This window comes from Pelodiscus sinensis, chromosome 5, assembly GCF_052426305.1.
Source record: "Pelodiscus sinensis isolate ZL-2025 chromosome 5, ASM5242630v1, whole genome shotgun sequence".
NCBI lineage: Eukaryota > Metazoa > Chordata > Testudines > Trionychidae > Pelodiscus > Pelodiscus sinensis.
Window position 1 is genome coordinate 62,108,019 of NC_143056.1, and position 144,179 is coordinate 62,252,197.

Consider the following 144,179-nt stretch of genomic DNA (forward strand, 5'->3'; position numbering starts at 1 on the left):
TGCTGGTTTCACAGAGAGCAGAATGTGGCCCTGCAAGTTATGTTGCCGATGTATGAAAATAAATAGAATTCAGCTGACTCTTTCTTAGCACAACAGAGGCAACACCTTTAGCAGGAGTAAAAGTAGCAAAAATTCACTTTACTCAGTGGAATAAGCAGCTATATTTCTGAATACACAGCAGCTGATTTGCTCCTGCCTTTCATTTCACATAGTAACTTAGGGTGTGTCTAGACTACAGGGTTTTTTCGAAAAAAGTGGCCTTTTTTCAAAAAAAACTTCCCCTGCATCTAGACTGCTGCCGTGTTCTTTTGAAAGTAAATCGAAAGAATTTGGCAGTTTTTTCGACTGCAGACAACCTCGTGTTAAGAGGAAGAATGCCTTTTTTCGAAAATGCTCTTTCAAAAAAAGGTGCTATGTAGTGCAAACTGTGCTTTTTCAAAAAGGAGCATCCAGACTGCCTGGGTGCTCTCTTTCGAAAAAGCGGCTTGCTTTTTTGAAAGTACTGGTTGTAGTCTAGATGCTCTTTTGTGAAAGAGGCTTTTTTGAAAGTATCTTTCAAAAAAGTCTATTTCAAAAAAGGCTTGCAGTCTAGAGTAGCCTTAGAGTGGGTTCTGTGAAGCTACATTTGGGTGCTGAGTCCCAGTTTTGGCTCCACTGTGCTGCACAGAATTCCTGCTGGCCCCTGTAGGTGCCTAACTCATGTGATGCCTAAGTTATTCAGTGTAAAAGTTCCCTAGGCACCTGCGTTCCTGCCTCTGGCATGTACACTGTTACCTTCCTCTAGGCATATGGATACCTGTCGCCTACCCATGCACCAGAGGGATCTATGACCTCGGGGAAGACAGGTGTTCGACCACCTAAATCATGTGCAGAGACTGATCTGGTAGATCCTACTGGATCAAGTCCCAATCAGAAATGAGGAGGAGAGGATGACCTTATAACTTTTTGCCCAATGGTCCGTGCATTTGCTTGGGATGTGGGAGAGCTAGATTCAATTCTCCCCACTCCTCAGAGACAGAGAAAGGTTTGGAACAGGAGAGAGTCTGACCTACCTAACTCTGGGATATTCTGAGATGGTAGTGGGTCTCCTTCAATCTCTCAAGTTGAAACTGATAAATAATGAAAGAGTGATTGGAGCCAGGGGAGTGGTTCCAGGGTCTCACACCTACAGACAGACGGCCCTAAACACTGGATTACAGTCATTCCCATTCCCTTGAATAAGCACTGGCATAGGTGCCAGAAATAGGGTTATGAGAGGTGCTGCAGCACCCCCTGGCTGGAAGTTGTTTCCATTTATACAGGGTTTCCAGTTTGATCCAACAGTTCTCAGCACCCCCACTATAAAAATTGTTCCAGCAGCCCTGAGCATTGGTCCTGAAAGAGAAAGGGAATCTATAACCCAGTGGTTTGGACACTCACTCTGAGGTGAGAGAACTGTGGCCCTGTCCTGCAGATCCCAATCCTTCTTTTGTTTATTATCCAGAGTGCATTAGTTCCCACAGGAGAGACTGAAGAGCGATCCATAGCTCTGTGATTGCAGTGCTCTCCTGACAAGTGGGAGACCCCTGTTCAGATCCCTTTTTTCTTTCTGGTGATGGTGGGGAGAGGGGAACTGAACTAGGATCTCTTACATCCCAAGCAAGAGCGCTAACTATTCTGCTAAAATCAGATGATGGGCACTTCCATTTTGTGTGGAGTGAGGTAGGCCTCTAACCAATTCCAGCAGAAAAATGCTTAGGTATCTAAGTTACCTGATTCCAGACAGCAGGTTCCCATTCAGGGAATCTTTGAGCAGAGATAGGTGCCTCCCTGCAGCCTGGCATTAGGTGCCTATCTCTGAGCAACAGGTGGAACTTAGAAAATATCCCTCTGGTCAGTATCTCCCATTCACTGGTTTAGGGAGCTCCCCGACTAGCATACTGGCTTTTGTGGTTTGCATTCTAAGATGCCTATTTCTCCTCATTCATTGTGTAGGAAGCATAGGTACTGAGCTTAAGCTTTGTGGATCATTGTGTTGTTCCAGTGATTTTTCTAGGCACCTAAAATGTAAGTGCCATAACATTCATGGTTGCACCAGTTAATTCAATTGGAGGATTCTAGTTTCATATCTGTTCAGAATGGATGTATGACGCTTATCACTGAAGTGAGTAGAGAATTCTGGTTGTGTTTTTACATCCGCTTTTCACACAGGTAAATGACTCCACAAGGTGAGAGGCAAAGACAAATCAGACCCCCAGGAAGATCTTTCTTGCTAAGAAAATATAATGTTTACTGTTACTTTTGAGTGGAATTACATTGTAAGGACTGAGCATTGTTAGCTCTAAGGTCTGAAGAATGAATAATGATGGTATGATCTGACAATACATCAATTCCATGCATGCCTAGTGTTCTAAAGTTCTTTCAAATAAGGGATCCATGAACAACCCTGCAAACTTTCAAAACAATTCACTTTTGGGCTGAGACTAAGCATAGACAATTTCAGCACAAAAGGAATTTGTCTGAGGTAGTTATTAGCAACTATTGAAAAAGGGTTGGGAATAGAATGGTAGCTATAAATCAGTCTTAGTTACAGGAGAACCTCATAATCCATCCTCCACTAAACTGCACACTTTATTATAATCTGCACAAAATAATGGCAGTCTCTCTCCATCTCTCTGCAAAGATTTAATGGAGTGATGTCTTGTGTGAGTAAAATTTCATTATTTTCACAATATATACTACAGATACTACTATGAGGTATTAACATAAATCAAACTAAACTTCAGTTGACCAAGTAAAAGAACAAAGTTTATTTTGAGACACTATAGCCTACTTTTTCTGCCTTTTAAAATTCTGTTTTGTTCATTTAGTCACTAATTCACAAAATACAGTTGTTTGCAGTGCAGTCTCCCTGCAAATTAGTGAGGTTCTACACTATAGCATGTTACTGATGTACCTGCACACCATAACAGCAAAGACGTTTCCTTGGCAGAAACTGTAGGGATCCTGGACAATATGTCAGATTTTGGATTACTTTGATCTCAGTAACACTGGTGTAAATTTAGAGAAACTCTAGCAAAATCACAGCAGTTAGGTCAGATTTACACTGAGGTAACTGAGAGCAGAGTTAAGGACTAATAATATATGATATGTCATTCTGGATCTGGCTATGATCTGTCAGATCAGTGTCTTGCCTCAGCATTGGCCATTATCTGATATTTCTGAGAAGGCAAAAATGTTTCCCAAATGTTTCCCTAAATTCATGCTTTGGTGTACATGAAGTGAAGAAGGGCACGCCTGTGTGTCTTATTAGAGAATCCTGGAATTCCTTTACATTCAGGATACCAAAGGGTTTGTAAACATAGGCTTGGTCTGTGGTAGGAATTTCTGTTGGTATAGCAACACCTATCAAGGGTGTGGAAAATCCACATCCCTGAGCATCCTAATCCCTGGTATAGCCAGGGCTATGTCAATGGGAGGGTTTCTCCCATCAACGTAGCTACTGCCTTTCAGAAAATCAGATTACCACGCAGATGGGAGAAGTGTTCCTATCCATGTAGGTAGCATCTTCACTAAGTGCTACAACTATTGCTCTAGTCTAGACAAGACTGTAGACAGGGGTGGGGATGGGGACAGCTGCCCCAGGGCCCGGCAATTTAAAAGGGCCCAGGATTCCTGGCACTGCTGCTGCTATCCTGGCTGCAGCAGTGACCAGAACTCTGGGCCCTTTAAATCACTGTCGAAGCCCCGCATGGCATGGTCTGGGCAGTGCTGAGGGCTGGCTGTGGGAATCTAATCCCTAACCCAGCCCTTCTACTCAAGGCGCCTTCCATTCCGGGGGCCTGGAGCCTAAGCCTCCCTCCCTGCTGCATTGCTGGATGTCCGGGCAAATCTGTCGACAGCCCTGGCTGTAGAAGTTACGGGTAGAAGCTAAAATGTCCATGAGGGAACCTTGACTGAGCCACTTTCTTCCCTATATTTGTGGACAGTTGACTTGCAATTGCAATTATATGGAGTTTGGTCATTTAAACATATCCCTGCGTACAAGGGGTAGGGAGGGAGGAATTTATGAGAGAGGCTCTGGGTAAATTGGACTTGGTATGAAAACCTGACTGAGCACTTCTTTTGCATTTTTAGTTTTAGGAAATGTAGGGGAGCTTCTGGGGAGGGGGAGGGGGTTAAGAGTGTTTATAGCAAGTGTATAATGGCCCCTGGAAGGTGACACTCCTCCAAACAGACGTGGGGAATGCATAGAGTTGCCAGATGGTCTCCCAAAAAATACCGAACACGCGGGCTAAAAATTTGTCGAGCAAAAAAAAATAACACTGCCACGAACACAGTGGCTGTGTCTAGACTGGCAAGTTTTTCCGGAAAATCAGCAGCTTTTCCGGAAAAACTTGCCAGCTGTCTATACTGGCCGCTTGAATTTCCGGAAAAGCACTGACGATCTCATGTAAGATTGTCAGTGCTTTTCCGGAAATACTATGCTGCTCCCGTTCGGGCAAAAGTCTTTTTCCGAAAGACTTTTGCACAAAAGGGCCAGTGTAAACAGCACAGTACTGTTTTCAGCAAAAAAGCCCCGATCACGAAAATGGTGATCAGGGCTTTTTTGCGGAAAACCGTGTCTAGATTGGCCACGGACACTTTTCCGCAAAATGTGCTTTTGCAGAAAAGCATCCTGCCAATCTAGACGAGCTTTTCCAAAAATGCTTTTAACGGAAAAGTTTTCCGTTAAAAGCATTTTTGGAAAATCATGCCAGTGTAGACGTAGCTGCTATGTTTAATACTTTATTATAAACAGTCTTATTATAAACAGTCTTCATCCTACACCAGTGGTCCCCAACCTTTTGGGGCTGCTGGGGGCGGTGCCGCGCATGTGCCCAAGGGCAGGGCCGTCCATACACCGTGTACCCAGGGCTGGTGCCACCCATGCTCTGCACTCCCAGGGCCGGCGCCGCTCCTGTGCCGCACGCCCAGGGGTGGGGCTGCCCATACTCCATGCGCCCGGAGCCGGTGCCACTCCTGTACCGCGCGCCCAGGAGCAGGGTCGCCCATATGCCGTGCTCCCAGGACCGGAAAAGCCCATGCGCTGCATGCCCGGGGCCAGCGCCACTCCTGTGCCGTGTGCCCAGGGGAGGGGCTGCCCATACGCTACACGCCCAGGGCCCAGCACCGCCCATGCGCCACGTGCCCGGGGGCGGAGCCGGCCCTGATCATTCAGCGGGCGCACAGAAATGGCCTGGTGGGCGCCATGGTGCCTGCGGGCACTGCACTGGGGACCACTGTCCTACACCATCTCTATGTAAAGAGGCTTAGAAGTAATTGTGCAAATGTGCATGCTATTTTAATTGTTTTCTATTCCTCTAAAGCTATAGAAGAATTTAGAAGAACTCCTTTTTATCCTGCAGCTGAAATGATTGTAAAGAACTCCCAGGACTGATCTCACCCTGCCTCCCAACCACTCCTCCCGCCCCCACTAGGCTTCCGGGCTTCTGATGAGCCCAGAACAGCAATTGTGGTCCTGCCTCCCAGCAGGGACTCTCGGGTGGAAGGCGGGGCCACAGTCGCCTCTGGGAGCCTTTGATTGCGCAGAAGCCTGGAGGGGGCAGAGGGAGTGGCTGGGAGTCCCAGCCACTCTCCCCGCCCCCGCCACACTTCTGCGCAATCACAGGCTCCTAGCGCCGATTGTGGCCCCGCCTTCCAGCTGCTCCTCCCGCCCATGCCAGGTTTCCGTCTGGTGCGCAGCCAGAAAAATCAGAAAATACCGGACATTGCATGTGTCTGGTATTTTCTGATTTTTATTTTTACCAGATAGAGAGCGCAAATACTGGACTGTCCCGTAAAATATCGGACACCTGGCAACCCTAGGAATGCAGAACTCCTTGCTGATTTTGCAGATACAGACTAACATAGCTACCCCTCTGAGATCTTCCTCCATGTAATATAATTCCAAGTAAGTAAGTAGAGTTTCATCAGAAATTAATTTGGCTTAGAGTATTTACTCTGTCTTCCTCCATGAAAAAGAAATTTAACTGTCTCTTTAAGCAGTAGACCATGCCATGTGAGCACCTTTTATGCTGAGGCTGCTCTGCATCAGGTGGGGTAGCGTTGACTCAGCTGTTTTGGCTAGTTGTCTGTAAACTGGGTTGGAGTCTGGTCATTTAAACATATCTCTGTGTGGAGGGAGGAATTTATGAGGGGGAGGTTCTGGGTAAATTGGACTTGGTATGAAAACCTGACTGAGCAACTGTTTTGCATTTTTAGTTTTAGGAAGTGCAGGGGAGTGTCTATAGGGGAAAAAAGGGGCTTAAAGCAAGTGTATAATTGTTACAGTCCCTCACCAGGTATGGAGAGGTCTAATTTGAAAGCACCTCAGTTCAGGCTGGGAAAGCTAGTAATTTCTTTGTATGTGCTGGGGAGGAGGTAGTGGGGTTGGTTGTTGTTTTCAGTAAATGAAACTGAAAGCCTTCTGTCAAATTAATCTGTGCACAGTATATTTAAACATCTAGCAGTGTATGAAATTGTTCTTCTAAGGTACTGATAGTTACTTACATCTCAGTCTATAATGAATAGGACTCTATAGCCCTCCACACAGGTGGGAATATGCCACTGTTTTTCTATAGTTTCCAAACAGAGGTCTATTGAGAATGTAGCTTTTATATTTTATGGTATGGTTCCTAACTTGACTGACTGCTGCCTCCTTTCAGTTACACTCCTCCTGCCCTAACCTGTAGAAAACATGGAGTTTCTAGTTTGGATTTTATGATATTTGCGGAAGGATCTAGTTCTCTCCCATATGCAGTGTTATTTGACCTCCCCCTCCACACACACACACACAATCTTATAAAGGAATGAGTGATATGCTGCCAGATTCTTTGGGCTTAGCATGGACAGGTTGATTTTTAAAAACTGCAAGTCTGTGCAAAAATCCAGGTTAAATGAAGACATGGGATTTTGTGAATATTTAAGTAACACATCGGTAGATGGCAATGGAATTATCTCTGTGACTTTTCTGAGGGAGATCATTGAAGCTATAAAATAAAGAACAATCCCTTTAATACAGCAAATTGATGCATTGACATGTACGTCTGGCAATAGTATAATTTCAAATACTGTTATCAGAAGGGATCACCTTAAGTTTTTTGTTATCCCAGAAATTAGTGGGATGTGAGGGAGAAATCTTGTTGGGATACAGCCTACTCTCCAAAAGCACTGTGGTAAGACACTTTGAGGAGAAAGAGGTGATCAGGAACAGTCAACGAGGATTTGCTGAGGTCAAGTCATGCCTGACCAACCTAGTTGCCTTCTGTGATGAGATAACTGGCTCTGTGGATATTGGAAAAGTGGTGGATGTGATATACATTGACTTAAGTGAAGCTTTTGATAAGGTCCTCCACTGTATTCTTACCAGTAAGTTAAGGAAGTATGGTTTGGCTGAATGGACTGTAAGGTGGATAGAAAGCTGGCGAGATCGTCAGGTTCAATGGGTAGTGATCAATGGCTCTGTATAGTTGGCAGCTGGTATCAAGCTGCGTGTTGGTCCTGGGGCCGACTTTGTTCAGCATCTTCATTAATGATCTGAATGGTGGGATCTGTTGCTTTCTCAGCAAGTTTGCAGATGACACTAAGCTGGGGGAGAGGTAGATATGCTGGAGAGTAGAGAGAGAGTCCAGAATGACCTAGACAGATTGGAGGATTGGACCAAAAGAAATCTGAGGTTCCCCTAGGACAAGTGCAGAGTCTTGCACTTAGGACAGAAGAATCCAATGAATTGCTATAGGCTGGGAGCCGACTGGTTAAGCTGCAGTTCTGCAGAAAAAAACCTGGGAATTAGAGTGGAAGAGAAGCAAGATATGAGTCACCAGTGTGCCCTTGTTGCCAAGAAGGTTAATGGCATATTGGGCTGCATTAGTAGGAACACTGCCAGCAGATTGAGGGAAGTGATTATTCCTGTCCATTTGGCATTGGTGAGTCCACATGTGGAGTATTGCATCCAGTTTTGGGGACCCCACTACAGAAAGGATGAGGACAAACTGGAGAGTCCAGCAGAGGGCAATGAAAATTGTTAGGGGGCTGGAGTGTGTAACTTATGAGGAAAAGCAGAGGGAACTAAGCTTTATTTAGTCTACAGAAGAGAAGAGTGAGGAGGGATTTGATAGTAGCCTTCAGCTACCTAAAAGGGGGTTTCAAAGAAGATAGAGAGAGGCTGTTCTCAGTAGTGGCAGAGGACAGAACAAGAAACAGTGCTCTTAGGTTGTAATGGGGAGGTTCAGGTTGATATTTGGAAAAACTATTTCACTAGGAGAGTGGTGAAGCACTGGAATACACTAGAGGTGGTGGAATCTCCATCCTTAGAAGTTTTTATGGCCAGGCTTGACAAAGCCCTGGCTGGAATGATTTAGTTGGGATTTGTCCTTATTTAAGTAGGGTGTCGGGCCTCCTGATGTCTCTTCAAACCCTCATTTTCTATTATTAATAAATAGCACAGGAAGAGGGACAATGTTATAATCTTCTTTAGAGTCATAGGGTCTGCATATGTAAGCCCACGGTTTTGGCCAAGTAAGTCTAGTTGTCTGTAAGATGGTAACTTTGTAATGCCTTCTTGGGAATGTTCTAAGGCATCAGTAGGTACAAACCCAGTGTTCAAATTTGCACCAAAATCACGAGAAGTGCCTGATTCAGAAGGTCAGGCCCCCAAACTGCCTGGTGCTTCAGGCAGAAGATTCTGATGCCTGCACATATCATAGGTGGCACCTTAATTTACTGGGGAGCACAATGTTGTCTGGACTCTAACAGAAAATAAGACCATCTTACAGGGAGGGGATGTAGAAGGGAAAGAAGAGACTTGGAGGGATGGGAGAAGAGTGGCTAGGGGGTGGGGAAAATAGCCATGGTTGGGAGACATACCAGGGACCAGATGGATGGGCTCTTGGAAGTGGGGAGGGGGGAAAGTAGGGACCTAGAGAGGGTGGGGGCCAGTGGTGATAGAGAAGCAGAGGCTGGGAGAGAAGCGATCTGGTCTGGGGGAGGAGAAGAAGGGTTGGTGAGGGAGTGGGTGGGAAGGGCAAAGGAGAGACCTAAAGGGAATGGAGGGTGGGGCAGAATGGTGGTGGTGATGACAAGGAAGCAGAGCCCCAGTGGATGGGAGACTGAATAAATGGGCCTAGAAGCTAGGGCCTAGAATGGAGACCGGGAGAAAAAAGCAGGGCAGGGAAGAAACAGGGTCCTGGAGAGATGTTAGAAGAGATGGGTTAAGGAAATAGTGAACTGGGGGGGAGTGGGGGCACACCTGGAGCCCTACCATTAGCATAATGGGGAAAGGAGAAAAATGGTATGAGGGAGGGAGGGAGGGATGGCCGATACACCAAGCCCCTGGAATGAGGGAGGGGTGTGTGATTGCTGGAATCCCAGGAATAGACTGGAATGGGAGGTACAGAGGGAGCCTGTGTCTTCTTCACTGAAGTAGTGTTTGTAGCTTTAAGAAACTCTCTGGTGTTTGCATCTTTTAAGATCTGGAACATACCGTGATGTTTAAAAACCTTGTCTATTTAGGTTGGAGATTGAGCCTGGGGATGTAAAGAATGGAACATCTAAGGACTCTATGGCTGCATTTAGTTGATCCATTTGTTATATTCTCATTGTCTGTTTCTTTTTATCCAATTAATGTCAATAACTAAATGTTTGTTTGGGCTAATTGGGAATAAAGAAACATAACTCTCTTCTCTCTCTCTCTCTCTTTCTCTCTCACTCTCTCTCTCTCCCTCTTTTCCAAAGTCATTCTCTTCCTTTGTCATACTATTTTCTTTCTTCATCAGTGTGTCTTTTTCCCAACTGTCTCTCTTTCCTTTTGCTGCCCCATTCCAGTCTCCCTCCCTCCTCAGTGGTATCTGTCCTTTTTGTACTGGCGTAAATAACTGCATAAGAGGCATGGCTGTGGAGAATCCAGTTTTCAGCCTCTGTCACTTCCTGGATCATGCTATAGCTCCCTGAGATCTGTCCTGCTACTGGAAGGTTACACAAAATTACAACCAGGCTTTCGCTGTCTATGGAGGTGACTGTGACAGCAGGTCAGTAAATACTGCCACTGCCTATACCAGCACATTTCAAATGGTGAGTCAACAAACACAGGGATATTTATTCCCCTCTGCTGCTATTCAGACAACAAGCAGAATGTTTTAGATGTTGTCCGCTTTACAGGAGACAGGTCAGAAAGTTGGAATAGGAATGTTCTGTGACAGGCATTGACAGCTCATTCTTCATGGATAATGGGAAAACATCCACTTTTGTGGGGTTCCCGTGATGGTGGCAAGGGAGTAGTAGATACGCAGCTACCTTGTATTGTAAACAGTGATTGTTATTTTTTCACCATTTCAGAGAGTAATTGATGACTGTAGAAGGGACAAGAAATGAGGATATGTCAAAAGCGTTAATGTCCCAAAAGAGAAAGTGGCTTTATAAAGAGTTTCAGAGAAAGAACTCTGGTAATGTAAAGGCTAAGTCTGCTTTCTAGGGCAATTCTAGTTTTTGTACTTCTCCATCAGATATCGGTGTGTATGTGTATATATAACCATATAGGCCTGGTCTCCTACTGTTCTGACAGCTTGCATCGCTGAAAGAAGTTAAGTTACCTGCCTGCGCCTTGAATGAAGAGCTGACACTTAATTGTATACAGGGAATAGCATAAACATTGACAAGATTCTCTTATGGACAAATAGATTGAAGAATGTGCTCTCTAAATGCTGAATAGTGCATGTATTGCTGTTTGTTAGATACTTGTTTCATTAAATGTACTTATTTGTTATGGAAATAGTTTGGTTTACTAGTATAACTGGAAACACTTCTGATTAACAATTACTGATCAGTTATTAAGGGATAGAGATAATTTAGCTATAGTAATTCCAGATTTGCCTAGATGTAGATTAATAAAGCAACTCTTAGGAACTCTGACTCTTTAATTCATGTCCCTTGGCCTCCTTCGTTCCTAAACTTACTATGTCACTGTGTGGGAGGTGAGATTAATTTACTGATGCACCTTTGTTTCACAGAAACTATTGCCCAAGAGGGTGTCGTCAAAGTGATTGCAGCATGAAATTGTTAGTGAGAGAGGGATCTTGGCATGCTTTGTGTAGTCCAAATCCAGATAGCCCATTCCTCATTGAAAGGCAACCACGCCTGGGGTAAAATGCATGGCAGCTACTGTGTACATGTAGTATGTGAGTGTGCATATGTGTGCGTCTTTTGCTACTGTGTATCCACAAGCATGTGTGTGTAATGTGTTGATGGGAAGAAGGGTGTTAGGTACTGATGAATAACTTCTCCAGTTCTTCTTAAATTTCTCTCTAATTTAATTTTCTTAAACTTCTCTATAATTATCCACCTTAAAATCTGACCAAGGCACCCATGTTCACACCCATTCTTTGTGTCTGATCTTGCCTAACCAAAAGCAGTCAGGAACTTGGTTCTCTGTCTCCTTTTGAACGATGATCTGTCCATTAGCACAGTGACCCCTAACATCATGTTGGGGTATTGGTTCAATACTGACTCAAAGGGAAGAGTGCCATCTACTGAATCATAAGCACCATTTCCTGCAAGCACCTGTTTCCTTGGAAGTTTCTGTCATGGCTACAGGGTTAGCTGAGTCTCTGTTTCCTGCCTGGTCTCCCAGGGTATGGCTACACTGCAGTGCTATTTCGGGATACCAGAGGTATCCTGAAATAGCTCCCCCACGTCTTCACAAGCCACCTGTTGTTTCAAAATATTTTTCAAAATAATGGGCGCGCTACTTCAGCATTCCGGTAACCCTAATTCCACAGTGCTTAATGGATGACTCGAAATAACACTTTATTTCGAAATAAGTACGCAATTTGCGTAGTGCAAATTGTGTATCTTATTTCAAGTTTAGAATGCAGTGTAGTCCTAGCCCCAGAGAGCACCCTCACAGTCAACATGCCTCCTGCCTTTATCTCTCCTGAGATGGCATTCTACAATTTACATGTTTTGATTTGGACCCAGGGCCACAGCACTCTGTATTGACCATGTTTACCCTGTAGATCTGACTAGTATCTGGCACCAGTAGGGTCTTCCCTTTACTCCTGTGGCCAGTGGTGAATATAGCGGCCAAACAGCCTTTCTAAAGCCAAAGCATTGATTGTTTTTAGAGTAGGAACAAAGCTTCAGAGAGAAGGGATTTTAAAGCAGTCTTTGTGCATATCTTTTTTTACCTAAAGGTTTGTCCTCACCTGGTGGCAAGCTAAGCAGGGCTAATGTATTCAGAGCTCCTATTGGCTGCCTGTAGGGTTGCCAGGTGTCTGATTTTGAACCAGACAGTCTAGTATTTGAGCTTTCTGTTTGGGGAAACAAATTGAGAAAATATAAATGTCCGGTATTTTCTAAATAAGATGTAATATAGATTGTCATGTAATGTCAACTGTGTCCAGTATTTTTGTTGAAACCATCTGGCAACCCTAGCTGCCTGTGTCTCATCCTGATTACTGCAAAAAGCTCCCTCCTCTCTTGAGAGAGTCTTTCTAGCTTGGTGTGGTCCTTTTGATCTGTGGTATGCACACACCTTTTCCTGGAATTGGTAATGTCTCTTAACCCTCGAGTATTTGTTGAGAAATGGTCTGATTTGCCCCATTCTCTTTTCTACCTGCTTTTTTCCCCCCTTACAGCCCCCGATCAAAATAAACCAATATATTCACACAGTGTACATCCCAGTAATGAGGTCAACAGACAGTATTCATAGTAAGAAATTATTTCAGATCATCTCCAAATCCAACAGTTTTCAATCCAAGTATTGACCAGATGTGACTTTCCCTAGCTGCTGAAATCACAGTGGTATAGCTTGCAAAGCTGTTACAGTGATTCTGGAGAGTAAAGTGAGATCACTGTTAGATTCTTTGCTCTGCCTTTGACCAGTACCTTAGTTAATATGCTGTTTATGGAAAGAGAGCCTGTTTTAAAAATGTATAGGACAGCTTGGTAGTCCAGTGGTAAAATATACTGCTGACTCTGAGGCTACATCTACACTGACCCCATAAAACGGAATAGTCATGCAAAGCAGGTAAGTCAGAATAGGGAAATCCGCGGGGGATTTAAATATCCCCCGCGGATTTAAATAAACATGTCCGCCGCTTTTTTTCCGGCTTGGCGAAAAGCCGGAAAAAAGCGTCTAGACTGGTGCGATCCTCCGGAAAGTAGGAATAAGAGATCCTCTGGAAAAGGGCTTTATTCCGGAGGATCGCGCCAGTCTAGACGCTTTTTTCCGGCTTTTCGCCAAGCCGGAAAAAAGCGGCGGACATGTTTATTTAAATCCGCGAGGGATATTTAAATCCCCCGCGGATTTCCCTATTCTGACTTACCTGCTTTGCATGACTATTCCGTTTTATGGGGCCAGTGTAGACATAGCCTGAAAGATTGACTCCCTCACTCTTCAGGTTGGGAGCATTGCATAGGCAGCACTAAGTCCCCAGGGACAGGTAAAACCCTTTACCTTTGGGTGACTCCCTTTAGCCGACAGCATTGATGGGTTTTTTGAAGGTAACTGAATGCCCTGAGGGTATGTTGCTTTGATACAGGACTCTTGAGGGAAGTAGTGAAATAAAGATATAATGGAAATGGTTTTTAATAGTACCTCTTCCCCGCTCTCTGCACCAATCTTTCTTTAAATGCAGAAGTGCAATAAAGTTGCTAAGCATAAAGGAAGCAAGTCTGAAAACGGTAGTGACTCTGAAAAGTCTGATCCGATTGAGGAGCTATTGCATGCTCTCACATTGGAAATCAACTCTCCAGTAAGCTTACAGATCTACATAAGTATTCCTTTACAATGATTGCGGTCTGCTGAGTAAATAGTATGCATATACTTTAAGTACTCATAGGCTGCACTATCATCTCCCATATGCTTCTGTGAATTGTTTTCTATTTTAATGCTACCTTTAAAGGAGTAGAAAACTCAACTAGTTTCATTACAGCCGGCTGTCAATCTGTTTCACAACTTCAGCTACGTGAGTAACACAGCTGAAGTTGACGTACTTAGATCTACTTAACACAGCATCTTCCCTGTGGTAAGTCAATAGCTGACGTTCTTCTGTTGACTCTCCTTACTATTCTAATTTTAATGGAGTACTGGAGTAGACGGGAGAGTGCTCAGTGATTGATCCAGCGAGTAGGGAAGACATGCCCTTAGTATTAACACTGTGCTTTTCTACAGATCCTGTCTTCTGAGAATCTCAAAACACGAGGATCTTACAAAGATGGCTAGGTTATTAGATGAAGGCCAATTGCTACTGCTCATCCCCTGTGGCTCTCAACAACTGAAAAAGATTTATCAAAGATAATAGCAAATTTTTCAGACAGCCTCACCTCTAGCTTTTGTACCATGGTTACAGGCAGTGTACATTTATTTGCTTGGAGAGGCCACGTTTCAAATTAAACTTCAGTCAGGCCTCATATCCCCAGTTATCAGACCTCAGTCCAAAAGCATGTTGGTTAGTTTTCATGGTAGTTTGTTAGTATGCTAGGTCCAAGTGGCTGAGTCACTGTTCAGAAGAGTAGCCTCTAGTATTGGCTGACCACTTGCTCCGGAGATGGCTAACCTTGAAAATTATATTGGAACCCTACTCTAATCCATTGTATGTGGTACTGTGTGAAATCATTGCTTTCAACTGTATGGTAGACTCATACAATTATTTTACCATCATGTAGAGAATTTATCAGTAGCTTACAAATCCTGGTTGCTGAGAGAAATTGTGCTCTTTCATGGAAGTGGCAGGTAGGTGAATAAACAGAAGGTTCCAAAGCTGTGTCTTAAAAGAATTTTATATCTACACAAACTGCCTTAGGAATGAGTTCAGAAAACAGATCACCAATTGTTTGAAATGTTCTCTTTACCTCTCAGCCCATTTAACTCAAGCACAGCAAGGATTTCAAAACACTGTATGAATGATCAGCCATTATGGGTTACACAGTACTCAGGTCTAATGAGAAGAGAGTATTTCAGCCTTTTAAATTTACTTGGGTTTTGCTAAATTCCAACCAGATCTGTAAATGTTATTTTAACCTAGTTTTTTAAGGCTTAGTTGACTGTGTGTTCATTGGTGTATGCTGTCTGTTTAGACATACACTCACACTGTGATTGGATTATCCCATGTGGCATGTGCTTGCTTCCCAAAGTCCTCCTGAACTGCAGACTACTGTAGTGGGAGTTAAATGAATGGCAAACATGTTAAAGCTGATGGATAAGTTTCAAGATGTGGGAGTTAGTGGAAATCAGGGAGCATATATTTCCTTCCCTAATTTCAGTGAAAGTCACAGATTTTATTTTTGAGAAAATGGACCTTGCTTGTCATAACTTCCAGTTGGTAAATCACAGGTTATGTGGCTCTGACTACAGCTCCTCAGTAGGGAGCTCCCCATCACCGTTGTCTCCTTGTTGGGAAATCCTACCCTCTGTGTTTAGAGTGGCCACGAATGGGAAAAGACATGTAGAAACTTGACTATCTGTGTTAAGGCCCTGGTACTGGCTCCAGAGGGGCATAATTTTTGGGGGGGGCATAATTTCCTTCTTGTAGCCCACCCAGGCTGGATACTGCAACTAAGTACCACTGCTTTGAACAAGCATTCTGCTCGCAATGGATGGCCAGTCCCAGGGCTGGCTCCATGAGCTGGTCCTAGAAAGCCCTTTGTCCCTGGTGCCCCACCGTAGGGTGAGTGCTGAGTTTGGTAATAACAAAGAAAGTTTTAAAAATATATATTTTTCTCCTTTAAAAACCAAAAGGGATTTGTGAGGTAGGATCATCCTATTGTGGAATAGCTGTAGGTAATTACAAAAGCAAGCCCTTAGTGACAGCAATACTTCCACTAAAACGTGTATAAAACAGACTCTTAACTGATGTGTTTACTGTCTCCATGGCTGGAAGAGGAGAGAAACTGCCCCTTATGTCACAATTCACATATGGGGGTGACACCCTTCCCTTTACTATTGATATGATCCTTCAGAGGGAGGATGTATGGAATATTGGGGTGGGAGGTTCTGTGGCAGTTGGTCCCTCCTAGATAATATTTAAAACTGTCTTCCCCCTGAAAGAATAGGAAATTTGCTGATACTGAATTACAATACTATTTACAAAAGGAGTTTGTGCCAATAAACCAATAAGGGAGAATTTTTCATTGTGCTTTCATTTCTGAGAGGTCACAATCACCTGCCATCTAATTCTCAAAGAGGGAGTTTATGCCTTTATATGTGCTATAATGACAGTGTTATATACTGCTAGTATATTGGTAACTGAGGAACCAGAAAATGGGTTCCTAGAGATGGCTATAGGACAGCAGAGAATGGTTTTCTATAACACTTCCTGTCTTCATATTTCTCCACAGCATCCAGGAGTCCATTCCTATCCTCAGATGTTCATGCTTGCACAACTGAGTTTACAAATATCTGTATAGGCAGCAGCATAATCTTCATTTGTTCTGCCACGCTATGTACCAGGAGAAAAGTAATCTGATCTATACCTTCAGTGGAGAGGGGAAACAATGTAAATGGGGAAAGCTGTGAAGAATCGTGATTATATTGAAGACACTGCAATGTAAATACTGGTTAAGGTGTTACATTGCTATTTATCTGTACAGGAGTTGCTAGTAGCTCCATTTATGGGTAAATTCCAGTTTCTATGCTACTGCTGCTTTTCCAATTGTTTTATACATTTCCTGAACTAACTTTTCTTTTCTCTTTATGGCTCAATTTTTTCAAAGATTGGTCTCGGCTGAAAAATGAATTTTGAGAGTTTCTAACACAATTGTTCCATCTTTTTCAGTTAAAGGAAAGTGTATTTTTCCTCTGTTCAGTTGATTAACGTACATATTTGAATATTTAGTTATATTTGGGGAGGATGTATTAGTTAGGATGCTGGTGTGTAGGAGAGGCCATCAATTAAGGACATCATGATTAAAGAATTCATTAGTTACAGACACCTCACTTTAAGGTGTTGGGTAAAAGTGCACTGTGAATTTTGTCAGCAGTTGGGATAGAGAATCAATCACAAAAATTAGCATTGATGTGATGTTAAAGTCACAAAATCAAAAAGTTAAGGTTTTACTACAATGTTAATTTAGGCAGATTATTCAGATATTGTATTTTCTACTGTAATTTCCCTTCTGAATTGCAAACCTTATCATATTACTGTGTAACCTATAATCATATATTTTACAGGATATGACAGTGTTAGGAGTCTTAATGTTGGTTATTTTCTTTATATGTGAATGCTTGATTTCTGTGCACTAATAATTATTGCATTTAATATTATGCCTGTTTATGAATTGCAGTAATCATTGGAGGGAGGTTAGTTTAATAGAATAAATAGATAAATATGTGGTCAACAGGTATTGATTTAACCCAAAGGTTTCCATTTTTTCATAGTATAGGACATACTTAATACAAAGACTGTTGTGTGTACTGCTTGTCCTCCCATGAATATTGGCACAGATTGTCTTTCCTCTCATTTACAATCACACAACATCCAAGTGACTTCAGTTGTTTAAAGAGAAAGGTGTTTCGTGTATCTTTACTTTTTAATTCTCTTTAGCAGGTGGGAAAGAAGCCAGCATGCAACCGGATCACATGCCACCTTTTGGGAACCCGATTTAAGGTGTAAGTGTTGCTGTGATTTCCTCTATTTCAGGTCTGTCTCATTTACTAGCAATTGCTGTATTAGTTCTGTTAGATCCAGGTGAGAGAGGTAGGATTAGTTTAAGACATAGACTATATTCTAGATCATCAACTGCCTTTGCAGTTCTCTTTGCAGAGTGCAGCAGAGGACTCATCTGGATGGGGAGGAAGTACTAGAGCTTGACTGACAAGTTGAGTCAGTGACCTGAATATGGCAGTTGTGCAGGGGGAGTAGGCACAAGTGAAGGTTCCATGGAATGTCAGTGACCTGGTTATACATGCCCTGGGATGGGGAGGGAATGAGGGTGAGTGCAGCAGAGAGCAAGGGAAGTTCTGGACGGTGGGAGACTGGCTCTGGAAGCTCAGTGATGTGTAGAGTCACAAGGGCGGGGGGGGGGGGAGAGTGGGTGGCAGGCTGGCGATGGTCTTCAGTGGGTCGGGCATGAGAGTCTCGTTAATGGATTCTGTGGGTTGGGGAGAGGTAGGTGTCTGGGGGGAGACTGTTTGGGATGGGAAGAGAGGGCAGCAGAATGTGAATGGGGTGGGACAGGATGTAGGGCGCGTGTAGGCTGGTTGGGATGGAAACGGGGGCGAGGCGGGGGCTTCTTGAGGGGCCGGGAAGAGGCTCTAGGGGGATACAGGCAGGGATGGGGGTGCAGTGGGGTGTGGGATGAGGAAGGGATCCTACGACGCTGGCAGGTGGGCTGGGTCAGGGGCTCGCCCAGCGCTGCTCCGCAGGGGATGCTGAGGCTCGCGTGTGGCTGGCCCCTCCCCCACGCTGGGGCGGTGGTGGCCATGCCGTGGCTGCTGGGAGCCTCCTGCGCTGGGACCCGGTTGTGGTGGGGGGGGCGCTTGGCCCGGCTGGGGCGGGTGGCCGGAGCGGGGATTGGCTGGCTGGGGCCCGTGTGATTGGCGCTGTAGAGAAGCGGCCTGGTGGGCAGGGCGCTGATTGGCTGCGGACGAGGAAGCAGGAAGGAGGACGGAGGGGCTTGCTGCTTTCGGGGAGTTAGAGCCGAGCGGCAGCGGCGGAGGAGCCTCTTGTCCCAGCCGTAGCGGCCGCCTGCTCCCGGCCTGTGTGCGCGGGGCGGCCGCGGCGGGCGGGCGGAGCCTGATCGCAGCGCCCCGAGGGGGCGCCCCCATCCCCATCCCGCAGCCAGGAGGCTCCGGAGGAGGGGGAGGCGGCGGCGGAGGCGCTGACGCAGCAGCGTGGAGCCCGGGACTCGGGCGCCCCGGGGGGGGTCCAGCTGCTGGATTCCATCCCGGCCGGGGCCTCCGGCTGCCCTGGGCCCCGACGGGCCGGGCCGGCCACGGAGCAGCGCGGGAGAGCGCCGCGGTGAGTCCCACGCGATGGTGCTCGGGGCTCCGCCCGCCCCGGGATCCCGCACGGCGGAGGCTGTGGCGCACGGCTGGCTCTGTCTCCCCGGGTAACTTCCATTGCGGAGCGGGGTGATGGGAACAGGTGCTGCCGCGGGGAGGGGATGCAGCTCCCGCCGCCCCCGCCGAGGCGGTTCCTGCGGGACGCCCCTGCCCAGGGCGCCGCGTCAGGTCGGGAAGACGAGGAACTTTCCGCCCGGATCCGGCTGAGGGAAGGCGGGGGCTGGTTTACTTCGGCGGGTATCCGACCCCCCCCCTCTCCCGGGGGAGTCCCCTGCCCGAGGTGAGCAGGCAGGCGGGCGGCCCATACTCGGCGGCGTGAGGTGACAGATACTGTGGGGCTGGGGCGGCGGAATCTCTTCTCCCTCGCCCTGCGATCCCCGCTTGGGCCCCACTCCCCTTCGCGCGTGTGCCTGGGGTCGGGGATCTGGCTGCGTCGGCCTCTCAGAGCTCAGCCACTGTTACGATCTGCCTCGCAGTGCTCTCCAGAGCTAGCGAAGCGGGGGCGGGTGGGTCTGTAGCCCTTAGGCTGGTAGATGGGGGGCGATGTGACCGCAAGGCGCATCCTGCTCCAGGCTGGCGCTTGGGCGAGCTGAAGGACACAGTGGGGTGTTCCCATTTTACCCCGCCCATCACCCTGCTGTCTGAGCCGCTTCCCCCTCCCCAGAAAGCAGAGGAAATGGCCTTTGTGGCAGGTGGGTTGAGCTGTGGTTATGACTCCTTGGTATCGTCGGAGCCATATCATATCGGTGACCGGGCTGTTTTGCTCTGGGATTAGCTTTATGTTTAAAGTTATGTAATAAAACAATTAACTTGGAAACTCCAAATGATGTGGAGAATGGCATGTGATGGGCTCAAGGGGAGCACACAAATGGTGTTTGTGCTCCTCCGCCAGCTATTTTTTCCCCTTTCTTCTGCCTCTTCAGTCGTAGGAATATTTTACAACGTGCTACTTTTGAAAGGGCTGCAAATCTATATAGAGGCTTTTTTTTGATAAACCAGACTGAGACAGATGTCCTTATTAAAATGGTTCTAAAGGACAAAGACAAACAGAATGCTTGGTTCGGAGATGTTGGGCAACTTGACAGGCAATTTGAAACTGGGGGGGGGGGGGGGGACTGAGAAGTGACTAAGCATTATAGCCTTAAAGGAAAAAATTGTTTGAAAATAAATCTTGATGGGTTTTCTGTGGAAAGAGTAAGTCACAAATGAATCAATATCAAGTTAAAGTGTCATATATTAGAAGGGAGGGACAAGTTTTAAGTTTGTATATCTTTTGGTGCATGTGTTTGAAGCAACATCATGTTAAGAAAAACAGAGAAGGAATTTGTTAGGGGAGTGGACTTCCCATAGAGAAAGTGTCATTTGACTCCCCTTCACAGAAAGTTATGGTGATCTTAACAAGGGAAATGCCAGCTTTGGATTTGTGAGTGGATTGGGTTGAAACACTTAGATGGAGAGCAGACAATATGTGCTCACTATATACTTATTCAAGTATAATGGCTTTTGGTGTTTCATGATTAGTTTATTTTCAGGTATCTTTAATATCAGATCCAGGGCACTACATCAGTTTGAGTGGAATGGAAGTTTGAAAGGTGTCTATATAATAGTAGGAATTTAGCTTGTGTGGCTTATTATGAGCAGATTTGCTGTTATGGGTGTGCCACAAATTAGAATAACTACACTAGGAATAAATGTTCATCAAATAGATAAGTTCTAACTTTCTTATGGTATAGACTATTTGTTAATACAGTGACTGTATCATTATTTGCCAGTTATTATTAATTCAAAACAAAGGAAAGTGATAGTTTACACATAGTAATATTAGTTAATATGCAATAAATAATCTGATTTTAATAAATATTGTGTTTGGAGTGTATTTGGATTAATTCCACAGTTTCCTTTGCTCTTTGCTTTAACCATTCCTCCTCTTCCCCTGCACATGCTGCCCACTTGCATGGTTCCCATCCTGCTGGATATTCTCTCTCCTGTTGGTGGCTCTCATTGCTGAGAGAAGCTTGTTTCTTTTGTGTAGCAGTGGCTTCTAATAGAGGCAGCTTCACTGGCTCCTTCTTTCCAGCTGCTTCTGTAAGATACAGGAGCCAGCACCATGTGACTGGCCAGATCTCTATAGACTAACAAGTGCTCTCTGGACTATGGTTCAAGAACCAGTGATCTGGATAAATGGAGATGCTAAAATCCCAGGTTATTCTTGTTACAACTCTTTTAATGGTGCATTATGGCAACCCAATCTGTTTTTAAAAGAGCAGCTGGTATTTTTTGAGACAACTTTGAAAATGTTAATTCTAGAATTTATTTTGTCTATAATGACATGTCTTTCTAAAGAGAGTACCCTGCAAACAGGATTTTTTTTAAGAGTTCAGCTACTGCTGATACTTACTCCACATCTGAAGTCGTCATTATTAGGAGTACATGAACTTTAAAGAAGACATTTCTGGGCAGTTGATACTATCGTTAATTGACCTATCCATCAATCGGTCACAATTAGAATATGATAATTTCAGGTTACTATTACTAAGCAGAGCTCAGTGTGTTCTGTGATTTATTTTTTGGGGGGAGAGGAGGGGAGGGAGAGAAGGATGCAAAATTAGCTTCAGAATCTGAGCTTTTATTTTAAAAAATGTAAGTTTCTAGCCCTTATGGTTGTGAAAGAAACCTCCCAAATGTGATGCAGTGAGCATTATTCATTTCCTTTGCAATCTAATAACTAAAATGCCCGCATTAACTATTTCACTACTGATCATTTTAGCAGTAATATCCAAATAATGAGCCTATCCCACAATCTGAAATCATTCCCCACACTTAAGCACCATATACCCGAACTGTCCCCTGCGGAGCTTCCAGAAACTTCAGATTTCTTGACATCTTCTATGATGTGGTCTTGCAACTTCAATATAAAATTGTTGGTAAACTAATTTTATTTTTAATTTAGCCAGATTCAAAACCTGGAATGTTTGTATTAATTTTTATATTTAATTTGGTAAATCCCTCCATTTTTAAATGTAGTTGAAGCCACCTCTGTTTCTAGGCTCTTGTATTATGAATACTGCAGAATTTAAGTTAACCTCACTACAACCTTGCTTAGAGATACACAATTTAGCTTAAAGATCCAGAACTATTGTTCAGGGAAGAATAATTTACTGGGAATCTTTATGTGTAGGATCTTATCTGGATTATGCAGTTTGCTATCACCTAAAACAGTTATGCTGAACAATACAGTGCCACTGCCTTAGTAAAAAATGTTTTTGTGCCGTGATGGATTTTGTCATTGAAAAATCTACAATTATAACCAGTGGCTAAAATAGTGTCTCACTTGCTTTAGTGTTCAGCTTGGTTTAATCTCTAGGTGAAGTTTTACACATTTAAATATGGGGCTCAAATCTTGGGGAAAACGATGACTTAGTCATCTTCACATTTTTGGCATTAATGTTGATAATGCACTTTTGATATAGCAGTATTGTGGCCTGATAATGGATTCCTAGCTGGAATTTGGTTACTTTCAAAGCCTCTGAAGTTGTGCATCACTGTATTTACAGTGGCTTACAATAATTTGTTTTTTAAAAGAAAAATGTAATTTTTGTCACATTCAGGTTTCTGCTCTATCTTTATACCACCTTTATTCATTTTCATCATTGGTTGAAACTAGTGGGTTAATTTATTGTTATGTCTTAGCAATAATTGTCATTGTGTAGTGAGTGTGTATTGTGAGCAGATTATTCTTGTGCTTATACAGTACATGGATATTTTACTTAGGTGATGATGAATAACTGTTTGGGAAATCTGTACCCTTTTTCAAAATTTGACCTGATATACTTTAGTATTGAATCCACGCTCTTAACTGCAGACCTATCCAAAACAAACAATTGAAAAACATAATTAGAAATCCTAGGCAAACATAGGCATGCAGTCACATTCTGTCATTAAACTCATGCACAAGAAAACTAGTATATTTCTAATGCTCCAACTTAGTGTGTAAAATCTTTAACATACGTGGACATCTTTGAGAGTTTTTACACACACAAGGTCCACACTGATTTTTGTTCCATCCATTATTTGCCAAGCCACCATAATGCACGTGTTGTGCGTGTGGAGGAACACACACACCATGGAGAGATAATCTATTTCCCAATTAATCAATTGAAGTAATTAAAAGTTCCCAGTGTCTTCTCTGTGAATAATCAAATGAAAACAGAAGTTCAGAAAAAACAGTAAACATGGAAAGTAAACATGGAAACAACTTTTCTGTAGTATAATGCACTACAACAAACATTGAAACAAGAAAAAAACAACAAATGCTTAAAATATACATTATACGTTTTATACTGCTGAGTATGCCATGGTCAGGGATAATATTGTATAATGACTATTAGGGAAATGTTGGCAAAAATCTTCTGGGATTCCTTCTACGTTCCATGGGATTTCTTGAAGGGCTTTTTCCTCTTTGCCATATTCTTAAACGTCATTCAGCATCAAGGCAATTTATTGCTTTCAGCAAGTAAAATGGCTATGATTCACCACTACAAGTTCAGTATGTATCTTCAGATATTTCCCCAAATTGCTAAGTATGTGAAACATATTAAAACCATAGTTTTAGGTGGCATCTGTTGTAGAATGCTGTGTAGGCAGTTCTTTATGAAGAATGTAAATAGCAAAACATGATTTAGTCTGTAAATACTTTAGAGGCAGAGAATATCTAAGAATATGCATGGTGCCTAACACAATGAAGTGCTGTTTTTAGCGGAAGGCTAAAACATGCTATTTATGTGTATATATGCACAAACAGTAGAATACAATATATACCTAGGCTATACATGCGAATATAAAAGTTAACTCTTACTGGTGTTAACTAAAGTTTATGTTGTTGATCTTCACTATTGAATACATACTGTTGAATAAAATAAAATTTGAACTGGGGACACTTGTACACAATTTTCCTTATAAATATTATTCATACCAACTTTATTAATATTTAAATAAAGATAATTTTTATTGTTTTGTACGAAATATGCAAAGTTCCTTTTTCAGTCTTCCTGCACAATACTGTAGTGGTTGGGTCGCAAACACTTCAACAGAATGTCTAGTTAAAATTTTTTTAAAAAACCCCTTTTCCATTGGCATAGTAACAAAATACATACTTTAAGAAAAAAGGATTTTAAATGAAACCAAAAGTTGGGTCTTTATGGTTTGACCATGTCCATATAGATAGTTTCAAAATGAGTTCAGTTTTATGCCTGTCTTCTGTTCCTTTTGCCAATTATTGTGATTTTTTTTTTATTTTTTTTATTTTTTTATTTTTTTTTACAATCCCATTTTCCTATTGCTACAGGGGCAAACCTCCCCCCCTCCCATAGGGGAAACAATGTAAAGGGAAAAGAGTGAAATTGAGTAGACCAAGTGCCTTCAACTGCCCAAAGTAAACAATCTACTAAACAAACTTGCACTTAATCTTAGTTGTAGCCACACTGTAAATTTTCAAAATTCATGTAGAAGTATAATTTAAACTGATGTCCATTTAAAGGATTTGTAATGAGACTTCCCTGAACAAGGATAGGAGTTCTGATTTTTTCAACTTTACTGAAGGGCTCTAGAAATAAGGGGGGAAATGGGTAAAACTAATTCTTTCACTTGTGTATCCAACTAATAATTTATTTACACTTAATATTCTGCTACAATTTTTTAGCTAAAATTCTTGAGCTTTAAAAGAGCATGTGCAGATCTCTCCAGATTTTGCACAGGCCCTCTGCTAAGAGCACTAAGCCAAGTTATACCAGCTTGCTGTATAATTGCCTTCGTAGCTGATGGAAGGGTGAATGTGTTCAGGCAGCAAGTAGTTATGGAATGTCAGGATACACAATGTGCCATAGGTCCAACTGCACTAAGCAAGTGCACTTGTCTGTAGCTAGTATGTCATTAGCAGTGAAGTGCATCTAATAAACACTCATTAAGATGAAAAAGTAGAAACGTATATTTTTATACTCTGGTGTTTCAGGATGCAGACTTCTCATTGCAGCAATGCTTCCAGAAACTTAACATTTTAAAGGTTGTGATTGGCAGGGCTAGAAACTTCACTTTCTTAAAGCACTTTTCCCAGCTATGAGTTAACCGATTAACATTGGGGGAAAATAACTGTGGTGGTTTTACCTCTGGATTTCATTAAGCTGGTCAGTTTCATTCTTGCTGTGAACTTGTTCTATTCATTTTCATTTTCTGGTATTTCTACGGTAATGCAAGGTTGTTTGGTTCCAAAACACTTCAGGGAATTTTTTTAACCATGTATGTTCCGGTGGAATTTACTGATAGGTTCACTGTTAATTAAATGTTCAGTTACAATCCTAGGCAGGCATACAATTAAGTTCAGGTAAACATTGTGAATGGCAGATTTTTGGCATGGTTTTTAGTATCCACTGATACTGTGCTTATGTCTGGTACAGCATTGTTATGCTGAGAGAGTTGGTGTACTGTTCTACATGACTGGTATTGAGAAGGATTGATATATAAATTGGATATCTTGGGACTTGTATATGTTGTGGTCTTTTTATACACCTGTAGGAAAGGCTAAAATATAGTAAAGCTGTTTTTCTTTATAGGTGTATATGCAAGTATTTGGTCTAGCATTTTTTGTGTAGGATAGACGCAAATGTTTATAGAAATTGCTCTCTATACAAGTAAGCCTCTGGATGGTTAAAGTAGAATGATTTTTTTAATTGGAATAAATGGGATTTATTAAGCATTTTATTTCTTTCATGTGGTGTGTTATGGCTTTAGTTCAGGCCTGTCCGGTCTTATTTTAACTTGGGCTGTGACTTTTGTTGCTTGTTTAGCTACAGCTTAATTGTGTGGTTTTCCTTTGTGAGACATACCATGACAATGTTTCTTTGCACCTATTGTTAGTGTGTTTATTCAAAATATTGCTTAAAATGTTCAGGGATGGATGTGTGTCCCTGGAACAAAATACTCTGGATCTTTATCAGGTAATATCTCAAAGGTTTTTTGTAAGCTCTTGTGTATGTGTTACTTATGTTGTAATTTATCTAATATTTTCTTTGAAATTAAAATGATAGACTTTTAAGTTATGTAAAACTGTTTATTTTCCCAAATGTATCTTAGTCTGAATGTTATTTAAATGAAACCTTAGCGCTGCAGAGACCGGTAGATCCTCCGTGTGCTGGCTCTATCAATATCCCATGCATAGTTTTCTATTATTTCAGGCTGTAACCCTGAGTGCCTCACTGAAAAGTGTTTTAGTTGTCCGCTAGTACAGGACAGTTTTATGTAGTGTCTCTTGTACAGATGTCAAGAGCATGTAGAATACTTGTAAACAAAACAATTTAACTGTGAAGAAGATGAAATGAAATAGGCAAGGGAGAAAAGTTAGTCTCAGTTCAACTAAGTAAGAGAGATTATGCAGAAAGAACTCAGCAGCAGTGCTTGTACCAGCAGCTGCAAAATTATGTGACAGGACTAAGTGGGTGAGAAGGGAACAGAATGAAAGATAAGTTTTGTGAGGATAAATCAGGCCTATGGAGGGCCTTAAAAACAAAGGGAAACTTGAAGTAGCTCCTGAAATGAATGAGGAATCAGCAGAGCTCTCTGAGATTAGGCACCTACAATAAAGGGTGACCATATCACAGCCAAAGTCTGACATAGTGGGATTTGGGAAGACAGTAAAAAAAGGAAGAGAGGGCGTTTAAATATTTGAGGTGAGAGGAACTGTATATCTCACAGGGGTAAATAAAGCTGAGGCATTGGTGTGTGCAGGCCATGTTGAAAAAGTATCAGTGAGCAGATATATACTGTACATGTGTACGGAGAAGGCTTCATCCTTGAGTACAAACTAAATTTTTGGACAAGGGAAGCAAATGACCAGCTAGGGAGAGGATGGTTTTTTTTGATGGTTTGTCTTTTGCCCAGGTGAACTCCAAAGCACTTTAAGAAAAGGCTGGTAGTAGGAAGGTAATTCTTATAATGGATAAAGGTATATTTTTTATGAGGTGGTAGGCAGAAACAGATTCTTCATCAAGTTGAGGAAGTTATTGGAGGAAAAGTAGTAGATGACCATAGTAATGTAGGGAGCAACAAAAGAATGATAAAATCAAATGCAAAAGATGTGAGATTTCTTCAGGGAATTGCTATTCCAGGGAGAAAGGAGGTGAGAAAATAGTTCCGAAGTACGGCAACCAATGTCAAACCTGGGCAATCTTGCATCGATAGATGGAAGCAGATTGTTCACTTCTGGTTGGGTGGGGAGGGCAAGCTGGGGTGGTGGAGATTATTCTGAAGAGGGAACAAGGGTTAACAATCACAAATAACTTTAGAGCATAAATAGCCATGGCACTGTGGCCCATGCTACCATGGCTACACTACTGTTCTTAGCTCAGATGAATGCTAGTGTGAGAATGCTTATGTAGTAGCCATTACATGCATGGTGCTGTGGAGATCTTTTCCAAGGTTGAGACTGAGCACTTGGTACAGCATTTGTACTAATGGTATTTGTAAATAACTGCTATTATGTTCTAAAGTTATTTCTAATGACTGTTGAACTAGCCTCACAGCATGAAATGTAATGTACCAACGCTGATCCACAATCCACAAGTGAAATTCTGTCCCCCCTCTACACCCATTAGAAGACCTTATAAGTGGCTTTCTTTAGAAAAATGCCCTCAGGACTACAGTCTAATTTCTGCTCATTTCCAGAGATGCTGGTAATCCTTGTTTCTCTTCAGAGTGATTTTCCCCTTCCCACCAGCTTGCTCTCCCATCCCAGCCTTTCTCCTCAGCCACAAGTGAGTAACCTGCTTCTTCCTTTCACTCTAAGATTGCCCAGGTTTGAACAGTATCCTAATTCGTACGTTTTCTCTCACTTCCTTTGAGCTCTGCAGTAACCAACCAGTCCTTGGGTATGTCCTTGAGGTGGCAGTAGTGACAGCAGCTGTCCATGCCACTGGATCTAAAAATAGTAGCATAGTGTGCTTGTTCAGATAAGAGCTAGTGTGAGTATGTGAATGAGAGCTGAGAATCACACCTCTAGCTCACTGGATAGATGTAGATTTAATTTACCTTAGCTCTTCTGCCTGAAGCTACTAACCAGGGTTAAGAGCTGTCCTATCCTTGCCTAAAACCAAAATCTGAGAATTTTAGTGGGAATTTGTAAGGTGCTTGTGGTCTTGCTATCTGTATGAAAGTATAAAAAGTTAACAGGCATTTTGGGGTTTAGGATGCTACACTCAAATAACCACTTGTGTAAAAGATCACTTGTCCTACTTCCTGGAGGGAGAAAGGGGTGTGGCATGGTTGGTTGCTTTTCTTTTTTTTTCTTTTTTTTAAACAGATAAAGTGAACTTATCCCAAGTCTTACTGTTTTCTGAATCTCATGCACTGGCTAGCTCAAAACTCCATCTGTCCACCACTAAGTGTATGTGAATCCAATTTAACCTGCATATGTTTCCAAGGTAACCATCAGAGGCAATTGCAGAAATGGACCATAGAGTTGAAGGAAAGTGAACACACAGAAGCATTTCTACTTTCTCAATACTTGTGCGTTATTAAAATCTAGTTACTAGCTGTAACCTCTAATAAAACCGTCTAGTAGGTGATAGTGACTTGGGCTTTTTTTGATGGGCCTGCATTCTGCTGAGATGAAATCTATTCAATTAAAAGTAAGAGTTAAAAATACCTTCAAGTACTGTCCCTGTGTCTGAGGCCCCTTACTTATTTTTATGGTTTTCATCATATTTTTGTATGTTAAGACTTTTGCTCTATGGAAGATCCACACAAACATAGGGAAACACTGAAACTTATTAAATGCACAAAATAACCAATGTAATTTTTTTTCTCTTTTTGGTACTTGTAAAATCTCAAATAAAAAATGTTTAGGTTGGCAGCATCCTGTTAAACCACTGGGGGGGGGGGGGAATAATAACTTGCTGCTACTGCACATTATAGTGTGTGTATATGCATTGTTTTGGAAAGTTAGCGAGTATGTGGTACAGGCTTCAGGTATCCCCATATAATGTGCTTCAAGGGCAATATTTTCTACATAGACTGGTACTGGCTGAAAGACCAAACTCAATTCATTGATAGAGAAGCTAATGAAGCTGCCAGTGAGGACAATGGGCTGCTCCCTGGTAAAAAGCCAGCCGCCTTGCATTCCCAGTTGCTATGAAAAAGACAGATGCTGGGTTTCCTGCCAGAGCACTGTCTCCCTCCTTGGGGGCTTTAGCTTTAATAGAAGCCTCTGACTTAATAGGTGTCTTTATATTTGAAACATCCTCCTTCCTTTTCGTGATCCTCCCCTTCTCCCTGCCCCAAAATCTGCTAGAAAGATGAAGAGGAACTCTGTTTAGTCTCCCCATCCATAGCCTCTTGTACAAAGGGGTTGTGTGGGTTAGAGCTGGTCTTCCTTATTCTCCCACATCCCTGAGATTTAATGGTATTTTGAGTACAACCAAAACAATTGCTTTCCTCTGCTACTTGTATCTTTTCACAGCAGCAGTGTGAAATTGACATGATTCTTGGCACTTTCTGTGCTGCCTTTAGGTTCCTAAATAGAACTAGAGCTACTAGTCAGCATAGGGAAATTCCACAACTACTAAAATTTGAATCCACTATCTATACTCTGTCTTCATGTAGTCTACATGGTTTCCTTAGCAAAGCATGGCACTGCTTTCTCTGGTCTACCAACTGTTGGCATCTCAGCTCCTAGAAACTTTCAGCTGGTTTTTCTGTGTTCAGACTGGGAGTTGCTAGTGTCTCCTGCTGTCACTCTGCTTTTGCTCCACCTGTCAGTCTCTTGGCTTTAGGCATCCTTTGTTGATCTACTCTTCAGTAGCAGTGTTAGAAATGGTTTATTTTAGTAATTGTGTAACCACAACAATTCTTAGCTCTTACAGAGTTACTAAAATACTCCCTCCACCCCTGGGGTGGGGGGGCAGAGCCCGCAGCCAGTGTGTTCCCAGTTCCCGACCCCCTGCCACTCTGTGCTGCTGCCTCTGTATTTCAGGCAGCAGCCCCTGTCCACGGGTCGGGCTTGAGCAGCCCCTGATCACAGGCTGGTACTGAGCCAGCCTGCCAGTCTGAGTTTTAAATGCAGAGCATGGGGTGTGTGTGTTGCGGTTAACCAATTAACCGATAAATGTTTGTTTAATGGTTAGCCGACTATCTGCTAACGTCCCTACTCTCCAGTCAGTTTTAACAAATTTGTCAAAGAACGAGACACAAACTATAAACTACAATCTGGGCTGCTTTTGCGTTAGTGGCTTTGAGCTGTATTTATTTTTGCCTTCAAGGTTTGTCTTGGTGGTTTTGCATTGAGGCTCTTAATGCTTTGAGGAAATTTTCTTGCTACATGGTGTACTGCAGATTTTCTATCTCAACGTGTTCTGCATCTCCAGTGCATTTTAGTCATGACTCCCTTTATTGCTCAGTCAATGCTCTCTGCACTCACACACTGCATTTGCCTTTTTTTCAGTATATGTAGTTTAGTTTTTTTCTTTTGGGTTCTTTTTCATTGTGTCTTCCTCTTGATGCCTGAGAGGGAGGGAGCCCATGAATTCTTGACATGTTGACGTGGCCAATTGCTGTATTTTGCCCTCAGCACTCTGATTTTGTGTACACTTGGTATATCTGCTTGATGATGTTGCCCAGATCTATCTGGCTTCAGGGGGCACACCTGAAAATTCTCTTACGGGCACCATGAAAATGTTTCCATAAATGTTGCTTGTATGGTTCTAACATTTCTGTGAAGAAGCCTGAGTCATCTCCATTTGTTGGGCATTTGACTTTGATGTTAGCACCACTCTCACATGAGCATAAATCCAGTTAATCACAAAGATCACCATATATGCTTCACTTGATGTTTCACTGTGAGTTGTGTTGATGCCAAAGTTGAAGCTTTTCTTTGAGGCATCATTTCTGCAGAAGTTCTGAAGGGATGAGGAGCCAAATAATGCCAGCATTGGGGCACCCACGCTGGTGCTCCAGCTTCCCCATTGCCCCATTGCAGGGCTATAGCACATAAAACGTACTAGGCTGGGCCCCCGTAAGCTCTGGTTTGCGAGGAGAATGTGGGGAGTGTGTTTTTTCCTTCTCAGTCTGGGGGCCCAGAGAGGGGTCTTCCCTTCCCCCTCCCCCCACTTGTGTGTGGTTCCCAGCTGACTTTTCTGTGGGTCAGTAGCCCCAACCGCCCCCCCTCCCCCCGTATGTATTTGTGGAACCTTGGGGGGATTTCTTTCTTTTTTTTTTTTTAATGTTGAAGTGTGGTGACTGCCTGCCTACAGTTTTTCAATTTCATGTCTCAATGTGCTTTGGAAGTAACAGCGTTTCAGCATGATGCTGCCATCCCAATCCCGATGCAGGTTGGAGCTTTTATAGCTTAAAGAGCTCTCTACACCAAGAAGGATGCCTGTGCCTTTCAGGTCAGAAACTAGCATAAGTGGAGCTGACCTTGATATCATTAATCAACATGACTTTCACCAATAGTTGTTCTGTAGCTGGTCACAATGTCTACAGCAAAAATAATTCTTACTACACTTGCACCATACCATTCTGACTTGTATAGCAATAAGTAGATAACTGTGGATGTTAGGGATGTATCAGAGGCAGCAGCATGGTGGGGCAGGTGGGAACCTGCTGACAGCAGGATGGGGGGAAGCAAGCAGGCAGTTCTGCAGGAACTGGTACATGCAGGGAGCTGGTTTAAAAGCCCCCACTAGTTAATCGTAACTGGTAAGTGTCATCCACTAAGGGTAATGTTTACTGATTAATCATTCCCATCCCTAGTTTTTATGGAAGCCTGCTATGACAGCAGGGTTTATTATTCCCTGTCCTGGAATCCTTAAGGTCTAAGATCATTAAAGTTATTGGGCTGTGATCTCCCTGCGAGTAACATAGCAGTGTTGTTAGAATCTGTTGCTGACAATCAGATAATGTGGAAGACCCTTTTTTCATAAGTCCAGACGAAATAGTTATATAGGTCTTTCAGCAGCGTGAATTTATATCACACCTTTGTATATGTTCCCGTGTGTATCACATGTGGAAATGTCTTTGTGATTTAAATTTGTCACATGACTACAGTTGATCATGCACTTGTAGTTGCTTCACTAATCCATTTCCCTTGGGATTTATTCTAGCACTCCAAACCTCTCAGCTGCTTCAAATAGACACCATCTTGTTAATTATCAACCTGCAAGGGAGAAACAGTTCCCTGTGGTCCTTACAGAGGTAGAATTTGCTCCAAATATCCTGTGCTTGTGCCTCAGATCAGCAATATTCAGTCCTGCATCAGTGCTTGCTTTCTAGATATAAACAATGCAATTTAAAGTCAGATGTTTCATGCACTTGTTAGAGGCTCTAGAAACAGGAACTTTATACTATTAGAAAGTTGAGATCCTGTACTTCCCACCGGGGCCTTTCACTTGAAGGACCAGAGTTATTGGACTTTAAAATGTGAAACTTATGTACAGATATGTTACTATAGCTGACTTCTAGAGGTTTTATGGTTCCTCCAGAGTGCTCTACAGTTGTATTCATGGTAATGAAAGAACTTGGTTTTGCTGGCAGAGGGAAAACATAATCCGGTAAAATTTTCAGTGTTCCTACAATGATTCTTCTGTATTGTGTGGCATATACATACCATAAGATAGGGTGGTAAAGGTTTTACCCACACCTGTTTGGGATAACCTGCAAGATTAATTTGTGGCACGGTCGGTTGTAAGAAATATTGCTAGTCTGAAATCATGAAAATAACACTTATACAATACTACACCACAATCTCTTGCAAATCAAAATTTTAAAATAGTTAAGGTTGCTAAATGCGGTTCAAGAGATGACATAGCAGTGAGCACATCCTAAAAATACAAAAGACCTCTAAACTAAGCTTAGATACATTTTAGCACCATCTTTAACTCCCCAATCGTGTGTGCACTTACACCAGTGAGCAGAAATCCTCAGTGAGCAACCCCTCTCAATTAACATTCCCCCTTTAAAAGAACTCACAATAATTAGCCTAAAGGAACAAAAACATTGATCTCATTGCTTTCACTTAGAACTATACATGAATATTAATACCTTATTTTATTTGTTCAGCGTATTTTTTAAGAAGTCTGGCCTTTTTTCGAACTGTAAAGGACCAATAAAATCAAGAAATACTTTGATTGGATTCAGATGATCTGAATTCATTTATTGAAAATGACTTACAACATCCTAATTTTGAAACTTCATTAAAAAAATCAACTCTAATTTTTTAAAAATTTAGATTAAAATTTGAACATTAGGCTTTTTAAAAAAGTAGAAACATATTGAGGCCTATACTTCTAACTTATTAAAACCATTACAATAAAAATAATTCAAGCAGTATGTTGGCTGAATTTTTTTTAAATCCAACCACTGAACTGCTGGAACTATTTAGCACCATGATCAGGAGCCTGAACTGCTAAACTAGCTTTTGATAGTAGTGACCTTTTCTGCAGATGCAGAAAGAATATTCTTTTTAATTTGTTGAACCACTTGATTCTAGTGACTAGTTCAAAGTTGAGAAAGCAGAAAGCTTGTGTTCTTCTTCCAATCTCTGGATAAAAACTAAACGAGAGTGCTAAAGGACCACTCAAGGATGATAACATCACTGCAGAAACTAAATTAATTCTTTGCATTGGCCTTCATGGCTGAGGACATGAGGGAGATTCCCAAACCACTTCTTAGATGACAAACCTGAGTATCTGTCCTAAATTTGAGGTACCATTAGAGGAGGTTGTGGATCAGATTGATATGCTAAACAGTAATAAGTCACCAGAACCAGATGGTATTCACTCAAGAGTTCTGAAAGAACTCAAATGTGAAATTGCAAAATTACTAAATGTGGTTTGTAACCTATTCTTTGTATCGTCCTCCAATTGCTTGATACAGAAGATAGCTAATGTGGTGCCAATTTTTAAAAGGGGCTCTAAAGGTGATCTTGGCAATTGCAGGTCAGTAAGTTTAATTTCAGTACTGGGCAGACTGGTTAAAACTATAGTAAAGACTATTCTTTACATTGCCACCGTCAGAAAACAGAGCTTTTATCAACATGCCTGACCATAATTTATTGGAAGAGCCATTGTGCTTTTGGTGAAGGAAAAGCATGTCTGACCAGTCTGCTCAAATTCTCTGACTGGGTCAAGGGAGATACAGTGGATGTAGTATACTTAGATTGGGGAGAAGGAGGAGGGGGGAGAAAAGAGCATCCTTGGGCTGGATCTGTCCCACCAAGTCTCCTCCTACTGCCAGGGCATGTGGTTCCTCAATAGCTGGTGGTTCTCTAGGCACCAGAAACAAGGGGGCAAAGATTTCATGCACACCCCCAGATCCTAGGCCAAACAGGGTCTGGGCAAGGGAGCAGAGTAGTGTCCTGGCCCTACCCCGTCCAGGGTTGCCTGGGGCCACTTAAATTTGTGAAATGGCCCCCCCCTTCTAAAATTATTGCCCAACCTCTTACTTAGATTTTCAGAAAGCTCTTGAGAAGTTCCCTCACCAAAGGCTCTTAAGTAAAGTAAGCTGTCATGGGATAACAGGAAAGATCGTCTCATGAATTGGTAACTGGTTAAAAGACAGGAAATAAAGGGAAAGAATAAATGGTCAAATTTCAACATTTCGGAGAGATAATTAGTGGTGTGTCCCAGGAGTCCATAATGGGGCAGCCCTATTCAGATCATTTATGAATATGTTAGGGAGAGGGGTAAATAGTTAGGTGGCAAGATTTGCAGATGATACAAAACTGCTCGAGATAGTTACGTCCAGAGCAGACTGTAAAGAGCTTCAAAAGGATCTCTTAAAACTGGGTGACTTGCCAACAAAATGGCAGATGAATTTTAATGTTGATAAATGCAAAGTAATGCATATTGGAAACTATAATTCCAATTTTATGTATAAAATGATGGGAACTAAATTAGCTGTTATCACTCAGGAGAGAATTCTTGGAGTCATTGTGGATAGTTCTCTGAAAACTATCTGCTCCATATGTGGTGGCAGTCAAAAACAAACAAAACAAAAAAAGCAAACAATGTTTGGAATAATTAAGAAAAGGATAGGTAAGAGAATATCTTATTGCTTTAAGTCCGCAGTATACTCACATCTTCAATGCTGTGTGCAGATGTCGCCTCATCTCAAAAAGATATCCTATATTTGGGAAAAGTTTCAGAAAATGGCAACAAAAATGATTAGGGTATGGATCTGCTGCCTTGTGAGGAGAGATTAATAAGATTGGGACTCTTCAACTTGTAAAAGATGATGGGGGTCCACACAATTCAAATTGGCATGGAGAAAGTGAATATAGAAGAGTTATTTGCTCCTTCCCAAAACACAAAAACTATTAACTTTGTTTGGTGACCTATAGGAAGCAGGTTTAAAACAAAAGGAAGTAGTACTTCATACAATGCAGTCAACTTGTGGAACTTCTTGCCAGAGGGTGTTGTAAAGACAAGAACTTTAACAGGGTTTTTAAAAAAAACTAGATAAATTCATAGCGGATAGGCTCATCTTTTTCTTTTAGCCAGGATGGGCAGGAGTGGTGTTGCTGGGAATGTTCATTCCCTCTGGGGCATCTCGCATTGGCCACTGTCAGAAGACCAAATAGTGATTTAGATGGACCTTTGGTCTAACCCAGTATGGCTATTCTTATGAGGGGATGAAATCTGAGTCTAAATCAGACTTGAAAAACATAATGAATTTAGCTGGTTTTTATCTAGTCACAAAGTACAGATAGTGTGGCCTCTGTTGTTTTTATTATTAATAATAAATGTTATATTTCAATATAATTGCATTGGGCTGAATTATTCTGTTAGAATAACTCGTTTAAGTTAGCACTTCAAAATTGCTTATTAAGTCATGCAATTTTGATTCAGGTCCGTTTCTGTTGAAATGATGGTTAGCACACATGAGTTTAAAAAAAGTCAGTTACTAAATAGAAAATTGTGAACGATGCATTTCTTAACAATAAACAATTGTAAAAATAAGAATCTGAATAAATGTAAATTAAACTATATACTTGCTTAAATGTGTGTGTGTATGTGTGCTTTTCCTGGTTAGTATAAAGTACCACATTTAGTTAAAGGTTTATATTTAGTTTCAAATCAGCTTGTTTTTAATGGTTGCTAACTGATGAGAATAATCTTTTCTGTAGAAAATTAACTGGAGTACAAATGCACAATTAGATAAAATTGATTTAAATCAAAGTTTCTTGCTTGCTGATTAAAATCTGTGATTTAAATCACTTTGATTTAAAGCAATCCACCCTACAGGCACTCATCACTATTATAAATAAGTACATCCAAATTGTGGTCTCTCTTTTAATTATTAAATTCCATCCAACAATTATATGGACATAGATGAAATGTAATCCCTAACCACATCACCAAACATGGTTTCATTAAATCATGTGCTTTGCAGTGTACCAGCTTTATACTATAGAACAAATAAATATATGTGTAGTCAAATACTTTTTTTAGCTATACAGTTAGATATGTAAGAATCAGATCCCCATCTCCCAGAGAAGCTAGATTTATACATGGAACTAGATATATAAGCTACAAATACAGAAGCGGGCTAAAGGTTGTTGATGTTGAGACTTGATTTTTGTTGTTGTCTTTCATAAATGGTTAATGTTTTAACAGTTACATAGTATGCCTCCTCTCGAATTGTCTTTTTTGTGTCAAAGCCTTTTTTGGTTTGGGATTTAACTTCTATCTTTTGTAAATCTAATATGATACGATGTCAGCCATTTCATCTGAAAAAATGGACTTTCTGCCTTGCTCCTTGGGTATGGGGCAAGCTGTGGAGCCATTGTCCTAAAGGAGGCTTGGCTTTCTGGCCTGCCTACCTCTCTAACTCCAAATGTTTGGCAGCGCTGGTGCCCTGGCTCCAACCACCAGCCAGCCTCCCTTTGGCTATCTGCTCTTTTCTTATGCTGAGATCTCCAGGAGGGGAAATCCTACTCCACTGCCATGTTCCAAATAGGGTTACCAGATAGGTTCAGAAAAAATACCGGACACACTTTAAGGTGGGGATGGGGGAAGGAGGGAGGGGCAACGTGGCTGGCCCGAGGAGATAGGGGAGGAGTCAGGGTCAGCGCGGCTGGCCCGGGGAGATGGGGGAGGGGTCGAGGCAGCGCAGCTGGCCAGGGGAGATCAGGAGGAGGAGAACCGGCCGGCAGGAAGCAGGGATGGCCGGGAGGGGATCTGGGGGAGAGGGGGACGGAACTGACCCAGGCACGTGCAGATCCTGAGGCGTTGCACAGTCTGAAGAAATGTGAGTGAATCCGGCTGCAGCTCCCTCATGCGCTCAGGAGCAGGGACAGGGCTTCTCCTCCTCCCCAAGGCGTCAGATACAGCCAGGGCTCCCAGCACCAATCGCGCCCCACCTCCCAGCCATTCCCCCTGTCCCTGCCAGGCTTCTGTCTGGCACCCAGCCAGAAATCCAGGAAATACCATACCTTGCATATGTCCGGTATTTTCTGGATTTTTTTTTTTACCAGACAGAGGGCCCAAAAACCGGACTGTCCAGTACAATACCAGACACCTGGCAACCTTAGGTGGAGGACACTTGGAGCCTCGCCTTTTCCTTATATAAGATGTCCCCACTATAAATCACCTCAGTATACATCTGTTCTGCACTAAAGTTGTTGACTCTTGTAGAAACTGATGCATTATAAGTCTTCTCATTCTCTGCTCTTAAGTCAAGTGCAAAAAGCCCCCCAATTTGCACAAATGGAAGTCATCGCGGGGAAAAAAATTGCCCATTTTAAGTTGTTTCGCTATAGTCTGAGTTTTTTGGAACGTATCTTGGACTTATAGTAAGGATGGCCTGTAGACCCATGCTCATGCCCTGTTCCTCCAACCCCACCAAGTTTACTCCTTAACTTACAGTATTTTTGGAGCTGTTAAGTGCTTAGCACTTAAACATTTATGTGCTAATTACTTAGTAATGAAAAAATTAATTACTAGGCAATTAACTGTAATCACTCAGAACTGGTGGAGATCCTTTAATCTGATGAAGACTTAACTTTTGTTTCATAGCTAAATTTCTAGTGACCTATGCATGCTTGGCTAAATTTTAGAGTTTATAATATGTTCTGTTGTCACATGGTTTTGATTTTTATGGTCACTTCCATTGTGCTTTCTAGCTAACCAGATAATGAATCTTTACCCACCCTCTGCTTTTGGTGGGTGTCTGTTTAATAAACTTTCCATTTCTTTTCATAATTTCAGCTATCCTAAATTGGCACCAGTACTGTTTGATCCAATATAGTAATTAGAAAGTGGATTGCTTTTAAGAAGAATAAAATGAGAAGTAGTGAGAGAGTTCAGTAGGTGTTTAGTGTGCTAATTTTTGACCAATTAGTGTGTGAAAACAGCTAGAGTTGTGAAAGTCTGTGGAACATCACATTTACATTACACACACTTTAAACAAATTTCATGTGCGTCAAAAAGCAGTTAAAACAAGGCTTGCAGTGGAATTAGCAAAAAGTTTTGCCTATAGTGACAAAAGAACTGCTCCAATCTGTTTATATACATATAAATCCATACACATGTAGATAATATATAGAAATTGGCACATCCTTTGATACTTTAGTCTTAAAATATGGGTTTGAGCTCTTTTTATTCATCTGTGTGTCTAGCTTGAATGGGGCATGTTTGCTTCTTGCAGGCATGTGGCATTTGGCTGGAAGGTTGTAAGAACTGAGGTAGCTGGTGACAAGAACTGTGAGTTAACAGTATGTGTACAAGAATACTGTAAGTACTTAATAGGTCCCCAAACCCTAACCTAGAGAAGTTCTGCCTAGTTTCATGTGAGACCCAGCATGAGAAGCCTGTGAGATAATGCCTTGAAAAATAAACTGTTTTTTGCATTTCTCTTGATGTGGATTGACAACCAATTGTAGGTTTTTGTTTCAAGCCACTTTCAGTGGTTATTCAAAAGAGAGATGAAAAGGGGTACTTGCTTAATTTTGGTTTTAAAAAGTATGGTATTTCAGGTGATTTGGGTGCTGGAGAGAAAAGAATAGGAAAAAAGTGATGATAAAAGACTGTCATCTTGAGTAATAGCTGTTGCTTTGCTCATGAAAGGGAACAGTTACCTGACCTTGTCAGTAATGTATTTTGAAATCCCACAGATAGCGTCATTCTGTTGACTCATAGACCAGTTGCTGTTTCTAATACAGCTGGGGGGGGGGGGGGGGGGGGGTTGGCTGTATTTGGAAAATATGAATTAGGAAAGTGAGGGTGGGAATTCTGCTTTCCATCCAAAGGGTGATAATGCTTGAGTGCAGCTGGGTGAAATATTTTGCGTGAATAGTTCATTTGTCAAAATAACTCACTTTCAGGGTTAACAGAGTATTTGCAAATTTGAAACAAATTGACCAGCAACAACCAAAAACCTTTTTGACTAAATTCTCATGGGAACTTAAGTGATATTCGCAAAAATACTGGAGGAAGAGATAGTGCTGCTGCCCTCTTTCCTTGTACCTGTAGCTAGCTTACTTTGGCTAGGATGTGGGAGATCCAGGTTCATGTCCTTCTCTTGCCTCCATCTCAGTGGGCCACAAGATTGTCACAACCAAGATGGTTTCCTAGGATAGGGTAGTTTTGCTAACTGTACTTGTGTACCTAGAATTTGTGGGGGTTCACCAACCGAAGAGTAGCAGCGCTTTGGATACAGAGGGAGCACATGGCTTTCACAATGTCATGTGCAATCAGCATGTCCTTCACTTCATGTGCCCTGGTTTTAAGTACATATCACTTTTGTAATATTGGTAGGAAAAAAACTACACAGATGAAAACCTGAAAAATCTGGCAACGCTTTTGTGTGGGCCACAGTAAATAAAATGCTTTGTGGGCAACACACGGAACTCCCAGTGGGCTGCAGGTTCCCCAGTACTGGGCTATTCTGGAGTGGGTCCCTCTCAATTTCTCCTTCAGAAATTGTTTCACTTAGTATAAATCAATATTAATTGCAGCAGCAACTGGAATCCAAGTATTCCCTAACAGGTGAGTGCCCTAACTAATAGGCTACAGAGTCACCCAATCCAAGACAACTTTTTCCTCCAGTATTTTTATATTATGAGGAAGTGAACAAATTGGGACAATCAAAATTGACATTTTTAATATCTATTTCAGTCAGAAAACTGAAAAATTGATTGCACAGCTCTGTTATTGATGCTTTTAATTTAGGATATTTTACTAATCTTAAATAGTAGGCAAATATTAAGGGAAGGAAGTAAATGGTTTTGCTAACAAAAATAAATAAATAAAAAGGATAAGCTGTGCGCCTTTATCTGAAAACTAGACCCAAATTGTCATCCTTTAAAAATGTTAGCGAGATGAGCAATGCTACCATTTCTTTCAGATCATTAAACTTTGAAATCTGGTTCTCACTATTCTGTTTACCTGTAAGTTTTCTTCATCTTGTATAATGAGAATTAATGATGTTTCACTGTTTAGTGCTGCAGTCCTCAGGATTCAGACAGAGTTTAGAATGTTTACAAATTTATTTTTTCCAAATGTTGTGGAATTCATGTGATATTATTTTTTAATAAAAGCTTGGACTTTTTTCCGCAATATTTATTTGAGTAGCGTCTCTGTTTCACTTCAGGGACACCTACGTCTCTCAAGGCCTTGATCAGCAATTCCTAACTAATGGTGCCTATGCAGTCTGATGTGCCCTGTGTCTCCTTGAGGCAAATATTGAGGCTATGTAGGGGAATGTTTTCAGTTCCTTTTCTACTTTCTTGGCCAAGTTGGAATACTAATGTGCCTACAGTGTATTAGGCCTTCTCTCTTTACCTTTTTTCCTATCTGAGGTAGTTAGCTTAGAGTTGACGTTAGTTTTTAGGAAAGAGAGCTGGGTTATTTTTTTCCTGTCCTCCCTGGCTGGTATGCCATGTTCACCAGGCTTCAAACTCTTTCTGGGAGGCTAAACTGGTGAGCAACGGGCACTCTTAAGTGGGATTGCCCCAGGCAACAGAGACACATCTCCCAGAAGTGCTCTTTTTGTTTAGCTCCATGGTGTCCAACCAGTTTGCTGGCTACTGCTATAGCAAACTAGCCACACTCGACTGGCCAAATAGCCACACGTGGCTAGCGGATTTGGACACCGGGGGTTTAGCTCTTAAATCTAGGACTAGGAAGAACAGAAAGATGAAGCTCGGATTGTTGGTAGTGAAACGTTCTCTGCAACCACCTCCTGAGCCAGATCAGGAAACCCACCCATCCCATGTACATCTGTCCCAGGACGCATCCAACACTCCATCAAACTCATGACCGGCTTCTCCTAAGAAAAAGCAAGCCATTGGAGCACAGTGAGGAGACTCCCCAAAAGAGGAGAGCTGATTCTGTGTTTAAGGAACTAGCTCCAAAAAAGACAAGGTGCCCATTGAGATCTTCCCCCTCAAAGGATATTGTTGAGGTCAAAGATTCTTCCTCCAGGCCTGGCAGTACTTTGTGTAGCTCCAGAGATCCAGGGGGATGTAGTGCAGTGCTGATAGGACTGCGCAATTCACCACAAAGGGAGTAAGCACAGCGTATCATGGAACTCAGCCCCATCAGCAGCACTGAAAGATCTCACTTAGCTGTTAATGCCATCATGCATGCCTTAATTCAGCCGGCAGTACCAATGGAAGTAGATCAGCCTGTACAAGCTACATATTAGTTACTGAGCAAGCATTAGCCCTTAACATCCGTAAAACTGGCAGTACACTCATAGTCATTGGTACTATTGGCTCCAGCCATAGTGATACTGAAGTCAGTGTTACTACCTGTGTCCTTTCTGGTCCTACTGGAGTACCAGTACTCAGGATCTCTTGGTATTGGATGAACCAGAGTCCCCTTTGCAGGCAGGTATTGAGCATCTCTCTGTATTGAGACCTCTGTTTGAGTGAGTGGTTACTCAGTGGCATTCTCCTCTGTCCTCCTTTGCTACTTCCCTTGGGGGGGGGTGCAGGAAGAGGAGGAAGATTCCCACTTGGCCTTCTATTTCTGTTAGGTGTTCTCTTGCATACCCCTTTGGGAATCAGCCCTTTTGCAGGGAGGGCCTTGCAGCTCATTGAAAACAAGGGAACCAATCCTGTGTGTCATCCGTGTAATAGTGATATTAGGATCAAAGTGTTGCCCATCCACTGTTCACAAAATCACTGGTACTGCCCATTAGGGAAATCAGGGTTTTACATCCTTCCTTTTCTTTTTCATGGCAGGAGGAGATTGAGAAGCTGGAGGCTAGGGTAGTTGAGGACGTCTCCCCCGTAATTCCCATTTTATCATAGTCTTCCAATGAGCCAGTTATGCCTCCCCCTCCTTCCATTTCTGATGACTTCAGGTAGTTCCAGGACCTCATTAGAAAGGTAGCTGACACTCTGTAGGTTCTTCGCGAGCCTGTTAAAGATCAGCACAGTATAAGCTGTTAAATATTTAGCAGTTGGCAGCAAGCCCCAGAGTCGTGCTACTTTATTAATAAAGGCTCTCCTGGATCCAGCTAAGAGGGTGTGGCAGACACCAACCACTATTCCGCCAGTGTGCAAATGTGCAGACAAGAAGTACAACATGCCAACATGAGGATTCAATTCTGTTCCCATCGCCTATCTGAAATCCTTCATGGCAGATGCTGTGAATGAATTTGAGAGGCAGCATTTTTCAAGACAGCCCCTGATGACGAGGACCAAAAGTGACTGAATCGTTTTTGGAGGAAAGTTTTACTCATTCACAACCCTGGAGTTCTAGATTGCAAACTTTATCGGAAGGTCATGGCCAACCCTATACCTTCACTAATTATAATGAGATTTCAGTCTTTATTGAACAATTGCCACATGACTGCAGGAAATAATTCCAGTCTGTTGGTGCAGAGGGTTAGCTAGTGGCCAGAACAGCTTTACAAGCACAAGTGCCAACTTTACAAGGTGTCAGAGGGTGTTTGATGCCCACCTCTGCCCTAGGCCCTACCCCTCCTTTCCTCCACCCTGCCTCTTCCCAATTCATTTCACCCACCCAGTCGCAGAGCAGCTTCAGAGTTGGCACCTATGTCTGCAGGCATCCCTGCACCTAGTATCGGTGTTTGTCACCATTATGGTAGTTATGCACAAGATGTCATAGCTCCAGCTTTCAGGGTGTCTGAGAGAGGCTCAAAACATTGTTTGTCAGGCACACTTCTTTGAGACTGCGAATGGCTCTTTGCACATGCTGAAGGACTCCTCGGGCGTGTACATATCTACATGCAAGAAAAGAGTCAGTAGGTCACAGTCTGCCTAGAAATCATGCCTTGCTTGTTTCTCAGAGACCTGCAGCGCCCACAGAAAGTTGCAGAGGAAGAGGATTACTCAAGAGCCTTCCAAGACCACCCATGCATCATCTATTCAGCAATTTTGATGGGTTGATGGAGGGTTTGAATCCTCACTCCTATGACTTTAGTTAGTTGCATCCTTTAGTTTAGCTCCCCTCCCTCCCTGCCAGGAATCTCCTTGTCAAAACCCACCAGGTTTGGGAGTGGGCATGAATACAAAGATTAAGGCAAGAGTATACAACACGCAGGCCCCATTTGTCAGTTCTGCCGATATTAATAAAATGCAATATTTACCCAATTTCCATCCATATGACAGCACTTCTTATGAGCAATGACAGTTCAGGAGTTTAATTACTAAAACGCATATTAACAGAAAACCATTATATTGACTACTTTTTTTGTTTTGGCTCCTACTCGCGGGCTGCACGTTGAGCCCCCATAAATCCAAACTGCACCGTGGGCCGCAAATAAACAGGCCACGGGCTGCGTGTGGCCCAACGGCCGTGTGCTGAGTAGCCCTGCCTTAACCTGTAACATGCCTACTTCCATATAACTATATACACCGATTATGCAGAAAATAGCTATAGTTCAGCACAGACAAAGGTCGTTTCCAGTACTGAAGATTTCTCTTCAGTCTGTCTTTAGCCCTGGGGTTGTCTTGCCTTCCCATACCTTAACAATGGCTTCTTGAAGATCACTCTTTGGAGATAGTGTTCTCGTCCACTCAGAAGGCCATTGCTGTGTTCTGGGAATAGGGCTTACTGCTGAATGCGAAGAAATCCATTTTAGTACCACTGCAAAGGTTACGGTTAGTATAGGAGTGTAAGTGGACTCAGTGGCAGCCAGAGTGTACCTCCTTGAGACATATTGGTTACTGAGAAGACCGGTAGGGATGATTCAGGAAAGCCCTAGGGCAGCCATGGCCAATCCGTGACTCGTGAGCCTCATGTGGCTCTTGCCCCCCAAAAGTGTGGCTCGCGAAACTGCTCCTGTGCCGTGTCTCCCCCCCCCCAATGGCCCATGCCACCCGCTGGCTCTCCCCCGGTCCCCGGCTTCGCTGTAGTTAAAGTGCAGAGCTGTGGGGTTTTAAAAATGACACCCAAGATGGCGGCCATCTTAAAGGGGCAGCCTCCTTTTTTTAGCATTTTTTCCGCCGCTGTTTTGGCTCTCTTTGTTAAATGGGTTGGCCACCCCTGCCCTAGGACATCAATAAGAAACTGTGTTCAACTCCTTGGCCATATGACAACAGGCAGCAGTTATGCAGGGCTGCGCTGCCTCTGGTTTCCGCACATGGATTGTGTGTGCCAGGAGTGGGGCTGAGGGGTTCAGGTTGCAGGAGGGGCTTAGGACGTGGACAGAGGATTGAGTTGTCGGGGTTGAGGGGAGTGAGGGTTTTGGGATGGGGTTTGAAGTGCAAGAGGCTCTCTGGGGCTGCAATAGGGAGAGAGGACTCCACCCAGCAATGATTTAGTTCCTAATATTCTTTGAAAGCGCCTTATTGTTCTTAGCCTGGTCAGCCATGTTTTTTCCCTGATGTCTTTAGCTTTCTATTCCTTATGACTTGATTGCTTTGTACATTGATTGCTGCATGAAACCTCCAGCATATGTCTCCCAAATTGAACTCCTCAATAACAGCACCATTTCTGCCAACACATTAAGCACCTGTCTGTAAGGAATATCTCATTCTGTTCTCTGGTTTGATTCGGTGGCTTGAAACACTCTCAGTAGACCACATCCTGGGCTTTGTTAGCTTCCACATTGATCCATATGTAATCAAGATCTGAATTATCAATAACTGTAAAATAGGTAATGGTGTCTAATGTACAGTACACAAACACAACCTTCCCCCCCCCCCATCTATTCTGATGAACAGACGATAATCCTTCCTCTGAACTGTCCCACCAGGTTTCAGTATTGCCATTTGTATATCATTTTTCTCAACAAGAATTTCTTCTTAGGAGTCTGGTTAACAACTAGCATTTGCATATAAGCAGTTGAAAAATGTCATCTCTTCATGTGATTTATCACATCAGTTCAACTTGTTCATGACATTTTCAGTTTGTTTTATACTGCATTTACCTCCTTAGCACCTCCTATTTTGTTGGTCTTTTAGTGGTCGTCTTGTAGGAGACTACCTGGAACAGCTGAGAGGATGAGCTCCATACCTATAAGGTGCTGGCCAATGTGTTTTTACTGCTCCCTATCCCAATGGAATGTGGGCCAAGGTTCTACAAAACCTGTGGCTGTAGCTTTCCTACAAGCTGTACAGCCAACATTTCACCTCCTGTATTTTCTGCCTTCTCTTGCTTATTGTATTGGTAGAGTCTCCAGTGAGATCCTGGACTCTCCTTTTCTTCTGCTCCCTTCTGAGATGCCTGAGGTCTTCTCTAATTGGAGCAGTTCCTTGTGAGCCTGTGTCATTGGCTCCAACGTGTATCATCAGTGCAGATGTGCCAGGTGACTTTATAATCTGGTCTAATTCTGCTGTTCTCTCTCATTAGCCTCACTCCAGGGAGCCAGCACATGTACAGCTTAATATTTTTTTAATAATTTAAGTGATTTTTAGGCCTTAACATACATTGCTATAATTTCAAATTTCATTTTAAGTAGGTTCATTTTAAAAGATAAGACTAATTTAAATAAAAATCAATTTTAAATAGAATCTGATGCTGTAGTATATGTTTTTGTGCACCCTGAGACTTGGCATCATTATGGCTAGTTCTCTGAAGCTGTCCGCTCACCAGCGTGCAACAGCAGTGTTTTTTTTTGGGGGGGGGGGAGCTAATAAGAGTAGGAACCATTATGAAAAGGATGGTTTGTTTTATGATCTATCATGATTTGAGGGTTGTGGCTTAATTATGCCACAATTATTTTAACATCACTCATCTGGGAATCCTCTGTCATTAATGCCTGTTGCAGGTCGTCATTTGTTCCTCGCTTGTTTCCATCTATATGAGGGCTGCCATCAGCTCCTCACCCCTCAAAATCTGGTTCCAACCGGCTTGAACCTCACCACGGTTCCTTGGTCAGAGGGTAAAAGGGCTGGAGAATGGATATCCAGCTCTGATTTGTGAAGAAATCACACTCCCCCTGTGAAACTAATACCTTCAGTTGGGTGCCTACTGCCAACTGGCACTGGACATGAGCGTGGCTGTCTCCCCTGTACTAGTGACATCTCAGTTCCTTCCCTACCACCGATGAAAAATGTAGCTGCTTCCCACTCAGAGAGGGAGCTCCTCTCTTCCCTGAATAGTACAGGTGGCCTAATGCAATATTTTCTGAAGGATAATCATAGGTGCTGGCTCCGTGGATGCTCCAGGGCTGGAGGTGGTCCTTCCCCAAAAAATTAGCGGGTGCTTAGCACCCTTTGGCTGGCGGGCAGCCAGCCCTCCCCTATGCCTCCTGTGATAAGGTGTTCCACGGTGTTCAGGAGGAGCAGGGATAGGGAGCACTTGGGGGAGCGGGTGGAACTGGATGGGAAGAGGCGGGATTGGGGTGGAACATTTTGGGAAGGAATGGAGTGGGGGTTGAACACCCCAGGGGAAAGAAGGAAGTCAGTGCCTGTGAGGGTAATTACTAATCCTCCCCATTTGTGTACATCTGCTGCCTCCTATTTCACATCTCTTATTGCCTTGTCAATCAGTGGAGGCTCAGCAACTCCCTGCTATATCCTCTGCTGCAGCACTTGGCACCAATTCACGGCTGACCCTATTAAGAAGTCCTGCATTTGTCCTAAACCTCTTAGCCCTAGAGACTGAGTCAACGCTCTTATAAAAGTCACAAATCATTTTCATCTAGGTGAACAATATTTATGATTAGCGGCTGTTATAGAGTATAAGATGAGAATCTGCTAGTCTCAGAGCATAGTTGTCCTTTCATCCCTCTTCAGTTGCCTTGCCGGCGGGACCAACCTGCAAACCTTCGGGGGAACTGACAGCCCATCTGTGAGTCCAATGCACAAATACTTGTGTCAACAGACCGAGAGCCTCATGCTTATTAATTACCTGTTTATATGGCTACACTCTTACATTCCTACTAACAACACATTTGGCTATTTTCCTGCTAATGAGGCATCAACTTTCTTTTAATTTTACTAAAGTAAAGTGGGGGTTCTAGAGTTTACCATATAGTGAATTCTAGCATAACAGGTGGTGAGGACAAGCTGGGATCTAGTGATTAAATACTTTTTTTTGAAATTAGTAGTATATCTAAATAGCCTTTTGTCTTCTGTCCTCTTAAGCACAGGGTAGTGCTGTTCTGACCTTAGATAAATTGATTTTCAGGTCTCTTAAACGTAGATCTTGACTGTCACACTTGGATGATCAGGGTTTCTATGAAGGATCGACAAGTATAAGTCTTACATGTGAACTCTTTGGTTCATCATCATGGATCCATGAGTTAGCAGGGACTGCACTGGGATAAAGAACCTGACAATGTCTTTTTTTTCTCCTGAGACACATTTCATATGAAGGGTCTGAAGCTTGTGTTGTCATAAATGTATGTGGCTTTGATACTAAGTCATGAAATAATAATCAACTGTTATTGTTCTAATTTTGAGTAAGACTCTGGAGGTTGTGTATTGATGCAGTCCGGTACGGAGAATATTAGGCAAACAAATATTGGGTCAGGCAGTCTGTAAACTATGTAGCACAAATTTGGAGCCAAAGGAAACTTGATTTTAGAAAATCCACATAATGTTAAGATCTGTCCCTTAACAAAGATAGACTCGGTACATTCTAGTACTACTTTTTCCTGTATTTGTATTTACTAATACATCTTGCTAGATTACTTGATTTTTGGGGAGTGTTAGCTTCTGGGTGTACTTTCCACAAGGCGGGATGATAATTTGGATTGCTAAAATCGTTCAGTTTTCTCTTCATGCTGAGAATAGTAACCATCAAAATTGGCAATGTTATCAGTGTAATGACCTAGTCATGCATTGCACTTGTATCTTGATATAGCTCTTTCTATGATACTAACCTTGTTATATCCACAGTAACAGAATTCTAGGTGAAAACCTTGCAGTCTCTCTTGCTGTGCCTTTTTTGTGAGAAATTATAGGAAATTCAGAAAAAATGCATAAAAAATTATTGGTATGATGGATTGACCTAGATGGAAAGTTAAAAAATACTTTTTCTGAGACGATGGAGTAGAAGGGGAAAAAATACAAATATTTGAATGGATTTAAGTTGGTGGTGATTCTTGAGATGTACAAGTCACTGATTCTAGACATTGTTTTGTATGCATCATGATGGTGTCAGCATCCAGATATGCAGTATGTTTTCAGAAATGTTTTGGATAACGTGTATCATTTGTACACATAGTACAGTGAGAGGCAACTTAGACTAGGGAGTGGGTTATATGAGTGGCTCTCCTTTATCTCAGATTGCTGCAAGATTGTTGTAACCAAGACAGTCTCCTGGGATAGAGTAGTTTTGCTAACTGTGCTTCGGTGGCTAGAATTTGCAGATATGCTGATTGGATGCACAGTCAATGTTGTGTGCAATCAGCATGCACCTCACTTCACATGTCCTTGCTTTATGTTTGTGTCACTTTAGTAATACTGGCTTGGGAGGAGGGGGATTGTGCTGATGAAAACCAGCAGAATCTGGCAATTTTGTGCCTGGGCAACAGGTAAACAAAGTGTCTTGTGGACCACACACACAACCCCAGTGAGCCACATGCGACTCTTGGGCTGGAGGTTGCCTATCACTGCCCTAATAGCTCTGGCATCCATAGGTGTAGTAATAGGATTCGTCTTAGCATTGAATGCAAAAAGCACCTTTGGAAATGTTTTGCTTCCAAAATGTCTGTATATGCAGTAGGTCCTATTTAAGGTGGTGATGTCCTCAAGAAAATGACTATAGAGTAGTAATATCCTCTTAGTTAAATCTGCTCACTATGTGTAGTTAAGTCAGTGACTAAAATGAGATGACTGTCATGGGTGCTGTGGAGCAACAGTTATAGAATGAGCTGGATTCTATTCTACTTTGTCCATATTCAACAAAATTTAATATAAGCTCTGACAAGGAAACTGGTGATATGTGAGCCCAAAAGACAAGTGCTTGACTTTTTGGGTCCCAAGTAGAGTATGCAGTACTCGCATTTGGGTGGCAGGGGAATCGTTCTTTGGCTCCTTGACTGAGTAATTTTGATGTAGAAATCCTTGAAATAGAAAATATGGAATTCCTTGGTAACACTTCTTATAATGGCTTTCTGACTTGTGCTTCTGTATTATCTCTCTTGTATTCGATGTTATAAAGCCTCTGTTTGAAAGTATTTTATTACCTGTGGGTTAAACTACCACTTTGTTCACTAAAATTATAAAGGAGAGTTTTGGCTTTAATGACAAAAAATGTATTTTTTTTTTCATTTTGTGTGTCAATCTGAATATTTGGTACTGGATATTGATTAGTCTTTTGTGATGTTTAAGGGAAATTGGCTTTAAAAGGAGCAGAGAAATGTTTAAGGAGTTGTATTTTCTCATAACACCAGTTAACAAGAACAGGAATTGTATGCGTGTGTGACCCCTTTAAAAAGTAGCTGCTTGTGATTACTGTGTAAGTACCATGTATAATCATCATATCAAAGGTCTAATTCAGTTGAAACCTTTGAAAGAGATTCAAGGAGGGTAAAAACTGAGAGGGTTTTTTTTAGAAGATTTTAAATTAACTTTGAGTTTATTTTTTAATCTATTTATCATTAAATTTTAATTTGGCAACCTATGTTGAGATCTAAGTTGTTAAAATAATTTAAATTAAATACAAATATTAAGAAGTATATGTTTATTGCTACGGTTTAAAGAAAGTAAAATCACTGAACTAGTGGAAGTTGCTGAGTAGGCACCTGCAAGCCAATTTTGTTAAAGTCCTATAATTAGCTTTTTACGGCAGTAGTTTGTTCTGCAAATCCAGAAAAAAATACTTTCTTCATTTTAGTTTAGTCATTGAACTGAATTCACTGAAATAGTTCATTCAGAGTAGAGATGATGAGTTTAAAAAAGCAGGAAAGCTTTCTTTTCTTCCACTCTATCAATAAAAACTCAGTGTGAGAGGGTGAGATTTACTAGTTCTAAAGTCTTAAAAGACATGGTAACAGGAAACAATCAGTTCACTTCACAAAGTACAGATACTACTTCCTTTGTTTAATAAATCAGTCTTAACTCTAAACATTTCTGATTCATTCTTCTTTTTTCTTATGTATCCAGCACACTTAAGGTAGTTCTATTTCATTTTAAAAGTGCTTTTTTGTAGTTTTTATTTACATTTTCATCCATATTGAGCTTGACACAAATCACAAGTAGAAATATTAATAAATAAGAAATGCTTTAGTCACCATTTCTAACATTGTAAAAACTGAGAATCTGACTGAATAAATGTGTGTAAAGCTATATAATTGCTTAAATAGTTATGGATAGATAGAGTCCTACCAATTTCATGGCAGTGAAAAACATGTAATGGATTGTGAAATCAGCCCTACATCATGAAATCCAATCTCCCCTGCTGCTGGGAGCCAGGGGCTCATAACTGCTAAGCTGGGGAGGGTCAGGAATTGGCCTCCTGTATGGACACTCTTGGTGGAAAGATCAGACCCACAACTGAGGCAGCACAGAAATAAGGGTGCTACATCCTCACTTCTGTGCTGCAGCAGCTTGGGAGCTGGGCCCTGGACTTCTGCCCCCTGTGGCTTGTCTACCAGTGGCTCCTGCCAGTGTGGGAGCTTCTGCTCCCGATGACTACAGCTGGGGCTGGCCAGGCTCTGAGCTTCTGCCCCTAACCTTATCGCTCCTACTGCAGCTCTGCCCTAGCTTGGGACTTCTTCCCCACCAAGTCTTGCCAGGGCCTGGGGCTTCCACTCTTGCTGGCTGCAGCCTGAGCTCAGGGCTTTGCATTCCCCCACTTCAGAGAAGGCAGAAGGCAGCTCAGGCTTGGGGTGTTGGGTCAGCCCCTTCTCATTCCAGCTGGGGGTCAGGATAGCTCGAGCTTTGGGCTTTGTTAAGCTCCTCCCCACTTCAGCTAGGATTCAGGGCATCTTGGGCTTCTGTTCCCCCTCCCATGCCCAACCAAGGCAGCCTAGCACTGGATTTCTGCCCTATGGCACTCCAGCCAGAACTTGGGGCAGTCCCTGCTCAGAGCTTCTATACTACCCACCAACCAGGGCAATCTGGGCCTGGGCCTCCCTCTTTCCCCCCTCCCCCCCACACACACATACACATTCCACCCAGGGTTTAGGGCACCTTCTGCTGCTCCAGCCTGGACTTGGGGCTCAGGGCTTCATTAGAGCAGAACAGGTAAAGGCTTCAGCCCCATAGCTGCACTCATGGCTCCAGAAGCCTGGGCTTGAAGCTTCTTCCCCCAGGGCTCAGTTGACCCAGTCAGGGCTTCTGCCCTGAGGCCTCTTCTGGAGCTGGGGCCATTGAATGAATCAGGACAGCTGCCCTGGACCCTGCACTTCTGAGGGTGTCCAAGGCAGCCCCAGGCTTATTGGTTAACCATTTAAATGTGTATATTGCTATTTTGGAGTGGTGCATTCTGGGCAACTATCCCACAGAACACTTCTTCCTCTTCTGCCACTGGGATTTGTGGGGAGGTGCAAGGTATCCTGGGTCCTGTCCCAGTGCCCTGTGGTGCATCGCTTCACATCCCAGCAATCCCTGCGCTTCAGTCTACATTTGGCACCTTCTTTCAACTCCCAAATCCTTCTATGCTGTGAATGCTTCCTCTTCAGTTGGCAGGAATGCATCCACAGCTGTTGACAAAAATGCTGATACGTCTCACTAACACGTCACGAATGACAGTCAAACTATTCCTGAAGCTGCAAAGTGTCAATGAGGAGTCCGTGCAGCATGCATATGACAAGAGATTCCTTGTGGAATTCACGAAGATGCTGACCACAGTGGAATATTGCTTTTGGGCAAAGAAAACCTGGGATAAGAGGCTGAAGAACTTTCAGATGAGGAAAGCCACTTTCATGGGACTGTGTGCTGAGCTCAGCCCCACTCTGCGGTGCAAGGACATGCGAATGAGAGTTGCCCTGCCCGTGGAGAAGCAATTGCACTGTGGAAGTTGGTGATTCCAGGCAGCTTTTGCTTGGTCGCCAATCAGTTTGGAGTGGAAAAGCCAACCGTTGGAATCCTACTGATGGAGGTGTGCAGGCCAGTCAATCACATCCTGTTCCGAAAGACCATGACTCTGGCAATGTGGTTGAAATTGTGGGTGACTTTGCACAGATGGGCTTCCCAAACTGCAGTGAAGTGATAGATGGCATGTACATTCCAATTCTGGTGCCTGACTACCCAGCCTCCAAGTACATTAACTGTAAGGGGTATTTCTGCAGGTGTGTGTGGGTCACTGTGGGCGTTTCACAGACATTAACGCAGGCTGGTCCAGAAAGATACATGACACACACATCTTTCTGAACACTGGCCAATTCAGTAAGCTGCAAGCAGGGACTTTCTTCCTGGACCAAAAGATCGCTGTGGGAGATGTGGAAATGCCCATTGTGATCTTTGGAGACCATGCCTATCCCTTAATACTATGGCTCATGAAATCATACACGGGGAGCCGTGGCAGCAGCAGGAGAAGTTCAACAACAGGCCAAACAGGTGCTGAATGATTGTGAAGTGTACTTTTGGCAGTTTGAAGGCCCACTGGCGATATTTGTATAGGAAACTGGACTTGGCCAATGATAATACCTTATGGCTATCGCTATGCCAGGGTAAAAGGTAAAAGGGCCTCCGCGGGGCGGATCCGGCCTGCCACACGGGTTGATCCGGCCCGCGGAGGCCCTGTCGCTCCCCAGCCCCGAGGCCAATTAGGGCCTGGGGGCAGGGAAGTGCACAAAACTTCCTCCTGCCCTGGCAAGACCATGCAGCACTTTGAAGCGCCATGCACTCCTCGCAGGGCAGGAGACGACATCTAGAGCTCCCCCACCACTTCAAAGTGCCACGTGCTCCTCACAGGGCGGGAGGAAGCTTTGTGCACTTCCCAGTCCCTGATTGGCCTGGGGGTGAGGGAGCGTGGGAAGCTTCTTCTCGACTTGCCTGGGTCATGGGTGCCTAGTGAGAAGGGAGGGGCAAACGGGCTCCCTCAGCCCCAGACCAGTCATGGTCTGTGGGTGGGGTTGCCCAGAAGCATCCTGGCCTCGCCCCTTCCAGTTTATGCCCTGCCCCTTCCGGGATGGCCTCCAGTCAAAAATTATTGCCCACTCCTGCACTATGCACTGTGCCCTTCATAATATTTGTGAAGGAAAGAGTGAAAAGGTGAAAGCTTTACTTAGGGCTGGACCGCTGAGACACAATGTCTGGAGGCCGAGTTTGAACAGTGTGAAACCAGGGCTATTAGAGGAGCACAGCACAGGGCCATAAGGATCAGGGATGCCTTGAGGCAGCAATTTGATGCTGAAAGTCAGTAAAACTTGTTGCTCTGTAAGGGAGGGCAGTGGCTGAGTTGCTAGTGGATTACTGATTGGTCTATGCACTACACTTAGTGCTACAGTGACTGTAGCTTTTTGCTGGAGTATAGTTGCTTGCTTGTTTTCATGTAATGGAATAAAGATTTCTTTAAAACACATGGATTTCATTTATTACACACAAAGGAAATGTAGGATGCCCATGAAACATGCACTGTGGGAAGGAAACTAGGATGGGGACAGTGGGGAAGGCAGGAGGTGAGAGATGCCATGAGAATTTCATAGGTTTGTAGATGTCCTTGGCAGGGTTCCCACTAACTTTTTTCATCCATGGATAGAATAAATTTTGTGTGTACTGAGGAATGTGCGGAGGTGCATCACCAGTAGGAACACATGCTGCTGGCTTTGGGAACTGGGCACTCTGCTAATCAGCTGGGCAGCATTTGAATCTCTCCTAGATGACTGCCTGAGTATTCAGCTTACAGGAAACACTGGTCCACGGTTCATATTCAGCCCCTCTGTCTGATGTGCTGTGGAACGGGGGGGGGGCTGGGGCTGCAGTTCATCAAGGCTAAGCTGCATGCAGATTGGCGATGAGTGCATCAGCAGCCTGAGGTGGTCTGCATCGGTGGATGTTGGGCAGGCACAGGTCTGGAGTGCAGCAGGTGGCGCCCAGGCAGGGCCGACTTTAGGAAGTGTGGGGCCCAATTCAAACAGTTTGGGTGGGGCCCCCCCATGCAGGATTTTTTGTTGAGGCAAAAAAAAAAGCACCCACACAACAAACCACAACCACACACAAATATCACATCAGAAGTAGATCTGATCAAAATTTATATCAATATAGTTGAACATTTTCAAAAAAATGCCATCCTTTATAATGCAAAATTTAACACAAAATTAAATCAGTTGCCTTAAGTGTAGGTCAAATATTTTCAATTGCAAACTATCCAATCTTTTCAATAAAGTTTGAGTTTTTAAAATTCATCAGAGAGCGTTGCAGTTTTCTGTTACATTGATTTACTTTTTAAATAGCAAAAAAGGAGTCTTTGTTAAAGTGTCAGTTCTGTGGTCAAATTCCAGTCCTTAGTGATTTCAGCACCACTGATTTCACTAGGTAATATGGTACCTCACCACCATTGCCTCCTTTGCACTGCCCTTCAACACATATTGCCTGCATGTTGAATCCAAGGTCTTATCAATAAAACACAAGATTTTATCAATGATTTTTGCTCAAGCGATCACTGAGACAAGACAAGGACTCTCAATTGATTCTAGTCAGCTCTGCCTTTAACGCTGGATGTAAAGTGTCAGATATAATTGAGGATTCCCGAATAGACTCTACACCACCAGAAATAAAACCTGTTTCCATCTTCTGTGACTTTCAGTTAAATGTGACTCACTAGCCTCTGCTTAGTGTTCAAGTTATAGTAGACCCTAAGCCAGGTCATATTAAGTTCAGGTCTTTTACCTTTTAATCATACACTATAGATTACATTTCATTCTCCCAGCTCCAAGTCTTAAGAGAATTTTGACCCAAAAGAGCCAAAATTGAGCACCTTGACACAGCAAGTGTGTCTACTGATCTCTGTGGCAAAGTAGGTATGTTTATATAAATAAGGTGTGCTCGTGAAGCCTTTTGCTATGGTTGATTAACAGATGGCAGTAGATAGCTCATTCAGACCACTGGCTGATAATAGTTAGTCAGTCTGACCAGTCATTAACCATAGTCATGGACTCACCCTGCTCTCCATTGTCTCTGATTCTCTGATGATCTGTGACAAAAAAGGAGGGTGGAATGGAAACTGAAGGGAGAGACCTCTCTAAATTCACCAATCAAAGAGCAGCATTGCCCACCCAAAAATCACAAGGAACTCCTAAACAAAGTTATGAGAATGGTCTACAAATAAGATATTTTAAAAATTAAACGTTGGATTTTTATTGGCCTGTTGTTTCTTGAGTATTTAGCGTTCATGTTTTAAAACTTTCTTCCTTAGCTGTAAGGCCCAGAAGTATAGAGAACTTTTTTTAAATGAAAGCTGAGATTCCTACATAATCAATTGACTCCAGGCCTTTAGAAAAACACCAAATGTATTTGGATGTGCCACTGTGGCACCCAAGTTGTTGTTGTTAAATATTTTATAAAGCTTTACCTTTTCTGTCTGCTGCCATGTCTTCTCCCCTTGCTCCATCAACTCCCCTGGTGCCTGCTGCCCCCCAACTCCTCACCCTCCTCTGCTGTCCTGACTCCTGCCCTTCTCACTGCCCTCAGCCCTCCTGCGACCTGCCCCCCTCCACCAGCCCTTCTCTCCTCCCTGTGCCCACTCCTCCAGTAGCCCCACTCTGATCATGTGAGCTATCCCTCCTCATCCCCTCTTCCAACACCTCCCTCTACACACCTGCCCTGCTTCTTTCATCTGGTGCTGGTCCCTCCCCTGCAGGTGTCTGCCCTTCTGCTTCACCCCAGAATCCCCTGGCACCTCCACCTTTCCTTAGCCCTGCACCCTCCTGGTGCCTCCCCCTTCCCTTACTGCCCCTGCCCCCTTTGCCCTCTTTTTCCCTAATGCCCACCCCGTCACCACTCTCTGCCCCCGTTCCCGTCCTGCCCCTGTGCCTTCACACATAACTTGTTCCATCCCCACCCCGTCTTTCAAGCCTTCTCCCAGCACCACCTCCTTCTACCCCCAGTGCCCTTCCCCTCTGCTGTCCTCTCCCAGCATCAACGTGTCCTCCTTCCACTGACACCTCCCCTCCTGCCCTTTTCCTCATTGTCTGCACTTGGCCCCCTGGCATTTGTCTCTCCACCACCCTGTCTCTTGGTTCCTTCCCCTTTCTTCCCCCTCCCCCACCCTCGCCCCCTCTGCACAAGCCCCTTCCTCTCCCACCCCTCCCGGCTCCCCCCCTGCACAAGCCCCTTCCTCTCCCACCTCCCCCTAGTTTTCCCCCTCCCCTACCTTCTGCCTTCCATTTTGCGGGGCTGGAGTCTGTGCTCGAGCCCCGAGCACCGAACCCGGAGCTAGACCACGTGCCTCCGAGGAGTTTTAAAGTCTCGGGGCGTGATGTCACGTCATGTCCGGGTGTCTCCCCGCTCACCTGCAAACGCGCGCATGGCAGCAGCCAGCAGCGCGCACTGGCGAGGGGGAGCCGCACTGGGAGCTGCGCATGGTGGGGACACTCTGGGGACGGGGTGGGAGGACGTGCAGGGGGGCCGGCAGGAGGGGTCATGGGCCTGTTCCAGGCAGAGCCGGGGGAGTGACCTAGCTCCACATATTGCTGGAGCAGGGCCCCGGCTCTGAATATTAACTCGCCGCCACACTTCCGGGTTCAGGGAATGGGGCCACGGGTTCAGGGAATGGGGGAATTGGGCGAATCGGCCTAAGGCCGGCCCTGGCCATATTGTGGTCTGGGCAGGTGTGAACTAGAGAGAGCACTGTGGGAGGAGGGGAAAGTAAAAATAGTAATGGTCACTCATTTCCACAGGTTGTGCTTACCGTGGAAAATGTTTTGCTGCTTAGGGTGAGCAGGGAAGCAAGGAAGGGTCTTTAACTTGACTGCAGGTTCCATTTGGGACAATGCGTGGCTTATCTTTGCACAGCAGTGGTCCCCCTCCGCTGACGGCACAGTGGCAAGGGAATGTCACCTTCAGGGGGTCAAATACTACGTATGCTCTGCCAGCTAATAGGAGGAGAAGGGTGACACAGCAGCTGCATGAAGCTTTCAGTGAGGTCTGTGAGGCAGATTACCGAGATGTCAGATTGCATCAATGAACTGTTCGCCATCTGACTGACCCTCTGCTAGTAGCAGCATCACACTGAACCCAGCCTCCTTTCTGTAACCCTCCCACTCTGGGCAAGTTACTTGAGTGCTTTCCCAACTATTTACCGGTCGCCTCTTGCGCAGCCTCTGAAGGTTGCGAGTGGCTCGCCTCTTTGGGGATACAGAACAGTTCCTGACTGCAAAGCCTTTATGGATGCTGAGTCTTCCTCTGGCTCTGGGACCCTCTCCCATTCAGCACAGTCTGCCACAACTTCCTCCTCCTGTCCTCCTGTCACTGCCAGAGCCCCCTGAGCCCATGAGATATCCTGAGGGGGGAAGGGAGTGTCTTTGGAGTGGAGATGGGGTCAGTGCCAAGTATATTATCCAGCTCTTTGTAGAATCTGCAGGCCATGGGTGCAGCACTGGAGCAGCTTCCTGTGCCTTGTAGTAGGTGTTTCGTAGCTCCTTCACTTTGACCCTGCATTGCAGCATGTCATGGTCATGGCCCCTTTCAGGCATGCATCTTATCTGCTCTAGATATCATAATTCCTATGCCTGGAGCGCAGCTGGGACTGGACTGCCTCCTCTTCCCAAACACTGATGAGGTCCAGCATGGCTCCAAGCAGGGAATCTCCTGGGGCATGGAGCAGGCATGACCAGCTGGGGAGATGCACGGAGAACACACCACGTGCATCGAGCAAACAGGAAGAGGACTTTCAAATTTCTAAAAGAACACAAAAGGCGGGTCTGAGGGTTGGGCACCTGAGAGTAGGCCAGTAGAGTTCAAACAGATGACCAGAGAGACAAGAACAGGCATTATGGGAAGGGTGCCGGAGGCCAGTCAGGACACAGTACAGATAGTCCCTGACATATGAACGGGTTACGTTTCAAACACCTGGACATAACTCAATTTGTTCGTAAGTCGGAATACATGCTTTTAAATGCGGCCGTGCTGTTCGTGAGCACGGATCACGTGTTCATAATTCGAGGACCGGCTGTATGGTCTTAATTGGAGGTTGGTCGTAAGTACTAACGGTCATAAGTCAACACGTTTGTAACTCAGGGACCAGTTGTACAATACCATGATGTCCACACTGGCACCCCAGTGCACTGTTTAGAGTGCAGCAAGCTCTGTGTTTCTCATGGAGGTGGTCTATCTAGTGTGCTAAGTGCACACTAGCTCTGGAGGAAGTTTCTTGCCAGTCCAAACATCATGAAAATTACAGTGCTGGGGGCTGATTTCCCGTGAAGTAACTTGCCAGTGTAGACTTGGCCTCAGTGTGTCCAGCTAAATACAAGATGGAACAGATTGTTTAGCACAAGTACACACATGTCAAGGGACTATTCAAGATGAAGTGGCCTGTTAACACCCCTCTAGTTTTAGGGAATAAATGAAAGGAGAGGGGAAAAGTTGGAGGGGATTGTTAGTGCCAGATAGATCGTTGTAATAAGCCATAAATTCAGTGTATCTTGATTTGTGGAATTTGAGTTCATCAATGCTGATTTTTTTTCCTTTTAACTATTAGCTATAAATAAAGTACAACTTGCCATGTTCTGCTTAGGTATTGTGTAGTAGAACATGTATTTCACAGGCAAGGTTGGGGAATTTTCTTTGGAATTCCAAGTCCTATTGAAAGGTGTCTTACTAAATCTAGTTTCTTATATGGTAGCACATGATTATAAGCATTCATACTGATGGGTTTTGAAAAGCATTTTTAGTTAGTATGTTGGTAGCATTGACTGTGCCAGAAAAACCCACAAGGGATGTATCCTGGGCTGTAAACTGCTCCAAATTTTATTTCTGGGTGAAATCTGCACCACTGTGTGCTCACAGAATTCATGGATGCTGCAGATTTCTTTGTTTCCCTGCTTGAATAATGATTTTTCTGATGGAGAAGCAAAGGAAAACTGAAAGAGCAGCCACTCATCCCTCCCAGGCAATATAGATCAGTGGTCCCCAACATGGTGCCCGCGGGCGCCATGGCACCTGCCGGGCCATTTCTGTGCGCCCACCAAGAGATCGGGGCTGGCCCCGCCCCTGGGCGCATGGCGCATGGCCGGTGCCGACTCCTGGGCGCGCAGTGTATGGGCTCCCCACTTCCGGGTGCGTGGCGCATGGGCAGTGCTGGCTCCTGGGCACGCAGCGTATGGGCGGCCCAAACTGATATAGATGTATCATTTCAGGTGCCCAAAGGAGTCAGCAGAAAGATAAGTCACTGCAGGGGAGTGAGGCTGGAGATATCCTGGCCAGTACTAGCTTAGACCCAACCGCCGTGCATCCATACTCAGACCCCTCTCATATTCGCTATTCCCAAACCTGCCAAGCCTCCCCTTCCCCCTCCACCCCCCGCCACATCCAGAGCCTCCCGCACCCAGATCCCCTTTCTCTGCTGAGCCTTGCCCCCTTCACCTGAAGCACTGACTGGTGGCTCCTACTCCATGCTGGGCTCAGTTGTTAGTCCCAGATGTGGAAGGAGCACACTTACCCCAGCACAGAGCAGTTGGGGCTGGGCCAGTCCACTCCCAGAACTCTTTTCCAGCTCCGCATCAGTCTCTGGTTTCCTGCCCCATCACTCCTCAGCTGCAGGTGAAGGGAGGGTCACTGTACATCTGGATCCCCCCCCATACTCAGACCCCCTCCATAGCCAAGCCTCATCCCCCTGCACCCTCCCACACTCAGCACTCTTTGCTGAACCCCATTCCTGAATTCAGGCCCCCAACAAGCCCCATCCCCTGCAGCTGGACCTCCATCCCTTCACACAGCCCATCCCCCACTTTAACACTCAGCCTGACAAGCCCCATGTCCTGTGTTCCTGAATCATTCTGAAGAGCCTGCCGCACCTGGACCCTCCCAACCCTGAGCCCCAGCAAACTTCATATGGATCCCCACCCCTGCAAGCCACAATCTTTCAGCATCCTGATCCTTCACTGAGCCCCTAACTTTCAGATTGCCCTGTCAAGCCCCATACTCTCCATGCTGAGTCCTAATCTCCTTTACTTGGACTTCCCTGCAAAGTCCCATTGCCCTGACACTTAGAAACTCTCCATCCAGATTGCTCCCCACAAACCTGTCACCCCACATCTATATCCCTCCACACTTAGATCCTTCAGGACTGAGCCTGCCTTCTGCACCTAGTGCACCTAATGTAGAGGGTCAGGAGCCTGGGGAGTTTGGGGACTTGCACTTTTTAGGGTCAGGAAGGATGACCACACAGCAAGTGTGAAAAATTGGGACAAGGTGAGGAGATATAAGCACCTATATAGGCCAGAACCCCAAATATCAGAACTAGTTACCCTAGGGCTGTGGTTCTCAATTGGTGGTCTATGGTGACTTTTTTGGTAGTCCACAGGAACATTGTCCAGAGTCACACGGCATGAGCAGGTGCTGCCGTTAAGCTGTTTTATGCCGTGTTGACAAGCATGCGGCGCGTCATCCATAGCATCACCTAGGACGCAACCGCATTGTGTTGCCAGTTAACTTCTGTCGGAGGCTCTGAGCATCAGTGTAGCTCCCGCCATCATGCTGAGCGGTTGCTGTGTCATTCGTCCTGTGCTACATGTGCTGGAGGTGGTCCACGAAACTTTTTGATTGGCCTGGTGGTCCATGGACCGAAACGAATTGAGAACCACTGCCCTAGGGTTAGGCACAGCATCACCACTGAATCCATGTCCTGGGGAAGGAGGCGGGGGCCTGCAGGGTGAACTCTCACTTCTGTACTACCAATAGTCTGTGCTTCCCTCTGCCAGGCTGGAGTCTCCACATTTATTTATTGGCAAGTAAAATCTGCAGAATTTTAAAATATTGTGCACTGATTTTTTTTCTCCAGAATTCCCTCAAATCCCCTTCCTTGTGAATCTGCAATACTTTTTTTCATTTGAGGAAATTTGTTGTAACTGTCCACTAGAAGAAGATGGAGATATTAAAATGTGAACAGCTATAGAAGTCAGGTGTTTTGGACTTGATGTAATGAAAATGCTACTGTTTTATTAATTGTATTGATAAAATATTGGAAAGAGATGCCTGTGCAAGGGGGATTAGACCTAGTCCTGCAAAGAAAAGGAGAGGGCTAGCAGATGAAGGGGACAGTTGATGTCACTTTCAAGTGACTGGACAATCTGGAGATAATTCTCTGCCCTTTTGATGGGGACAAGAAGAAATAGGATCACAGAAATAGCCATACCACAACAAACCAATTGTCCATGCAGTCTGGTAGAAGGGCTCTCTCCTGGGCAGGGTTGTATAGGATGGCTGCACTACCACTGCCCATGCTGTGTGCCTGTTTGGTGGGTGAGTCAAAGACTCTTCTCTCAATATGACAAAATTCATTTATTTTAAATAGAGGAAACAGAAGATCTTGTTATTGCTCTTGATATCTTTGTAGTTAAATTTGCTCGCTGGTGTATGAGAAAATAAAGGGAATTGGCCACCCTGTAGGTTAACCAGCTGTTATTTACCATTCCAGGCCCACAAAGGTTAAAAATTCTACATCTCTTACCGAAAGAAATGATCAGTACATAAATCAGCTTTCCCTCAAAAGTCAACTGTTTGTTCTAGCACCAGGTATGGAAGGGTCTATGAGGCAGTTCTATGGACCACCAGCATATTGGTGTGAGTTGCTTCTTATTTACTTCAAGACATCTGAAAGAAATATTTGAACCAAAGATGTTTCTAATTTTATATATAAACTAAACAAAATAATCAAATAAAATACAAATAACTCAATTAAAAGTGAGAATATAAAAATCAGGTTGATTAAACCAAATTGAATCAACAGCTTTTTCTAATAATTTGTGAAGACTTAACGGAGAGGGCCCCGATCCCCTTCCCCCCCCTCCCCCCATGGCAGAACATTCTCAATCTCATCGTCAGTCACTATATTTGTTTCAGCCAAGTAGCTGATACAGAAAAGATTTAATCCCACTCAGCTTCAAGATAATGTTGAGCTTTGGTGTCAAGTAGGAGACCTTGCCCAAAATGAATGGTGTTTAGGGAATTAGCCAGCCTTGCACACCACCTATCCCTAGTCGTAGGGTTACATGAAATGTTCCAATACAATTCAAGACAATAACTTACTTTTAAAATTCAAATGTCAAGTTTAGGGGAAACTAACAGGATTTCTCAGTAACAAGTACACAACTTCAAACCATGAAATATTGTGTGATCTTTGTCAGCAGTGTTGATTAATATATGGCTGTTTCAGGTACAGGTTGAACCTCCCTGGTTCAGTACCCTCGGGACCTGATTGGTCCCAGATGAGGGATATTTCCAGACCAGGTGAAGTCATTTCTGAACCTCTGCTGCCAGCCCCCTCTGCCCTTCTCCCCCATGGGCTTTCTGCCCCACCCCCCCACCCCCATAGCCCAACTGAGCCACTTCCTTCCCCCCTCCTCGATAGCCCGGCTGGGCCTTGTATGGGCCCCTCTACTGCATAGTGCTGGGCTCCCGGCTCCCCCATCCCCCGCAGCATGCCAGGACTCTTATCCTGGAACATCAGTGTTGCAAGATCAGAAAGTTCCAGTTTATAACTCTGTACTGATAGAACGTTTCTATACATGCTGCTCTCAGATCCTGAGAACTTTATCCCTAGACACTCCTGCTCATTTCCAGCCATCTGCTGAAGTTAAAAGTAGAAGAATGCTAAAGTAGAGGTGTCCCTCTACTAATAAATTTTGAAAAGAAAACAAAACCAAAAAAGCTAACACATGTAGAAGTGAGTCAGGTGTCAACTCTTGTGGACAGCCTTAAGAAAGTTGTGTGTGGTTGAAAAGATTAGCAGGTGCTCTTATTGACCCAGGTTTTAACAGTGGTGGACTTGCTGATTGGGTAGAAGTTACTTGCTTGTAGGTGTCAACTCTTAGCTGTTGCCAACTCTTAGATGTTGCATATTGCTGAACTCCTACTCTGTGGTGGTCACCTGTGTGGGTGGAGAAAGCACAGGCCACGTGTTCCGATATGGTGGGATCCCATGGCCAGAGACCAGCAGCTGAGGTCTGCAGCAGCCTCTGCGATAACCATTGCAAGCAAGCAGTGATTTGTGGCTAGCAAGCCTGATGCAACAAGTATTAGTTTCTTCCCTTAATTCAGGTTTTGAGGATGTTTTTCCCACTGGGAATCCCTCCTTGGGAGTGCTGGGGCAGATCAGAATTGCATCTATTTCTGAAGTCACTGGCATCACCTTATGTGTTTGTCACCCACATGCAAATTAAGAACCTCATTCATTTCAGTAATTATGGACTCAAAGACAATGGATCCAAAAATATATCTGGTCAGTGGGCAAGTCCGTACATACTTTGAAACATTTGAGGTCATGAGTTAGTCTACAGATATAGTCTTAACAGTCCTAAAATGCCTCGACTCAGAAATAATTTCTAAAATGCAAAGCTAGCAAAATGTTGGAACAGAAATCCTAGGAAAACACCAGTAATACTTTTGCATACCCATGCAGGTAGAAGAACCTGTTCCTGTCCTGCAGACGGATGATTGTAACTTTCCTTTTTATGTGTTTGTTACTCATTAGTTCAGTGTTTCTCTCAAAATCCGAATGAAAGGTTGGAATAAGTCTTTTCCTTTCAAAATCATAATTTTGGGATTAAGTTGTTATACACACCTTTCTACAGAACAGGTGGCTTACTTTAAGGTTGTTATGCTTAAAACAATTAAAATGTTAAACCAAAGAACAATAGAACTTAGCCAAATTTTAATCTGCACAAAGATTTGTATATGTATTAAATTTGTTTTATAGTTGGCAAGTCTCTGTCCATTTATCTTTCTTTAAAGTTCAGCTTTCACATGACCTGGTAAGGTGAACTTGTTACCTTTTGTTTAATTGTCCTGGGAAATGACTGTGAAATAGCCTGCTTGTAGCAATACTGTACATTACAGTAGTAATAAAAAAATACACAGAATATATTTATACCCTATACCTTGGACATGGGTTTAAATTAGTTTTAAATGGTTTGATTGAAATCTGTGACTTATTTAATATCATGTCAATTTAACTGGGTACTGGACTTTCATGTAATGTACTGGGAATAGTACATAGGCATAATAGGGCATGTGAAATGAAATTTTGGCTTTAACCCTGATTCTTCCTAGCTTCTGGGCTTTCAGTATCAGCCACATCTTTAATTACTGTCCTGTTCTATGGTTTAATGTTAAACCACAGCTCTTTATAGCCTGTTTTCTGATTGGTTAAAACTGGCCATGACCCAGAAAGGCTATATTTTGTGTAGTAACCAGCATCCTCAAATATTTCCTAATTGACATTTGGTCTATTGTGAGGTGATGGATCCCTTTCAGTGATATTAATAGACTTTTTTCTGTTTTGTTTACAGGCGTGGAACTTGGTTCTATGACTCATGCCGGGAAGAAACAACTTTTTCTTCTGAAACATCCAGCTGGTTCTGCTGGCCAAGTTCTCTCACCAATAGAGAGAGAAAGAATGGATATGAATGAGGCAGAGTGCAGTGAGCAAGGAGATACCACTGATCCTCAAAACTGCCAGAGTGGGTTTACAGGTGTGAACAAAAGCAGGAATTCGCAGGAGGTCAGAAAGACGTACCCATTAAGGAAACGTCTGATCACTTCTGTGGACAAAAAAACGTGCAAAGTGCTTCTCACCAGACTAGAGGACGTGGCTGGATCACTGTCAAAGGAGGCTCAAAGTGGCACAAAAAGAGACCTATCCAATTGGATGGATGACTTCATATCTCCCTGTTTCCCAGAACAAGTTCAGACTTTGGGAGTGGGAAAGAGTGATCCATCTGGGGAAAAGTGCACAATAATTTGTCCTGGAATAGAACAGGCACCCAGTGCTGCTCCTTTGGAGCCCAGAAAACGGAGACTGGCTTCTCTGAATGCCGAGGCAGTGAATAACCTCCTGTTTGAGCGGGATGATGGCTTATTATCTGGCAGGCGCTTTCGGAAAGACACTGTCAAAGCCAGTGTAGATTGTAGCACGAAGGGCTTGCACTGCAAAGCTAGTGGCAACTGGCCCTCATTGGGAAAACCAGCTGTAAAAACAGTTAAAGGAAAGAATCAGAGTGGCTCCAGTCACAAATGCAATAGCTCTGACCATACATTGGATGATGTCTTTGAAGATGGAACAAAGAGGGAGGATAGTGGAATTCCCTATCATCCTACCCCAAAGAGATTGGCCAGCCTCAATGCTGTGGCATTTTTGAAACTGACCAGTGAAAAAGATCAACCTCTGAAGCCAAGGAGTAAATCAGATGGAGAGGGCAAGTCTGAGAATCACTGTTCCAAATCAAGGCTTAAGTGGGCTAAAGCCAATAGGAAGAATTGTGTTAAATCCAAAAAGGAAATGTCCAATGTAAAAATGGAGGGTCCACATGGCTGGCAAGGATTTCCTGCAAGTTCTTTTAGGAAAGCAGACCACCAGGACTCCTCTAGACTCCATGGGAAAATTGATTCTCTCCATTATGAACCATTATCTAATTCCTATGATAGCACAGAGGGTTTCTACCACAGACTGCCTTTGCTTATGGGTGGGCAAGCTTCCATGAAGCCTGAGTATGGGAGACCTGGGGAAAAATCCCCTACTCCCAAACAGGAATTTCATCAGCCTTCCTTCCCCGTGCAGCAGTTCCATCCCTTGCCTGTGCCAGGAAATCACACAGAGTGTGGATGTCTCTGTGAAACTTCAGATTTGACTCCATTGAACAGGTTTTATGTTTATTATGGCCAAAGTGGATACAGTGGCTACTCTCACTGCTCAGTTTACCCTAAGGATGAGCTTTCACAGCCTACTTGTGAGGGGCTCTTAGTATCTCCAACTTCCTTACCATCAGGTACACCTTTCCAGCCACTTCACTGGTGTAACTCTCCATATTGTTGTGGGGAAGGAACAGCTGTTAACAGTTACAGTCTTTGTGGAGTTATGCAGGTGCCAGAGAGTAGGATTAGCAGTGTGCATACAGGACGGAACAGCTACTCCTACAAAATGCCTTTTGCAGCAGGTAAGGCAAAGTAATAAATTGAGATCTTAGCATGCCTAAGTGAGGGGGCTTAGATTAGTGCATTAATAAGTGTGTGGGTGGGGGGAGGAATCTTGTTGCCTGTATATGACCAAGTAAGAGGCATGCTTCCTATGCATTCGATTCAGCTAAATCTGAGACGTGTACTGTCTGTTGGTAAGGAAGATTCAGCATTTAGCTACACTTGCAGATGCTATGGTATCCCTTCCTTTTCCTCTGAAGGCTCTGTTTCCATTAAAATGTTTTATGGGGGTGGAAAAATTGAATCATGAGGCTGGTAATAAGATTTGGAGTAGAAGGAAGGTGGTCCTTGGTTTGAATTCTGTTCGGGTTAGTGATAACCCCAGTATAATGCCCATATGATCAATGGGAAATGAGGGAGTGGTCTATTAAGTTCCTAGCAGACGAGTGGTCGGGTTTGCCAGACTGCCACCATTGTGTATAAGAGCTGTAGTTCAGAGTCCCAGCTAAATCCAAAGGCTGCTCTTGCCCTTGGAGATTGAATGACCGTTTCAGCCCTACATTGGCTCACTTTAGTGAAGGGTTGAGGTGTGCTGGTAGGGCAGTGTATGGAAACTGGCAGTGCCTTCTGCTCTATATCTGGTCTGCAAACAATGAAATTCCCAAAATATATGTTATTGGGCTCCCACAAAATCTTTTAGTTGCATTTTTTTCTCTCTTCTGAATGCACCGGAATTACTGACTATTTCAACAGATACTACCTATGATCGGGCACTGACCTGCTCCTGTCCCTTCTGTAGCCACAAATGGCTCGTAGTCTACCTTCTAGGCAAACATCCTTGTGCAGTGATTTGCAGTGTTCTGTCAGACTTGTGTGGCTCTGTATTTACAATGGCACTACTCCTATGCTCTCGCTCTATGCCAAGGGTGGATGGGGAGAGACAAAAGGTATCTTCGTTCCAGAAGAGCTTTCCTGGTTCTTCCTCTGACCCTGAAAGGCTTGCCTGCCTGCCATTCCCTGACTCCCCTCCCCCCCCCTGCCCCTGAGCACATCCTTCTTTGTATGTCCTATTTTCTGGGCTGATGGATTCATTAGTCTTGTAGCTCTCTTGCCCATCCCCAATATATCAATTAGGCACAGCTTTGCTTCTTAGATTTCCTCTGTGGTGATTTAACGAGTGGTCCAGTGATCAGAGTGCTGTATAGCTGCTGTTGCCCAGCACTCTGCCACACAGCCCAGTTTGGAAAAACACCAAAAGATGCTAGCAATGAGATTTAATTAGCACCCTTGTAGATTGAGCTAATTAATTCACTGAATGTCAGTGGATTATTGAGATCTTATTAGATACCTTTCCCTGGTTTTGTGTTTAGCCTGTGAGACACTGAAACCCAGAATTGTAATAGGTTTAATACATGGTTCAGGTGTTTGCATAACTAGACTTTGTACTATGTTTTTATCCAGGAGCTTTGCCATCACTATATAGAAAAGTTTCTGTTTTGAAATATTTAAAACTGGCAACCAAAATTGTTGTGCCAGAGCAAACATACATTTTCAGCATTAAAACCACCAAGTTAGAAAGGAGGGGTATGTTGCTATTACGAAATTACAGTATAATCTACAAATGAAGCTTGCTTCATCTGCCTCTGGGACAGAATTGCCTTGGAAGGTGCAGCTACATGCAGCAATGCTGTACAGTTTAGGACACAAAGGAAAGGATAACTTATCCAATTAAAACTACTGAGGATATTAGGGAGGCAGGTGAATCTTCTGAGTCAGGAGTACAGGATGAGATGGGCTTTATGATCTCCTTCCATTCCAAGAAGGAGCTGTAATTCAGGAGCACTTGAGCAAAGCAGAGATTTCCTTTTCTAAAATATATCTCTGTTGACCTGGTGCAACCCTCTACCCTGAGGGCTAGACAGTATATAGTCTTTTCATAACTGAAAATTCTCTTGGGAAGACTAGTTCAGAAATAAGAATACTGATCTTTGACATACTGCTCTGGGTCATGCCAATCTGTGCTGTACCAAAAGGAACTTAGTCAGGCACCTTAATGATGCTAGCTTAACATTCAGATGAAAGGGATCTGAGGAGGTTTTGGTGGTGCTCTGTGTGATTCCCTATGGAGAGGGTGAATGTTGATGCCCTATGGAGAGGGAGAAGATAGATGTTTTCCCTTCTTGGAAAGCTAATAGGTTAGCAACGAGTAGAGCCAGTCTGTCCCACAGATAGGATTTCTCCAACTCGTATTTCTCCAGACTTTCCCTGTGTAGATTTTTATTTTTAAAGGCATGTGACAGGGTAGCACACATCTTAAATGTGGTGCATTTGGGTTGTGTATGTTCAAAAGTGTGGGTTGCACCTATATTATCTTGCCTTCCTTTCTGAGTAGCTTCCATTTAGAATTCTGCAAAATTGGAACAGCCTAGAGTTTCTGCTTTTGCTGAGTGAAGTGTGGAGGGAAGCTTCTTCTAGCATAAGTAAAGTTTAATGTTCTAGAGCTGATCTTGAGAAACAGATCCCAAGTCTTTCCTGGAAAGGCCAGCTTCAGTGCATTAAAGCATTTCTTTAACTTGACTGTCTTATACAGAGACAACAACTCTCCATGTATTGCCAGCTTGACATATCAAGTGCTTTGCCTCTATCTGTTGTTAGGTTAGCTGGGTACCCAGTAGAGCCAAACTGCCCTTGTAGAAGTAACTAATTTTGAATGCTGTCATCCTGATAGTTATGGAATTAGTTACATACTGGTTATAGATAATAGTCATCATTTTACAGCAGACGGGTGTTAGTCTTGTGCTCAGAGTAGTAGAGATGTTAAATTTAGATTAATTAGCTAATCAAATTTCCATTGACTATTCGTTAGTCTATAAGGGAGCCTCTGCCTTTGAACTGTAGCAAGAGCCCTGCTGGGAAGGAAAAAAACTGGAAGCCCCACAGTGTGGGACCAGCGGGGGACTGCCTCGCTGGCCCTGCGGCACCTGAGCCTTGGAAATGTACAAGAGCATGGGCTCTTGTACATTTCAAAAGGAAGCCCCACAGGGAGAAGGAGACTCTCTCACTGACTCCTCATTCCATGAGGTGCCTCAGCCTTGAAATTTCAAAAGCAGAATCATAGCGGAAGTGGCGCGAGCAAAGACTGCTTCAGCCTCTGCTCATGCTGTTTGCTGTTGTGCCTCTACCTCCCCTGCTACTCATGGAGATGATGCTGGTGCAAACCAGCTTTTAAGCCAGCTCCTGCTCCCCCTCCCTTGCTCCCTTTCTCTGATAGAGGCAGCAAGGCAGGGAAAATGACTAATCGCATCACTAGTCAACTATCCGATAAGCTTCTGTTTATTTGATAGTCGACTAGTCTCTTACATCCCTACAGAGTAGCACAATGCCCTGTAAGAATGAGTTGCCAATCTCATTTCTTGAGGAGAGTATATTCACTTGTAGGTGAACAATGGGAGTCTCCTGTATAGAGGTGAAGGGCTGGGTGGGTGCCATGGGCAGTGCTCCTGTGCCATATCAAGCAGAGAATGAGGGAATTCTTGTGTTCCAGTGACAGCAGTCTGCATGCAGGGTAATGGGGTTAAGACATGGATGAGGAGATGGCCACAGTAGTTATCTAGTTTTAAACATGGGGGATTCTTCATTGATAGCATTTCCAACCAATGAATTAATGAGCAGTGAGGTGGTGGTAGGGAAGTGAAATCAAGGCAAGACCATTTTTGGGGGTGGGAATAGTGCACACCAGCTGGGAATGTAAGACATAATAGGGTTCGTGTACTCCTATTGAACACCTGGTGAAAAGAATCTTACCCTTCTTGAGGCATGGGTAGCTATTAGTGTGAAGCTGTTTGTCAGGGCTTGTGATCTAAATGTCCTTGAGGCTGCTTCATTACTATCCAGGTCATCTGTGGAATTAGTGTGGGAGCCGAGGCCATACATGGTGCAGCGTTCTAGTTCCTCATCTTCACATCTTTTAAGTACAGCTACTCAAAGTGGCTGTCTAAGGGATCCCAAATCTTGAGTCAAGGCAATGCCAGTTTTATCCATTTGTGAGTTTGTAAGACTTTCCTACGTCCGTCATTCTGGACTGTTTCCCCTTTATTAGTACAACTACTATGTTCTCCTTGTGTCTCCTGAATACTCTCCAACATTCTTCTTCCCACTTCACCATCTTTTAAACTCCCCCACAATTACCCACTAGCCCCATCAGCAAACAAGTCAGAGGCAAGCTGCTGAGTGACAGAAAACACCCCTCCTCCCAGGGGAACAGTGCTTGACATCTGTAGCTTTATACACTGCTACAAACCCAGCAAGCAGAGAGATCAAGAATCTTTCTGACCAGCTCTATTAGCTGTACTTGTTTTTATAGCTGTTACTGCTATCTGTGAATGCATCGTTCTTTTGTTACTGCTTCTATCTCCAAGGGTAGCGATCGTTTCATAACCTTTTACAGCTCACTGAGTGGGAGGCAGAGGGCAGCAGTTTCCCACTGTCTGGAGCAGTCTCAGCCATGCTTCACTCTGTAAATTGAATCAGTTATTACGCCAATTCTCCTAAATGCTTTGATTTTTAAGGCGGTGTCCACTTGGGGACCTAGAGATGTATCAAAGCAGCTGTCTTTGTGAACCTTAGTTCTGTCTGAGATTGCCTGAAGCTGCCCTGCTGGCATTTCCAGAATGCATGCTTTTTCAGATTTATGAAGCTTGGAGATTTTCATATGTACTGGACTATGTTATGGGAGCTCCCTCCCTACTGGAGTTGATAATGCCGTGTTACTAGACTAGTTCAGATCTAAGCTTCTCTCTTTTTTACTCAGGCTTATTTCATGGATTGAACACTTTTTGCACTGGGAATTTTGGATGTGTATTATCATTGTAAAATACTTTGGGATGCTTTTGGAAGGCTTTGTCTGCTGACATGCTAGCCTATCGTAGTAAATCTGTCAGCTTCTGAGATATGGCTATCCTAAAGGCAACAGAGCAGGGTATGTTTTAAGCTTGGCCCCATGTTTTATCATTGGTTTGAATCTCATTAGAGAAAGCTCTTCACTTTCACTGACTAAACTTAGTACCCAGGTTGGCACCTTGAAGGAAATTGGGCTTTTGGATTAATACAGAGAATAGATCTGATAAAGATGAAAGGGATCTCAAAGGTCATTTAGTCCACTACCCCATGCTGAGAAGCAAATCTAGACCATGCCTGACAGATGGTTAATGTGTAGTTTAGTCCTTTGCCAGTTCTCACTTCTCTCCCAGTGTAAGCTACTCACCTTTATGCATATATTTAGGCCAGAATCGCTGAAGTTTAGTATCACTTATGTTATGTCTAAATTACATGCCTCTGCCGACAGGAGCATGTAAAATAGGCTACCCGACATAGTTCAATGAAGAGGGGATTTAAATATCCCTGGCTTCATTAAAATAAAAATGGCCGCCACGCTGTGCTGGCTCAGCTGATTGTTGACCACTCCTGTAAATCCCTTTGTCGACCACTCCTGTAAATCTCGTTTCATGAGGCATAAGGGAGTGGTCACAAAGGCGTTCCCTGTCGACCGATCCGCGTTTTGACTCATGTGCTGTGCCGACGATCAGCTGAGCCGGCACGGCGCGTTGGCCATTTTTATTTTAATGAAGGCAGGGATATTTAAATCCCCGCTTCATTGACTATGTCGGGTAGCCTATTTTACATGCTCCTGTCGGCAGAGGCATGTAATCTAGACGTAGCCTTAGGGTGCTAACCCAACCCTTTGTACATGACAGGCTGGCACTATTAAGGGGAAAATCATATGGGTTTGTTGTAGGATGTAATTCACTGCCTTTTCAAAGCAATACACTCAAGTGTCATTGCTTTTTGAATTGAGCAGCAGTACAAAATGTTCTCTCATACAAGAAGTCCATGTTTACCTGAAGCATTAAGTATTCTCTACTGTCAGTAGAGCAATAAAGAGAATTCTGTAAGAGCGTATTGCTGAGCTTGGGATTGTCCTGCTAATTTAGTCATTATCAAGAAACCACCATACAAATATTCCGCTCTTCCCTTCTCCCCCTCTCTTGTTAGAAGGCTGCAAATCTCTGGACCAGCTGAGCCTCACAATCCCTGTGGCAGGGCACCCCGCGTCACCTGCCCACCCACTCTCAGGATGCCCTGTGCCCAGTGTGCCACCAGCTGCTGAACCAGTTCCTCACTTGCAGACCCCCAACTCGGAACCCCAGACCATGGCCCGAGAGTGTCCACAGAGCTCCAAGCCCCCCAGTGGTTCCAAATCTGGTCTCCGAAATACTACGGGCTGTTTACATGCCTGTGATAGCAAAGCAGCAGGAGGTCACTCTCATCCAAAGCAGCAGCGCATCAGCAGGAGGAGAGCAACTAATGGCTGGATACCCGTGGGTGCAGCCTGTGAAAAGGCCGTGTATGTTGTGGTAAGTTTGTGAAAAATTCAACTTTCCTATGGATGCCTCCAGGAATGTTGCAGGGTAAACTGAGTTCCTGTAGGGACAAGGAAGGGAGGTTGGAGGAGTTCATGTAAGGTAGCTATGCATGCAGGTACAAGAGCATTCACCACAGTGACTCTCCTGTGGGGCGTCTGTAACAGCATGCTATCATTGGATGTCATCCAGCATTTTTTAACAAAGGAACAGTTGGATTGGTGCAAAACATTTTCCTTGGTCTTTAGGGCTCAGCCACTGGATTGTTGGATTCTTGTTCTTCCTCTGGTACAATTGCAGCACATAACCTGGTCTGCCCTTGAGTCTGGCATGATAGGCAAGCAGAGAAGAAGCCTAAAAGGAAAACTTGCTTCTCCTTCCTCCTCCCCCAGATAATTGATAAGTGCTGCTGGGTTTGTCGTGAGTGGGAGGTGTGACTGCCTCCCACAGCCAGGACACAGGTGCTGGAGCAGTGAACCCCAGAAGAGAAGTGGCAAGTGGTACCTTCTATTCCCACTACACAGAGTAAAGGAAACAAAAGTTTAAGGGCAATTCTGAGGTAAAAATAGCAACTGCCAAACTGCTTGAGCTCGTCTTATCAGCCACTGGTGGTGCCTGTAGCTCAGCAATAATTCTCCTCTGTTGCCTAGTGCACTGCATTGGGAAGGACATAGTCCATCCCATGGGGGGCCCCAATAGCCCACATCTTTTATGCCCTATTGATAGTGGCTTAACCAGCTCTTCTTCTCCATAGGGGTTTCCCAGCTAGGCTTCTCTTTCAACAGATCTGGCAATTGGAGCCTAGCAGAGTAGAGTTTGCCTTGTGAGGTCACTGTGCTGCATAGGGGTTACCCTGCTGTGCTATTTCATTCTATCCATAGAATCAAAGTACACACACAAATGGGGGGGGGGGGGAAATCTGAAGGAAACTATCCCATGTCTTGGGGCAGTTAGACTCTGGCGTGCACTGCAGAGCTGAAAATAGCTGTGTAGACATTCCTGCTCAGGCGGGAGATTGGGCTCCGAGACCAACCTCCTTGTTGAGTTTCAGAGCGGGAATGTCATCCCTAGGATTTTGTTTTGTTTGAGGCAGGGGGTTGCACTGTAGATGTATCCACAGAAGCAGAGCCCATTACTCTAACCTTCTGCCCAAAATGTCAGGTGTGAGCAGAACAAAAAAATAACCTTCACCTTTTAGGCCTTTTCTTTGTTCATTTGTCATGCTGCGGACAAGGGCATGTGTTGCTGTAGTTCTGAAGGAAGAATGAGAAGCCAGGAGTCAAGTAATTCAGCCAAATGGTCTTGCCATAGCCCAGTTTGTATTGTCATAACCCCTTGGCCTCACTCTGTTGGTAAAGTTGATTTCTCTTTGCTTATATTTTCGAGAGGAAATATTACATGTTGTTGCATGTTTTAACAGTCTCTTAGGAAGCATAGCTGTTACATTTCAAAACAAATTTAGTCTCCAGTGGCTCCCGTAGCAGAAGCAGCTGAAAACCTACAATATCTGGGTGGATAATATTAAAAATTTATTATCACAAGGATACTTATGTTAAAGCAGGTTTGTGTGTGCCCAGGTGTAGGAATGCTCCCTTTTGATGCATTTAAAATACAAAGGGAAGTACTGCTTTTAGACTAGGACTGACTCTTAAACTGGCAAGATGGAGAGTCTGCAACTCTACTGTACTGTACAGAAGCAATAGCAGTATGTTTTCTTCATAATCTTGCTGAACATCAGACTGGTGGCCATACTTTATCTCAGGGTTGGCATCCTTTTGAAACCAAAGAGCCAAACTTCAACCAACCCAAATTCAGAAAAAGTGGTAAACAAAGAACTGTATAAGAATGCCCATTTGCATGACTGAAAATATACAAGTTAATATTATTGATAATTGACATAATTAATAGCATAAATGAAACATTGTACTCACCGACTTTATTTAATGGGACTTCTGCTGCTGCATCTTTTCGCAAAGTTCTTTGGCGTTTACATCATAACTTGTCAAATCCAGCTTCATGCATGTATTCAAGCGGTCTACTGTCAATTTTATGACAAGGGGCTGGTGATGTGGGAGTATAGGAGTCTGGGTTGGGGAGCAAGAGGGGCTCAGAGCAGGAGAGTGGGATGTATGATGGACTCAGGGCACAAGTTGGGGTGTGTGGGGATGCAGGAGTGTTATGGCATCAGACTGGGGATGCGGGGGTACATGGGGCTGGAGATGTGAGGGTATGGGGGGCTCAGTGCAGGGGTTTGAGTGTGTGATGGGCTCAGGTTTGGTGTAGTGGGGGGTGCAGGAGTGTTATGAGGCTGGACCCCAATTGAGGGCTTGTTGGCCAGGCTTTATTTATAAAGTAAAATATCATGTCCAACACACAGGGTTTCAATGTTATCTTTGTTTATGGCAGGAGTGGGAAACATTTTTTGGGTCGGGGGCCACTGGCCCACAGAAAAGTCAGTTGGGGACCACACTAGGGATGTAAAATTTTGATTAATTGGCTAATCGAATAGTCGATGCAAATTGCATCAACTATTTGATTAGTCGATAAGGGCACTTCTGCCTTTGAAGTGTAACAACAGGCGAAAGCGCTATGGGGAGCACAGGGCCTGTGAGGGACTCAAGCAGTTCCCTGCTGGCCCCATGCTCCCTGTGGCTCTTCAAAGTGGCAGTGCCACATGGAGCCTGGGGTCAGCTAGAAAGTCCCCAGCTGACCCCAGGCTCCGTGCGGCACTAGCCCTTTGAAACACTGCGGGGAGACCAGCGTCAGGCTCCACATGGCATTTCAAAGTGGCAGCACCTCATGGAGCCCGAAGTCAGTGGGGGAGTCCCCAGCTGACCCCAGGATCCATGTGGCGCTGCCACTTTGAAATGCCGCATGCAGCCTGGGCCAGTTGGAGACTCCCATTTCAAGGCGGTGCTGCCACTTCAAAGCACCCCCCCCTTTGCTGCGTCTATCAGAAAGGAAGTGACTATTCGACTAGCGTGTCAACTGTCTTGATAAGCATTTGTTTATCAGTCAACTAGTTGTTCACATCTCAAGACCACACAAGTGAAGAGCAAAAAAACAAAAAAAACTAACAAAACAAACAAACAAAACCCTCCAAAAACCTCCAACTGAAACACCTAACTCCCCTAGTGAAGAAGGGCTGAGGTTCAAGGCCACAGGCCAAATTTATTCTTCTGGGGTTCCAAGGTTAGTGGATTTTGTGGGCCGCCCTAGGTTCTGGATTGGGGCCACAAATGAGGCATTAAGACAGATCTGCCAGTGAATGGGATAGGGATGGGAGTACAGGATCTGGGTGGGTGGTGGGGTGTTGGAGGGGGTGACCACGGGCAGGCTTCCTGGGCAGAGGGTGCCTGGGCAGAGGGCAGGGGGGATTTTGGACAGGGGGCAAGGCTGACTGGTCAGGGGGCTTGGGGCAAGGGGTGTTTGGCCAGGGGTAGAGGGTAGAGCAGATTTTGGTCAGGGGCAGGGGTGATTTTGACCAGGTGGCTGGGGGCAAGCTGTCTGGTATGGGGATGGGGATCTGCATGAGGCAGTGGAGGGCACTGATTTTCATGCTGCTCGGCAGGCACCGTGCAACATGCCTCCTGCTGCTCCCATTTGCCGTCAGGAACCCTCCAGGAAGGGTTGGCAGGGGAGGCCTGCAGGAAGTGTGTCCTGAGGGAACAAATTAGCAGTCCGAAAGGAGTCATCTTGGGTTCCTGGTTTCCCCCATGCTGGGGAGGTGCGAGGGAAGAAAATGCTGTCACGCAAAGTCATTTTTCACTTGGCTTGTTCCCTGCACGCTGAAACTGGTGGGGAGCGTTGGGGCTTTCTCCCCCTGCTGGTGTTCCAGTTTGCAGGGGGTGGTAAGGCTGTAGCGCTGGCTTTCTGCTGTGGAGGGAGTGAGGGAGGGGCTGAGTTGGGGCTCCAGAAGAGCCATATCTGGCTCTCTAGAGAGCCATATTTGGCTCGCAAGCCATAGGTTGCTGACCCCTGCTTTCTCTGAAAACACTTGATTACTGAATCCAGGAGAATGTTCTGTGGCTTTTTTACTGGTTTGTTAGTAAATAGTTCACACCCACTTTTCAAATTGACCCTCTGGATGTAGAGATGCTATGTGTGGGTTTGTGCTGTGAGAATTCTCTTTGGGATCTCTTGCAGCTGAGGTGCACCATTTTGGATAGGGCTTTTAGTGAACTGCTTTAACCAAGACCTGGAAGATTAAAGGCGACTTGGGTTAGTTGTTCTAAAGTATTTCCTAGCCTAACTTTTTGCCTCTTTTTTTCCCTGCTAACACTGTAGAATGAGCCGGAACCAGCTATTCGTAAGAGCTACCAGGCTGTGGAGAGAGATGGGGAAATTATCCGGGTACGAGATACTGTCCTTTTGAAATCAGGACCGCGAAAGAAATCTATGCCTTATGTGGCAAAGATATCAGCACTGTGGGAAGACCCCAAAACAGGTACTGGGCAGAAAGCCAGAGTATAATATGTTCACCCTCTGTCCGTCAAATCCCAAAGAACTGAGTGGAAATGAGTTAATGGCAGAATTGGGTGGCCAGATGGTAATTTGATGGAATAACTCACCACTACCATTTGGTTGGTAAAGGGAAGGAGTTAGGAAATCAGAGCCCCAGAGCTGTGCATGATGACCTCTGTAACAGGAACTGAAATTTCATCTTTTTAATCACTGACTCAGAACCAGTAATTGTCCTGAAAGCATCTGTACAGATCTGCCAACTAAAGATCTTTGCAACAGTTTCTCCCATGTGATTTTGTAGGAGCAGGTATTTCATGAACCACTAATTGTGCAAATATTCTAGACTGTAATCTGGCAGATGAAGCATTTTGTTTGTAACAAGTTGGAAGCTCAGTATGCCAAATGGTACAGAGCAAGTCCTACCTCAGGCAGCTTGCGAGGTAGCAGAACTTAAGATGCTATACTGCTTTTTGTTTGTGGATGTGCATTTGTCTGGGACTAAATATATTGCAAGTCCTAAACCTTGGACCAGTGTATTTGACAAATCCCAGCTCAATTGTTATTTCATCTTCGAACATTTGGCTATGTTGACAGGTAACCTCTTCATCTGGTATTGTGAATAATTATTAGGTTGTGAAGGTACAATGGAATAGTGACGCCGCTTGTCTTACCTCGTCAGTTGCTATAACAAAAGGAAACTCAGTTCAACATCAAATATTTATCAGTGTATAGCTGCAGTTAGGTGAGTGCTATGGAAATACAAGGGCTGCTGGATGAAACAGGAGAGCTGAAACTGGATGGTGATACTTTTTAGTGCATGTTTTCATCACTGACATTAAAATGTCTCTTGTGTCCTTCCAGGGGAGCTAATGATGAGTCTCCTGTGGTATTACAGACCAGAGCACACTCAGGGAGGTCGCAATCCCAGCATGCATCAGGTGAGCAGTCCCAAATACCTAGTTGGGACCCTTAGGGGATATTTGGCAAGAATCCACTCTATCCAGGAAGATGGGACTGGAACGAACATCCCTGCCCAACATTCATGCTTAGCCCTTCAGAACACATGGAGGCTGAATCACACTGGTCTCTTGGCTGCTCAACGGATGCTGCCATAGTTTTGTGTTTCATGTAGGATACAAGCAGTGTAATGCTGTGAGTAGCAAAGGTGGGCAGTAACAAGTATCCACCTTTCACAGGACCTTCTTTGCTTAAAATTTACTATTTTCTCTGGCCTGAAAAAAACTCTCTCTTCAGCAAAGAGGCTATCTGACTTTAGCTAGAAGAAATGTGCACTGTGTTGGGAATCAAAGTGTTGTGTGTTTTGCATTAAATCAAGACTGAATGTCTTTCTAAAAGATATGCTTTGGTTCAACCTTAAGTTAAAAACTTGATGCAGGAATTAGTAGGTGAGAATCTCTGGTCTGCATTATGTGGAACATCCAACTTAGATGGTCCTAATGGGCCCCTTCTTTCCTTAAATTTGCAAATTGAATTTATGGACTGTTCATTAAAAATCCTCTTTTAGGGGATCATTGCAATCCCTCTGGCCAGAAATTAGACACATGGGACCAAACGCTTCTATTCCCTTTTTGTACAAGGTGAAAGTAAATCTATATAGGGCAGAAATAAATAAATAAACACAACTATGACATCATTGGTATTACAGAGACTTGGTGGAATAATATACATGATTGGCATATTGGTATAGAAAAGTACAGCTTACTCAGGAAGGATAGGAGCGGAAAAAAAGAAGGAGGTGTTGCCTTGTATATTAAAAATGTATACACTTGGACTGAGGTGGAGATGGATGTAGGAGACAGACGTGTTGAGAGTCTCTGGTTAAGGGGGAAAAAAAGGGTGCTGTCATGCTAGGTGTCTACTACAGACCACCTACCCAGGTAGAAAAGGTGGATGAGGCTTTTTTTAAACAACTAACAAAATCATCCAAAGTGCAGGATTTGTTGGTGATGGGGGACTTAAACTGTCCAGACATATGTTGGGAAACTAACACAGTGGGGCACAGACTATCCAAAAAGTTCTTGGCCTGCATTGAAGACAACTTTTTATTTCAGAAGGCTGAAAAAGCTCATAGACTTTACGGTCAGAAGGGACCATTATGATTATCTAGTCTGACCCCCTGCACAATGCAGGCCACAGAATCTCACCCACCAACTTCTAGAATAATCCTCTCACCTATATCTCAGATATTGAAGTCCTCAAATGGTTTAAAGACCCCAAGATGCAGAGAATCCTCCAGCAGTGATCCGTGCCCCATGCTACAGAGGAAGGTGAAAAACCTCCAGAGCCTCTGCCAGTCTACCCTGGAGGAAAATTTCTTCCTGACCCCAAATATGGCAATCAGCTGAACCCTGAGTATGTGGGCAAGACTCACCAGCCAGACACCCAGGAAAAATTCTCTATAGTAAATCCTATCATCCCTCCGTTGGCCTATTTACCACTGATAGTGAAAGATCAATTAGTTACCTAGATCATGTTATCTCATCAAACCATCCCCTTCGTAAACCCATCTAGCTTAGTCTTGAAGCCAGATAGGTCTTTTGCCCCCACTACTTCCCTTAGAAGGCTGTTCCAGAACTTCACTCCTCTAATGGTAAGAAACCTTTGTCTAATTTCAAATCTAAACTTCCTACTAGCCAGCTTATATCCATTTGTTCTTGTGTCCACATTGGTATTGAGCTTAAATAAATCCTCTCCCTCCCTGGTATTTATCCCTCTAATATATTTAGAGAGAGCAGTCATGTCCCCCCTCAGCATTCTTTTGGTTAAGGTAAACAAGCCAAGCTCCTTGAGTCTCCTTTCATAAGGCAGGTTTTCCATTCCTCAGATCATCCTAGGGGCCCTTCTTTGTATCTGTTCCAGTTTGAATTCACCCTTCTTAAACATGGGAGACCAGAACTGCACACAGTATTCCAAATGAGGTCTCACCAATGCCTTATATAACGGCACTAACACCTCCTTATCCCTGCTGGAAATACCTCACCTAATGCACCCCAAGACCGTATTAGCCTTTTTCACGGCCATGTCACGATGACGGCTCATAGTCATCCTATAATCAGCCAGGACTCCGAGGTCCTTCTCCTCTACTGTCACTTCCAACTGACGAGTCCCCAGCTTATAACTTTTTATTTCAGAAGGTTGAAAAAGCTACTAGAGTAGAGGGGGAGCTGGTCTAGATTTGATTTTAACAAATAGGGAGGAACTGGTTGAGAATTTGAAAGTGGAAGGCCGCTTGGGTGAAAATGATTGTGAAATCATTGAGTTCATGATTCTAAGGAATGGTAGAGAGAGAAAAGCAAAATAGAGACAATGGTTTTCAGGAAGGCAGATTTTGGTAAGCTCAGAGAGCTGGTAGGTAAGGTCCCATGGGAAGCAAGAGTAAGGGGAAAAACAACTGGAGAGTTGAAAGTTTTTCAAAGGGACATTAATAAGGGCCCAAAAGCAAGCTATTCTGCTGCATAGGAAAGATAGAAAGTATGGCAAAAGACCGCCGTGGCTTACCCAGGAAATCTTGCATGATCTTAAAATCAAAAAGGAATCATATAAAAAGTGGAAACCAGAACAAATTACACAGGATGAATATAAGCAAACAAGACAGGTATGCAGGGGCAAGATTAGAAAGGCAAAGGTACAAAACAAGCTCAAACTAGCCACAGACATAAAGGGAAAAAATAAGATTTTCTATAAATATATTGGAAGCAAGAGGAAGACCAAGGACAAGGTAGGCCCATTGCTTAGTGAGGAAGGAGAAACAGTAATGGGAAACTTGGAAATGGCAGAGGAAGGAGAAACAGTAATGGGAAACTTGGAAATGGCAGAAGTGCTTAATTACTCCTTTGTTTCAATCTTCACCAAGAAGTCTGATGATGAAGGAATGCCTAACACAGTGAATGCTAGTGGGAATGGGGTAAGTTTAGAAGGTAAATAATAAAAGAACAAGTTAAAAATCACTTAGGTTAGATGTCTGCAAGTCACCAGGGCCTGATGGACTGCATCCTAGAATACTCAAGGAGTATCATCTTTGAAAAATCATGGAAGACAGGAGAGATTCCAGAAGACTGGAAAAGGGCAAATAAGGGAAATAAGAACAACCCAAGAAACTACAGACCAGCCAGTTTAACTTCTGTGCCAGGAAAGATAATGGAGCAAGTAATTAAGGAATTCATCTGCAAACACCTGGAAGATAATAAGGTGATAGGCAACAGCCAGCATGGATTTGTAAAGAACAAATCATGTCAAACCAATCTGATAGCTTTCTTTGACAGGATAATGAGCCTTGTGAATAAGGGAGAAGCGGTAGACATGATACTTAGATTTTAGTTAGGCATTTGATACAGTCTCGCATGATCTTCTCAATAAACTAGGCAAATACAACTTAGATGGGGTGTCTGTAAGATGAGTACATAACTGGCTGGATAACCGTTCTCAGGGTGTAGTTATTAACGGTTCACAATCTTTCTGAAAGGGTTTAACAAGTGGTGTTCCTCGAGGGTCTGTTTTGGGACCGGTTCTGTTCAATATCTTCATCAACCATTTAGATTTTGCACAGAGAGTACGCTTGTTAAGTTTGCAGATGATACCAAGCTGGAAGGGGTTGCAAGTGCTTTGGAGGATAGGGTCATAATTCAAAATGACAAACTGGAGAAATGGTCTGAGGTAAATAGGATGAAGTTTAATAAGGACAAATGCAAAGTACGCCACATAAGAAGGAACAGTCAGTTTCACACATACAGAATGGGAAGTGACTGTCTAGGAAGGAGTACTGCAGAAAGGGATCTAAGGGTCATAGTGGACCACAAGCTAAATATGAGTCAACAGTGTGACACTGTTGCAAAAAAAGCAAACATGATTCTGGGATGCATTAACGGAAGTGTTGTGAGCAAGACACGAGAAGTCATTCTTCCCCTCAGGTATCTAAAAGGGTGGCACAAGGAGAAGGGAGAAAAATTGTTCTCCTTGACCTCTGAGGATAGGACAAGAAGCAATGGGCTTAAACTGCAGCAAGGGAGGGTTTAGGTTGGGCATTAGGAAAAACTTCTTAACTGTCAGGGTGGTTAAACACTGGAATGAGTTGCTAGGGAGGTTGTGGAACCTCCATCTCTGGAGATATTTAAGAGCAGGTTAGATAGACATCTATCGGGGATGGTCTAGATGGTACTGGGTCCTGCCATGAGGGCAGGGGACTGGACTCGAGGACCTCTTGAGGACACTTCCAGTTCTAGTGTTCTATGATTCTATGAAAAGGATGGATTTATTAGAGGGTTAAAAACGGACATACTATGCTCCTGCTGCACAAAGTGTTCTCTTTTAAAAGTATGATGTGTGACCCACTAGTCTTCAGACTTAGGTCTGTTGCTTTGCTTGGTTTTATATGGGGGAGAAGGATACATTTTAAACCAGAAGATCAGAGAGATTAGAGAGTAGTGAGTTACTGCCATTTTCTTAATCCAACTAAAAGTCCATGATATGATGTTTTTAAATTCCACTCAGTAGTTATACATGCCACGTGTGCCATCCCCAGATTTTCTTTTGGAAACCAGTCTGGTACCTTGCGGCATCTTCATCAACAAATGAAATCTGAGACTGACTAGCTGTGTTTTAGTGCACAGAGAGCAAGATGTTGGGTTAGGGAGGAGCTGACTCACTTTATACCTCCCATCTCTGTCTTGCTGTACAAAAACTGTTTTAAAAGGAGAGGCTGCCACTGGGATAAGTAGGTGGAATAGGCTTGCCCAGGATGAGTCAGATACACTTGATTTAAGAAAGGAAACCAAAACATTCACACACTTCTAAGGTTTGGGTTTTTTTTGTTGATTGTCTAGTTGTTGATCACATTCCCAGACACTGACCCTGCTCCTGAGTCTGTAGGGCAGCCTGTTCTCCTTCCCTGAATCTTCAGGTGAAATGAACCCTGCAGCAGATCGCTGGCTGTGGTTTCCAGGCACTTACACAACAGCACCCCATATTTCACCAGATTCTCTTTGCTTCTGATTGTCACATCTGATGATCACTAAATTAATTCTAGCTTGGTTGGCCCATGTCCAGTGTCAGCACTCATCAGCCCCTCCCTAACTGCTTTAGATGCACACTTTCAAGATTCAAACTGGGGAAAAGAGGTTATTGCCATTTCTTCATCACTTCAAATAGCTCTCAGTTGATGGAGGAGAGTTGGAGGAAAAAAGGGAATAATTTATTTATTCTGAGACTGATCATGACAATCATTTAGAGGCTAGTGGGAGGAGTTGCTTAAGTACTATTCATACTCCATTTGTATAATTTATTTGTGACAATGCATCAGAAAAGTTTCCAGTATAGGAAAGAGAAACCTGAAACTGTTCCCATGCCTTTGGAAGTGGGAGAGGAAGACAGTTTCTGCCTAGATTGCTGAACGTAGTGTGGGGGATTGCAAGACAGTCCATTTTTTGTCAGGTAGTTTTTGTATACAGTGACAGATGTCTGATGTTGGGAATGGATGGGATGAAAAATCCTGTCTTTACTTTGGATTTCTTTGCATCTTGGGCCTTTTGTAACATCTCCCCTGACATATTGCAGGACATTTCCCCCACTAAAGTATCTTCTTGCTGTATCTGGTATTGGAAGAGCATTTGTGGGAAAAGCTGCATTCATATTGCTCAATGCAGCATTCTGAAAGGTTACCTGGGGAGAAGCACTTTCCGCAGTATAAGTCACATACTCAATTGCATTTAAGTGAGAGTTTTTTGGTTATACGTAGTATCATTGATCTGCCTGCTGGTGATAGCCATTTTACCAAACAGTGATATTTGTAACACTAGCAATACATATGGAGACCTGATAATATAAAGGAGGATGGCTATAAATTTGTGACAGGAAAGCTAGAACATTGTGGTCAAATGTTAAACAATTAAGTTCTGTAACTGTAAATTGTTTGGATTAATTGCAACATCTGACTTCTGGTGCTTTCTCTTTAAGAAGAATGTTGTTGCATGTGTGCATTGCCTTTTTCTTACTTAATCAGAGAGTGCATAAGACTGCCTTACTAAATGCACCTGTCGAGTTGAGTGACTGTCCCTGTTGTTTATCCTTTTGCAGAATGAGATCTTTGCATCCCGACATCAGGATGAAAACAGTGTTGCCTGCATTGAGGAAAAGTGCTATGTTCTGACCTTTGCAGAGTACTGCAGGTAGGTGGTGCTCTTAACTTGCTGTTGTTTTTGCAACTTATCTCTGTATTGCCAAGTTCTTTTCAATATTTATATTACCTGATCTCATTCTGCAGGATTCTGTGTGCTTTGCAGTCTGCCTCCTCTAGTTAAACTGTACTACTGTGCATGTAGGGTGTGTCTAGACTACAGGTTTTTTTTTTTTAAAGTAGCCTTTTTTCGAAAAAGTCACCTGCGTCTAGACTGCAGCCTCTTTCTTTCGAAAGTAAATCGAAAGAATGCAGCTGTTTTTTCAATCGCAGTAAATCTAATTTTACGAGGAATAATGCCTTTTTTCGAAAGTACTCTTTCGAAAAAAGGTGCTATTGAATGCAAACTGTTTTTTTTTTTTCAAAAGAAAGTGTCTAGACTCTTTCAAAAAAGTGGCTCGCTTTTTCAAAAAATCTACTTGTAGTCTAGACGCTCTCTTTCGAAAGAGGCTTGTAGTGTAGACGTAGCCCCAGTGAATGGGAGCGCTATGCTGATCTGGGAATGTTTGTCATGCTTTAGCTCAGTGTTTCTTAAACTTTTTGAGACAATGGAACACCAAACAATACTAATTTTTTATGCTGAACACCCTATGAAAATTTTCTTCTACAGAAAAAAATTTTTGTCTGACAAAAAAAAAAAAAGACAAAAACAAAGAAGAGGTTGTGGCACACCTGCGAGTTGTTCACGGAACACCAGTGTTCCATGGAACATAGTTTAAGAAACACTGTTCTAGCTCCTTGGAATATTTCTTTGCTTTGTGTAGTATAAACTCTTTGAGAGGTTTAGAAGTGTTTACATGTGTGTGACCTTTCTACCACGGAACATGGGCATCAGTAGACACAGTAAAACACAATTACATTTCAATTACAAGACTGGAATACAACAGAAAAATGTACTGAACCCATACAAGCATTATACATTTCCTCCACATTCACGTGTGCTCCCAAATCAACTAAAATGCATGCCTAACGTGTTTATTACTTTTTGTAGGCATGCCTATAGTATTAAGTGTTTTGGTAATTATATCACCAAAGATAGTGACTAGAGAAATAGTTAATTGACTTGAGAATTTAAAAATAGCAAAAATTAATCCGTTTTGGTGACCAAAGATTTCTGTGTGTATGTATTTTCTTAACAGATTTAAAGTTAGTGGCAAAAATTGAAATTAGCTTTAAAGTCCAGGCCTTAGGTTATTAAAATGGAAAATGATCTTATGTGCTTTAAATATGTGCTGTTGGTTGCATTGTATGCTTTGCTTATCTCGAGCAGTAAAACTAGCTTAGCCAGTTTCACACTGATCCTTATGCTGTGTTACAATGCTTCACTGAGTTTCCAAAATTTGTAGTTAAACTAAATTTTTTTACTAATATTTACAAACATTATTTTGTGCAGTATGTATATCCTGGTTCTGAATGACCTGATGCTTTTTAAATAACTCACTCCCCAAAAAAGCAGACATAAGTGACTGGGAATAATACGGAGGTTGAAACTCTCTTAATAGTCTGACACGGATGTGGCAGGACCAGAGAGCTCCCAGTGGCAAGGATCCCTGCGGGGCCAGCAAGACCGTGGGCTACCCGCAGCAACCCCACTATCAGTACATGGCAGCAAATGTTCCCAGCGGGTTTGGAAGACACGCGTGTGGCTGTGCACCAGGGCTGGGAGTTGTTTGTTTGGTAGGGCAGGGAGCCATGGCGCGTAGCAGCCCTGTGGGACCCAGAGCCTCAGTGCAGCTGCACGGCAGGGCCTGGAGTGATGGCTGCCCAGCAGGGCAGCGGGGCGAGCAGGAGGTGAGGAGCCAGCAGATCAGGTGGGAGGGCCAAAATCCAGAAATGACCTCCCCTGCTCCAGTAAAATCCCTCATCCAGGACTGATCAGGTCCTGAGAGTGCTGGACCAGGGAGGTCCAACCTGTGCCACTGGGTTTCTGCGCTGGTTTAAAACTTCTGCACAGGAGTTCCATTTCCTTTTGGTATGGCTTGACAGATGCATTAAAGCAACTAGAGCGCCTCTGAACTATTCAGAATCTGCCTTTATGGAACTTTGGCAAAAGTGGAATAAATCCACTCTGAATAATTGGGGAATTGAAATAGTATTGAAAGACAACTTTCTGTCATTTTCTTTTTGACATGACTAAACTTTCAGAAGCACTTGCGAAAGTGACCCAGAGAATTAAAATGTAACAAAGAAAAGCTTGTTTATTTTACAATGAGCCCCTGCAAAAGAAGAAGCCAGGATGCTTTTATAGATGTGCTTGGTATAAACAGATAAAAACCAGCAGCAGAATAAGTAAGGATGTTAAGGACTGGGCAAATGCTTCTCAGATAGTCAGTCGACTAGTCGATTTCCCTCCTTCTCCCTCCCCTACCCTCCCCCCCGCTGCCTCTATCAGATAGAGGCAGCAAAGGGGAGGGAAGAGGGGGTACTTCCAGGGCTTAGCTGGAATGCGGAAGTGCCTATCGACTAGATGAGAAGTCAGTGGAAATTCCATCAACTTCTCGACTGGTCAATTAATTGCAATTTAACATTGTTAAAAATAAGATACGTTTGTTCCTATTCCTATTGGTTTGAACTTTTTGGAAGTTGCATCAGCTCTGATGTGAAGCTGCTGTGACTGGAATACAGTCTTTTCTCATAAATGAATGTGTTATGAGGGCTTACCCATCTCAGTACCAACAGGGTTATTCTTGATTCACTGGTCAAATGTTGATATATTTTTACTACACTGTGAGGGGCCAACTTTATAAATTTTGTATTAAATTGGACCTGTTGGTGGTGTTCCTTAGAAATGTGCCTTTCTCTACACACCACATAATTGGCTCATTTCTGACCTGTGGAAGACAAGTTTGAATACTCAGGAGTCTAAAGATGTCAGCACAAGCTGCAGGAAGGTGTTTTCCACAAACTAATAATCAAAGCTGAATTCATGTCTGAGAAGAACCTCCTACATAGATTCTTTTTGAGATAACCACTGTTGCACAATGTATGTTTGAAACCACTTGGAGAACTGATAAGATAGCATGATCTGTGATATCCATTTCATTGAGATCTTACAGATATCCTTCCCCAATCCTAAGTGCCTCTACTCTGTTCAACTAGCTGGGTTAGTAAGCAGATGCCAAAAATGACATAAGCCTTGTTCATGGTAATTCCTTCTCAGTGCTACCACAATTGTTGCAAAGTAAGTGTTTGAAACTCAAGCCAGAGAGAGAGGAGATTTTACCTCTGGATGGAGGATTTTGCAGCCTCATTGGCAGCTCTGTCTTTGGGATATGTATCAAGCACAGTGATAATCGGTCTCACCATGAGAATCCTGTTCAATAACAATATCCTAGTTATTTGTTGTTAATCTTCAAAATATTTCAAATGTAGGAGCTTTCTTCCTGCTAGCTGACTTTGGAGATTCCAGCCTTGGATCTTTTGGCTGGATTACTGTTGTGTGCACACTTGTGCCCTTCAATCACTCCACCTCTGCAGCTATTGCAGAACAAGTTTGACTAATGTGCAGGAGCCTTCACCCACAAGTTTCATAACCACATTTCATAGATTGCTGACTTGCTGAATAGGCAGCTAATGTATCACTATGCTAAGGATATAGTCTTACAGGGTATCCCAGAAAAACTCTGCCGCGTCAAAGAAATTGTTTTCAGAAGAGCAAACATGTTTTTTTCAGCATCACTGTAAACCTCGTTTTACGAAGAAGAAGGGATGTTCTGAAAAATGTTTTTTTTCCCCCACATTTGGCCCAGTGTAGACAGGCCAAATGTCGGAGAAGCCTCTTCTGAAAAATGAAGTGGAAAAAAGCTACAAAAATCCCAGTTCACAATTTGCGTATCTTTTTCCGGAAGAACTGTGTAGTGTAGACACAGCCATAGCTTTATGTAAGAGGGCTCTGTCTGCTTATGTCCTACTGCTACAGCTGAGATCAGTGAGGTTATCACAGCTGCTTAGCAATAAAGAAACTCTAGAAAGAACTAGTGGCAGGACTTTCTTTTCAGAGCCAGGAATGCTGTCCCTCTCAACACTCCCCACTGCATGTCTGTGTCATCCCACTGGGAAAGGCTTAAGGTTCTTTATTTTACTTGGTATTTAGGTGGCATGTTTTGTTCTGCTCCTGAACACACCTCTGGTCACGCATGTTCTCTCCATTAGAGCTAAATTATTTAAATTTATAAACCCTCATGATAGCAGGCTACCAGGCATCTTAAAAATATAAACACTGGTATAATTATCACTGGCTGGTGAATCATTTTATGCACACATTTTATTCGACAAATACCCATAGTCATTGATTTAAAGTATTATAATCCAGTGAGGTACATGCCTTCTTCCGGACCAGGCTCACAAATGGCAGGTAGTGTTGCAAAGTATCCACCTCCTGCATGCATTAATGTAAGTCCTCTTGTCATCATACAGCACCAGTAAATGGCCTTGCTGATTCAGAGAATGAAGTATTCTGTGACCTGGCTATGGTCTTGCTTAATCACCATCTTCCTTATTTGATAATCTTTTTTCCCAATGTTAATCAACAGAAATAAGGCAAAGGTGATTAAACAATAAAGATTAACTTTTTTAATCCTCCGTACTGTACAAAATCTACCAGTGGGAAAATCTAAACAGTAGGCTACTTGGTAAAGCTCAGAGTAGTTATAACTTGTAAACCAACCTCTAGAACTCTTACTGGAGAAAGGATAGTGCTGTTCCAGAATCCATAACTTGATCCTCCCCAATCCTGCTATAGCCCGGCAGGAATATACTATAATGAGTCAAAACTCTAAAGAGCAGATAGTGATTATAGTCTCTTCCAGCAGGGGGCCTTAGCAGGACTAGTGATAGCTTAAGCAGTGAAGGCTGACTCCAGTGGGGGTTGCTGACTCCAAAAAAATTAGTCTGGGGCCACACACCAGTGAGACACAAAAACCCCCCTCACTGACATAGCCTCCAACTGAGGGAAGAGACACTCCCCACATTCCCCTTGCCTAGGGGGGCCCAGCCTAGTAGATTTTGTGTGCTTCCAGCCCTACAGTAGGGTTGCAGGGGGGCTGGAACACCAGAGAGGGCTCCCCAATGCTGGAGGGGCCCCTGAGCCTCGGGGACGTCATCCGGGCAAGCAAGGGGCTGCATCCAGCCCCCGGGCCCAAGGTTCCCCACCCCTGCATTAAATGATGATTCCCTGTAACTTTTTGTATCTAATTACATTGCAGATTTTGTGCCTTGGCAAAGCGTCGTGTTGAGGGGATCCCAGGCAGGAAAACAATGATGGTTCCTCCGTCAGAAGAGTATTCCACACCTCCACATCGCAAGGTGCCAGAGGACACTGATCCTGACCTCGTTTTCCTCTGCCGCCATGTCTATGATTTCAGACATGGGCGCATCTTGAAGAATCCACAGTAGCAAAACTCTTCATCCCAGCTGTGGTGATGACAAGTGACACCAGAGAGCCAATGGCAGGCTGACCATCTGGGACATCCACGCATGCTCAGCAACTTTTCTAGTACTGCGCCCAGGCCAGAAGGAATGTCCAGGCACTCTTATCCTCAAAGACTGAAAAGATTTCCACATTCAGGAACAGATCTTTGTCAAGGAAGGCAGCAGTTCAAAGCACAGCACTTCAATAAAGAGCATAAATTAAAACATATACCTATAAATAAATATGTATATAGATATAGGTACTTGCATATGTAAATCTATATCTATATATGTATCTAGAGATGCATATATTGAGAGGGGTTTTACAGGGGAGAAAAGCCAGTATACTAAATCCAAAGCCATGATTGGTGGGGTGGACAGAATATGCAGGAGAGATGCTGTGGTGCAGGCATGAGTCAAGCTGTGATGGGTCTATGGTTTTCATGTCCTGATGTGAAGAGAGAGACAAAGCCCAGTTCATTTGCATGGAGCAGGATAGTCATGCTTGCCCAGCAGAAAGGGCAGAGTGTGGGGATTCTTGATGTCACTGCTGCTTCAAAATCCAACGGTAGTTCTTCAAGTTGTGCCAGGTGCAGAACAGCCATCTGCCATACTGAATAGTTTTTGCTGTGTAAAGGGAGAGGGGGGGACCCCTTCTCCCTGTACAATTTTTCTTTGGTCTATGATCTGCTACCCAAATTGGGGTCTTTAGGCAGGCCGAGAACTATGTTCCAGATCTAAGGCAGGAAACGGGGTGAGAAATAGTGGGCCTTACCTCACACCATTATGGAAAGCTGCATGTCTGTCAGAGGGCCTCAGCCAACACGGCATACCTCCAAGAGACACGTACTGTTCTAAGATATAGAGCGCGTAAGGTTTGCTCTGTAGGTGAAAGCCATGCTTTTCTTCTCTCCGGGATACTCATCTCCTTGCCCTACTGGACATTAGAGGCCTTCCCTAGCAGTGTAAATGGTTTATTCTCTCCCTTCCTAGTTCAGTTTTCTTTGTGGTAATTTAGTCCCCATAGAACCTAGATGTGCACATTCCACCATAGGTGAGTAAGCTAGAGGCAGGAGAAGAAATTAAAAATATTTCCCTAGGATGAAACGGCCCAAAAGTGATACCTGGCCTGACTGGTCTTTGGTATGGTCATACTGTTTAAAAAATTAGCAGTACTCTCTCTTGGCGATGCCTTCCATCCTCCACCTCTACCACTTAATACTGACATTTGAACATGCTCACCAAGGTGGCTTTGTGGCTTTTGAAAGGAACTGACCAATGAGAGGTGTGCGTTGTTGAAAAATGCTACCTGATTCCTACAGATACTTTTGCCTCTTGCCTTATGTGTATAGATCCTAGAGATACTTTAGTTTATCTTAACACAAACTATTGAAGTTAATTCTAAAGAAAACCAAAGGACAGCATAACAGAGTCCCTTGAATCAGTCACACAAAGCTGGGAATCCATTTATAGATTGCACTAAATTAAAGAATGAGAATCAACACTGTATCAGTCCATGTACCTGCTGACTGCTGGAGTTACTCATTTAAACTAGGGACCTGCATTTTCAGTTTTGGGGGCGCCTGAACTAGTGTTAAACAATACAAGTGTTCATATTGCTTTAATGTTGTTGTCCTTTAAGTGGAAATAGCACTACCTGTACTCACTGCGGACACTGACGGAGCTGGAATCAAGGGGATTTCCCTCTTATTCTGATCATTGAGGATACACCTCCCTAGCCTGGAGAAAATATCCCTCCTGCATTAAATTCCGTTAAGTAAAAATTGTGCAGCCTGTGTTTCTGTTAACACAGGTGTTATCCATAGATTTGCTCTACATACCAAAGAGGGGAATGTTTATCGAAGGACAAGAGTACCTTGAAGATGGGAAGGTCTGAGGCCCAACCTGGAAGTGTGGCACATGTTCACCTGATCTTATGGACACTCCCTGCTCAGTATTCCAGAGAACGATGAACAATTCCAAAGTCCCCACCAATGCGCCCTGGGGGGAAACCCCAAGCCTTTGTTTTCAAGAGATTTAATTTAGGCACCTGAGCACAAATAATTTAAGCATTTAATCCCACTTATACCTCAAGGTACTGTTGGTGTCAAGTAATTGTGTTTTCCTTTGCAAGTACCTGGAAGGAGATCAGGCCATTGGCACTACAGGGCGCACTTCCATACAGCACAGGAGCAGTGTCAAGAGTAACCTCAGGGCTCTCACTTGGCCAAGTGAGTGCACCATGGAGCAGGTGCTCGCTGATTCCAGATGGGAGGAGAGTACCGCTCTTGCTCCCTCATAGTAAACAGTGTTGTGGTTGTAGAGCAATATTGTAGTTTCTGTAGCTGCTGCCTGCTTTTCTGGTCCCATGGTGAGGGGTAGTTGGGGCTACAGGATGGAGAGAGGTGCACAAGGAAAATGGAACTGTTGGACCAATACAATGGAAACAACCCAGATTGACTATATGGGAAAGTCTTAGGAACCTCTCTGTGGACAAGCTGGTATGTCCTGAGTCAGGGTTTGGAACCCCTTGGACAGCCATCCTGAGTAGGATCAATGGGGTCAGGGATAGTCCATGCTAAGATGTCTGGGGTCCTCTTCTGCAAAAGGAGTAGCTTTGTTTACTGGTGTTGTGACTGAGTTTCTCAAGCCCTCCTGCTCATTCAGAGCTGCACACTACTGCAAAGTTAGTAAAGCATTTGCTACCCCAGCCTCAGAAACTACAGTAACTTGCTGAACATTTTACTTCTCCTGGTTTTCCCTCCCCATCTGCCCTATCTCATTTCTGGGGAGGAGGGAGAGAAAAAAAATTAAACTTGTCCAAAGGAGAGGGGGAAAATTGTATTTATCCAGGTTCTGGGCTGTGCTGTCACTCCTGTCTGGGGAGGAAGAAGTCCTGTGTTTTCTGATGTTACGTCAGAATCTGCATCAGGCCAAGAATATTGTTCAAGACACACGTGGTTGCTTATGCTGTTGTGCAAACAGCATGTAAATGAATCAAAATGTCTTATCCATAAGAAGAATATTTCATGCTTTTTTAATCTATTAGATATGGAAATATTTTTTGAAACTGAAAATGCAGTCGGTAGAATTTAAATTGAAACGTAATACATGTAAAATATATTTTAGTTGAGAATTTTGTAAAATGCACTTTTTTGTGTCTCTTCCCTGGTTTCCCAGATCTGTATTTCAGTGTTTACAGATGGAATGAGAACATTCCCTATACCCTCCTTCTGTGAGAAAGATATATTAGAAGTAATTCTTAAAAAATAAATTTGAAAAATTGTATTGATTTAGAAAACACACGTCAATTGTTGTGCAGTTTTTATTTTTCGCTGTCACTCAGGGTCCCATATGGCTTAATACTGGCCAGTTTTCAGACAGGGTGGCTCTTCGAGAAATTTAAGAGATGAACTGAGTAAAGCCAGTAATTCAGGAACCAGAAGTAAGCAAGATTGAGTCACTTAGAAGCAGAATATGTGAGTTTGGTACATGTGATTGATGGAAACTTGCAGTTGGGGGAGGGGGGGGGACTCATGAATGTCTGGATATTTATAGGGTTGTATCCACAAAGGGATAGAGAAGGTATTTAGGAATCTTTGGATGTTTTGAGAGAGGCACTCAGAGAGGAAAAAGCTGAGTGAGTATCAGATAGGAGCATTGGGGTTTTTTTAAATCTGGTTTTCTGTGGCTTCCATCCTAGGAGTATCTGAGAGAGGCTGTCTTCCTCTTGAATGAGTTAGAAATGAAAAAGAAGACAAATTCTAAGCAGTAAAAGACAAAACTCCTCAGCATCCAAATTCTGGGCCTTCAGAATACCATATGGAAATGTCCATTGGAACAGATACCTTCAGCAAAGCATTCTAAGGGGTGATGGATTATCACCTGGGGAAGGAGAAAGAGAGTTCCCTTAACATCACCAGGAGATCAGTGAATATCTTCAATTTGTGTTATAGTAGTGCCTAAAGGCCCATACACTCACGGTGAGACCTTGTTGTTACAGTCCAAATTGACAGGACAAAGAAAGGGTGGAGAGGAAAGAGAGGCACAGAGGGGTGAAGTGACTTGCCTATGCTCATCCAGCCAGGTCAAGGGCAGAACTGGGACCAGAAGACAGGTTGCCTGATTCAGAGGTTGGCACTCCATCCACTGGACTCACTTTTCTTTATCCATTGTTCTCTGCAAATCTAAATGTATCTAAATTAGGCTGGTTTATTTTACACAAATTAAATATTGTGTTTTCTTTAAGGCTGTTGGCAGTTTCACTGTAGGATTTGGATCCACTGGAGAGTAATTTTGTCTGCTGCAGCAGGTTGGTGAAAGCGTGGAGGTTGAAGTGGCTGCAGAAATGAGTCTGTCTAGCTTCTAGCAGGATGGGAAAACTTGGCATTACAGGTTATGTGGGTATGCACTATCTGGTGGTGCACCACTGTCTATTGGTGAAGCCTCTAGCAAATCAGTGAAGGCCGAAGGAGGGTGAGATACATGCAGGAGTTAGCTAGTGAACATCCTGACCCTCAAAGCTGTATACTTACTTTGATTTCTGTATTTTGAAGCTGCTACTAGGTTGGACATCTCCAAACTTACCAATTCGTGGATGGAGCATTTCCCAAGTGTTTCACACCGTTTTTGTCAAGAGCTGCTTTCACAAGCTCTTCACTACGTCTGAAATGTTCAAATGTCTCTTCTTTATTTTCCTTGTCACACACAGATTGGGAGAAGCATTGTGTATCACAGCTCCTAAGAGCATTTATTGATGATGCGCTAGCTCCTCAATTAATAATGGACCTACTTTCTTTCTGACTTTTCCCAAGTTAGTAGTATCCTTTTTGACATTCTCGCTCCCCTCCCATATATACTCTTACCCTCTTTGGCTGATCTAATTCTTCATTTTGCTGCCTTTATCCTTTCTCTGCAGCATTTACTGACTGCATTCTTTTTTGGTTCCAGTTTCGCTTCTAAGGAAGGATTCTATTGTACCTCACATTTCTGATTAGTCCTTGATGAAGCCATGTTGACCACGTCTTGCTGTGTTCTTTTTCAGTGGAATAGTTGTGTGTGCATGCGTGTGTGCGTTCGTTCGTTCTTTCTCTTGCATGCTGTCTGTCTTTGTTTCTTCCTCCTGCAATAATGCCAGGCTCAGGCATGGAAGCATTCCTCATGTGGTGTCATCTGCTGTATGATACTGGTGAGTGATCTTATGGTCTTTCCTCCAGTAGCCACCACATCTGCAATGGAACGTGATGCTGGCTGCTGGTGTTGGTTCAGTCCAAAAAGTCTCTTCAGCAATCTTATAAAAATGAGTTTGTACTCAAAAGGAAGCAAAAATGCCTTCAGTGAAGAGGGCCCCAAAGGTGCTGGGGTGAGCATAGTTTTGTGTACCTTAATATGATCTGAAGTTGGGATTTTGGGGAGGAGAGAAGTTGGACTTTTGATGGCTGCTTGACTATTAGATAGGTCTGACAACTGGTGGCAGACTCGTGACTGGGAAGCATAGCCAGAGTATTACGTGTGGCCTTGAGGGAAGAGGAGGTAAGAACTGACTTACCCATCATCATCATCTAAAAGAAACTAAATCCTGGTGTCCTTAACTTACATCTCATCCTCCCCAAAACCTTGTTCCCCATCCACGAGAGGGTTTTTTTCAGAAGGTCTGAGGACTTCAGGCTTGGCCCATAGTGCCTATAGCTGTATCTCATCCACCAAGCATAGCTCTCTGGAGAAACAGCTGTTGGACGGCAAGTGCCTTGAGCGGCTTTCCCTGAGGTCTGATGAGAAGCACTAGGAAGTTCTTCAACGCTCAGCAATGCTGGGAGTGCTGCTCCAAGAGTCTCGGACGAACACCTTGCTATGGGTGGATACAGAGCAGTTGAGATTGTGGTGATTTTCTCTCTGTAGGCCCAGAGAAATGATGGACTGTTGCTCATTGATGAGAGATGGACCATGTAGACAAGCAAAAGGAGAGAATGAGTCCTGGGAGCAAGAATTGGAGGCGGGGGGGGGGGGAGGGGAAGAGTCAGTTTCTATTACTGACACGGAGTTAGCTCCTAGCTATGCAGAAGGGAGTGAACTGGTGTGGTTTGTGGGAGGAATGGGCACCAAAGGTAGAGAAACCATTGGTAACCACATACAGTGTGTTGAAAATGCTTCAGGCCTAGGTTTGCCGGGTGTCCAGTTTTCTACCGGACAGTCTGGTATTTACACTGTCTGTCCAGTAGAAAAATTCAGAAAATACTGGACATGTGCAATGTCTGGTATTTTCTGAATTCCCGGCTGGGTGCTGGGCGGAAGCAAGGAACAACTGGGAGGCAGGGCCTCTGGTCGCGTGCAAAAGCCGGGGCGGGGAGAGGGGCTAGGACTCCCAGCTGTTCCCCCTGCCCGGCTTCTGCACACAACCAGAGGCTCCTAGCACCAATCACGCCCCCGCCTCCCAGCTGGGAGCCTCTGGCTGCATGCAGAAGCTGGATGGGGGGAGTGGGTCCCGTCCGGCTTCTATGAACAACTTTAACTGAATTTACTTTAACTCAATACCCCGTCCTCTGGCAGCCAGAAACAATAGCTCTAAGAGAAGTGTGTGAATAGCACTTGTTAATACTGAAAACCAACAATGACAATATTGTCAATATTAACTATTAACTAGTGTCAGTCTTAACTATTTAACTGCTGATCATTTGAGCTGAAGCATCCACCCAGGACTTCAGAAAAGCAGACTTTGACTCCGTGAGAGAACTGATGGGCAGGATCCCCTGCGATGCTAACATGAAGGGGAAAGGAATCCAGGAGAGCTGGCTGTATTTTAAAAAGAAGCCTTATTGAAGGCACAGGAACAAACACTCCTGATGTGCAGTAAGAAAAGCAAATATGGTAGGTGACCAGCTTGGCTTAGCAACGAAATCATTGGTGAGCTTAAACATAAAAAGGAAGCTTACAAGAAGTGGAAACTTGGACAGATGACTAGGGAGGAGTATAAATGTATTTCTTGAGAATGCAGGGGTGTAATCAGGAAGACCACAGCGCAATTGGAATTGCAGCTAGCAAGGGATGTGAAGAGTAACAAGAAAGATTTCTACAGGCATCTTTGCAATAAGAGGGTAATCAGAGAGGGTGTGGGGCTCTTACTGGATGAGGGAGGTAACCTGGTGACAGATTATATGGGAAAAACTGAAGTACTGAATGCTTTTTTTTGTGCCTCTGTCTTCACAGACAGGGTCAGCTCCCAGACTACTGCACTAGACAACACAGTATGGGTAGGAGGTGGGCAGCCCTCAGTGGAGAAAGAACAGGTTAAGAACTATTTAGAAAAGCTAGACATACACAAATCCATGGATCCAGATTCAATGCATCTGAGGGTACTGAGGGAGTTGGCAAATGTCATTGCAGAGCCTTTGGCCATTATCTTTGAAAACTTGTGGACATCAGGAGAGGTCCCTGATGACTGGAAAAAGGCAATGTAGTGCCCATCTTTGAAAAAAGGAAGGATAATCCAGGGAACTACAGACCAGTCAGCCTCACCTCAGTCCCTGGAAAAATTATGCAGGGGATCCTCAAGGAATCCATTTTGAAGCACTTGGAAAAGAGGAAAGTGCTCAGGAATAGTCAACATGGATTCACCAAGGGCAAGTCTTGCCTGATCAACCTGATTGCCTTCTATGAAGAGGTAACTGGGTCTGTGCACCTGGGGAAGTCGATGGATGTGATATACCTTGATGTTAGCTTCTGATACAGTCTCCCACATAATTCTTGTCAGCAAGTTAATGAAGTATGGATTGGAGAAATGGACTGTGTAAGGTGGATAGAAAGCTGGCCAGATTGTCGGGCTCAATGAGCAGTGATCAATGGCTCGTTATTTGGTTGGTGTCGGTTTCAAGTGGGATGGATTGGTTCTAGGGCTGGTTTTGTTCAGCATCTTTATTAATTACCTGGATGAGGGGATGGATTGCAGCCTCAGCAAGTTTGTGGATGACACTAATCTAGGAGAAGAAGTAGATATGATGGAAGGTAGAAATAGTGTCCAGAGTGGCCTAGACCAACTGGAGGATTGGACCAAATGAAATCTCATGAGGTTTAACCAGGACAAATGCAGAGTCCTGCACTTGGGATGTTACAGGCTGGGGACCGACTTGCTAAGTAGCAGTTCATCAGAGAAGGACCTGGGGATTACAGTGGATGAGAATCTGGATATGAGTCAACAGTGTGCGCTTGTAGCCAAGAAGTCCAATGGCATATTAGGGTGCATTAGGAGGAGCATTTCCCGCAGATCTAGAGAAGTGATTATTCCACTGTATTTGGCACTGGTGAGGCCACATCTGGAGCAATGCATCCAGTTCTGGGCCTCCCACTATAGAAAGGATGTGGACTCATTGGAGAGGGTCCAGTGGAGGGCAGCCAAAATGATTAGGGGGCTGGAACACATGACTTACAAGGAGAGGCTGAGGGATTTGGGCTTATTTAGTCTGCAGAAGAGAAGAGTGAGGGGGGATTTGATGGCTGCCTTCAACTACCTGAAGGGAGATTCCAAAGAGGATGGAGAGAGACCATTCTTGGTAGTGACAGATGACAGAACAAGGAACAATGGTCTCAAGTTACAGTGGGGGAAGTCTAGGTTAGCTATTAGGAAAAATTATTTTAGTAGGAGAGTGGTGAAGCACTGGAATGGGTTACCTAGTGAGGTGGTAGAATCTCCTTCCCTGGAGGGTAAGTCCTGACTTGACAAAGCCCTGGCTGGGATGATTTAGTTGGGGTTGGTCCTGCTTTGGGCAGGGGGCTGGACTCGATGATGCCTGAGGTCTCTTCCAGCCCTAGAATTCTATGATCCAGATCCTGTTTCTATTCCACAATCCCAGTCACTTCCTATGCCTTCCCAAAGGGCTAACTGACACAAACAGGTCTTAATCAAATGCCAAATCTCCCACTTCTTGTTAGCTTCCATAGACATTGCCGATACAAATCAGTGTTCTATCAATTCATGGGGACAACGTAAAAGAGAATTTGATTTCCTATCCAAGCAAGCAACATGAGGGTACCTGGCCTCAATTGTTTGTAGAAACGTTTATTTTAAATGAACTCTTCCTATAAAACTGATATTTGTGTGGAATTTCTGGCCTGACACATCAGAAAGGGTTTATCTTGTTCCAGAGCTCTTTGGGGCTGCATGCTCTGAAGTCCCTAAGCCTCTGACTGCCAGAAGGCAGGATTGGACAACAGAATGGATCAGTAATTCTCCTCTTCTGTTCATTCCCCCTGAAGCATCTGGAGTGGCACCAGTCACTGTCAGAGACAAGATACTGGGCTAGATGGCCCATTGGTCTGACCCAGTATGGCCATTCTTACAATCACTTTAAATCGGTGCAACAATTGTGCATCTCTGGGGAAATGGATTGTATGAGTATATCAGCCAAGCAGTAAATGCTATGGCAAACTGAACCTATGTTCTGCTTTAAGACTTATGGATTCTCCAGCATTTTGGTGTGGCACGCTCAGGATTTATGATGGTTTAATTTAAGTAACAAACTTGATAGTTTGATGAACTACATGACAATAATTAACCCAGCTGGTATAGTAGCCCCCTGTGCTGCTTGTTTTGATATTAAAAGCATGCTGCTCTATATTTACAGTATGCCACATCTGTAGTGAAAACATGCAAGTACCTTGTAAAAGTTGCCAAGGGAAGCTGGAGGACTGGGCACATGGGAAGGAACAGCTCAGTCATTTCACACTTGGGATGGTGTTAGAGGTGATTTAGGGTTGTGGCACATCAGATGGACGTTGACGTTTAAATTGTCATCTTCAGGTTTCAGAATGAAGTCAAAGACAACATCCAACTATTTAGATACAAAATTTGTTTTTGTTTTTTTTTAATGGAGGCTGAGATTCTGAAGCACAATTCTGTGGCAAGTGATGGATTCAAGGGCATGTTCCCCACTTGTGGAATAGAGAAATGCACCTGTGGGGCCTAGCAATGAATCTTTGCCAGCTTGAGACTCTGGGTATTTCTGCAGAGCAAAGGCTGTGCATTGCCCAAGCTAGCTTGATTCCAGCTAGCATGTCTAATGGTGACAGTGAAGGTAATGCAGGTAGCAAGTTGAGCAGGCTAGCAAGTTGAGTACAGAGCCAGGGTTTGTGCCAGGCTTATACGATCTAGCTCAGAGAAGCAAGCCCAAGCATAGCTTTTCCTCCATAGACAATAAACTCTGTGACCTGTGGTACTTATTTCACTAAGGGTAAGGCCTCAAGGGACCACCATCTCATCTCCGTAGTGACCAGTTTGTGGATGCCATAGTGCAGTGGTTCCCAACCTTTTCCAGATGGGGACCCATTTTAACAATTCAGGAAGACTTGGTGACCCAACGCAATTCAAAAATGGAGGGCGGAGGGAGGACAGAGCCACCTGGGGAGACACTTGGTGACCCTTTTGAAATGTAATGGAGACCCATATTTGGGTCCCGACCCATAAGTTGGGAAACCCTGCCGTAGAGTTATGAAGTCAGGGAGCAAAAGTTGTGAGCTGTTGGTTTCATTTAACTGCCACAATAACACATGTAATTGTAACTGACAGTAATTGTGCCACAGATCATAACAGCAAAGTGACAGGAGTAGTTTTGATGTCAGATTAAAGTGACAGAATAAATACTCTTAACAGTTTTCCCCAGCTTTGTCCCATTCAAGTGACTACTGATAAATGAGCCATGGAAAAATAGCAGGTGTGAGTGCTTTGTCTGATGGAAGATGGCAGGATCAGGCTCAAAGAGTGGGAGAATCTTTCAGGATAAAGTGGAAGCATTAACATAAGTCCATATTAACAAGTCTAGGGACAGCCAGGAAAGAGAAATCTTGGCTTGAATAGCAGCTTTGAGAGAGGGTGACTGCAGTTGGTTTATTGCCTTTTCCTTGCTCCCTCTTAGCCAACACTATTTCCCCAGATCAATAATTATTTAGAAACTTGAAAGTCTTATTCACAAACCCAACACTTGTCTCAAAGAAAAGCACAATTGTGTTTAGTATTGTGCCTCCTTTGTACTTTTCCGAGGTAATAGCAACACCATCAACAGAGAGAGCTTCCTCAGAACTAATGGATGAGCACTCTCAAGAACAGACATCCCACTAAGATAAAAAGCACACCTCAAATAGCAAAACTTTAAAAGTGACCTGCAAGGAATTTATTACAAATGGGCTTTTGCCTGTTTATGATGGAGAGAGAATGAAAGATGTGTTTTTCTTTTCTGTGTTTAAAAAAAAATCTGTTTGTGTTTTAAACCTAAGAATTACCAGAAATGTTAAGGCTTGTCTCTTCTGGTTTTCCAGGTGGACTTCTTACAAGTCTCATGGATATTTATTATGAACTCTTAACATATTAGGGGAACAAAGAGACCCTGGGAATTAGGTACCAATCAGCCTACTTCAATATCTGGAAAGAGACTGGAACAAATTATTAATTCATTTGTAGAATAATGAAGATAATGAGCTTACAGCAAGCATGGATTTGTTAAGAAAAAATCATTCTAGTCCAGCTTAATTTTCTTCTTTGTCTGGGTTACTGGCCTAGTGGATAAGGGGAAAGCAGCAGATATGATGATATATCTTGATTTTGTATGGTTTTGACATAGTTTTGTGTGACGTACTCATAAGCAAACTAGAGAAATGTGATTGACATTAAATTACTATAAAGTGGTTGCATATCTAGTTGAAAAGCCGTACTCAGAGTCACTATTAATAGTTCACAGTCGAACTGGAGGACATACATAGTGGGGTCTGGCACTGTTCATTATCCAATCGTTAATTAAAATTTTGTAGAGGAGTGTGTGCTTATAAAATTTGCAGATGACATCAAGCTGGGAGAGCTTGCAAGCACTGTGGAAGACAGGATTGGAATTCAAAATGAACTAGACAAATGGGAGAATTGATCTGAAATCAACAAGCTAAAATTCAGTAAAGACAAGTATAAGGTACTACACTTGGAAGGAAAAATCAAACACATGACTACAAAATTGGGAACAACTGTTGAGGTTGGTAAACTGCTGAAAAGGATCTGGGAATTGTAGTGAGTCACAAATGAATGGGTCAACAATGTGGTGCAGTTGCAAAAAAGGCTAGTGTTGTGTGATGTATTTACAGGAGTGTCATATGCAGGACAAGGGAAGTAGTCATTCCTCTCTACTTGATGCTGATAAGGTGTCAGCTGGAGTACTGTGTCCAGCTATGGGTGACATGCTTTGAGAGCTGTGGATAAATTGGAGTGTCCAAAGGAGAGCAACAAAAATGTTACAAAATTTAGAAAACCAGACCTGTGAGGAAAAGTTAAAAAAAAACTGGGCATGTTTAGTCTTGAGAAAAGAAGACTAAGTTTTTAAATATGTTAAGGACCAATCTTCTTGTTCATTGAAAGTAATGGACAAGAAGTAATGGACTTAAATCTCTCCCTTGCAGCAGAGTAGATATATTAGGAAAAACTTTCTAACTATAAGGATAGATGATAAACACATACTTTAGCCAGAATATTAAATAGTTATCAAACTTCAATGTGTTTAGTAAAAACAAAGAAAAACAAGAGTTCCAAACATCTAGCTAAAAATTCCTCTCTCAATGGCTTAATTTTCAGTTTCTTGATTCTCAGTGTCAACTTTTCACTGATTCTTGCATCACCATAGAATCCTCCAGGCTAAAGAGGAACAGAATTTTGAATGTTTTTTTTTTAAGTGGAAAATAAACCAAACATTTTTAAGTATTCTGCATCTAAGCAGAGAAATAAGTCACAGCCCTTCAATTTTTCCCTTTGCAGGACACATTTAACGAGAAGAAACATCCTTTTTAGTCCTTCTACTGTGTGTATTGCATTACTGTGTATTTTATATAGAGGAACTATTCATCTCTATTTAAGTCCCACTAAGCATTATCTAATTGTCCCTCTAGCAAGCTACATATGTCACTTAAAACCAGTACGGGTTAGAGGATTAGGATGACTCTGAGCTGCAAAGTTTGGGTCTGATCTGAACTTCTGTAAAGTTCAGGGGTGTTCAACCATTAAAAAAAAAAGCCACAAAATCAAAAGGGCATATTTGAGCTCTTGCAAGGTTTAGGCAAGATTGGATTCAGAGTTTTGGATCAAATCATCTATTGGTCATACAATTAAAAGTGGCCAAAACTAACTGACTGTACATCATATATTTGAGAGTTTGTCCATCCTCTTGTGTGTGTGTCTGTCTGTTCAAGAATTCCTCCTAAATTGTAAGAGCTAGGACCACCAAGTTCAGTACGCAGCTTCCTCTATCATAACTTAAAGCAAGTAGGAGTTTGCTTGTGCCAAGAAAATGGGATGAGCCTGGAATGGGATTACTTCTCATAAAATCATACAGAAAAGAGACAGAATCAGCAGGCAGATGAAAGGTACCCTGAACTTCCCACCCCACAGTGACCTTTAGCAACGGTGGAGGGGCTGAAGCTCCCCCGTCCTATCTCATACAGGGACATTGCTGGTTATTCCCCTTTGTCACTGTCAGGGAGCAAGGGAAAAGTGCATAGTTTACTACATTCCTCTCTCTGACTGGGGAGAGAAAGGGGCAGACAAGCTATACTCCTTGCTCTTGTTCCCTGACAGGGACAGGAATGGAAGAGCAAGCAGCCTTTGTACGAATCCCTGGTATAAATCAATCCCCTACACGCAGACACACACCCCTCATTCCCAAGCCCCTACTCTGACTCCTGCACCCCCCACATCCTGCCTTGAGCACCCCCACATCCTGACACACCCCAACCCCCTACCTTGAGCTCCCCCACCCCTGGACTCCAACCCACACTTACAACAATAGGGCTATGTCTACACTGCAGGCTTCTTGTGCAAGAGCTGTTTTGCACAAGAGCGCATCCATGCTGCCTTGTGTTTTTGCGCAAGAGCGTCCATGGCAGTGTGGACACTCTCTTGTGCAAGAAAGCTCTGATGGCCATTTTAGCCATAGGGGTTTCTTGTGCAAGAAACCCCAGTTGCCTGTTCACACTGCCTTCTTGCGTAAGACGGCTTATTCCTCGTGGGGAGAGGAATAACTCTTGCACAAGAAGCCCTCTTTTCTGATACTTTACTGTGAATTTATTTGCACAAGAACGTGCATGCAGTGTAGACGCTCTGCAAGTTTTTGTGCAAGAACAGCTGTTCTTGCGCAAAAAGCCTACAGTGTAGGTGTAGCTTATATGTAAGAAATGTATCCTTCAGGGGGAGGTTGAGGTTGCAATATGACAGTACCTTTAAGAAATATAATTTACTTTCAACCCTGTACTGAACCAAGATGAGCCAAAAAAAATCAGGATGAACCTGCAATAGGATTGCTTCATCTGTTACAGAACAGAGATAAAACAGAGAAGTTTGGGGTACTGCTCTGTTTTGACACCGCTAAATCAATGCTTAAAGTTCGAAAACTAGAAGACAGTGTTATTGCAAGCCACATTGACTATAGCACTATTTTGTTAAAACATAACAAATAAGAATTTATAAGGATATAGAAAAATACACTTGATGGAATTCTCATTTTAAAAAATTACTAAACACAATTAAGGTGAAGAATTGTAACAATCCCTTTTAAAAAAGAAATCCAAAATAAAAATTAAGTTCATCAAAATAACACTGTCAAAAAATGGAATTATTTCACTAAAGCATGTACTTTTTCCTTTTATTTAAAAAGAGAGTGTTAAGAACCCAAGCTGGATAAGGGTGTATGTGTTTTATATATATAGTGAAAAGGTCAGGCCAGAGGGCTGCTACAGAGTGGGGGAAAAGGCAGCCCCAAAAGGGTAAAAGGCCTGCTAATTAGAGGTGGAGGGCAGCAGGGCAATTAGGAGCAGCTGGCAGGGAGCTGACCCAGGCAGATTGGGGCCAGCTGACACCACTTCAGGACTGCTGGAGGCCTTTAAAAGCCTCCCCAGTTAGAAGGTAAGAAGAGACAGAGAACAAGAGATGGAGACACAGCACTAACAGTTACAGAGCTAGAGCTAGCAGGGGAGGGAGGCTCCTTACCCCAGAAACTGGGTGCAAGCCCCAACCCCGGGTAAAGGGGGAAGGTTGCAGGCCCAATTGCTGGTGAGGAAAAGAGGGGACCTTGCCACAGTATATACGTCTCCGTATGTATTTATAAATGTAGCTAGAATTATAAATGTACACTTATAAAATATAGATTTAATGTAATCTTCCTTCTCAAAACACACTTTCTTGGAGGTTTATACATGAGTCATATATATTATAAATAAAAAAATACCATGTGAAAACAAGAGCCCTGAAGCTTGCAGACAAGCGACTCTCGGGTTTTTGCTTACTCTTGTGTGCTTTTCATCTCTTCCTCTAAATCTGTGGCCAATAGAAATTAAAAGTCTAAAATTGATTTCAGGGGGTGTTAGGCCAGGTCTACACTGACAGAGAAAGTCAATGCAAGATACACAACTTCAGCTATGTGAATTACATAGCTGGTGTCGATGTACCTTACACTGATTTTTCGGGGGTGGCCCCGGAAGGTTGACAGGGGAAACTCTCCCATTGACTTCCCTTACTCCTCACAACTGTGAGGAGTTCCAGGGTCAATGGGGGCACCCTCAGTGTTGATTTAGCAGGTCCTTACCAGACCCACTAAAAGGACCACTAAAAGATTGATCTTTCTAGAAGTGTAGATGTGGCCTTAGATTTTTTCCTGAGTTTGCAAATTCTTTGGGGCAGGCACACTGTATTTTTTTTCTAGGGCACTTCAAGATTTTGATAAGTGGCCAATGGCTGCACTTCTCCATGGAGTGGGTGCGAGGTCTGGGAAGGAGGCTGAGTACAGAAGGGAGCTCAGGGTAGGGGACTGGGATGCTGGAGAGGGTGTGGAGTCTGAGAGGGCGTTTGGGTGAAGGAGGGGGTTGTGACCTGGATTTGGGGTGCAAGAGAGGATTCTGGCCTGGGGGGATGGGTGTAAAAGGAGGTTCAGGGTCTAGGCAGGAGTTGTGACCTGGAAAGGAGGGGAGGGGTTGCAGAGGGTTTGGGTGATGACCTGGGGCAGAGAAATGGGATGCAGGGTTAAGGAGGGGTATGAGTGTAGGAGAGGATTCTTGCCTGGTGGAGGAGTGGGTTCAGGGCAAGGATGTTAAGTAGCGTGTATTTCACTAATCGAATAGTCAATGCATTTTTGCATTGACTATTCGATTAGTTGATAGGGTGGTGCTGCCCCTTTGAAATGCTGCTATGGCGTTTCAAAGGGATAGTGCCGCACGGAGCCCAGGGATCAACTGGTGACTCCCAAGCTTACTTTGGGCTCCCTGCGGCACTGCCGCTTTGAAGTATCCACTTCTTCCCCCGCCCCGCCTCTATCTGATAGAGGCGGCAGGGGAGGAAGAGACTAGTCGACTATCCAATAAGCATTTGCTTATCAGATAGTTGACTAGTCCTTAACATCCCTAGTTCAGGGTCTATGAGGGAGTTGTGACCTGGGGTGGGGGGAGCAGTGGGTTTGGGTGGTGACTTTGAGCAGGAGGCGATGGGGTGCCACAGGCAGCCTCTTGACCAGAAGCACTTACCCCTGAGGCAAGCTTCCTGCCTCCTGTAGTCCTAGGCTGCTCAAAATGGCTGGCTATTCCAGGTGGCTCTCTGTTCCAGGCATTGTCCCTACCCACCAGCAAAATTTCTCAGCTTCCATTGGCCAGTTTCCGGCCAATTGGAGCTGAGGAGTTTGCTGAGGGGTGGGGGCAGTGTACGATGTCTCCTCCTCCCCCCAGCACCTGGAGCTGGAGCCAGAGCCATATGGAGCAGCCAGCCGCTTAAAGTGGCATAGGGCTGCTCTGTGCCTAAGAGTTCCAGGGGGTGGATTGGCAGGCCAGATTTGACCCACAGGCTATATCTTGCCAGTTCAAACCTGTGCCATTTTGGAAATGAAAGGAAACATTAAGCACTTTTGTCTGTGTATTCTGGCTTCTTTCCGGTTTCTTCTGGTGTTCTAGAGATTTGAGTGGGAGGCATTTTAGAGGCAAATACAAACTGATGCAAGATTGTTCTGCTGCTGGTCCCAGCAAAACTGATGCATTACATTCTTCTCTTGGACACTGAATAACTTCTTTGTCTCTTTTCCATCCAGCAGGGCCTGGATTAAACACAGTTTTCACTAGCGAGTCTCTGTGATTGCAGAACCAGGGAGTTGATGAATGCCTAGGACTTGATGTTCCTTGGACAGAATGCGAATGGCATTTGGAACCTAACATACAGTCACAGGTAGCACCTGTAATTTGTAAATAAGACCTCAGCTTACAAAAGTGAAATACAGTGAAATGGCTTTGTTGAAGTGGGTATTTGAGGGGGGTTATGTACATGATACCATCCCTGATTGTTTTCCTTTTTATTGTTCTCTCACCTCTCCTGCCCTGACATGCAAAAAAGGGATTTCACTCTTATTTGGGAGTGAGAACAAATTGCATCACTTGTTTTCTGGAAAAGAGCCATGTGCTACATGTATTGTGAATTGTATCAAAACACCAATTATTTTGGAGATAAAATTCCTTTTTAAAGAGCTCTGCAAACACTAACAGATTTTCTCAAGCTGGTATTATCTCAACTGAAGGCAGTCGGGAAGCTCATAATGGTAAGTAACTCACATATTAACAGCAAGTGAGTTTCTCATAATAAATGGGACCATTACCACTCCTAATTATTCTAAGTCTGATACTCAGACTGAGGCTCACAAACTGCAAATGGCTCTTTAGCATGTCTCCTGTAGTTCTGTGCAGCGCATGATATTAAAACACTGCGTGATTTAATTATTAACCATTCAGGGTGCTTTTACTGTTGTTCACCAAGTGTAGTTGATAAAATAATACCTGGCCAGCAGTGCTTCCTCTAAGCCAGTGTTTCTCAACTAGAGGTATGAGTACCCTTAGGGGTACTCGAGAAAAGTCTGGGAGAGAGGGGGATACATCAACACAACTGAAATTTAGAGAAAACTGAATTTTTGTTTTAAGTTTTTCAGTGCTTTATTATTTTTGTACTTTTTACACCCAAAAATTTAATCGCCTGCCTGGCTACGATTAAGCTGTTTAAATAAATGTATTGCAATGGTAGAAAAAAAATGTTGTGTGTCTGTAAACTTTAGGTACTGGGGATACTTATAATTTTTATTTTAAAGGGGTACTTTATATAAAAAAAAGGGTTGAGAGACGCTGCTCTAAGCTGCGGGGCAGCCCAGCTTCACTGGCAATTCATCAGCCTCGCCCAGTCAGAGGCTCAGGGCTTGATGCATGGAGCTGGCTGATTAATCACCTGTGAGGCTGCATTGCCACTCAACTTAGAGGGAACACTACTGGCCAGTCATGTTGTCTGATAATAAAATACACTATGTATTTCTGTCTTGTGCTGTTTAAATATGAATATATAGTACTATTATCAGTGTAACCCTGAAATCACACTACTGTGGCTCCTTGGAGTAATGCTGATTGCTATTTAGCTCCTGAATTGCTAAAATTTGAGTATTACTGTTCTAAAGCATAGAACACTCACGACAAGACCAAGCACCATCTGTACCATTTCTGACTGGTGTTTCTCTAATCTGCTCTTAAATATATTGTATCATGGAGATTTTACAGCCTCCCAAGGCAATTTATTCCAGGGATTAATCATCCTGATAGGAAGTTTTTCCTAATGTCCAACCTAAACTTCCTTTTGCTGCCATTTAAACCCATTGCTTCTTGCCCTATCATCAGAGGTTAAGGAGAATAATTTTTCACCCTCCTCCTTGTAACAATCTTTTAAGTACTTGAAAATTGTTATCATGTTCCCTCTTGTCTTCTCTTTTTCCAAACTAAACAATCCAAGATCTTTCAATTTTCCCTCATAGGTCATGTTTTCTAGGTCTTTAATATTTGTTGTTGTTCTTCTCTGGACTTTTTCTCCAATTTGTCCACATCTTTCCTGAAATGTGGCACTCACAGTACTCCAGGTGAGGCCTGGGCAGTGCAGAGTAAAGTGGAAGAATTACTTCTCGTGTCTTCCTTACAACACTTCTGTTAATACACCCTAGCATGATGTTTGGGTTTTTTGTAACTCTGTTACACTGTTGGCACATATTTAGCTTGTGGTCGACTATGACCTCTGGATCCCTTTCAGCAGTCCTCCTTCCTAAGTAGTCTTTTCCCGTTTTGTACATGGGTGATGGATTCCCTCCTTTGTTCCAGCAAACTCTCTTGTCCAGGACTGGTGAGGTCCCAAGGGTGCCAGACCAGAAAGGTCCAACACGTAATTGGACCTAGTTTCATTTTTTGTAGATCATAGGTTCCCAAACTGGGGGGGGCGTGAAGACATTTTGGGGGAGCACAAGGCAATCCCACCCCCCACAACCCCGTCAATCTGCCCCATGAAAGAGCCTGGTCCGTCCAGTAAAAAAAAGTTCAGAAAATACTACGTGAAATGTCTGGTATTTTCTGTTTTTCCCTGATCAGGTGTCCGCTGGAACACGCGCAGCTTGGGATGGCTGAGGCGGGGAAGGATGAAGGATGGAGTGTCTCAGGCAGACTTCAAATTGGCCTCCTTAAACAGGCAATGCCTGCTTTGCTTTTAAAAGGGCAAGCTCTTTTTTTTTTTTTTAAACAACTTTTCCCCAGGAGTACCGGCACCTGGGATTTAAAGGGGCCACAATTAAGTCTTTTTTTTCCTCAACAAGTTTTGCTGCTATTTTTTTGGGGGGGGGAGGGCATGAGGGTTTCTCAAAAATCAAAAGGGGGCGTGATGCCAAAAAGTTTGGGAACCACTGTTGTAGATCATTCAAGATCTCTTGGTTAAGCCAGGGTGATCTCTTGCCATACTGCTATCTTTACTATGCATTGGAATAGATTGTTCTTGTTCCCTTAGTATCTTTCTGAGAAATTGCCAATTGTCTTCAACTGTTTTTCTTCTTAGACTTGCTTCCCATGAGCTCTTTCTTACCTACCAATTTCCTGAGTTTGCTGAAGTCTGACTTCCTGAAATCCATTATCTTTATTTTGCTGTTTTCCCTCCTACCATTTCTTAGAATCATGAACTCTCCCATTTCATGATCACTTCCCCAAAGCTGCCTTCCACTTTCAAATTCTTAACCAATTCCTCCCTATTTGTCAAAATCAGATCTAGAACAGTCTCTCCCCTTGTAGCTTTCTCCACCTTCTGGAATAAAAAATTCTCCAATGCAGTCCAAGAACTTGTTGGATAATCTGTGCTCTGCTCTGTTATTTTACCAACAGGTGTCTGGGTAGTTGAAGCCCCCCATCACTACCAATTCCTGTGCTTTGGACAATTTTAGTAGTAATTTAAAGAGATCCTTATCCATCTCTTCTTCCTGGTTAGGTGGTCTGCAGTAGATTGCTACTATGACATCTCCCTTATTTTTTACCTCTTTTATACTTTATATTTCCTGTTAGGAGTGGGAGCTGCAGACATCCCAGCCTTGGAGGAGAGGGGGGCACATGGCTTTTCCCCTTCATCCTTAAGGGGCAATTCCTTATCTCTTGTTGCCAGAGCAGCGTAACGGTTCATCACCATGTGGGGTGGGGCTAGTGTAAGAGTGAAGCACTGCCTGCTGCCAGAGGTAACTAGCACCTAGTGTCCTCCCTCTGACAAAGCCATCTCCTCTGCCAGTGGCGTGCCAGCAGTCCTCTGCAGCTAGACAGCTTCCTCATTTGGATGTCTCCACGTGCATATTCTAAAGGAATTCCGCATAAGCACAGATGCTCCTCAGTCTACCCACCTCCTCCTATAGCTCTCCCACCTGATTCCTGAGAGATTCCACCAGCTGGCATCTCATTTGAGCGTCCCTTCAGCCTGGTTTTCTATGAACAGGAAATGCATGCCACAGTCTTTTCGGTAACCGGGTTTGGTTCTTTAAAGGATTTGAAACCACAGTCAGAGGAATACTTCTTTTTAAGGTCAAACAAAGATTATTTATTTTTTTTATTTACTTTATAATTAATTTTCCATTTAAATTAATTCACTATTTTGATTCTTTTAAGACAATATAATATACAAAGAAAAAATAGAAAAACAGTACAGTAAAAAAAAAAAAAACAAGAAATAATAACTTCTCCTACAGATATACCCTCCTGATTTACCTTTAAACAATTTATGGAGTTAACAATTATATAATACTCACGTTAAGAAAGATAGAAGCATTGCTTAGATTCAGGAGATATTCTTTTCTTTATGTTTTTCCTTTCTTTGGATTTTTCGTTCCAACTTACGACCGGTATTCGTTCCCCTTTCGGAGCTTATGTGCGGCAGCAAGATTCAGTGCCGGGGAGGGAGCCCTGGTTGATCAGACCTGGCTTTTTGGATTCGCAACCCATCCGCTCTTGGTCTGTTTCAGCCCACCTTATATACCCTGTTTCGGTATTTTGGTACTCCTCCACTCGCCTGACAATTGCTGACGTTAGATTTTTGTTGTCTCATTCTGCCCCTACAAAAAACTTTCGTCTGCTCCATTTGGGGTAATCAGCACTTTGTTGCTTACTGCTGTCTGAGTTACTTACTTCCCTAAAAGCGGGGTTATTGTTGGTCAACCAATCAAATTTTGTTTTTATTTTTATCTCCTGTATCTGAGAGTGCTGCCTTTCCTTTACACTTACAATTAAACTGGTGCTCATTTGACATATTCTGGGTAGGCCTCAATACCTTCCTTTCACAAGTCTCTGCAAAACTACATTAGGATCTGGGGAGAGGCATCTCTGGGCAGATAGAGCTTGTTTCCAGATAGATAGGTGAAGGAGCCAGGAGCAGCACTGGCACAGAGGATGCCGTCCTTCCTACCCCTAGGGAGTCTATTACAGCTTTCCCCATCAAACTCCCTCTCAAAGAGAGAAGTGCTTTGCCTAGAGACAGTGTACAAGAGGAAAACACATCAGAATCGGATTTCATCCAAGCTGCCAGTTCTAGCCAACGCCTCTGATTCTGGTAAAACTCCACAGCCAGCCTCTTTAAGTGACAGGATGCAGGAAGTGTTGGACGAGTATGGCTTTAACCCTGGGTAGCAGTGTCCCTTGGTTTTAATTAGGGATTTCCTATTTTTGTTACAGATGACATTCAAAGGAAGGGAAGGAGGGGGAAACGAATCTCTCTAAGCAGGAGAGGGCAGTGCAGGCTAGTCAATGACATGATCTGTGCATTGTTCTTCCCCTGCCGCTGATTTAGAGTAATATTGGACAGGTCACGGTTTCTCCACTTGTCACATGGGGAGTTGGGGATTCCAAAATCTTCAGTTATTCCTTGATGCAAGGATGATATCTGCTATGGGGGTTCATTGATGGTTCCTACAGAAGTGACAGGTGTAATCTTGGAGGAGACAAAGTTGATTGGCTTGACTGTTGAGCTCTTTCTTTCCTTCTTTGTCACTTCTCTGTCTCATAAATATGTCTGCTCTCCTCAAAGTGAGCTAAAAGAGGAGGCATCAACCCAACAAAATGGGAAGACTGCATAGAAGTGGCTCCACACCATACACCAAACCACAGCTCAGTTTGGCTATGTCTAGTGTTCTTCCTTCAATGTCTTGCTGTGTAGACAGCACCTAAAGCCGAGTTAAGCTATTTTGACTTCAGCTACGTCAATTGTGTAGCTGAAGTTGCATGCTCTGGGTGTTCCTACAATACAAATAATAATTTAAATCACTGTGGATGAAGCCTTTCACCTTTGAAAGATTTGTCTGTTTAAAGTTTTCAAAGTCTGCTCCTCACACTGGACGTTTTACATGCTGGCAAGCAAATCTAGCATTGCCAGATGCTTTGTACTGAAACCTTGAAATGATAGTGTGTAAATATTGGAATTATGCTCTCTGCCTCTTCCCAAACTACAGTCCCAAATGCCTGCTTTCATTTGAGAATGACCATGAGGACTGGACACCTACAATGGAAATTTAAAGTGACACCGTATAAAGTTTTCTATGTGACCATCTGCTGCTGTTCAGAATGAAAACTTTAGACAAGTGTGTTTTTAAAAAAAAAAATCAAATGAGAGGAAAATCAAATGAAGATCTGGGGCTCGCTCATGGGTCCATTCTTCTATTTTGCCATATACTTGGCTTACAGATAGGTCACTATTCTCTTAAACAATAACCTACAAACAATACATAATTGAAACACAAATTCCTCTCTTGTCCTATATGGGCTTAGCACTGCAGATCAATTAGCAAGAGCTTGCAATTGTGCTAAAAACTTTTGCCAATGGCAAGGGTGAAAGTAAGGACAAAATAGTCTAAAATGGAGTTAAAGGTCTGGACTGACATACAACAAACCACCTCAAAAATCCTACTTCTCTCCCACACTGAGAACTTGTATGTCAAATATTAAACACATTAGTGGCTAAGCAAAGATACTTTACAAGGGCAATACAAACAGTACTTGAAATCTCAGTGATGCTGCTGGCCACTGGTACAACGGAAATAATGGAAAGTGTTTGAGAGTGGTGGATTTAAAATGGAATAACATAATGAATTCTACTTAGCAAAGGTAACCATTGCAGAAGTGAGTGTTATATTCATGAAACTTGTTGCTATAGTGATGAGGGCTTTTCACTCAGTGCCTCTAGTGACAGTGGTTAATCCATTTTTAAGAGGAAAGGATATTTAATAAAGGAAACAATTTATATTGGATTTATAAGATATGCTGAATAAAAGCATCACTTATTCTGTCGCTTCCTATTTAATTTTAATAGGCCGTAGCAGTCTGTTTTAACCTGCAAGAAGAGCAGCACGCATACAAGGTCTGTTATGTAAAACCAGTCTTTAAAGTGCTCTGCCCATGCCACTACAAAAGCAACTTCCTAAAACCCAAATCTATTCAAATTACCAAGTCATTCTTAAAAATATATCGGTTTAATAAAGAAAAAGCTCCAGATCTGGATTCCTCATTTTTGATTTCCCTGTTGCAAAGGAAACTGACATGTTTCAATATTTAAAAAAAATCAAATCACAAATTTGTGTTTATTAAACCAAAACACATCTTTGCTTTTAGAGAATGTTGAAGTCTTCTTCAAGTGCATGAGGACTGAATTCTGAAACTGACTAGAAACAGTGAAACTGCTCATTTTAGGTTCATTGTCCAAACTTAGCTACAGTACATATAAAAAGTACAGCATAAATGGTTATGAGTAAATGAGATTTAAAACAATTTTATTAATAATCTGTGTCATTAGCAATATAGGCAAGGGATAGTCCTGTTTTTAAATTGCTTTTAATCTGAAATTTTCCATGGGCATGCTTGGAAATTATTTATAGTGCAGAAAGCTGCTTAAGGGTCTATCCTGAGATAGCTGGTGACACTTTGTTGGATATCTTCCTGTTCGAAGTCACGTGTATCTCACACTTCTAGAGCACTATACAAATTGAAATTTTCTTTAAAGACCGCCCATCTCCAAGTAACTTCCAGTCATGTGTGGTTACTGTCAAATATTCTTATATTCTTGTACACAATTCTCTGCTGCCATATGTTTTAGGTCAATTTGAGTAAAGGAAAATGAATTGTTTCCCACCTTGCTATGCTAAGCACAGTTTGAGAGGCAGGGCTTGCTCTGATGATCAGGCAGTCTGGATCACTCGCTTTCTCAATAAGCCACCTGTAGCATTCCTCCAAGCCAGGCTGAACACTTGCCATTTTTTTCTGTCTTAATATATTTTCTATTTAATTACATTTTTAGATGCTGAGAGCGCTTTAGGAAGGACAACCTTAAAAAACATCGTGTGCAGGTTTTTTTGATAAACTAGTGAGTTGGTGTTGTGTAGATTAAAGACTCCATGCATACATGTTTGTGATCCAGGGAATGAAGTCTGTCTAGGACAGGTACAATCATCACAGTGTCTGAGCACCTCACAATCTTTAATGTACTTATCCTCTCAACAGCCTAGTCAGCTATGGAAATGTTGTTATTCCCCCTTTCACAGATGGGAAACTGAGGCACAGTGTGAGTAAGGGCCAGATTATTAAAATATTTATTTGCTTAAAGATGCAGGTAAGTGTCTAATAGATTGATTGATTCCAAGAAGAGTTGGGTCCCTCCGGATTTTGTAAAATCTCACTGGGTTCTTATTTGCATCTTCAGACACCTAAATAACTTTACAAATCTGACCCTGAGTAGAGATGTTAAATTTAGATTAATTAACTAATCAAATAGTCGATGGGATTTCCATCAACTATTCGATTAGTTTATAAGGACACCTTCACCTTTGAACAGTTCAAAAGCAGAAGCCCCACAGGGATCATGGGACCAGCAGGAGACTCCCCTGCTCGCCCCATGCTCCCTGCCGCACTTGAACCTTTGAAATGTACAAGAGCCCTAGTGGGCGTCAATCCCCGCTTGCGTCGTTTCCGTTGTGCCTCTACTGCCCCTGTCTCCCATGGAGGTGGTGCTGGGGAATCCAGCTTTTAAGCTGGTTCCCCCCAGCACCAGCTCCTGTCCCCCTCCTCTCTTGCTGCCTCTCTGTGATAGAGGCAGCAACGTGGGTGAAGCGACTAGTTTAATCACCAGTCGACTATTTGATAAGCTGCTGCTTATCAGATAGTCGACTAGTCTCTTACATCCCTAGTCCTGAGTTATTTGTACAAGGTCAAACAAGAAGTCTGCGGCCGTCAGGTTCTAAATCCAGGTCTCCTGAGTCCTGGTCCTTTGCCTTTACCCACCAGACCATCCTTCATATATATGATCTGAGACCATTATTGAGATGTCACAAGAATGGTCCTCAGATCAGAGTCACTGAGAGATTTCTGACCTAGACCTTTCAGTCTGCAATGACTTGTCTTGAAGGTGCCTCTGAGCTATCAAAAGAAAGTCAAGATTTAATTTTTTTCAGCACAGCTCAGAGAGGGCCTTGTACAATATACTTCCAGCAAAAAGCCTGCATGATCTTAAGAAAGGATACATTCTTAGAAGTGTGTGTAGGGCACATTACAGACAAAGCCGTGATGGTCCTTGCCATGAGAGCTTTGTTATTCAGATACCATCTGGTGGGTCTCAATACAATTTTTAGTACAAAAATCAGCATAAGCATTAATGCAGTGCCCTTCAGCTGCACAAACACCTTTAGACTGGTGTAAAAAGGAAACACAACACAGGCAAAAATATGTTGTGAGGAACAAAAATATTCAGGTTGTGAGGAACAAAAATATTCTTCTGATTTGTCTCTGTTTATTCTGAATACACGTAGGCTGTTCGTAAAAAAATGCTGCTTTGTAACAGTAAATTCCTACTATTCTTTTCCCTCATGACTGAAGTGTCAGCTTAACAGTAGTCAGGGTTACTTTATTATGATTATTGATGATGATATCGTAGTGATCACATCAGTTCTTTGCTGGGAAATGCAAAAGCAGCTGTGTCACGGAGAAAATAAGGAAATTAGATTTAATTGGGAGATAATTAGCATAGATTTGGGGGTGGGAATACTCACATTTTTAGACTTAAATGTCAGAGGCCTCTGAGTGTGATGGTTACAAATGGTGTGGGAATTTAATGAATGTTAGTTTAGTGACAATGATAGAAAAGTCTCTGCAACCAAAGCTGTTTTGTTACCTAAAATGTTCAGCAACTTGGAAAAGCAATAATTGGACTACAGACAAGTTGTTCATGCTTCTTCTTTTAAACTTAATGTGCTGTATTTTTAGTTTCCAATGATCCTTTCATATCCTCCATCCCAAGTATAAAGCCATGTTCTCCCTGTGAGAATGTGTGTGTTATTTTTCTAAATGCATACCAGCTAGCCAGATAAGAGGGCTGGGAAAAGACATTCTACAGTGAAGCAGGAAGAAGACAAAGAATAGCTTTCAGAATAATGATGATTTTGTTTTCCCCTGGGGGACAAGCCATGAAGATGGTTCTGATCTCCCCACCAAGAATGGCCATGAAGACAGGAGGAGGACAACTCCTGTTTCACCCCAGAGTGGCCAGATGAGCAGCTAGAAGCCCCTGGCTCCCACCAGCGGGGAAGGTCAGATTTCACAGAACTGGGCTGACTTGCAGTTTGTGACACGTTTTTCACCACCATGAAACTGGTAGGGCCCTAGCAATCACTTGATTCCAATTACAATTCTTCTGGTTAACTGATGGGTTAATATCACACATGAAAATTCATAGATGTTAAGATTAAAAGAGACTACTGTGATCAACTACTCTGCCTACCCGCAATACCACAGGCCATAAAACTTCCCTAGTAACTTCTGCATGAAGCCCCATAATTCCTGTTTGAGTAATAACATATCTTTTAGGGTACATCTACACCACGGAGCTATTTTGGGATACGGAAGTCTCCTGAAATTGCCATTCTGTGTCTATTGAGGCAGCCAGTTATTTTGAAATAGCTTTCGAAATAATGGGCACACTATTCCAACAGATTCCACGAGGGATAAGGGACATTTCAGAATAGCGAGTTTCAAAATTTGGCATTGTGTAGACAGCACCAAATTACAAAATAAGGTATTTCAAAATAGCACTGAAATAAGCTACACAATTTGCATAACGCAAATTACATAGCTTATTCCGAGTTAAGTGTGCTGTAGATGCACCTTTAGAAAGGCATCCAGTACTGATTCAAAGATACCCAGTCTTGATTTAATGGTCAGTGGCAGCAGAAGTTCACAGTGTGGGGGGCTGGAGTCCTGCACTTTAAAATGAATGCTTTGACCCGACCTTGCAAACTTTTACTCCACGTCCTTCTCCCTTGTCAGAGCACTCAGATGCTCAGTGTTGATTAATTCAGTTCAAACCTCAATTTTGAACAGCAGATGATATCTTAAATGCCATTTTTAATAAGCCATGCTACCCACTGTCTTCCTTTTTAATTTAGCAGGAGTAGTATCTCCACCAGGGACCTGCAAATTAAAACACCACATGGAGTTAAAATAAGGCTACAACATGTATCTCTGCCTTAGGATAGTGCATAATGTTATTGTCCAGGCAAACTTGGAAAATCCACTGGGGATGAGGGCAAAGCAAAGAAATTAAAAGACCACACACGTGTGGGTGTTACTTAATGATCGGTACATAATGTGCAGCTTCTTTTTATTCCCCACCAATGAAATCTTCATGCTCCTAAGCAATAAGGTTACCTATAATTCCAAGAAAGTAGAAAGATCAGCAGTGCTCTGCTGCTAATAGGAAATAGAGCCTTAATTTCATGATAGGGGAAAATTACATTCAATACAAAGGTAATTGCTACAGGATGAGGGTGATTTAGCAATTAAAGCTCTATATTTAGTCATTGAGATGTCATGGGCCTTTCATTTTTTTCTTCAGGGAGGGGATTGATGGGTGGCAATTCTTCCTTAATGAAGTATGACCTTATATATTCCCTTTCCTCTGTATCAGTGCTGACGTGAGACTAATAAGTAGTGTTGTTTTAACAGCACACCAAATAATTACAGACTATGCAGGGGAATATATGGCACATTAGTGCCATTTATTTTTACCATATTAGCCATTTTCATGCACACAAACAAGCAGGGAAGTTTCAGTTTTTCCTTTCCTATAAGGAGAAAGATGAAACATCCTGTGGGAGAATCAGATTCACAAATATCTTGTTCTGCCTCAGTTTCTTTTCAGATGATATCCGCCTGAGATGGCTTAGTATCCTGTGCTGCCATTATCTCAGCAGGTCACCTTGCAATCAACAGGAATATCTACACATCCTGCTGAAAAAAACCATAAAGACACTATCCCGCAATGAGAATCCACTGAGCTTGAGACATTTTTGTGGTTGCATGAAAGCCTGAAAAGGCTTATCTGGATGGTATTTATTCCCCTTGTTTTTTACATTGGAAATTCTGATTTTGACAGCTGTGGAAGATTCTATGGATGACTGGAGAACCAAAGAAAGTCTGATACCCCAAGAGAATGCAACATTAGGGATTTTTTTCCCCAGGTACTTATTTACTCACCACCCAAAAAGACACAGACTTAAATCTATTTCTTTTAAATTGTTTGTCTAATCTGTTTTTCTTGCTGCTTCTGATACTTTACCAGGATACTGCAGTGTTTTGGGGCTGGAAACTGAGGAGGGAAATAATCCTTTCAAAATTAACACCACTCCAAGCTTTTATACTGATCTGTTTGTAAAAAAATTGTGTTACATCTAAATTTTGTACATAAATTATCCAAATGTCTATTTTAAATGTAGATGTTGTGACCTAGGGCACAGAGTTGAGGTGCAGGATCTGGGAGGGGTTATGAGTTCAGAAGCGGAGGTGCAGAGGGTTTGGGTTGTGACCTGGGGCAGAGGTGTAGGAGAAGGGGCGGGGCACAGGGTTGGGGAAAAGAAGGGGTGCCAGGAATAGGTTCTGGCTGGGAGGCGTTTATAATAGGCGTTTATCGGCCAGCTGCTCCCTACACACTGATCAAAGTAGCCATCTGTGGGAGCCATGTAGGTCTCCACATGCCCCTTGGGGACAAGGGTGCTCTATGCATGGCCTACATGGAAAGTATGACCCAGGAAACTCCCACTGGACAGTTTCTCCCCAATGGGAGTATGACGGGGCCCTGCAACCCCACACTAAAGCCCCCGCGGCAAGCGCCCTATTCGGGCGGCGGGGAGGAGCGCACCAGCATTGTGCTGGGTGTACACATGCTGTGGACCAGCTGGCAGCCTCAGGCGCAGCGGCCGCAGCATGGACGCTGCGGGAGGGGCGGAGCTAGCTGGTGACATCAGCATGACATCCCCCTCTGAAGCCAGGCGCGGCTGGAGTTTTAAATGCCACCCCCAAGCCGTGTAGAGGAGGGGGATGCGATGGGAAGACAAACGCCGAAGATCGGAGCCTTCAACCCTGGAGGACGGGCGAGGGCACGAATACACGGCTGCGGAAGGCAGGACATTGCAGACATCCGTGTAGCAACGTGGTCCAGAAGGCATTCTGGAGCGACGAGCGGCTGGCCCGCGGAGGGCCAGGTAAGCCAACAGCAGGGGAGGGGAGCCGGAACGGAGAGGAAGTAGCCCAGGGCGGGGTCATATAAGAGCCCCACAGATTGGCAGGTTTCGGCGGGACGCCCCTGTCAGCCGGACCCAGACCAAAACCGGTCCATGTCCTTTAGGGCCCTGGGCTGGCACCCGGGAGTGAGGGTGGGCCCGGACCCCCCTCTCCCTTCACTTCCCCTCTTCCTCTCCTGGAGTAGCTAAGAAGGATACGCCCAATAGAGTGACTAAGGGGCATTTTGGACATGTGTTGCCAGGGATCATCGAGAAAGGTGCGTCACAGGGGGCACAGAACAAGAGGGCACCAGACTATTCCATCCACGCTCGGACACCCCGAACTTACCCCAGAAGGGGTAACGCCCAGGCTGTGTGGACCTGAATAGAATAGCGCCGCCACCATTGGAGCCAATTCCCCAAAATCGGCGATGGACGACGCTGTAGGGGGAGTTGGAATCCCTACAAGATGATGGAGAATGTGGGCATTAACCGACTCCCTCCCCCGGAATAAAAGGGGGAGCCCTGTCCCCAGAAGGGGAAAAACACCCGTAGGGGCAGTGCCAGAGTAGATTCCCCAGGGAGGGGTTTTGTTTTTTTTTTGGTGTTTTGTGGTGTGTCCAATTTATTGTTTGCTTGGACATGCTTGCAGTGTACGTCCCGTAACCCCAGCCGGGAGTAAGGCAGACATTGCAGGCCCCAGCAGGATAGAACCGGCCCAGATGCTCGAGTGGCTAACCCAGGCCCAGCAGCAGACACTCTTAATACAACAGCTCTCCGCACAGCACCAGGAGCATCAGAGGCAACTGGTGAGGGAGTTACCAGAGTAATTCCAGAGACAGCAGGAACAGTGGGTGCGCCAGTATGGGCCCACCCCTCGCGCCACAGTGGGACCCGCGGTGAATGGCGAGGACGATGGAGATGGTAGCCCACGGCTGACAGTCCGCCTGACCAAAATGGGACCCAGAGGCATATTTAACCACTTTTGAGTGGGTGGCGGCGGCAGCGCGCTGGCCAGAGGACTATTGGGCCATGATTTTAGCCCCATACCTGACGGGACAGGCCCAGCTAGCGCAGCCTGAGTGCCCGGGAGGCTTTACACTATTATAAAGTAAAAGAAGCCACACTGGACCAGATAGGCATCACCCCTGAGACATATCGTCAAAAGTTCAGGCAGGAACGCTACACCGCAGGGGATGAGACCTTGGGCGGGTCCCACTGTGGCACAGAAGTTGAAGGAAGCAGGGTGGTGCTAGCTCAATCCCGACCAATGCACTGGGGTACAAGTTGCCGAGATGGTGATGCTCGAGCAATTTCTAAGTATCCTGCCCAGTGAAGGGCAGCGCTGGGTGCGACGTCACCACCCTTTCACCTTAGATGAGGCCGTTGACCTAATGAACAACTATGAAGCTGCAGAGACAACAGGAGGAATGAGTAGACCAGGTAGGACCATCCCTCCCCCAAGGTCGGAGCCCCCCCGGCTCTGGCTATCAAACGGGAGCTCCGAGAGGGACTGGAGCTGAGCAGGAGGGCGGGGGGAAGGAAAGAGATTGGCCCCGGCATGGATAATGCCGTTGAAGGTCACCCTGCAAGAAAAGCTGTCCACCCCAGGGGAAGGTGGAAAGATTCCGAGTAAACAGGGACCCTCGAAGGGGGCCTGCTGTAGGTGTGGGCAGGAAGGTCACTTTCAAAAAGACTGCCCATACATGGACTGCACCTACACGCCTACCTGACAGGGAAGAGGGACCACACCAACAGAAAGGGAGGTTGAATCCTGAGACAGGTCCAGATTGGGGACCACCGAGTACTAGCCCTTGTAGACTCTGGCTGTAGCCAAACTATAGTAAGGGCAGAGTTGGTCAAAGAGGGAGGCCCAAGGGGGCCGCCCTTGTGCGTGCAGTGCATACACGGGGATGTACACCAGTACTCCACCACTTGGGTCCAAATAACTGATGATGACCAAGTAAGCTGGTGTTATGTGGTGGTAGCCCCGAAGTTAGTATATCCCGTTCTACTGGGGCGAGACTGGAGTGGCTTTCGAAGGGCAATGGGCGAGTGGCAACGCCAAGGTACCCCGCCGATCCAGGAAGGGCTGCTTGGGGGACCAGGCAAGTGAACCAAATGGCCAGACGGCACCCTGACAAGTACGGACGAAAACCCTGGAGCCAACCCCCCACAGAGGGAGGGTGACGACCAGGACGTCTACTCCCCCCTCGGCTTGTGGGAAGGGGACTTCCTCCGGGAACAGAGGGAGAACCCGGCGCTACAGCGCACCTGGGCTGACGCCAGGGAGGCGGATGATCCGGCCACCGAGGAGGAAGGGAGGACCACGGGCCCCCATTTTGAGGTATGCCAAGATCGCCTGTACTGGGTCACAGAGTGGGAGGAAGAAGGTGGCCCGGTGCATCAGCTATTGATCCCCCGGAGATACCGCTCCCAACTCCTGGAGCTGGCTCACGCCAATCCCTGGGCAGGGCACCTGGGATACGAGAAGACCCTGCAGCGAGTTTTGCAGAGGATCTATTGGCCAGGAATATACAGGAAGGTGAAGGACTTCTGCAGCTCATGCCCCGAGTGTCAACGGGCAAGGCCAAAAGCCTCCCTAGTTCCCCTACCAGTAATAGAAGTTCCTTTTGAAAGGATTGCCATGGACTTGGTGGGACCACTAGAAAGAACGAAGGCCGGGCATCAATACGTATTAGTGCTGAAAGAGTACGCCTCGTGGTACCCCGAGGCGGTGCCGTTACGAAACACCACTGCCCCGAATTTGGCAGCTGAATTGATAAAGATTTTCGCCCGAGTTGGGGTACTCAAGGAGATCCTTACGGATCAGGGCACAAATGTTACATCCAAACTGATGGGAGAGTTGTGCCGGCTCTTGCGAATAAAGAGCCTGAAAACCTCGGTGTACCATCCACAAACGGACGGTTTGGTCGAGCGGTTTAATAGGACCCTGAAAGGGATGTTGAGAAAGTTTGTAGGGGAAGACCCTGTGGAATGGGACAAGCTTTTACCTGCACTGCTGTTTGCAGTGCGTGAAGTCCCGCAAGCATCCACAGGCTTCTCACCCTTTGAACTACTGTACAGGCGACGTCCTAGGGGGATTCTGGATGTTATTAGGGAAAGTTGGAAGAACAGCAAACGAGGGTGCATGGCTTGGTGCAGTATATCCTTAACTTGTGACAGAAATTGCATACCCTTGGGGAGTTTGCTAGGACAAACTTAGAATTAGCCCAAGCCACGCAGGCAGGGTACTACAACTGGGGCACCCGCTTGAGAACTTTCAAGCCCGGCGAGAGGGTCCTATTATTACTTCCAACACGAGACTCAAAATTACTCGCCAAATGGCAGGGGCCCTTCGAAATAGTACGGAGGGTGGGTGAAGTAGACTACGAAGTGAAGTTAAATGGGGGTCGGGGGGGGGGGGAGAGACCAACCTCCTAAAGGCTTGGAAAGCACAAGAAGGGTTATTGGTGAATCCAGTGCCACCCGATCCTTAATTAGGACCAGGGGGAGGGGAGGCTGCCCCTACAGTATCATTTCAGGTAGGAGCGAGCCTATCCCCAGCACAAAAGGCAGACATGTAGGCTATCCTACGCTGGTTCCCGCGGGTGATGACCGACCAACCCGGGCAGACCACATGGGCCTACCATCACATTGCGACTGAGGCCGGAAAAAGGGTACAAGAACTGGTCCACCCACTCCCCCGGAAGATGTGGGAACCAGTACGAGAGGAATTACAACGGATGACACGGTGGGGAGTAGTAGCAGAGTCATGCAGCGAGTGGAGAAGCCCGATAGTCCTCGTCCCAAAACATGATGGGTAAATGCGGTTGTGTATCGATTTCCACAAGGTCAACAGCGTGTCCTGATTTGATGCCTACCCCATGCCTCGTGTAGACGAGTTGCTAGATCGCCTCAGGAGGGCCCAGTACCTATCCACCATCAACCTGACCCGAGGATATTGGCAGATCCCCCTCACACTAGCCTCAAGGGAAAAGAAGGCGTTCTCAACACTCTTCGGGTTGTACCATTTCATCTGGATGCCCTTCGGTCTTCATGGCGCAGCAGCAACCTTCCAGTGGCTAATGGACAAAGTCCTGAGAGAGCACGGTCAGTACGCCGCAGCCTATATAGACGATATCGTCATCTATAGCACAACGTGGCCAGAACATCTCCAGAGGGTGGAAGCCGTACTCAGCGCACTCCAAGACGCGGGGCTCACCGCCAACCCAAATAAGTGCCATTTCGGGGAACGAGAGGTGACCTATCTGGGCTACACTGTAGGCCAGGGCCAGTTCCGACCTCTGGTGGACAAGATCGAGGCCCTGCAGAACTACTCGCCACCGAAGACCAAAAAGCAGGTACGGCAGTTTCTAGGGTTGGTGGGATATTATCGGCGTTTAGTACCTAATTTCGCGGCAACTGCCGCACCCTTAACTGACTTGACCCGGAATACTCTGCCCCAGAAAGTGCAGTGGACACCGGAATGCGAGAGGGCGTTCCAGGTGTTAAAACGCCCCAGTCTTAGCACAACCTGACTTTGATCGACCATTCATTGTACAAACAGATGCATCGGAGAAGGGGATCGGGGCCATATTGTCCCAAGAAGAGGGGCACGAAGAACATCCAGTAGTATACATTAGCCAGAAGTTATTCCCACGTGAGTGTAAGTACTCCACTATAGAGAAGGAAGCACTCGCCATGAAATGGGCAATTGACATGTTGCATTATTAAGTTCTAGGAAACCGGTTCTGGGTGGTGACTGCCTACGCACCACTACGCTGGCTACAAACAATGAAAGATTCGAACACCGCATCATGAGATGGTACTTAGCTTTGCAGCCCTATGCCTTTGAGGTAGCCCATAGAGCGAGAGCCAGACACCAGAATGCCGATTTCTTCTCAAGGCAATACGACACAGAAGACAGTGAGGATCAAGGGATAAAAGGTGACCTAAGGGGGGAGGTATGTGATGGAACCCCGCACTAAAGCCCCCGTGGCAAGCGCCCTATTCGGGTGGCGGGGAGGAGCGGACCGGCATTGTGCCGGGTGTACGCGTGCTGTGGACCAGCTGGCAGCCTCAGGCGCGGTGGCCACGGCACGGATGCTGCGGGAGGGGCGGAGCTAGCCAGTGACGTCAGCATGACATCCCCCTCCGGCGCCGGGCACGGCAGGAGTTTTAAACGCCACCCCCGAGCTGTGTAGAGGAGGGGGATGCAGCGGGAAGACAAACGCCGAAGATCAGAGCCTTTGATCCCGGAGGACGGGCAAGGGCACGAATATGCGGCTGCAGAAGGCAGGACATTGCAGACACCCATGGAGCAATGGGGTCCAGAAGGCATTCTGGAGCGACGAGCAGCTGGCCTGCGGAGGGCTGGGTAAGCCAACAGCAGGGAGGGGAGCCGGAACGGAGAGGAAGTAGCCTAGGGCGGGGTCATATAAGAGCCCTGCAGATTGGCAGGTTTCAGCCGGATGCCCATCAGCCGGACCCAGACCAAAACTGGTCCGTGTCCTTTAGGGCCCTGGGCTGGGGCCCAGGAGTGAGGGTGGGCCCGGGCCCCCCTCTCCCCTCACTACCCGTCTCTCTCTCCCGGAGTAGCTAAGAAGGATACGCCCAAGAGAGTGACTAAGGGGCATTTCGGACATGTGTTGCCGGGGATTGGTGAGAAATGTGCGTCACAGGGAGCGACGATAAGGGCGCAGAACAAGAGGGCACCAGACTATTCCGTCTGCACTCGGACGCCCTGGACTTACCCTGGAAAGGGTAAAGCGCAGGCTGTGTGGGCACTGTCGGAGGACAGCGACCCGAATAGAATAGCGCCGCCGCCGTCGGAGCCAATTCCCCAAAATCGGCGATGGTCGACGCTGTAGGGGGGTCAGAATCCCTACAGGGAGGTAGGAGATTGTACTAGGGGTGCAAAGCCCTACCCCCTCCAGACCCGCAGAGATGCACATGGTCCCCGCGTTTGGACGCTTTGAGCGGCATGTGGGGCCACAGTAGGCTGTATTTTGTCTGCCCTTGCATTAAAGCCTTTTACAGCTCAGTTTTTGCTGAGGTCATATTGGATTAATGTTTTCAGCAGGAACTGGGAGTCATAGAATCATAGGGCTGGAAGAGAACTCAGGAGTCCTATTCCTGGTTTATATCCCTGACTAGTGGCTCTGCCACTGGATTTTGGGGAAGAGAGGGCGGGGGAGTTTGGTCACATTAGGGAAGTAGCTTTCTGCCAGCCAGGGCTGTCATTACCCCTATGCAGAATACGCATCCAAAAATTTTGGGGTACCACTGTGTCTTAATGTCTACCCAGCTCTTCCTATCCCTGGTCCGTGGCTCTGCTTCCTTCAGAGAGGATCTAGTTAACCTAAAAGGTGAACAAGCCTGCCAGACCCATTAGCAAAACACTGAACATGGGAAAGAGCCATTCAAGTGGTAATGAAGCCATTTAACAGAAATGTGCCAACCCTGGGTATATTCCATCAGTTTCTGAATTTACTGTGTTAGTGCACAGGACCTTAGTTTAAAATTTGCTTTAAAAATGTTTCATTGGTGTGTTGCTGAAGTGAAGATTATAAATCATGTATCTAAAAAATCACACACTCCCCCCCCCCCCATCGCCTGGGGCTGTCATCAGGCATAGTGGCACTGATTTAATAGTACTGTGTAGGACCCAGTACATCCTAAGGACGGCCCTGCTGCCAGATTACTCATCCTTAAAATAGGCCGAATAATATTCATAGCACTGAGGTGTTCTGTTCTGTAGCTTATTTTTAGCAACAAGAACTTAGTTCTTGTCTGGCACTTTTTATCTTCTAAGTACTTGGTAAACAACAATTAATTATTTGCAACAGGTGGAATACAGAAGGAAATAATCCATGTTTCAGAAGCACTCTGGAAAGGCACACTGTAAGTGATAAGTATGATTGGATTGATATGTTTATGACTGTTGCATTCAGTTGCCACTAATAATTTCCATGGTAACTATTTATAAACTAGCCAATAACTTCCATGGTAACTATTTATAAACTAGCCAATTAGCCCATCATAAGTCGGGATTTTGAGGTCTCTCCTCCCCGTGCTGCTTGGGGAGTGTGGATCCCAAACAGCCACTTGCGCCGTTTGCTCCTGCGCGGCGCCCTGGCTGAGCGGTGCAGAAGTTAGCCAAGTGCCACAGTGGGAGGCAACAGTGCCGCCCAGAGAAAACAGCCAGCGTTTCAGCATTACAGAGTCACAGACATTGGGCTACTATGATATCCAGACACATTGTAAACCTGTACGGGTGTAAACGTGTGTTAAAATAGGACTCAGTAAAATGTATTTACAACAAGAAAATGCATCTCTGAAATTACAGCTATCATTCGGGGGCTGGCTGCATAAAGAGCTGAGGCAGGTCTTCGTACTCTTCATCACAAGTCAACAAGTTAAATTGTATACAACTTCACAAAATCACACCCTCTGTCACAAACAAATCCGCTGTGCTTGACTCTGGGTCAGAAAACATGTCGACTCCTCCATTGTTCTGAGTACCTTTGCCAGCATAATCCCCAGTGACATTGGGAAGGGTTCAGAAGCCATTGGCATCCTGTAAAAAACTCTTAGGCTCCAATTTTTAGAAGTATTTGTGCTGAAATGTGCATGCCCGTTTCTAAAATCTGGGCCCACAGATTCTCCCGTTGTGGAGCTACATTATATGTTGCACATTATTTCCCCTTTTTTCATGCACTATTTTTATGTGTATGAGAGATTTATTCTGATGCTGTAACCAGAGGTGAAAGTAAGTGGGTGCATGCAGGTGCACAGCTTTGGCAAGAGCTGGCTGAGCTGCAGCAAAAGCCAGCAGGAAACTATTTAAAGAGCTGGCAGGGATCCAGGTTGCAATAGGACAGTACCTGTAAGAAATTTCATTTTTGCTGCTGGCTGTGACTGACAAAAGTCTGGCAGCAAAGAAGGGGACTTTCCAAAAACCTAAAGCAGATACCGACTCTGCTTTTGAGATGTATCTTGCAGCTGCAAAGCAACATCTAAACACTGCCACTTGAATAAAAAGAGTGACAAAGCTTCTCTGAGCCCCATGGAAAAGGGGTATATTAAGTAGGAGGATGTATTTACTGTTTCTTTAAATTTGTAGCAGGAAGCCAGGCACTAGGGGGAATGGAAGAAGACTATAAACAGCAGCTGCACAATGCAGCAGAATAATTTTAAGGCCAAATCTGATTTTCTTCTTCAGTATTAGAAGAAAATTACTCTTTCTGCAATTCTTGACTACACAACTTTGTGCTTGCAAGATATCAGAGAATAATTCACACACAATGGACTTTATCATGTTTATGGCATTGTCCTTAGTAAATAGTATGTCACTCTGTTAGGGAGAACTTCTGTTTGTTATTACAGCAGTGGGGCTTTGCTTCTTTTTAGTCTTGTGGTGTTTATACTTCTGACATGACCAGCAGTGTGAAGATGGTGTAGAAATATGACTGATAGTTTAATCGGTATTTTTCTCAATTTTTTCCATCTTTTATATAAATTCTCTTAACCAGTTGTTGATCCTGCTGCCTTCATGTTGCTCCTCATTTGCACATCCAGTTTTCAGTAATGTGCTGCCAGTGTTTTAGCAAAGGGTTCAGTAAAATGTTCCCATTCAACTTGTGATACATACCTTATAGGTTGAGTGATCATGTTGGCAAGGATGATGGGCAATGGTCCGGAGGCTGTATTTGTTTTCCCATCTAAACACAATGCTTTTTCCTAATCAAGACAGAGGGAACTCTTCATGGCAAACAAACTCCTATGAAGTACATTTGCTGGAATGTTTATTGTTCCCCCAAAATATACCAAGTACATTAGGCCTGATGCTCTACTGGAGTAATTTGAAATGGAGTGGAGAAGCCGGTTAAGACGCTCTTCTTCTAGAGAAGTACACTGGTCTCTTCCGGGAAACACTTTTGAAAATACTAATTAGTCAGTACATCAGGTATTCAGTCAGTAGTAACATGTCTGATAAAGCCTGCAACTGTACCCAACTATGCCATTTTGTGCTGCAATTCAACATGGCGGGGGGGAGAGGAGCTTGGTCAGGGATGTAAGGAATAGGCTAAGGTGGGTTGTGCCTTCCTTTTGAGGATGAGCCACTGTCATTTAAATCATTTACTCACTGAACCACAAGCCCTCTTCTCCCATCCACCCCCTGAGTTTCCCTGTAGTCCAGGGCCTTTGCCCCTTGAACAGTGCAAGTAGCTGATCAAATCCCCTTTATGCTCCCTGAGAAGATATTTGAACATTGATGTCTATCTTCTCAAATGAATGGCCTTAGTGCTGATCTAGAAGGTGGTCAGAGGTGGGGGCACCATCAGCCTCTTCTGTTGATGGATAGCCGTGTTCAGTATATGTGAAATGAGAATTGGGCTACTTAACCTTTGTGACTCCCTCTGTGTTCTTGTGCTTTGCCTACCTGCCTAGAGGCAAGGTGATGCTGGTTCAAACCCTCTTTCTGCTTGTTGAGAAATGAGTACCAGTGTGTTCTATTAAGATCAAGCATTCCACTTTAACTGAGGTGCAGCCAGCTTCCAAAACCCTCTGTGGTATGGGGCTTATGGGGCTTACATGGGGTACATCTACACGACAGAGGAAGATCGAAGCTGCTGCTGTCCAGGGTGCGAATTAGTGCTCTAGTTAAGACAGCTAATTCGAAGTGAGAGGGGCACTCCGGTCAATGCTGGTAACCCTGCTTTCACGAGGAGTAAGGGAAGCTAAAGGAAGAGTGCTCTTCCTTCGACTTTCTGCAGTGTAGAAAGCACCAAAAGCCGAGTTAAGCTACTTTGCTTCAGCTACACAATTAACGTAGCTGAAGTTGCATATCTTAATTCAACTTTGTCCTGCAGTGTAGACATACCCAGGGCTCGACAAATGCACTTGCCCACTCGCCTGTGGCAAATAGGTTTTATCAGCTGGCAAGTGCGGGGGTGGACTGGCCCGGTGGGCCATTGTGACGGGCTGCCCAAAGCCCGCACTACGAGCGGCGTGACCCCATCCGATCCGCCGGCCGGGCGGAGGAGTGGAGTGCCGCCGGGAAGGGGGAAGCGTGGTGATTCTCAGCGTCGAGCTGCCTGTGTGCAGCTCCAGTGCGAGGAGGCGGGGCATGAGCCAGAGGGCGAGACGCCGGCAGACACCAGCGTGACATGGCCCCGCTGATTTTAAAGGGCCGCGGCAGCTCGGCTCTGGCTGCGTGACCCCGGGAGCTGGCTGCCATGCAGCCAGGCCCCGCCCCGCCGGCTCCAGTCCTGCCATGGCCCCAACCCCCTCGCTGGTGAGAGACCACTCCTGGCCAACCACCCGGCTCGCTTCACCCACCTCCGCCGCTTTGTCTCCACGCCGCCCTTCCCCCATGCCACCCCTGTACCCCGGATCCCTGCTCTCCCTCTTCCCTGCGACTTTCTGGTTCTGCGCTGCCCTTGCACCCTGCTCCCCTCCAATCCCTGCCCCCCCAGCTCTGTGCTGCCCATTCCCTGCACTGCCCCTAGACCCCAATCCCTCTGCCCCTCCTGTTCCCCGCGTCCCATTCCCCGTGCCTCCACTGCACCCCACGTCCCTCTGGCTCTGTGCCTCCCGTTCCCCGCGCCACCCCGTACCCCCTACCCCCCACGGTTCCCTGCACCCCTCTGGATCTGTGCTGTCCCTGCACCCTGTTTCCCCTGTGGGTTGGGAGTGAGGGGTGCCTGTCCATAGGGAGGGGCTGGACAGGGCAGGCAAAAGGCTGCTGTGATCCAGCAGTGAATGAAAGGAGGAGTTCACTTGAAGCGCCTTTGCCTTTATGGAAAAAAACAAACGAAAATGCTCTTTGCTATTTATAGGGCTAAAATTCTAGGACAAAAATGAAAACAAACAAAAAAACCCCATTGCAAAATGCAAACATGTAAAAGACAACAAAAAAGGGGGGGGGGCGGCCAAAAATGTTTTGCTTGGGGCAGCAAAAAACTTAGAGGGGAAGGGACTGGACTGGACTGTGGGGAGGGGAGGGGGAAATATGGAGAAGGGGCTTGTGCTAAGGGGAGGGGAGGGGAGGAGGTCAGGAGAAGAAGAAAGGGGAAGGCACCAAGGAACAGGGTGCAGGAGAGACAAATGCCAGGGGGCCAAGTGCAGACAATGAGGTAAAGGGCAGGAGGGGAGGTGTCAGTGGGAGGGGAGACAGGGTGATGCTAGAAGAGGAGAGAGTAAGGGCACTGGGGGCTAGAGGAGGGAAGGGGGAGGTGCTGGGAGAAGGCTAGAAAGAAGGGAGGGGCATGAGGAAGGTGGGGATGAAGCAAGTCGTGTGAGGGCACAGGGGCATGAGGGGAATGGGGCAGAGGGTGGTGAGGGGGTGGGCATCAGGGAAAAAGAGAGCAAAGAGGGCGGGGCAGTGAGGGAAGGGGGGCACCAGGAGGGTGCAGGTGCCAGGGGATTCTGGGGGTGAAGCAGAAGGGCAGACACCTGCAGGGGAGGGACTAGCACTAGAGGAGAGAGGCAGGGCAGGTGTGTAGAGGGAGGTATTAGGAGAGGGGATGAGGAGGGGTAGCTCACATGATCAGAGTAGGGCTACTGGAGGAGTGGGCACAGGGCGGAAAGAAGGGCTGGTGGAGGGGGGCAGGTCTCAGGAAGACTGAGGGCAGTGAGAAGGGCAGGAGTCAGGACATAAGAACGGCCGTACTGGGTCAGACCAAAGGTCCATCTAGCCCAGTATCCTGTCTACCGACAGTGGCCAGCACCAGGTGCCCCAGAGAGGGTGGACCGAAGACAATGATCAAGCGATTTGTCTCCTGCCATTCCTCTCCAGCCTCTGACAGACAGAGGCCAAGGACACCATTTTATCCCCTGGCTAATAGCCTTTTATGGACCTAACCTCCATGAATCATAGAATCATAGAATCATAGAATAATAGGACTGGAAGGGACCTCGAGAGGTCATCGAGTCCAGCCCCCCGCCCTCAAGGCAGGACCAAGCTCCACCTACACCATCCCTGACAGATGTCTATCTAACCTGTTCTTAAATATCTCCAGAGAGGGAGATTCCACCACCTCCCTTGGCAATTTATTCCAATATTTGACCACCCTGACAGTTAGGAATTTTTTCCTAATGTCCAATCTAAACCTCCCCTGCTGCACTTTAAGCCCATTACTCCTTGTCCTGTCCTCAGAAACCAAGAGGAACAAATTTTCGCCTTCCTCCTTGTGACACCCTTTTAGATATTTGAAAACCGCTATCATGTCCCCCCTTAATCTTCTTTTTTCCAAACTAAACAAGCCCAGTTCATGAAGCCTGGCTTCATAGGTCATGTTCTCTAGACCTTTAATCATTCTTGTCGCTCTTCTCTGTACCCTTTCCAATTTCTCCACATCTTTCTTGAAATGTGGCGCCCAGAACTGGACACAGTACTCCAGCTGAGGCCTAACTAGTGCAGAGTAGAGCGGCAGAATGACTTCACGAGTTTTGCTTACAACACACCTGTTGATACAACCTAGAATCATATTTGCTTTTTTTGCAACAGCATCACACTGTTGACTCATGAAATTATCTAGCTTCTCTTTAAACTCTATTATAGTCCTAGCCTTCACAGCCTCCTCTGCCAAGGAGTTCCACAGGTTGACTACACGCTGTGTGAAGAAGAACTTTTTTATTAGTTTTAAACCTGCTCCCCATTAATTTCGTTTGGTGTCCTCTAGTTCTTCTATTTAGGGAACTAATAAATAACTCTTCTTTATCGGCCCTCTCCACACCACTCATGATTTTATAAACCTCTATCATATCCCCCCTCAGTCTCCTTTTTTCTAAACTGAAAAGTCCCAGTCGCTTTAACCTCTCCTCATATGGGACCCGTTCCAAACCCCTAATCATTTTAGTTGCCCTTTTCTGAACCCTTTCCAAGGCCAAAATATCTTTTTTGAGGTGAGGAGACCACATCTGTATACAGTATTTGAGATGTGGGCGCACCATAGTTTTATACAGGGGCAGTAAGATATTCTGTGTCTTATTTTCTCTCCCTTTCCTAATAATTCCTAGCATCCTAATTGCCTTTTTGACTGCCGCTGCACACTGTGTGGAAGTTTTCAGAGAACTGTCCACGATAACTCCAAGATCTCTTTCCTGATTTGTCGTAGCCAAATTAGCCCCCATCATACTGTACGTATAGTTGGGGTTATTTTTCCCGATGTGCATTACTTTACACTTACCCACATTAAATTTCATTTGCCATTTTGTTGCCCAATCACTCAGTTTGGTGAGATCTTTTTGGAGTCCCTCACAGTCTGCTTCTGTCTTGACTATCCTAAACAGTTTGGTATCATCTGCAAACTTTACTACCTCACTGCTTTCCCCTTTCTCTAGATCATTTATGAATAAGTTGAAAAGGATTGGTCCCAGGATTGGGGGACACCACTAGTTACCCCTCTCCACTCTGAAAATTTACCATTTATTCCTACCCTTTGTTTCCTGTCTTTTAACCAGTTCTCAATCCAAGAAAGGACCTTCCCTCTTATCCCATGGCCATGTAATTTACACAAGAGCCTTTGGTGAGGGACCTTGTCAAAGGCTTTCTGAAAATCTAAGTATACTATATCTACTGGATCCCCCTTGTCCGTATGTTTGTTAACAGCAGGGGAGGGTGAGGGGTTGGGGGGCAGCAGGCAGCACCAGGGGAGCTGATGGAGCAAGGGGAGGAGACATGGCAGCAGAGAGAAAAGGTAGCGGTTTGTGAGATATTTATTAATAAAGTATTAGTAATTACTGTTCTTATTCTTATTAGGAATTTATGCTATTAAAATAACACTTTTTTGGGGGGGGAGGGTGGCGAGTCCCTTTTTTGTCTGGTGAGTAGGGTTTTCCAGAATTTGTCGAGCCCTGGACATACCCATGGGGTATAAGTGCTCCTGGATCAAATCCCTGCTCTGCCAGGCAGGAAGGCCTCTGGGATGTGAGTGCAGAGCCCTTGTAACTGATCAAGAGGCCATTTGCAGACCCTCTTGCTCTTTAATTAAAGAGGAATTGCTGCTAAGCAGCAACCATTCTTCCCCTCCCCTCCACCTAGCACTCAAATCCACCATGATCAGACTGTAAGCCCTGGTTGTGGCAAACCCTCCAGAGGGCTCACTTGCTCTTTTGAGGAGCTTGAACTGGGGGCTCCCACTTCCTGGGGAGAATCACTGTTGAAGGCAGATGTGAAAGAGGCAGGAAATCTCTGTTGACTATAGAACTGGGGGACTCGAACCAGGATCGCCTATAAACCAGGCAAATAACCTAACCACTAGACTAGAAAGTGAGGGTCATGGGTGGTGAGGGAAGCTGCTGCTTGGGGTGGGAAACTCCCTAGCCTGTAGTCACATCCATATTCCACACCTGCACCTCCTAGGCCCTTCCCTCCCCATTGCCTCCCTCTTCTTTCCGCTCACCCATTCCAGCCAAATCCCTGAACCCAAATTTAGCAAATGACATTTGGGGGAAAAAAATCTCTCTTCTAAAAGTTTTCAAGAGGTAGCTGTGTTAGTCCCTAACTTTAAAAACGGGTGGCACCTTAGAAACTAACAAAATATGTATAGTACCATGAGCTTTTGTGGGCAAAACCCACTTCCTCTACTCTTCTAAAATGTCTTTCTAAAGAAAATGGAGTATGTTTTCCACTGCATGCCACATTGTGAAGACTAGATATGCAGAAGGTACTTAATTAAAAGTACTAAATTTGGGAATAAAAAAAATCTGTGACAGGATTTTTTATATACCCTGAAGTTTCAGAGATTTATTTGCAAAAACTTTATAGTAAGGGCAAGTCAATTGTCTGCTGAATACAAAATTAATTATGGAATTCATGATGCACATTTTAAACTAAGGTCCTGTAGACATAGAAATGCACAACTGTTTGTCAGTAAATTCAGAGTATGCACGTGCCTGTTAAATGGTTCCATTACCACTTAATGGCTCTTTCATAGGTTCAATGTTATACTAATATGTCTGGCAAGCTGGAATGCTTTTCACTTTTAAGTTAACAGATCCACTTTGGCAGAAGGGTCACCAGTCTGCCAGCAGCAAGAGCTGTGGGAGCCTTTAGGAATGGTCAGAATAGGGATAGAAAGAGGGGACAGATTGAGCACTAAGACCCAGGGAAGGCATTGCCTCCCTTTGCTTCTTATACCGACTACTCATGACAGACACTGAATCAGCTCAAGTCTGGGAGAGCTCAGTTAGGGTATGTCTACACAGCAGCGTTAATTCAGAATAACTGATGTCATTTTAAAATAACAAAATGCATGTCTACATAGCAAGCTGTTATTTCAAAATAACGTTTATCTAGAGGACTTCTTACTCCAATTACTGCAACCCTCATTTTACAAGGAATAAGGGAAGTCGAAGGAAGTGTGTTCTTCCTTTGACTTCCTGTTGTGTAGACAGCACCAAAACCCAAAGCTATTTCTACTTCGGCTACGCAACTGACTTAGCTGAAGTTGTGTATCTTAATTTGACTTTCTCTGCTGTGTAGAGGCACCCTTATAGGGCTATTTGCAGCACCCAGGAAACCAATCCTCAAAATCGACCAAAACCCCAAATAACTCCATCTTACCCCGGTTAAAATTTTTACACAGAGAAGCTCATGAGGTCAGCTCCCTTTATAAATGTAAATAGTGGTTACTCCCTCCTGGTAACAATTTTCAATGGGCTTGATAATAAACACTACTACTTATACATTTGCTTAAGTGGTTGCAAGTGAGATCAAAGTAAGTTACTAAATTTAAACAAAAAACACCATCTATTTCTAATCCACTAAGAAATTTGTTACATGCAAATTCTTAACTCTAAACAGCACTTTCACGAGCTAAGCAGTCTCCTAACTTAGGCCCAATCCTTCTCTCTCTTCAATTTTAGATGTTTCCAGCAAGCATCTTAAGTGGTAAGTGGGGGTGGTGGGTCTTCTGGCATCTGTCTTGTTTTGTTTATCCCTGTGGCGGGGTATATCAGCCCTGCACTGTGAAGGCTGAGCCTAATCAGGCCCACCTGGCTGAAGAAGCCCTGCCCCCATGATTCTGCTGCACATGCTCAGACTGCAGCCCAGGTATAAAAGCCTGGAGGGAGGCTGAGTCTGGGCTCACCACGGGGGAGGAAGGACCTCCGAAGGGAGCTCCTGACCAGCATCAGCCAGCCAACCAGAGGGAAGACAGTAGCGACCCGAGCGCCAGTTGGGACGTCTCCCCTGCCGCCTACGAGGGAGAAGCAGCTCCCAGGGAAGGAGTGGACCCAGTGAACACATGGGACGCTATCTCACAGGATCAGGTAGGAAATGGCCCAGGTGGGGACAGGAGCTGCCTCTCCCACCATGGAGACCTTGGCGCCTTTCGGACGAATTCCCCGCCGAGGGAGTGGTGAGTTCTCCTGCCATTCACAGGACCCTGGGCCAGGACCCCGTGGAGTAGGGTGGGCCTGGGTCCCCTTATCAGGGAATAGCCCCTTCCCGTGACTTGCCACCACTGGCCGGTGGACCCTGCCTTAAAGGGCCAGCGAGCCTTTCTGAATGACCAGTTTGGGTTGAGCCACCCATCAGGCCCTAGAGTGGGGGCCAGGATACAGCCTGGGATAGAGTGCACAGGGCGGGCCGTAGACCCAGGAGGGGGGAAAGAGAAACCGCCCCACGACACTCCCCCTTATATACCTTTTGCCCAAGAAGAGAGTTCTTTGTGCTTAGTTCAAACTTTTCTCATCTCAAATGGGAAAGTACAGGATGGGCTTTAGCAATAGGTGGTCGGGCCACATTTCTTTCTAGGACCAACCACAGTTTGGGCTTTCAGGGAGAATAAAACCATTCACGGTCATTGGCTTGATCATTAAGTTCCTGGCGCATCAGTAATGGCCCTCATTTAGAATTATAAACAGACTCCCCACTTCATATTTCTAACTTCACGTACAAGCATGATACATAGGAGATACACATTCAGCAGATATAAATTTTAAAGTTACAATGTCACATGAAGTATCTGCTTCTTAAAGTTATGTATATCCATAAATCAATCTTCATAAAGCATGGGGAGGGGGAAGGGCATGACAGATGCATCATGGGAAAGCTCAACAATATTTAAATCCCAGGCTTCATTTTCAAGTTCGAATGACTACATTCGAATGGCAGTGTAGACATACCCCCAGTGTCTGAGGGAGGCCACATCTCTTTGCTCTCACGTACCTCTTGCTCACAGCAGGGAATTAGCTTCCTCTAGTGCTCTGGTCCTCCACTGGGCAGAACAGTACAGCAACCTATGAGCCGCAGGGCAGGAAAGAAATGGGTAGGCTCCGGCCTGCACTCTGAGCAGTCTAGGAGTCCCAGTATGGATGAGCACCATAAAGCCTAAAGACTCAGGTAAGGGTGAGTTCCACAAAAGCCTGTGTGACTCTGGTGGGATTGCCTGAAGAGAACAGGCCTCCTGGTTGAAAGAGAGGGGAGTACTGCCACGCTGGGGTGGGAGACCTGGATCTACCCAGCTCCACCACATCCCAACCCAGGGCTCTAACAGTGGTGGAATGGTCCACCACTCAATCATCAGGGATCCACCCGCAATACGCTGAACTTGCATCAGGCCAATTCCCAACCATACTGGGGCCTGGTTTCCTTGGGCTGATTCTTATTCTCCCCCTTAGGTGTACCTGCATTTGTCATCTTGGGGAGATCCAGACAGTGCTCAGCAGTAGTCCTGGGAGCACTAGCCAGTCCATAGTAGGCAGCCATAACAGTTTCTGTGCAAGCTCCAGCAGGTTACAGCCATATCCTGCACTGGCTCCACCACAACTAATGTGCAAGGCCTACCTTTTGAATTTCCTCTTCCTGTCCCACTCTTCTGCTTCCAGTGGAGTGGCTGTGGCTCTCCTGGTTTGGTACGCCTGGGGCCATGTTGTGGTTCCTCCATGTCACTTTCTGAGACACCTTGCTACGGACCCCAAAATGAAAGATTTAATAGGCAACCAGTGCTGAGCTCTCAGCACAAGGAGAGATGCACTGTGCTCAAAAAATATGCCCGAGTTGAGAATGAATCTGGCTGAATATAAAAGGAACACAGTAAAACATGCCTCCGTCTTTGTGTGCTAACAGCATTAAGAAATTCCACATTTAATGGAGCTAAATCTTCATTTAAAAAGACTGGGAGTGGGTTTCTTCCCCTATTCTTTTGCAGCAGCTTTTGAGAGTAGATGAATCAAATCCCAGGTTCAGCCTCCACTCTGTTCATTGTGTTCTGTGAAGCAATCACTAACCTAAAGCCCCATTGTCTGTACTGTTCCCCCTGCAAACACGGGTGTCCATTGAAGCCACGCTTTCTCAATTAGATAATTGCTCCTCTTTGAGAAATGGGCTGGCATGAAAAAAGGAACTTGCAGATAACAATAGGCTTGAGTCTGGTGCTTGTCCTGCTTGTAAACACTGCACTCCCTGAGGAAACAGCTGCATGCCCGCTACAACACTCTCACCACTAAAGCAATGCAGTGAAGGTGCAGGGTGGTTATAAGGAATAATGTGCTCAGATTGTACATAATAATGCTGTCAGCTCCTGAAGGGTTTCAGGCTGACATCAGTAAGAAAAAGGGAAGCTTAATTTGCCAGATCCATGTCATCTTGAGAGCAGAGGGTAGAATTATTTAATAATATAAGTACTAAATATTTTTTTCTCCTTGTGTTGGTCACACCTTCCCATTTGTCCTTTCTTCTTCCTGTCCCCGTTGTAGGCAATTAAATTTTGTATTAAAAATTGAAAGAGGGTGGAGAAGAAAAGGCCATAAGAGTACTTGGTATTAACTACATTCAGTTGAGTGCCTTTCCTCCCTGTGGGTTGTGATTTTTTTTTTTTTTTTAAACAATGTACTTTCAGATTTCAGTAAGACTGCAATCTACATTGATACAGATCCTTTCATCATGAAGGTTCTCAAAGGACTTAACAACCATCACATATTCAAGTGCACAGTATATTTAGGGATTATTGTGTCTCTGTTGATTTGTAGCCACATTTGGGGTGGAACATTGCAACTATTTTACACTGTAAAGTAACACTACACAACAATTTTGGACAAAGTAAATAATGCTGTTGTCTCTAATTAAAATTATAGGAATTTTAGGAACCCAAATATAATTTTTCATGTATTAACCACTATCACAGAGATAGAGCTTGGCACAGATAAACCTCAGATCTGATCCTGTGGAGCAATTCATATTATATCCCCTATTAATCACAATCAAGTGTTGACTCTGAAGCATAACATTACCACTTGAAATGTTACGGCTGATCAGAGCACATGAGAAGGGAACTAGCAATTAGATGATGTTCTGCATGCAAAGTATGCAGAAAAGAGAAGGAACAATTATGCAGTCCACTGCAATCGGAATTTCACAATGACATTCCACATAGGTGAGGCTTGGTGTGATGGATAGGAAGAGTGCTGGCCAGCACCCAGTGACTAGGGGGTTAAACTCAGGTGGCTAGCAAGGGTGTTGGCAGGGAACCAGAAGAAGAAATGGAAATAAAGTACTAAAATTTGAATTATATGATATCTTGCTTGATTTCTTTGTTTGGGGAAGTTAAGCCGGGAGTTGAGAACTACAGAATGATTTAAACCCAGGCAGGACTACTATGTCTCCAGGGAATTCAGGGCATGGAAGTGGACTGAACCAGGAAGGATCATGAGCAAATAAAGGGGAAAAGTGTATCTAGTTGCAATCAGGGTATTTTTCTTTATTTTTGTGGTTTGGTTTGAACTGCTCTGTGTGAATCTATGCCTCCCTTCCCCCATTCACTATCTTAAGAGTTGTTCCCAGAGATTTTGTTTTAATTTGTTTTACTTAACTCTATAACACCTAGCAATGAAGTGTGCTTTATCAAGTATATCTTTTGTTTTGTTAATAAAAATCACCTTTTTAAGGCAATGATTTGATTCTTGTGTCCTGGGAAGGAACAAGGGCTCTGTGTGCGTGTATCTGCCTGCCTAGACTGAGTGGTCAGCTACCAGAGACTGCAGCTTGTTTTTTTTCTTTGTTTTTTCAAGCTCTCTTGTGGCAGAGGAGTTTGGGGGTACCCCTGGGGGAAAGTCAAAGTGCTTTCTTCCTGGGTTCAAGAAGAAAGGGGTTTGTATCACTTGATGGTGTCAGCTACCCCCAAAGTCACTAAATCTGTGAGACTTGAGAGTTTTTGTAAGTAAAGCCTGTAGAAGCAAGGTATTTTTAAGGTCTCTTGTAGGTCCCCACCTTCTGCACTCAGTGTGGCAGAGTGGGGATCAACCCTGACACTTGATTTGGAGGCAGTTTTGGTGACTACTATTACTTTATGATTTCTAACTCGAGCACTGATTCCCTATGACTCAGGGCACAATGAAACACATTAAACTATCAGAAACTCTGTCCCATACTTTAGTTTGCCTCTAGACCCCTGTAACCAAACTTGATGGGCAAGTTATTCAGTTTGCTAGTCTCATATAATCATTGCTATTTGCATGAAAGCACATTGCCGATCAAAGCAGTGTCACAGTCAACCGATAACTTTCAATCCTTTTCTAGGCACCACTTTTTCTTGCATCATGATGAAAATTTCTGATTTAAGAAAATGAGATGAGTAGGGATTTTAAAGACATTGAGATAGATGGTAGAGCAAAGATTGACTATGAGATTAACTAAATCATAGAATTATTAGATTAATTCAAATGCAGAGATACATACCAAACATACAAATATTCATTGCATTGGCTGAGAGAGAGGATACGTGATGTATATTGACAAGGCAGGCAACGATTAGTATAGCATCTCAGGATTTTGACAACATCTCTTTTGCCATTTCATCTTTAATCAAGATTTTTCTACACCACCATTCTGATGTGGTTTTTTTAATTCATACCTGTAGTTCATTTTGTTTCTGAAAAGGTGTTGAACCTGGGAAATGGGCTTCGCCTCTGATATAAATTTGATGATTAAAAATAATCCTCTTTCATTATAGGTGTTTGTTGTAAGATTTGACAGACATACAAAAACATCTTTTCAAGAACTGCACTATGGAACTGTTTTCCATGTTCAAGAATGCTTTTTATGGGCCAGTCAGCTTTCCTGAAATACTAATCCTGCTGGAAATCATTTTCTGATAATCCCAAACAGAATCTGTAATCAAATTATGATAATGATTTAGAATATGGCAAAGCATAAACCTTGAGAGGTAGCTTTCATTTTTATGAATTAATGTTAGTCTGTTTCCTTCCTTTCAGGAACTCAGCTGGCTCCAGGTGTACTGTATCATTGGATCCAATGCAAGACCTGTTAGGCCTCAGACAAGAATGTCTGGTGCCAAAGTATGAGATACAGCTGTAATGAAGTATCAAAGACACTTGGAACATAAGAATGGCCATACTGGGTCAGGCCAAATGTCCATCTAGCCCAGTATCCTGCCTTCCAACAGTGGCCAATACCAGATGCTCCAGAGGGAGTAAACAAAACAGGGAATCTTCAAGCAATCCCTCTCCTGTCACCCATTCCCAGCTTCTGACAGAGGATAGGGACACCATTCCTACCCATCCTGGCTAATAGCTCGGGCTTGACAAGCAGCGGCAAGCCCCGCTCGCCAGCCATGTGGTTTGGCACGCTGTGCATGCACAGACCACGCTGCGCATGCGCTGATTGTGCTGCGGCACTGTGCTGGGCTAAAATCTACTCGCCACGGGCAAGTAGATTGCCCTAATTATCGAGCCCTACTAATAGCTATTGATGGACCTAACCCCTCCTTTAATGTATCTAGTTCTTTCTTGAACCCTGTTAAAGTCCTGGTGTTCACAACCTCCTCTGGCAAGGAGTTCCATAGGTTGACTGTGTGCTGTGTGAAGAAAAGCTTCCTTTTGTTTGTTTTAAATCTGCTACCTATTAATTTCATTTTGTGACCCCTAGTTCTTATGTTGTAGGAACAAGTAAAATAACTTTTCCTTATTCACTTTTTCCACGACCGTCATGATTTTATAGACCACTATCATTTCCCCCTCGTCTCCTCTTTTCTAAACTGAAAAGTCCCAGTCTTTTTAATCTCTCTTCATATGGGACCTGTTCCAAACCCCTAATCATTTTTGTTGCCTTTTTCTGAACCTTTTCCAATGCCAATGTATCTTTTTTGACATGAAGTGACCACATCTGTACACAGTATTCAAGATGTGGGTGTACCATGGTTTTTTATAGAGGCAATAAGATATTCACTATCCCTTTTTTAATGATGCCTAACATTGTTTGCTTTTTTGACTGCTGCTGCACATTGAGTGGATGTTTTCAGAGAACTATCCACAATGACTCCAAGATCAATCTCTTGAGTAGTGATAGCTAAATTAGTCCCCATCATATTGTATGTATAGTTAGAATTTTTTTTCCAGTGAGCATTACTTTATATTTATCAACATTAAATTTCATTTGCCATTTTGTTGCCCAATCATTTAGTTTTGTGAGATCTTTTTGAGGCGCTTCACAGTTTGCTTTGGTCTTAACTATCTTGAGCAGTTTAGTATTATCTGCAAATTTTGCCACCTCACTATTTGCTCCTTTCTCTTATAAATAGGATTGGTCCCAGTACAAAACCTTGGGGGGACACCAATAGTTATTTCTCCCCATTCTGAAAACTTACCATTTATTCCTATCCTTTGTTTCCTGTCTTTTAACCAGTTATCAATCCATGAGAGGTAGAAGTCTACCAAAAGTCATGCAAGTTTCAGAGACTATCGGGCTTTTCCTAACAAGAACAGAATTTGCTTAATCCCAAGCATACTATCTTTTGTACCCTGAAAAATGGGTGGTACAAATGTAAATGTTATGAAGGAGGTCATTAGACAAACTACAATAATAAGTGCTTTTTACTTTCACAGCACCTTACATCACACACTCTAAGCAGTTTACAAACATTATTTTATTAATCGCTTTATTAATCTTCCTTTGTAAGCTAGGTGAGAGAGTCAGCTATCAGTGAAACGGAACCCATCTTTGTGGTGAAACACGGCAGCTGTTAACAGTGCACAGTAGCACTATGCTAGACAGGAACTGACTACCTTGTCCAACTGATTCTGAATGGGGAATTTAGGAAGGCTGAATGCAATTACACAATCTGGAAAGGAAAGATGCAAAGTTGTATAGCGCTTTGAAGGTGGTGACAAGAAAAATCAATTTGGACAGCAACTCTCAGTGCCCCTCTACATCATACTGCGGTATTTGTTTTGTACTGATTCAAAGTAAAGAATGCAATTTAAGGATTTACCAAAGGGCCTTCTTGTAGCACCTGTGTTCCTTGGAGAGTTCTAATTCACAAACTGACTTGGAAAAACACTCTTCAGTTTGTGAGATCTGAGTGAACTGCAGCTTCAGTTAGCATAGCTCAAGTAAACCCTGGCTTGTGTTTAAGTAAGCGAATGATTTCTGGGCTCACAGAACGAAGTAAATTATGGTATTCAAGTTGCAAGGGAACTGCAAATGCTTTTTAACATAGAATAAGATACATATCTTGTATTTAACCAAACCCTAGCTTACTGATCACAATTGAATTTCCAGACCCCATAGAAAGTGAGTTTTTATCAACTCTACCTTTATTAATTTTATCTGGTTTGCTGTCTACATCAGGATATATTAAGTGCTGAGTACTAAACTTTATATTAATTGTATATTAATTTTACAGCAGCAAGATAAAAAGATCCTCCAAAGATTTCACTATTTTAAATAAAAATATACTTTTGTTACATGAAAAATTAAAGATGGACATAACCTGGAACATATTCTCATCTTAATTTATTTCATTTACTTAGCCAGCATGGCTACTTTTCTAATTTTCTAAAAGATCCTTCTAACTAGTAATATGAAATTCTGCTTTCTAAAGAAACCATTTCAAAATCAGCTCACAACACTTATCCGATCAGCTAAGAGGCTTTATTGTACTAAATTACTGGATAATCCCTGGTCACAGTGCAATGCTATCAAATCTCTGCTTCCCAGAGCCTTGCATGTTTTACTTTTTTATTTGAAAATGCTTTGATGAATGAGAGAGCTCAGACTGATCCATCAAAAAAGTTACCACTGTCTTTAACACATTTTTTCATTCCATTGGCATTTGCAGCTACACTTGTTTACAAAGTTGGCATCAACTCAAACAACTGTCCTTCAAAACAAGCTCCCTTCATTTTTATATTGAGCTGGTAGTCTCTTCTCATACATGATGCTATCCTCCTATTTCAAGAACTTGGATTAAAATAAGCACCTGATTTTTATTCATCTTAATTTAGGGCACAGCTTGCATAGCCCATGGATGTGCTTACGGTGACGTACGCAAAGCGTAAATTCTGTAACACTATTCTTAGCTGGAATCAGTGTATTGTTACGAGTATC

The 144,179-nt window shown here is 44.1% G+C and overlaps 1 protein-coding gene across 2 annotated transcripts; it reads left to right on the plus strand.

Moving 5' to 3' along the window:
- Window positions 1-5,796: 5,796 nt before the first annotated feature.
- Window positions 5,797-93,241, plus strand: BAHD1 (bromo adjacent homology domain containing 1). 2 transcript variants are annotated; one of them, XM_075927097.2, is made up of 8 exons: window positions 5,797-5,932; window positions 17,559-17,623; window positions 64,826-66,469; window positions 72,501-72,862; window positions 77,156-77,315; window positions 78,194-78,270; window positions 84,422-84,513; window positions 89,726-93,241. In XM_075927097.2, exons 3-8 carry the CDS (start codon window positions 64,843-64,845, stop codon window positions 89,913-89,915), a joined length of 2,508 nt encoding a protein of 835 aa, XP_075783212.1. In that variant the 5' UTR covers window positions 5,797-5,932; window positions 17,559-17,623; window positions 64,826-64,842; the 3' UTR covers window positions 89,916-93,241. The 2 variants fall into 2 exon arrangements, with proteins under 2 accessions (XP_075783212.1, XP_075783211.1); XM_075927096.2 differs by lacking the exons at window positions 5,797-5,932; window positions 17,559-17,623 and adding an exon at window positions 18,422-18,974.
- Window positions 93,242-144,179: the final 50,938 nt, after the last annotated feature.

Excerpts from the sequence above, each read along its gene's own strand:
- BAHD1 (XM_075927097.2), top strand. The coding sequence starts at position 64,843 with ATGACTCATGCCGGGAAGAAACAACTTTTTCTTCTGAAACATCCAGCT. Across the intron at positions 72,863-77,155 it reads AAAAGGCCGTGTATGTTGTG|AATGAGCCGGAACCAGCTAT; the intron begins GTAAGTTTGTGA and ends CTAACACTGTAG. Across the intron at positions 84,514-89,725 it reads ACCTTTGCAGAGTACTGCAG|ATTTTGTGCCTTGGCAAAGC; the intron begins GTAGGTGGTGCT and ends ATTACATTGCAG.